General features: G+C 42.6%; 2 protein-coding genes and 1 long non-coding RNA gene across 3 annotated transcripts; 1 reads left to right on the forward strand and 2 right to left on the reverse strand.

Annotated features, from left to right (window-relative positions):
- Window positions 1-20,487: 20,487 nt before the first annotated feature.
- RTKN2 (rhotekin 2) lies at window positions 20,488-55,721 on the reverse strand. The gene is made up of 13 exons (XM_039719603.1): window positions 55,702-55,721; window positions 54,329-54,383; window positions 51,278-51,477; window positions 49,314-49,372; window positions 45,410-45,463; window positions 44,371-44,488; window positions 42,802-43,002; window positions 38,125-38,219; window positions 36,504-36,610; window positions 35,366-35,497; window positions 29,269-29,434; window positions 27,256-27,363; window positions 20,488-25,295 (listed from the first exon to the last, which is right to left on the reverse strand). Exons 1-13 carry the CDS (start codon window positions 55,719-55,721, stop codon window positions 24,742-24,744), a joined length of 1,869 nt encoding a protein of 622 aa, XP_039575537.1. The 3' UTR covers window positions 20,488-24,741.
- Window positions 55,722-56,003: 282 nt separating this feature from the next.
- Window positions 56,004-63,384, reverse strand: LOC120507246. Its single transcript, XR_005628704.1, has 3 exons — window positions 63,191-63,384; window positions 58,395-58,500; window positions 56,004-57,280 (listed from the first exon to the last, which is right to left on the reverse strand). It is a non-coding gene; the product is annotated as an uncharacterized LOC120507246 (long non-coding RNA).
- A 7,496-nt stretch (window positions 63,385-70,880) lies between these two features.
- Window positions 70,881-87,911, forward strand: ZNF365 (zinc finger protein 365). The gene is made up of 4 exons (XM_039719621.1): window positions 70,881-71,736; window positions 80,742-80,922; window positions 82,920-82,957; window positions 85,485-87,911. The coding sequence occupies exons 1-4, from the start codon at window positions 71,012-71,014 to the stop codon at window positions 85,729-85,731; spliced, it is 1,191 nt and encodes a 396-aa protein (XP_039575555.1). The 5' UTR covers window positions 70,881-71,011; the 3' UTR covers window positions 85,732-87,911.
- Window positions 87,912-144,179: the final 56,268 nt, after the last annotated feature.

Raw genomic sequence — 144,179 nt, forward strand, 5'->3', positions numbered from 1 at the left:
GGAGGATAACTTCCATGCTCAGCCAGTGGCTCTAGTACCAAATTTGCTCCATTTGCATCTCAGAGTAGGACTTTTTTCTACCAGTACTACAGGCGTGAGCTGGGATCTGAAAATTGCCCCCTCTTTTTCCCAGCTCAAACATGAGTAAGGTTCTGGAGTCTTGGGAGTCAGATGCTAACTGCTAATTTTGCTGATGATGCTGAACAACGACCAAGCAAACTTAATTTTTTACTGTGTTTCTTGGTGGGTCTGAAAAGCCCCTATAAACCTAGGGCCCCTTTGAGAGCCCATAAGCACAGCAAATGCTGTTACACTCCTGGTCTCCATAGGTGGGAAAATCATTTGGGTGTGTGTAGGTCAGGCCTGGGTAGTGCCCTTGTCCAGCACAGCTCAGCAGCAGGACAGGAATGCCCAGTAGCCACCTGCTAATTCCACATCATTGCTTAGCTCCATGGTTCTGGGGCAGATATGCAGCAGGGAGGTTTCCCTCCCCATCCCTGGACTGTCCAGGAGCTGAGGCCATGGGGGGGCCTGGAGGCTGTTACTGCTCCATGTGTTCCCTCTGCCAGGCCAGCACAGACCAGTTTCACAGCTCTGTTAGATGAGGCTTCCAAATACAGGCTGCAGTCTCAAAAACAACCATTTCCTCCTCTGTGTGCCGGGAAATGCCAGCTTGAGGAGGAGAGCCAGCCACTGGGCATGTGTAAAGGATGCAGTGCTATTGAATCATAGAATATGCTGATTTGGAAGGGACCCATCAGGATATTCAAGTCCAGCTGCTAACACCGTGCAGGGCACCCCAGGAGTCACACCCTGTCTCTGTCAGTGTTGTCCAAACACTTCTTGAACTCAGACTTGGTGCTGTGGTCACTTCCCGTATGTGAAGCTGTGGGAGAAGATGGGGCCTTCTAGCAAACCTTTTCCCCTTCTGTCCTTGCCAAGCTGAGTGTTTTTATGTTGAAAATGCAGCCAGCTGGTGAAAGAGGTGGACGAAATGTGGACATGTGAATGCTGGCCCTTGCAGGAGATGCAGAGATGGCCAAGACAACTTGGTTTCCAGCACCATCCATGCTTCCTTGCTTTTTTTTTTTGCCCTTCCTAGTCTGTGGATTAATGTAAGCCAGCACTGCCTGTTTTTCCAGGGGGCTACCTTACCCACTCCAGAGTGTGGCTGAGAAGACCACAGGAGCAGCACCCTGGAACTTCTCATAGCCAGACTAGCCTGGCCTGTGAGTGGCACTGAGGCATAGCACCCTCCCTTGACTGGGCTGGGCACTTCCCAGTGAGTTTGCTGGGGGTCACTTGGGGGTCAGAGCACCCACACCTGGGCAAGCAGCAGAGCAAAGTAGTCTGTGTTGGCAGCACCCAGAGCATTTGCAGGGAAACGGGCACCTCTGCACGACACAGTGCACCCCACCAGTGGCTGGTGGGGTCTGCAGGAGAGCAGAGCTCCACCTAGGAAGAATTTGTCATCCTATTAGGGACTCCAAAGTGCCTCTGTGTTTGAGAGTGAAATGTCCAGTGATCTGAGAGAGGACAAGGGATGCTGTACCCCTGGCTTGCTGCAGACAAAGAGTTTGTCACCTTGTCACACCAGTTTTTCAAATCAGCTGCCAGCAGCAGGGAATTAACAGTTTTGAGGGTCTGAAGAAAAGTGGAGATGCACAATCTGGTGTTGCTGGCTGCAGTTTAGTTTTAGTTCCCCTGGCTGACGGCTCTTGGTCCTCTGTTTTTCTGCCTTGCTTTTCCACAATTACATGGCAGTACCCTGTGCTGGGCTCCTTTTAGAAAAAAGAGTGTCATTGAACCTGGTTTCTGATTCCTGGGCCATGGCACATGCCCTTTGAGGACCTCAGAGAACTTTTGCAAGCCTTGCACCCCAGCAGGTAAGGAAGAGAGGGCTTAGAGAGCTGAAAGCTAGTGGGGGTCCTGGGGCAGGATTGCCCTGCCCTGGATGCATCACAGGGAAATTGGCTCAGCAGCAGCTGCATTTCCTGGCAGCCTTTCAGGATAATCACATGGTGATGCCAACCTGTTGGGAATGGGGCCCTTCCTCTGTCTCTTCCTCACCACCAGTGTCTCTGCTCCAGAATATTTCAGGAACATTTTCTGCAAAGTTTCCGCTGCTGGGAGGAGCTGATCACACATAGACATCACTGCTAATCCTCACTCTAATTGCTCTTGGAAATTCAGCGCTCACCCACAGGCTTTCCAGGAATATCACACACCTTTTGCTCTTCTCAAATCAAAAACAATAGAGCCTGTATGTTTGCCTTCCCAAATTTGGACACGCTCACAACTGAAGTGTTACGGGTATGTATCACATGGAATAGAAACATAGGAGGATTGGAAGGTCTTGAGGAAAGCAAAAGGAGTATCCCCCAAAGCATCCCCAGTCTGCCTGGAGCCGTGGCTGCTAAGGGTTTGCATTCCTGCAGGAGAAAGCCATGGCTGTGGCCAGGAGCATCTCCTGCTGCCCTCTGTGCAGGCGCTGCGTGTCCAGCGAGCAGGCAGGGATACAGCTTAATCTGTGCTTTCATTTAGCTTTTCAGTTTGTCCTTTACGGGATTAAAAAAGAGTATTCGCGATGTCAGATGCTCCATCTAGTGCTCACCTTCGGAACGAGCCCCCCAGGTCACAGGCCAAGCCTGCGGCCAGAGGTGCCCTGTCCTGGTAAATTGGGGCTGTAGGGACAGGACCCTCCACAAGAGCCAGCAGACTGGGGATGAATATTCCCAAAAGTGGGTTAAACAAATTCATGGAGACTTTTGTAGGTGCTGAAAGAGCAGTGATTTGGGTAAAAGCGCCACATTCAGGAGACCCACAAGTTGTGAATGGTGGCAGCTGTGAAGACCTCCCGTGCTCACAAGGGTGAGGGGTGCCTGCAGAGCCAGCACGTGTGCCCTGTCCTTGGGTGCTGCACGTGGGCACAAAAATCCTGGTAGCTCCCTCCTCCTCCTCCTGGTGCTGCTCCTGGGGACAGAGCAGCTCAACAGCTGCTTGGTTTTGGTGATGAGCATCAAAGCTTTTAACGAATTGCCTTGGCTGTGGGGGCTGCTTTCCTGGGAAATGAGGGGGCTGAGGATGCCGGGCCCATGAGGGGCTTCACTAATAATGGAAGAAAGACGGGGAAACCCACTGAACTTGCAAGTGTTGCTCAGTTTGTTCTGCAATTTAGTCAGGAAAGGGGAAAAAAAGGCATCCCATCCCCTCCTCTGCCTGGCCATGCCCCAGGGCATAGGAGGGTGCTGTGAGGGGATCCTGTGAGGGAATCCCATGAGGGGCTGCCATGCTGTGAGGGGCTGCCATCCAGTGAGGGAGTTGCTGTGAGGAACTGCAGTGTCCTGAGGTGATCCTGCGGAGGGCTGCCATGTTGTGAGGGGCTGCCATGCGTGAGGGGCTATCATGTTTTGAGGCGCTGCTCTGAGGGGTTGCCGTGTGGGGAGGAACTGCAGTGTCCTGAGGGGATCCTTTGGGGGGCTGCCATGTTGTGAGGGGCTGCTGTGAGGGGATGCCATTCTGTGAGTTGATCCACGAGCAGCTGCCATGCTGTGAGGGGCTGCCATGCTGTGAGGGGCTATCATGTTTTGAGGGGGTTGCTGTGAGGGGCTGCCATGTTGTGAGGGGATGCCATTCTGTGAGGTGATCCATGAGTGGCTGCCATGCTATAAGGGGCTGCCATGTTGTGAGGGGCTGCCATGCTGTGAGGAACTGCAGTGTCCTGAGGTGATCCTGCGGAGGGCTGCCATGTTGTGAGGGGCTTCCACGCTGTGAGGGGCTATCATGTTTTGAGGCGCTGCTGTGAAGGGTTGCCATGTTGTGAGGAACTGCAGTGTCTTCAGGTAATCCTGCGGAGGGCTGCCATGTTGTGAGGGGCTGCCATGCTGTGAGGGGCTGCCATGCCGTGAGCGGGTTGCTGTGAGGGGATGCCATTCTGTGAGGTTATCCATGAGCGGCTGCCATGCTGTGAGGTGATCCATGAGCGGCTGCCATGCTGTAAGGGGCTATCATGTTTCCAGGGGGTTGCTGTGAGGGGTTGCCATGCTGTGAGGAACTGCAGTGTCTTCAGGTAATCCTGCGGAGGGCTGCCATGTTGTGAGGGGCTGCCATGCTGTGAGGGGCTATCATGTTTTGAGGGGGTTGCTGTGAGGGGCTGCCATGTTGTGAGGGGCTGCCATGCTGTGAGGAACTGCAGTGTCCTGAGGTGATCCTGCGGAGGGCTGCCATGTTGTGAGGGGCTTCCACGCTGTGAGGGGCTATCATGTTTTGAGGCGCTGCTGTGAAGGGTTGCCATGTTGTGAGGAACTGCAGTGTCCTGAGGGAATCCTCTGGGGGGCTGCCATGGTGTGAGGGGCTGCTCTGAGGGGATGCCATTCTTTGAGGTTATCCATGAGCGGCTGCCATGCTGTGAGGGGCTGCCATGCCGTGAGGGGCTGCCATGCTGTGAGTGGATGCCATTCTTTGAGGTTATCCGTGAGGGGCTACCATTCCATGAGGGGCTCCTGTGAGGGGCTGCTGTGAGGCATTGCTGTGCCATGGGGGTATGCTAGGCTGTGATGCAAAGAAGCAGAACTTCTCATCTTGCACAAGTCAGTGAGAGCTGCTTTTTAGCCATTTTGATGGCAAAATTGTTTGTTTATTGAAGTAGGTGTCTCACAACCTCCAGGGGCTTGGGAAAACTGCAAATGCCCCCTCGTGCTGGGAGAAACCAGAGGGGTGAACAATGGCCCCATTTTATTTCAGGGCCACCACACAGAGGTGTGGTAGCTGCAGTGCCACTGGGCATCCCTTCCATGAGGCAGGTGCCATGACGAGGCAAAGCTGTGGACGTGCTGGGATGGGAGCAGGAGGCAAAGGTGAGGGGCAGCCATGTTGCACTCCCAGCACACATTCCAAATACTAAAGGATACACAATGGACACAGTGTTGTCCCTCGCCATGAGGATGAAACTACTGCACCTCTGTCCTTCTGTGGATAGTTCTCGGACACACCTAAATGGAGGTAAGTTGAATTTGCAGGCAGCCCAGGTGTGTGTAAGCAGGGGAGCAGTGGATATCTGCACTGAGAGGTGCTGGCTGGCATTGCTTGGAGCAGAATTCACTTCCTGTAATCTAAACACTACGTGTGCACCCAGGTGGGGTTCAGCCACTGCTGGTCTGGGGAGGGAAGCCCAGGGATTGCTAAACCCCTCGAGTGCTCTGCATGTGGGTGTGTACTCCCCATTCAGGTCCCACTGGGGTGGCTGGGACCTTGCCATGATCAACTGGTGTGGTTACACAAACGAATGATGGCCATGTGGCTCCCCTGGGCTGGTACCCCCTCCAGTGTCCAGTACCAATGGGAGGAATTACCAAGCTGCTGGCACAGGAGGCACACACAGGGGCCTTGTCCTCCCCAGAACTGCCTCCTGCACCTCTGCCCAAACCCTCTGTCCTCTGCAGGGCTCTCTCATGTTTTTTGGCAGTGGTTTTGCCTGCAAGCTCCCCAAAAACAGCCAGGCGAACCAAGCTCTTTCCCTCTGCCCCCCGCCAGTGTCTGTGGAGCTCTCAAATGAAGAATAAAGCCATTTGTTTCTAATTATATTTGGCAGCCACTCAGAGAATTTAGGATTAAAGCACGCAAATTTTTTTTGCTCCTGATTAAAGTACTTGACCTCATAAGCAAAAAGCAAAGATTTCAACACACCCCCACAAGTAGGCTAGGAACGAACTGCAGAGAAAAGACCAAAAAAGAAAACTCCCTTTGCTCTAGATACACAGAATAATTCATTATGAAACAAAAGGCAGAATATTCAGTGCATTGCCTGAGCTCGCCTAGGGCTCAGCTAACCACCCAATTACTGCTCTTAGAGCTCTTACACCAAGAAAAGGCACACACAGTGAAGGCCCATATGCCCCACTGAGCCCATGGCATGCACAGGGCCAAGTCCCATTTGCTGCCTGCAGGAAGAAAGTGCCTGTCACAGGACCATGCCAGCATTCCTGGCCCCCGTGCCCAGCTGGCAGGACACTGGGATAGGGAATGGTGACAGCGTTGATTGTCATCATCATCTTTTTTGCCCCTTATTCCCAGGCTGAAATAATTTTTACCCATCAGGTGCAGCATGTTTGGTGCCTAATTTCAAGCAGTGGCTGCCCTGGGGTGGCAGACCCTTCTTCCTGCCTTCCACACAGCAGCATCCAGCTCCCACGTTTGCTATTTTGCCCATCTTTAATACGGCACAAGGATGTGTCGCAACGGCAGAAGAGTCACTTGGCTCCCGACCAAGAGAAATAGCAATGATCTTGATGGCATCCTTTAAAATAGCAAAGAAACCAGCTCAGACAGAAATTAACTACTCTGTGAGATTCCGTGGTCCATAAAATACTTCCCCCGGCTCCATGGTTTTAAAATAACATGAAAGAAATGCTTTCCATAAAAAGTAGTTAACTAGCATACAGATTTTTTTTTAGTCGTAATTCTGAGAGTCATACCCAAACAAAATAGCTATACAAGCATTAAATTATACATTAAAGAAGGCTGATAAAGGCAGTGAATTACAGAGCTACCATATAATATTTCAGATATACAGATAACAGCATTATTAACATTTCTATTAAAGGTGACCTACAAAAAAGGGACTAAAATAATCTGTGATGCTTCTGATTTCTCGTGATGCAGGAGAAATGGCTCCAGCCCAACTGCCACCTAGTCTCTGCTATCATCCCTGCTTCCTCTCCCCATCCTCTCCTCCAAAAATTAATGGAAAACAGAGGCCTGCTTTCTGCAAATAGCTAGGCTAATGTTTCACCTGCAAAACTTCACTGGAGGACATTAAATGGATATTTTTCTCAGTGCCTATCCAAAACAGTGAGATAATGAATTTTTAGGGGAGAGATTTTTTTTTTTCTCTGTGTTTGACAGGCACCAGGGTTTGACCATGGCAAACAAAGGCAGCAATGGGCACAGGTGGCTGCAGTGGGGCGGGGGGGTGGCTCCTCATGGAGGGTTTATTCTGCATCACCCTCCTGTGGTTCTTCCCCTGGAGGTTTCCCAGTGCCTGTGGGGTTGATCCTGTGCTTCAGCTCTCCCTGGGAAAGGGGGTACTGTCTGCCTCGCCCCTCCAGCCACCTGAAGGATTTTACAGTGCCTGTGGGCAATATAAAAGATGTAATTAGAAAGATATATAATGAAGTGCTAAATCTATGTTTATATAGGTAGATATAAATACAAAAAGTATAAATAAATATTAAAAATAATTTCTATATTTCTATAAATATTTTTCTCTGTAGGTTTATATATTTATATGTATATAGATAAGCTATCTAACTTTCATTATATAAATATGTAATGTAAATATATAATTACCTCTGAGCCTGCTGCTCTTCTGTCCCTGGTGGCTGGGATTGTTTATCAAGTTATTTGGTTGCTCTTAGTTTCCAAATTTACATGTAAGTAATTGATGAACAAATTGCCCTACACAGGTACACACAGAAACACGCCAGCCCTGCACAAGCAGCACATCTGTAGGTGATCAGGTCACAAAATGGCAATGCCTGATGTGTTTGCTTTTTCCTGCCACTGCTGGCCTCAGCTATTGGGGCACTGCCACCACCCTGCCAGGGTCCCCCTCAGCCACCCCTGCCATTTGAGCCTCTTTGGCTAGATGGAATTGCTGGTGGAGAAAAAATGGTTGTTAAGGACTAGAAAATACTGATTTATAAAAAATACCAATATACAGAGAAGGGGAGAGAGAGATCATGTGTGCATGCCCTGACGTACTGAGAACTCAGCATTTGCCATGAGAGCACTGGGGTTAACAGGACCACTGCCAGTTTTGCAACAGAGTGGTTTTCCACGAGGAGCTGGTGATGTTTGCTTGTGTCAATACCACTCAGAAATTAAGAATTTGGCTCTATTTTTCCTGATCTTTCAGTATGGTTTTGGCAGGCTTGACAGAAAGCAGGTGAGGAGGATTGGGTAGAGGTGGTTTACTGTGTAGGGCAGCTGTCAACAGAGCCCACCCAGCTCCTGCTCTTGCCATGCCCGAGGACTGAACACCACCCCTCTGGAGTAACACGAGTGGTGGCCACCCTGCTGTGCTGCTGCAAACTGAGCACCTCTTCCAGCTTGGAGCTGGAATCCTGTGCTGGTGCTTGTTTGGTGGTGATCCTGCCGCCATAGCCCATCCATAGCCAGGGCTAGGGGCCTTGCAGAAGGGTGAAGGCTGGGTGATTTTGTATCAGCTTCTCTGTGCATTTGGGCTTTGAGTTCTTAATATACAATGACTCCTGCAGGCACAGAGTTTGTGGTGATTGGGACGGGGCTGCAGCCGAGCCTCATCCCCAATGGGGCTCAGCTGTGAGGAGCAGGTGAACAGCATTGGATTAATGATCCATGGAGTGCTGAGGTGTGCTGAGCAACCACCAAAGGGAACACAGGGCGCACAGGTGCACTGCATCAACATGAGGCTATAAAAGCTGGGCTAAAGAGCAAGATGAGCAGATACCTGAAGCCTTCTGAAATGGAGTGATGGTACTCTGTATGAACAGACACCTTCTAGAGTGGTAAGGCGTTATTGTGTATGGGTTGAAGCTTTCTGAAATTGTACGGTGATACTCTGGGTATTGTGGCCATCTCAACTGCAACAGATGCTGTGACATGGTGAGCTCAATGTGACTCAGGATTGGACTGTAGAGTCGGACACAGCCAAGCACAGCCAGAGACAGAGCAGTGAGAGCAGTGGGGAGATGCTGCCTGGTCTGGACCAGACTGATTTTGATACCTGAGGTACAGGTGAACTGCTGGGGACTTCTCAAGTGATAAACTGAGTGTTTTATCCACATGGAAAGCTTTGTGGAAAAGAGAAAGATTAAGACTACTAACTACACCTTTCACAGTGTTTTACCATGGGCAAAGAGCTTTTTGGCATGGGCATGCTTTTAGTGTTTGGAAAGACGTTAGGGAAAGACTCTGAGACCTGGACAGAGCTGCCAACATGCAAAGGACAAGCTGGGAGATGTAGCACACCTCCAGCTATTCCAAGTGGAGAGCTTCTTGTCTTCCACTTGCAAGAATATCAACAAGGAGATACTGTACAATACAAATGCCTGAATTTGTATATCTTGAAAGGATCTCCAACAATCACCTGTCTAAATGGGCTGTGGACAAGGCCCCTCCAGTTTGCCTGATGGCCTGTATGGCATCAGAAGAAGATAGGGACAGAAAAAATATTGAGCTGAAATTGATTGAATAAACCAAGCTGTACTCTACATCTGGTAAGGATATTGAATTCTGTTATAAACTGGGATATTTGAAAGACCCAAATACTCACAGCTTCAGAGTACAGTGTGTGGAGGGTACATTGAAATACCCACAGTGCACATCAGGAAGGAACTGTTCCCTGAATAGGAACATTATGGGAAAGAACAATATTCAGTTGCAACCACCCAGCCAGTTGAACCCTTACTATGGCTCAGGGGACCCTGCTGTCTTTGAGTGCAAGCACTGCTACCAGCGGCTTCGCAGAGGGAGAAATTCAGAACACAGTGCCTAGATGGAGTGATTCCATATCTTGTGTGTGATTAATCATCATTGTTTGGGTAAGTGAAAATGGCATCAGGGAGCCCAGCTGTGGAAATGACAGAGCCCTCAACCACCAGGTGACTTGAGCTCAGCTTTTTCCTGGTATTTCCCATTTTGCTGTGCTTTGTTTTCAGCTTAGCCCATGTTCTGTCTTGGAATTTGTTCTTGTTTTTATTACTGGTTGGTTGTCTTTGCATATTATTTACATTAGATCTAATTTTGTAAATGTATTTACATTTTATGCAGACAAAGGGTTGTGCTTGCATTTTATTCATTCTATGCTGATCTCACTGTTATTTTATTAACAATTGTAAAAGCATTATAACTTGGAATTATATAGCCGTATAATTATTAATATTGTTAAAGTTGTATAGCTATTGATGGAATTCTATAGCTGTTGATTTTGTTGATATCCTGGTGTTTGGCCTTTGGCTTATTCTTGTATGTTACTATTGATATTGTCAATATTCCATAAATGTAAGTATAAAGATTTTAATGATACATAAGTTTAGAGAGTGAATCAAGACACAGATGCATTCTAGAATTAGTGGAACCTACAAAAGAGATACTTGTACCATGTTTACTATTTGTCCTGCAAGGGCCCTGTAGAAGAATAGTAGACATGGCATTTATTTAAAAGGGAAAAAAAAAGGGGGAATTGTCAGTACACTCTTTGTGGTAATTGGGAGTGGGGCTGCAGCTGAGCCTCATCCCAATGGACTACAGCTGTGAAAAGCAGGTGAACAGCATTGAAAGCAATGAGACCAGGAGTGCCCAGGTGTGCTGACCAAACCAGATCTCCTAGAAGGCAGTTGCAGATGGTCCTCTTCTCCAAATTAGTACAAAACACATACAAATGGTGCACAAGAAGAGTCTGAACTGCAGCAGAGGAGCTGGCCTCTGAAGCAAGAAGGAAAATACAGGAGTGCTAATTCATTAAGGTGTTCATCAGTGAGAAGGGGATTTTGCTGCTGATAACTCAGAGTGTGACATGAAAGACATTCAGGTTTCAGTCCTTAGAGCAGCAGTAGAATGACCCCACCAGTCTCCATCCACCATGCCTCGTGCCACCAGCTGCCCAGGTCATGGCAGGACTCTGAGAAAGCAGCCCTTATCCCCACCATCTCTCCATATTCTGCTTTCAGCTGCTAATGGAGATGGAGAAACAACTCCAGGAGTTGAGCCACCAGTTCTATTTCTCTCTGGCTGCAGTTGGAGTGCATGTTTGTTTATCCCCTTCTCTACTCACTGGTGCACAATAGCTCTGCTCAGAAGAAGCATCTGTTCTTCATTTAAAGCCAGTGTTAAGCCACTTTGCTACAGCACTAATGGAGCCACAAGGAGGTCAAACTTGATTTATCCAAGTTTGGAGAAAGTCCCATTAAATAGCTGGTCTATAGCACCTATTGATTATTGGCCCCCCTCCCTTCAGAAGAATTGTGGATCAAAGACCTGAAATCCACATGGTAGGGAACAGCAGATCCCTGCTCAGTCCAAATTTGGCATTTCAGAGGAGCCCTTATAAGGCTGTGGACTGAAACCTCAGAAAAGGCCAAAAGAGCTGTATGCTATTAGAATAAGGCTTCATCTCCCTATGGATCAGGCACAAAGCAATTACAGCTGCATGCTGGATACTTCAAACAAAGCAACGAGGTTACCCTCTATATCTGGTGGGCTGGGTGGGGGCTCTACACTCCTGCTGCCATCACCACTCTTCAGTGTGTTGTTCTCTCTCTGATGGAGCAGGGTTTGGATATGTTATTAATTTTCTTTTTTTTTTTCCCCAAAACCAACTTCTTAAAGAAAAAAGCTCTGCCTGTGTTAATTAGGCCTCCTGAAAGCAAGCTATATTTGCTGAAACATTGCAATATAGTACATGGTGCCATGGTGGCTGCACTGCTTCTGTCCCAGCTGGTTGCTCCACAGGGCTGTGGTGATCACTGGGTGCCAGATCATGCAGAGCTGGACAGGGCAGCCATGTGCAGCTCCCTGCTGCAGAGCTCCACTGCCTCACTTGACCAGCACAGAAGATGCAGCCAGCAAATTAGCACCAATGGCCCTTAGCCCTGTGAGAATTGCTCCATAACACAGCCATCCTCACGAGGTGAGCAGCCCACAGCTTTGGCATTGATAGAACTGAGACAGAGGGTGATATAACAAATTGAAAAGCTGTGCTTGTATAATTTTGATTTATTTTCCTTATCTATTTAAGAAAGGAGGAAGAGAAGAAAAAAGTAACATGTCGCTTCTTAGATTCAGCCAGCTTAGAAGCAATGGGCAGATGCAGAAGTTGGGTGTCACATTTTACAAGCCCTGCTGTCTGGGCTCTCACTGTGTGTGCCTTAATAAGTGGCTGGCAGTGTTAAAACTTATGCATACATGTATGCACACGATAGACACCAACAATACTTTAACATTTCAAGTTAATGGTATAATTATTACCTGGAAGGAGAATTAATGCAATCTGTTCCTCTACCCCTCCTGTTCACAGCCCCTGAATTATGTTCTCAAACACCCCCTTTGAGATCTTACTGACCTGTAACATTTTGATCTGGCTCCTGAATCTGTTCAGAAGGGTTTGCAACCTACAGGAAGTTGCACTGACTGTACTGCACACCTCAGCACATTGGAGGCGTTCAGGTGTGATTTCTGTCTGCAAGCCAAGACATTCCATGCTCAGGTATCATCTCTGCCCAACTCTTCCAATTATCACCAACCCTTCTGTCAGTTATCCTGCAGCACATCACACAGCAGAGCTTCTGTGACCCATCCTGGACAAAAAGGGAGTTTGCTGCCTACAAAGGTGATCATGTAAAAGCTGTGCTTTGCAGTGACCTGGGTTTGCCTGGCTTTTGCCATCCAGGTTAACTTGGTGTTTAACCACCTTGTGTTAAATGGAGTTTGGCAGTGAAGGGACTATTTTATGGGGAATGCAGGGGTATTATTCACATCCAGTGTTTAGTGTGGAGACAATTCATTGCAAATGTCTCACAGCCGATCCAGGTGCTTCTTCTCTGTTGAACTCTCTCCAGATAAAAAGATCTGCTAAGGTCTTCCAATGATGTGTAATTTCAGGCAGCTTGGAGACACCTTCAGTGCAGTTTGGCTTGTGCTCACCTCTGCAGGAGCATAGGAAGACCACATGTCCCCAGCCACAGTGAAAAACCTGATCAGAGACATTTAATTGATTTCTCTGCAAGCTGGAAGGAAATGGAAAAGATTCGCCAGGGCTGTATCACTATAGCCCTGAATATTGCACTGCTGAATGTGAGCTGGTCAACCTTCCCAGGAAAACTTGGATGTATCCAATTGCTGTGCTCCTGGAGCTGCAAAAAGCCAGATTTCATGTAGTACCCTGCTACACGTCCCCACTCCCTGGCTGTGCCTGTGCTGGGTGCTGCTGCCCTGCATGGTCCCTCTGAGCAGTGCTGCAGGCAGGACCCAGCTCTCGCACCCCAAAACCCTCCAGTTGGTCCCAAGTTACACAGGCCTGGCTTTCTGTTTGCTCCGTGCGTGTGCGAACAGGCCTCGCCTGGAGCCTGCGGGCATGGAGGCGGTGTCAATGAAAGCGTAAACAAGGCCACTGTCATTAAAGGATGTGCCGAGGGAGGTGTGCTGCGGCTTATGCAATCCTGCTTTGAAAGGCTGTGAGGAATTCATAGAATTCTCACAAATCTTGATCGTTTCACTTTCATTGAGGGTTTTTATTATCCCTTTTAAAATTTTGTTTGCTTTTTTTTCTTCCCTCCATTAATCATTCTCTTATTCTGAAGTTCCTCTCTCCAGCGAGGGAGAATTAAAAAGCTCTGCTTGGCAGAGCCAGTGAACCACACCAGCTGCATACTAACAAGGAAGATAATGTCTCTCGAGCACTGTGTGGGCAAAGAAGGGATGCATCCACTTGATCCAGTGTGTAGCCTTCCAAGAAAGCTTGGATGCTCTTCGTCAGCAGTGCAGCTATCTGGAGTAACCTGGTCCTAACCCGTGTCTGACTGGCTTGGGGGATACTATCATGAGCTTTGTGACATTTGGCCATCTATGTCATCCTCCAGCTGAATCCAACCATGGTTTTGTGTGTCTGATCGATCCTCCAGCTACCTTTGATCACTTCTAAAAGGTCCAGTACCTTGAAACTCTCTTAAGAAACCATTGTCCTTAGTTATTACACCAGGAAAAGTAGAGGTGTGGAAGGGAGGCAGAGGGAGTAAGAGGAACCCACTGTGACCCTGGGAGCCATCCAAGGGAAAGGAGAAGAGTGGGAGTAACTGAAGTAACCCATGGGGTAAATTTGCAACTGTGCCAACACTGAAGCACAGAGGGGTTTTGCTTTAAACGGGCAACTTGCTGAGTTGTGCCGAAAATCCTCTTATTTATGGGGCTCAATTTCCATGACAAAAAAGTCTTGGTGTAGCGAAACCTCTGAAGTGTGACCTACTGGACTGAACAGCCAAAATGTCAATACAAATAATATTCTATTTTTTTAAAGGCAGCTGTCTCAGTATTAAGGGTTGGCAAAGGTCAACTTTCTTAGCAAACAATTTTATTTATGAACATGCTTTACTAGCACATATGTGGTAGCCTGTAGTCCTGGTCAAATGGTCAGCTTGTAAAAGCTGTTGAGGAAGGAGCATGAAGCTGGAGTCTTGCAGAAACCCTTATGGTGAAGGGCACCCCAAATGGGGGGGCAAGGCTGTGAGGGGTCGTATGGACCACAGCCAGCCCTGGGGCAAGGATCCCTGCCCCATCTGTCCACAGCTCCCGGGGCCAGGAGAGTGTCAGCCCCGCCCGGATTACTGCCTTGGGGTACATGTGCCACAGGGATGTGAGGACTGGCAGCGTGCAGGGAGCTCGTCCTGGGACACATCAGAGGAGATGCTCAACACTTAACTCATGAAAGCTTTGCCTCCAGTGCCCTCCAAAAAGCAAACAAAATCCCAGCAGGTTTGGGCTACAAGCAGCAGTGACCCCATAGCCTCTGACTATGGACCACATCACTGCTGCAGTGGCTTTCACAGGTCCATTGTCTCAGAATTATGTACCCTGCTCATCTTTTTAATAGTAGTTAGGTGGTTAATTTCTTGAAGGTTGCAGGCTGAACTCTTATTTTTCATACGTGACTTAGTAATTAAATTACTGCTGTTGCTATTACAAAATGTAAGCAACAGCTACTTGATTTTAAAAGAATAGTCAAATTTGGCAGACAGTTCAGAGTAATTTATTTTATATTGGATCCTAATGCTAAGAGATTGCACAAAAAGCAGAAGGCAGCTGCCTGGAATAGTCTAAAATAAGCGTGTGGTAACCAACAACTATTATTATTGTATTACTGCTTATAATTCCCAAATGGAGAATTAAATTTCTGTAATAGATACAGCTTTTAACAAAACCAAAAATAAAAGTATTTGCTTTTCTGTCAAGGAAAACTCTTTTAGGAAATGATACCATTGAATGTACATTTCCCAAGGGAGGGTGGAAGGAAAAACCCCAGCCTTGCAAGATTCTTTTGCACAGGGCTTCTGCTTTCCACAGATTCCACTGCAAGATTTTCTCAAATTTCTTCTAAAGAGCAGGCAGAAAGATAGATTTATTATTTAGAGATAAAAATGAGCTAACTAGGTTTTTTGAGCTATAATACATACTGCATTTAGGTTGGAATTTAGCATTCACTTGCCAAAAAATGACATTCTTTCTTCTCCACAAGCCTGGGTTCTCCATTTCTGCCTCCTAATGTGTCTGACCAGAAACAGTATGGCAAATTACAGGGCTGGTCAATAGGAACATAGGATCACATTTCAGGCTCTGGGAGCTTAATATTGGCTAGTACATTTTTACCTTAATTTTAACAGGATTTTACTTCTGCATGTCAGTTTATATGGGAAGGCTGGCTCAGGCATGGGGACCTGGGCACTAACCTGGTCTCCTGGCCAGACCTGAAAGTAACTCAAGCAATCAATGCATCTTTAATTTTAAATGCTTGATGACTAATCTCTTGTTTTCTTTAATTAATGATCTACAGTTAATCATTGTAAATAGTAAATTGTCTATTTCAGCAGCGACAGGAAGAGTTCCTATGGGAAAATGTTCCCCTATAGCTTTAATTTAAATATGCATTTTCACATCACACTTACCATATCCTTACCTTTATGCTATTGCATGATTACAGGTCCATTAACTAATCACATTTGACAACTTGTTTATTGAGGGGAGCAACTACTTTACATCTCTTGCCTGGGAAAGAAAATGCTCTAACAAACAATTATTCAGCAGCTGCAATCATGGAGCACTGAATTAATTGCTTTGAAGATCTCAGTCAAGAAGATCTTGATAAAAAATCAAAGAAAATGTTGTTTGACAGAATGCATGAATGAGAGTGCCAGGAGGGACTCAGCCTTGGTAAGCTGCAGCCGTGCTCCAGGGAGCACTCCATGAGGACCTTGAAACCCTGCACTCAGAGGAGGAGGAGGAGGCTGTAGAAAAGCTCATTTGCTTGCTTGTTCTTTTATGTTTAGTTCACAAAACCAGAACTTGCACATATAATTTGATTATAAGATCAGGATGTGCTAAAATGGGCCAAAAAACCTGAGCACAATCAGGTCTGTAAAGGCTGACACATGGCTATCTCATATGTGTAACCTCTGTGGATGACTTCTCCTGCCATACAAATAATTAACCCAAAGGGGACTGTGAAGTTTAATGATTATAAAGCACTTTAGAACTTTCTCCCAATGGGAGATGCTGTGATTGTACTGGAGTGGGATAAAAAGCAGAAAGAGGCATGTGGGGATCTTGACTCTGGACCCGGCTGGCCAAAATTGTCGTGGTGCATCTTGATGCTGGGGAATGTCATTGACTCCTGACAAATGTCCAAGAGGGCATCAGGACAGTTTGTATCTTGGGTTACAAGATCAGTGCTTTGTTGGGACTAGAGCATTGTAGAAAATAAATAGTGGGATTGCTGATAAAGTATGATGAAGGCACTGAAGAGATGAACTGGAAAGGGCTCTGATCACTCCTTTATCAGCATGAGGAGGACCAGAGTGTCTCACGTGAGACAGTCCCAAACTCTGCTCCATGGACGAGTCACAGCCTGCAACACACTGGCCAATCCCAAGCCATGCTTCCTTCTTTCAACTGCTGTAACCTTGTGTGCTTTGCAAGTCAGCTGAGATGAAACATGTTTCTGCCAGATAATACTAATTCCTACAGTGACACTGGAAAGGGAAGGAGAGCTTAAAGATTCAAAATTCTCTGTAGTAAAGGGCATCAAATGTGCAGTACAAGGACTAAACAATATCTTCTCTGAATATTATGTCACTATAAAAAGCTGAAAAAGTTGCCCAGTAAGCTGAAAGGCAGCGATGTCAGGTGGGTTTTCAGAAAACATCCTGATAGGGCTTTTTGGTCACATCCCATTAGTAACATAGTCAGCTTTTCAAAACTGCCTTGTTCTTCCATTAAAAGTTGCTAAGAGTTTGCTAGCATCATCTCTCTAGAAATGGGGAGAAATAGAATTCTTTTCATTTCCTGCATGCCCCAAGTTCAGAGGGTCTGTGAGGATGGTGGTATTGAAGTCAGTCATGAACATGGCACTACTTTGCCAAACCCAGCACCCCTCAGGACTAATGCCTCAAAAAGTGTGGTGGAAACTTCTGTCACAGTGAACCACATTTAAAAGTGAGGGGCAGAGAAACTGTGGCCCTGCCCTTGACTCTTGTTTAAAATCACTGAGAGCCCAAATTGAATTTGTATGTACCCTGATTCAAATAATTGTTTCTGCAGCAGTCCCTTGGCTCTCTTTAATGCTTCAACATGAGACAGATAAAGCCTAACTAAATAATTGGCTCTATCTTTTTCCTTTTCTACTTTTTTTCTCTTGTTTTTTCTTTTATTTTGCAGATATGGTTGACAGAATTTGCCCTGCCAAAGGAAATGTAGAAAGAAGCAAGTAAACAAGTTGTTGCTGAAGTTTGTATTAATCATTCTAGTACATTCTAATACAAGTTTGTATTAATCATTCTAGTAAGCTGTAGAGTAGCTGAAGAATCACGTGTTCTGGTTTATCCTTACAAAAAATGTAAATAGCAGGTTACATATTAATGCTTAGAAATCACTAACTTTACTTGCCAAGGAATTATACAATAATTTTAAATGAATGAACAGAAAAGTGTGCATCAGGCTCAAGTGGCTATTGCATGAGCTGGGTTAAACCTGAGGTGTTCCCAAGACAGCAGACCTTTATCTTTCTTTAGGGTAATGATCAAGCAAATGTTTAAGAATCTTCCTAATGAGGTCATGAGTAAAATGTGATTAGTATTATTAGACACACAAATGAACTCTTATTAAAATAATAGAAAAATCCTGATATATAAAAGGCATGGTGTATTAAATCCAGTTTGACCTGAAGCCATGCGTTGAATACCATTATTAGGATCTGTCCTTAATAAAAGGCTTTCCATTTAGTCAGTAAAATTTGAGATTCTACTCATTTTGAGCAAAGTTTTTTCCATGCTTGAAGCGCTGGTCTGCCCCATGTCACGTGGCCCATGCTGTGCTAAAGCTACAGCAATGAGAAGAGCATGCTCATCCTCTACATCAGCCCCTAGGTCTGCATTCAGAAGAAAGGCAAAGCTGCCACGGGCCCTCTGTTTTCTTACAAGCCAAATATACATGCTAAGAATCTGTCACCTCAGTGCTTTGGCAGCTGACACTCCAGCTGATCCATCCACGTCATGGGAAGGTCAGTTAAATTGCTCGCAGTTTATTTCAAAAGCTCTCAACCTTTTGTACAGATGTTGGACTGAGTAATGACCACTCAAAACCAAAGGAAGTAAAGCAGCTGCTGCCATCTGAAAAAAAAATTGCTGTGAGGACAAAGCAGCTCACTCGTGCTGGCCACAGAGTTATAACAATTGTTCCTGCAATTGAGAAATTTGTGAGATGCTAAGCTCACTATAACAGCACTGAGATCTTCCTTTGCCTAAGTTACATCTTTTTTTAGGCACACACCATTCTTGCCACAGAGTGATGGAAATATTTTTATTTGGTTTTTGCTAATGCAGAATGAGTAGCTGAAACAGAGGCAATATTAATGAACATATTCTGGTCTTATAAATCAAGAGTGCCCCTGAGCAAGTAGTGCGTGTTCAGCTCTGGGCACCCAGCTCAAGAAAGATATCATCAAAATACATGTGGGATTTTGAAATAGACACTACTTAGAAATGGAAAATATAATCCAAACAAAGATAGAAAAGACTGGGACCATTTTCATTTAGGGTGATAAAACTTAATCAATGATATTTGTATTTGGAACCACTTTTGTAGTCACTGACAGAAAAGGGAATGTGATGAACACTTACTGACCCTTTCCTTCTTAGCAAAAGAAAATACACAAATTTTAAAGCTTGGAAAGAAAACTCTTGTGGCATATCATCAAGCTGCAAGTGCTACAAGACAGCAGTGATGCCAAAATTTAAGTAAATTAAAGAATACAATTTTTTGCTTTTAACTGCCACTCTGAATTCATGTCCAGACAGAGACATAAAGTGAAACTTTGACAGACTAAAAGGCTTCCCACGTCTGCATATTAAAAAGCCTGTAATTACTAAGGGCTGGGAAGAGGCTGTGCATGACACGACTTTCTTCTGCAAGAATTCCTGTATCACTACCAAACACTGGACAAGAGCTGGAAAAAAACCCTTCAGGTGAAGCAACATATATTATAAATAATGTCTTTTTGTAGCTATTTTGCAAGAAGTTTATAGAAATGTGAAGAAATACTGTAACAGAATAAAAGACACTTCACTAGTTATTATAAATTTTCTCCCTTTGGGGAGGTACATAAAAACATTTAGAAAGCTCTCTTGATATAAAAATCGTGAAAGATTGTTCTTTCCTCATACAAAGCAATTTATTTTGATGTCTCACAAACTGGGGGTTTTTGTGACTATATAATACATATATGGAACAATTACAGTTTAACCATTTGCTAATGGTTATATGAAGAGATCATCATATCTTATATTCCCATGATTCCTTAAAGCAAACTGCAGCACAATTTTCATTAAATCACTCAGCTGCACTGTCTTGCCTTGCAATTGTCAATCCCACTTTGTTTGTTTCGTGGACTCTTATTCCAAGATTAAATGTCTAGCAATTCCTTTTGCATTTATTACAGTAATTTTATAACTGGGTCAAAAGAACACTTTACTTGAGCAGCTCAGTTAGCTCTAAATTAGCAGTGTCACACTGAGCTCTGGCTGGTGAGGTGGATAAGAGCTCCCCTTCAGCACAAGGCTGCCTGTGAAAGGAAAACAATTAATGGATGGATTAATTAATTAATCAATGGATGTCAGTGGCTTATTTATGAAGCCACCTTACAAAGCAGAGAGCAAGATGTAAATCTGATTCATGACATCTTTTCCTCCATGACTATGAGAGAAATAGGATGAAACCTAAACCAGGGTGTTTTGTTTTGGCACATTTGTGGAAAAAAGGTGCATCTCACAACATTTCTGACTTGACCTGCTCACACAGGGGGGTGTCCGTTGGGCTCAGTGAGGGCAGGGAGCACTGGTTTAACTGAAAGCCGGTTAAATGGCTCCTCCCTTCCTCCAGGGCAGAAACTGTTTGCTGCTGTCAGTCTGGTGTCCTGGACTCAGTGAGCGGCAGGGAGCACTGGTTTAACTGAAAGCCCGTTAAATGGCTCCTCCTCCCTTCCTCCAGGGCAGAAACTGTTTGCTGCTGTCAGTCTGAGCCTACAGGGGTACATTCATGGCAGGCCCCAGGGAAAAGGAGCTACCCCTGAGCTCTCATTTTACAGCAGCCACCACCCATGGCTTATACACTGGAGTAAAGCTCAATGTAGTTCCAGATTGAAAGAAATTACACCAAAAACCTTTTATTCTAGAAACGTCTTTAATTTCACTTGCATATTTTAACAGAAATACAATATGCTAGCAGCAAAATAAGAAGATTTCTGTTCTAACATTTCACAATACATTAGTGTCGAAATCTCAATTTTTCTATTAAGGCAGTTTGCATTAATTAGAAATCAACTGTGAATAGTACGACAGTATTTCCAAATATGTACAAGCCACCATAAAATAACTATTAGTATTATTACCACGGGAAAAAACCCACAATCCTAGTAAAAATGTAAGCATTTGAAGGTAATGCCTTTAAAACCACAGAAAGTACCGTCTACCATTCCAAAACCAAGTAAACAGCTGAAGACATTAGGTAAATATAAAAAGTTAATAAGTTAAGGCTTTGTTCAGTCAGTATTTCAGAAGCTCATGTTCTGTGAAATTTATATTTAAGTTTGAACTAGCAATTAATTTCAAGTTGTACTTCCTAAAAGAAGAGTTCAGGCTGACTACCGTCTCCCCCGCTTCAAGACTGCATCTGATCACTCAGTCCTGGTTTTAAGCAGCATTAATCAGTCCCAGCACAGAAAAGCAGGTACAGTTTTCAGAGCAGGCCTGACACGTTCCTCAGAGAAGTCTCCAATCCCACACATAGTTCAGCAGGTGCCACCAACGTCCTCCCTGTGCCACACTGGGTCACTGCAGCCATTCACCCTGGGAGAAGTGTTTCTCAATGGAGCTCCCAGCCAGGTGACAGCATTGTGCCTTGCCTACACAAATGTGAGCAGAGGGGAATGGGACACAAGGGCTGGGAGAGCCACAGGTCCTCCAAGCCTCATCCCAGCAGGAGCTGCCAAATGACTGTCGGGTTTTGATCCCGGCTATTTTGAGTCATGCAATTAAAGCATCCTCATTGAACACAGCTGCTAAGATGGTGAACCAATACTTTCTCCTCTGCTGCCTGGGAGCAGCAGTTCCTCCAGGGGCACTGACTTTATCGTGCAGCTCAGCTCTGTGTTTCCTGGGAGCCTGCAGGTTTTACTGGTCAAGCCAACAAGCTTCACAGAAAATGCAAAGGCACTAATGACAATACAGAAGGAGGGGGGAAAGAAAGGCAAAGTAACAATAAATACTGAAACCTGAATCAACTTTCTTCCTAACAGGGATGATGTAGTTCTGAAGGAGATGAACAGAATAATGAATGGTCTTGTTTGCTTTGTGGTGTCTCTCCAATATCATGAACTGGCCCACATGAGTCTAATTTAAGGATAGATACAAAATATCAACACAGCTTCATGGAGAATAGGTCTTGAACAATAGGTTGCATTTTACTCAGAGATATGAAGTTGGCTTGCAAAGACAGCAGCACTGAGGTGTTACCCACAAGAACCCTGAGTAACTTTCTGAAAACAAGATGAACATGTAATTTTCTTTAAAATATCATAATAATAATTTCAAGATACAGTATTAATAGGGATTCACCAAGAAATGTAGCTGTTTGCCATCTTACTGAAAGTTTTAAAAGCTCTGGGATAAAAGGGACAGAAATTCAATGGCCTGCCTGTTTGCTTTTCCCCACCCCCTACCCATGTCACTGATGCAATAAAAACTTATCACCTCTCTCTACAAACCTTACCTTGCATTCAATTTTAAAAATCAATGATCTGGAATAAACTGTAAAAATCACTTGCAATAAATTTGCAAAGGACATGCAGACTGCAGGAGTAGTAAAGAATGAGGACAGGTCACTTACACAGAGCAATCTGGATCACTTCACAAAGCAGTATTTTAATGCTGGTAAAATACCTTATATTTTCTTGGAAATACAGATTGTAAGATAATAAGAGGATGATGTACCACATTCTTGAGAAAGACTCTGAAGAGGACTTGGCCCATAACAGTCAGCATCCAAGGCAATGCTTCCACAAAAAAAAGATAATGCAATTTTTGAGGAAAGAGAGAGAGGGAGATATTCATCAGAGCAAGAGGATCACATTATGGCTCTGTGCAGTCCTGATGGATCACTATTGACATGTGGCATCTAATTCAGACATCACCCTTACAAATATTTCTGTACATGAGAAATACAGAGAAGAACGTGAAGATTAATTAGCCTTGGATAACATTGACTGCCATAGGAAAGTTAAGGAATTCAGTACCTCTCATCAGAGAAAAGGTTAAAAGGGACATAATCATGATTTATAACTACACACAGGCAATTAGAAAAGCTGATACTACAGAGATCAATATGAGCAATCAAATGCATAAAAAGACCAAAATAACTTAAGGTGGAGCTAGAAATGCAAATAGAAAATCAAGTGGAAAATGTACCTGGGGTAATTAAGTATTGCAACAGGAGGTATGAGTGAATTCTCATCACTTGAAGACTTCAAATTAATATTAAACGCCTTGCTAAAATACACATGTTCAGTTCAAAACAAAGCCACTGAATATAACAGAGAAACTGCTTGTTGAAACTCAATGGTCTGGTGAATTTAAAAATAATTCCTCATTATGGTGCCTTCTTTCCTTATATATTTATGAGATTTTTTAAAAATATAACTACAAAATGAAAGGGGGTTACCAAGAAAAGGTTTTTTTTTTTCTTTCTGAGCACAGAAACATTTAAGGCTAGATTTAAAGCTAAATAAACTGCAGCTGCATTTTGGAAAATATTCTTCCCCCCCTCCCAATTTTTCCCATTTCTTGTTCAGAGTTGTACAGTCCACTTAGTTGACTGTCTGATTTACATAACCATGTAGTTTTTCTTCAGTTTTTCTGTTCCTATTTATAAGCCATTCACAAACCATCCACTTAAGTAACAGCATGATTTATTGTAAGAATGATTATGGTTGTTTCAGAGGGAAAATGGAACGTGATTAAATGAAGAATGAACAAGGACATTCTAGAACAAAGGGCCCTAATCCTGCAAAGGATTTGTAAATGAAACCTGCCTCTCAACCCCATCCCAAATGAACTACTGAGGGAATTCAGCAGATGCCTTTACAACTGTGGAGCCAAGAGCTTAGCTGAAGACAAAAAATTAAAATAAATCAACCAACCACCATGCCCACAGTATCTTGTGGAGAAATGGTAAAGCTCCCAGAGCCATCCACATTTTAGGGAAAAAATAATAAATAATGAACTCTATGTATACAGTTGCTGATACGACCCTCTCAACACAGGTCTGAGCACCAAGTCTCCAGAGGGAGAACTGCAAGCAGACCTTTGCCCTTGGATAAGTTCCAGCATCTGAGACAAATGCATCAACCAAGGAAATGGCTGGGTATTTAAGATGTGGATCCAAGAGAACACAGCTTTTCCTTATGCAGTGGGTGTTTTGCAGGTGCCACAGGAACCCTAACACCCCATACTTACAGAACTGGTGAACAGTCTGATGAAAGAGTATCAAAGTTCAGTATCTTCACCTGCAGTGCTCGTTCTCTGCTACTGCCGAAAGAACAAGTGGTGAAAAAGCCCTGATTGCTTACCAGTAACACTGCCTGTTTACAAACCAGCTCCCCAGCAGGAACTGCTCAGAGGCTCCACAGAGGAGGAGCTGTGCTACAGGCCCACGTTTGTCAGGAAAAACAACTGTAAGATGTGCATGTGCACATACCCAAGCAACTGCTTTGAAATGCTTGTCTTAGCCCAAAATAAAACAGCAGTGGTGGGTCATATCCTTGCTCAAAGACAGATAATCCTGGTCTATTCCAACTGCACATGAACCAGCAGGAACTTGGGAAGTCCCACACTAAATTGATAGAACTGCCTCAGAAATTCGTATGGAGTTACAGAGCCATTCAGAACAGCACAAAAGCTTTGCACACTTGATTACCATATAAGCAGTTGTTTCCTAAACAGCAAGGGAGAGAGAGGATGCAGCGAGCATGGAGCCCAAGAAAATCAGCTTTGCAACATCTGTGCTGAATACGTGTGAAGTCCCACTGAAGTAGTCTGAGGAGCTGTGGATGGGCTAAGCTGAGGGACTGGGAGAAGGCACTGGTAACACCCTGCAGTGGGGACAGCTGAGGTTACCCTGAACACTGTGGTCTTTCCAAGAGGAAAGTACTGAACTATTGTTTTCAGAAATAGCACCGTTACTCCAGAGAAACACCCCCCCATTCTAATAATTCTAGTGCAATTATTTAGATAGGAGCACTAATGAATACAGCTGAGACTGCAGCTTGCAGTAATGCCCTGGCTTACAGGAAACACGAGCTAAATGCTAAAATCTACTTTTAATAAAGAGTGTTAGGAGAAGGCTGAGAAACTTTAAATTCCAAAGACTCCTCTAAGCTAAATATGATGCCTATGGATGCAACCAGGACCTGGGGTCTAGTATTTCTGTGATGCCCTTCTGTTTAGGGGTTGGTACTGGTTTGGTTTCAGACTTGGTCTTGCTCAGCAGAGAAACAGGATTTCCCAGGCCAGCAAAACCACTTTTCCCACAAGGCCCAATTTTGCGAGGAGGAGCAATGGGGGTTTGCAGCTGCTGCATTTTCGTAGCTAACACTGACTCAAAGGAAGAGCTACTGGCAGGTGTGTGGTCAGGCTTCCTCCAGTTTTCCTTGCCCAGCTGCTCTGTGTTCCCCTGTGCTTCTGCACTGTATGGGGACTTATCAGAGGGTGGAGGCGGTGCTCTTCTTTTCTTTCCTCTGCTGTCAGTAGGACTTGTAGTATCTCTCTTTGGGTCCATGTGCATGTTTTTCTGAACAGTCATCTCATGAGATCCATCAAAGAGTGACGCCCATAGGGCAGATGCAGACTCTTTTTGCTGGCCAAGAAGGAACTCACCATTGCTTTCTTCAATTTTCCTATGTATGATATCAGCTAGGCCCTCAGGTTTCACTGGAGAGTCAATGCCTGTAATTTTAAGGGACAGCAATTAACCCAGATTAAAACACCACAAATGATTTTACTTCTATCTATTTTCTTATTACTACTCAGAGTACAAAGCTGTATTAACTGTCTCACCAAGTCTAAACTACTAAGAGTATTAATGGATGAATTGGAAAATATTACATATGCCATCCAAGAGAGAACTGAGGTGACAGGAGGGAATTATTTTTGTGACAGCTGGCATTGAGGCAGCAGGGTAGGCACTGATATTTCTTTCCAAGTAAAAGAAAAAATAAAGTGCTACAGGGAAACCTGTATGTATTAGTTATTAAATACATTTTGTTGTATAGTGCTTTGAAAATTTTGTTTCACAGGAGGCCCATGAAAGTCTGACTAAATAGTCCTGTGCTGCCAGCCTGTAGAAAATGGGACATCTTTACATATATCATTTTTCTCTATGTGCCTTAGGACTGCCTTGCTCCATTTCTTAGTCTTCTTACTGAGTTTTCCATGTATACTGCAGTAGTACCAGCCTCAAACAGCAGCAGTACCTGCTTTTCAACAGAATCACAGAACTGTTTAGGTTGGAAAAGGCCTTTAAAGGTCACCAAGTCCAACTGTTAACCCTGCCAAGTCCACCACCAACCCATGCCCCTAAGCACCACATCTGTACATCTGTCTTTCCAATACCTCCAAGATGGTGTCCCCACCCCTGCAGCCTGTGCCTCTGCTTGATAACCCTTTCTGTGAAGAAATTCTTCCTAATATCCAATCTAAACCTCCCCTGGGGCAACTGGAGGTTGTTTCCTGTTGTCCTGTCACTCCTTACTTGAGAAAAGGGACAGAATCCCCTCTGGTTATGCCCTCCTTCCAGGTACTTGTAGAGAACCATAAGATCCCCTTGAGCCTCCTTTTCTTCAGGCTAAACACCCCAGCTCCCTCAGTCACTCCTCATCACATGTGCTCCAGACCCTTTCCCAGCTTCACTGCCCTTCTCTGGACACACTGCAGCCCCTCAAAGCCTTGCTTGTAGTGAGGGGCCCAGAACTGAACTCAGGATTTGAGCTGCCTCACCTCTGCTGGGTACAGGGTACTACAAATACTATATATAATCCAGGAAAAAAAATGGTGTATATTAAGAATGAAATGGAGTTTGTGTTGTGCTCCTCACTGAGGTACAAGCGCATCAGTGGAATTATGCTACCATGTTACCTTTGTAAAGCTTCTGTGTGGTTCATTTACTGCATTTCTGCTCTGCATTCACGGCTTAGATAAAAGTTGACTGTTCAGTGCTCTGATGCAGGGTAAGTCAGTGACCCACATGGCATTTTGAGCATCATCACAGCTCCATCCCAAGCAGCAAGCAGTCAGGCATTTAGAGTTGTACAGTGTTTTCTCAGTCAATACTGCATGGGATCCAGTAAAACAAAGTGACCTACTTTTTCTAGTCTGTAAATATTATTTCTGTAACAAAACTATTAAAAAATCCTGCTGCATACCATTTTTCTCTGCAAAGATACAAGTCCTAGATACACTCTAGCTAGATCTTTCCAAGCATATTTTTCAACATCATTACCAAAGACCAAAAAAATTAGGCAAGTTATGCTCAGTAAGCCTTCAAATAGCTGTAAGAACAGCAGATTAATTTCATGCAATTGGTTTGCAAGCTGGACTATTTTACCTTTACATTTCCTGAGCTGTATACTACTCTTACCATGAGTGTTTATTTCTAGTGACAGCTGTTTTGAGTATGTTCAGGGTAGACTGCAGACTTTTTAGCTCAAGGTATAAAAATGTATTCATTATTTGCACTATTACAAATTCAGATTTAATATGAACTCCTTGGTATGCAGTTATGTTGCTCTTTCATTGTCTGAATTGTCCTTGAAAAATTCAGTGTTTCACCACCAACACCAGAAGCCATCTGAATTCAGACAATGTTGTTTCTGTTACTCTGCAACTTGAAAAGGCAAATCCCACTTACTCATATCATGGTAGACGGAGGTCGCTTCCTTTGTCAAGAACAAAGGTGGTTTCCGTGGTGACATAATCTCAATTTTCATAAGTTCCTCACAACAATGCTTCCACTGGCCTGAGAGAGAAAAGAGAACAATGACTGGAACTTAAACACATCAGCCTGGAAAAAAAATGGAAGTTATTAGGTTGTGTCAGGAAACTATCTCCAAAGTAATACTGAACAGTGAGAATTTACTTTTGTTTAGCAGGAATGCTCAGGATGCGTTTGTATTTTCACCTCTGGATTCATTCTCTTAGCACAAAGGTCATAAGATCCTAGCTGGAATTTAAGCACTCAGCATTACCATTACACTATAATGGCTAAAGACCATAATTTGCCTTCAAATCCCCAAACAGTATAAATGCAAGGGGAAAAAAAATAGAAAAATTTAAGGTTTGGCAAGTTTCATCGAGTTATCAGGAACAACCTCCAATATCCAGCAAGCTGGATGTTATACAGCAATGTTACAATGTTATGGCAAAGGAACATTCTGTTTTTAATAGAGGATAACTTGCCTTTTATCCCTTAGCAGACAAGGAAACCTCTTTTTCTATTAATAGATTTTGACCTTAAGGAAAACAAGACACAGTAAAATTACTTTGTTCATACCAATCATTCCAAGTTTTCTGAGCACATTAATTTTAAGAGAATTTTAGAACCAGGGAAGAAAAAGGCATTTAAATGCCAAGTGACCCATTTTTTTTCTGAATCCAAAGAAAATGTCTCAAAAAATCTGTGGGTAGTATTCTATCTATAATGAATAACAAGTAGATCTTTTACCCTACTCTACAGATAATTTAAAGAGGATGCCCTAGTTTTTGCTTGGTGTGTTTCTTTAATTGATGGTGCTTTTTCTCATTGTAAATCACAGTTAGAAATGACTGGAAATACAACTATAACACTGAGTTTCTACAACCTCAATTCAATTATTTGATTGGTGTTGTCTCTGACTGAAGACTGATATTTCATTAATTGACCTGGTTTTGTTTTCTGACCTGATAAAAATGCCTATCAGGAAGCAATTCTACTTTGTCAATGGCAGCATAAAAGCTGACAGTCTCTACTCTCAGTAAATCTGTGAGCCAAGCAGAAAGCAGAGAAAAAAGACACAGGCAAATTAATCTATGTAGTTTTTATCATAAAAATTTGGTGATAAACAAGGAGCACAATGTACGACTTCAACAATATTCCACACCAATAAATGAGTTCCCTCAGCCATGTAAGATCAGGGATGTTCCAGAGGTTTGCCAAAGGATCAGGGTAACACTTGATCACCTGTTAAAGGCTGAGGTGCAGCTTTTACCAGCCCCAGGGAAGCAGTGGGTATTTGCTCACTGGATGGAGCGTGGCTGGGTGAGCATATTCCCATGTGATGAGGGCTACCAAAACCTTTGAACTACAGCAGAATCAAGTAATCCCTGTTACAACAAATTGTAATTTAATTCACCCATAATACTCTGAGCAAGGAAACCCCAAGTTTACTTGTGACTACTTCCAAGAGCTGACTGAATCCACATCCTAGCCAAGGCCCCACCTGATTCCAGCATCCTCACCACTGTCACTAAGGCTTCCATACTCAGGATTGATACTTGCAGGATCTCACCAAACCAACACAGCACCAGGTGGGTGCCCAGGCAGAGGTGGACTCCTCCCACTACAGTGGGAAGGAGGAAGAATGAGAATTTATCAGTCTTTAAAAACATTATCAAGAACATTGCTAAGAGAACAAGTTTTTTTGAGATTGATGGGCATACTCTGCCTCTGATTTCCTGCAAGAACACATGGACTTTGGTTTAGTCAAATATTTGCCTTCCAACGACTCAGACCACCACCCAGTATTATCCCAGAGAACATATTTCTTTTCGTTCCTGCAAACAAAGGCTTATGAAGCAATTCCAATTCAAATTGCTCCAAGATCCCTTTGATGTTACATAATGCCCCATTCGGAGGGCACGCTGCCAGCACTGCCTGCTTACTTACTCAGATCATAAAAGTGCTGCCAGAAAGCCTCCATCCACTGATGCAGTTCATCCCTACTGTCAGCAGCAAAGCGTTGTGTCACACCCTCTCCAGACACGGGGTTGATAACCGAGAAGTTGTTAGTTCTTCTCTTGGAGTCCTTATCCACAGCTCGAATCCTCGTTTCCTAGGAACAGCAAACTCTACTAATGACTTACTGCTTCCCACTGCCATCAGCTTATGGCCAATGACAGTGTAAGGAAGGTAGAATTTGGCTTTTTGTCTACTTCACATTAATACCCCATTGAAAAAGAAGAACCAATGTCAGGAACTGATAATAAAATTGTTTTCTCATAAAAACGATTAAAATGGCATAAAACATGAAAAATAAGAGAATAAAGCACAATTATCACAGTTTAGTCAGAATCACAGAATGTACTGTAATTCTGCGTTCCCCCTCTCTCTGCCTTCACCAGCTCATCTCACATTGCTCACTCTTCTCCACAGCAGTTTAGTGAATAATCTACAATAACAGCAAGCAGCTCCTTTTCTGCAAACAATTCAGATGGACAACCACATTATTACAGCTACCATTTACACCTCCATTTACACCTCCTACTGCACTTTTGTGGGCCATTGTTTACCCACTGCACTATAAACCTGTATCTATTTAATGTTCATCTTAGTGCATCACAACATTCAGGGTAATACAACAGTGACAGGAAAATTAAAAAGAAATTTACTTAGGCCATCTTCAAAGGGGTATTTGTAGCAGTAACCCATACAGTTCTACTAGAACAAGATTTTGATCTAATAGAAAATAACTATTTCCCATTTAAAAATAGATATTTTAGTTTTAATTAGGAAAAGCTACATAGAAATAATTAAATGTGTATATATATCCAAAAAGTATAACACAAGTCTAACAAATCTCTTCAGCTAGAGTTAGAAAAGCTCTCAGACTACACAGCAGCACTGTTAAGGTTTTTCCTTCTGTTCAGGGACATAGTTCAGTTGCTCTAGACTAGATCCAGTGGTATTTTCAGAGTATTTACTTTGTTATGACACTACTACAATAAAGAAGAAACAAACCCACCGTAACTCAGTGATTTTTGTGTGTGTGTAAATACTAAAAGCTTTAAGTCTAGCTAAAACACAACTAAAAAAAATTCCAGAATTTGACTGGTCAACAGTGCTGCTCATCACAACATGATGAGCAAATTAAAACAATTAACATCACTTTATTTGAAGAAGTAAAGTAGAAGCCCTGGGAATATCTTTGCACACGCAACCTGGCCTGACTGAACAAGCAGCAGCCATTCCAGCACTGCTCCTCAGAGGATTTCTGGCACACCCAGGAGAGCAGAGTAGCGAGGACATCTGACACACAGCAAGAGCCTGCACTGCCCCCTGCCACAGCAGGGCATTCCTGGCATGGGCAGTGCCCAGGATTTGAAGGAAGCCAACAATCACAGCCAGGGCTGTGTTCAAACATCTCCTGTCTGCATGGACAGTGACTCTGACCAAAAAGGTGGCTCCTCAAAATACAGTGGGGACAGAACAACCAGTTCCCTTCTACACAACTCAACCAAATGTCAAACATCTGCTAAAGACATTAAACATACACCTACAGAAATTAAATTCACGCATGGGATCCCATGGGGATAAGCCTAGTTCCGATCCTCAGAAAAACAAAAGTTACTCTACAGACCATTCCCCAGATTTTAAATGCATTACTGAAGTAACCATTTGAAACACCAACAACTGCTTGTAGCATATCTGATGGATATGTTCATTTAAATTCTTCTGTCTAAAAATAGGAGATGAAGTAATTCATCCATCAGTGCTCTATATCCCATTAACTCAGGTAACCATAGATACCAGCAAAAAATGAAATCAAATAGATTAACATTTGACAGGTAAGAACTTCAAGCATACCATACACACAAGTTTATTTAATGATGTTTGCTGCAGGTTTTATCCCACAACTGTGGTATTATTCAAAGGAGATAAATCCTCAAGCAACAATCTGTATCTGATGCCTGAATATTTCAGCAGTCATACAAGACGCCATTACAGCAATGGGCTGATGAATTTGTCAGGCTTGGGTGAATTACACGACATGCCCAGTTCCACTTAATAAAAACAAAGCCCACACCAACAAAAAGCCATTAAAAACAAAACAAAAACAAAACAAGCAGAAAAAGCACCCAAAAAAACACAACAAAAATGTTTTAATTTACCATGTTGTAATAATATCTTTCCCAGTCTTATTAAAAAACTGAACCAACTCTGCTGTAGCAATTGTAAAGACCAGAACAATCAGTGGATGGCAACAGGAAAACAATTGAATCTTGAACTCAAGTGACTCTTCTGGGGAAGCTGAAGCCAGTTTTATATTCTTTATGCAAAAGACTTTCTTTGAAGATGGGGAAAGACTAAAAGGGAAAAATATATGGTATTTATAAATACCAACCTTACTCTTTATTTCTCCCCACACAGGTATCCCCTGATAATACCTCTCTGGAAAGCTTATATTTTAAGCTAAGAAGAAGACACAGAGATAGAAGTTTTTTACTGCTGAGGTACAACATTTTCCTGATAAGCCAGTCCTGACACACTAAGAAGTACTGGTTATAAAGACCATTTTAAGACATCAGAACAAATTACAGTTCTTAAAAACATCAAACAACCTAGGGACCGAGTTCTGCGTATCTATTTTAAGGTTAAACAAATCAAATCACACATAACAAACTTCTCTTCATGTTTTTAGTACAAAAAAATAAACCAAACTGAAAATCAGTACAACACTGGAAACAAGTATAACCTGTGCATGCACTGATTTCTGTTGTAAATTAATAATTTCCAATAATTTTTTTTAGGCAAGCAGGGAAAAACAGTTAAATTTCAAATTATGGCTTTCAAACACATTAATGCAGAAGACCAAGTTCAGTCTATCAGCTGGCATTTTGTCCCTTCCTTGTTTTGTGAGCTTGTATTAATGTGACATCCTCATGGCCACTGGCTGGTCAGTACAATGTGAGTATGACATGGGTAAGCAATATTAGGATATTGTGCCATTGTTCTTGGGAGCACTGCAGCAGCTGAAAACATGGAAAAGGAGACAGCAGTATATGACCAGCAAGCATTTTGTGAAGCAACAGTGAGCCAATAAAGCAGCTTTCAAACTGCTCAATTTGAGCATGTGTGGTACAAGGATCTGGGTGTTCTACCTGCTTCCCCTGCCTGCACCCACAACCTCTTTCGAGCAACTGCAAGACTAAACTGAGCAATGGGACATGAGATAACAGACATGTGGAGGCACTTAACTGCTCTGTGCTTTTCCAATACATTTTCACAGCTATGAAGGCTTTCCTAAGCCAACCAGTGGGACAAAGTCCTTACTACAGAGAATACAGATATTTTCAGGGCTTATTTCCCTGTGCTGGAGTTCCCCAACACACACAGTGAATATGCTCAGGTTGCTGGCTTCCCAAAAGCTCACATGGTCCAGAACTGCTATCCATATTCCTCTGCTCCAGCCTCAGGATGAACTCCCTGCTTCCCTGAAAATACGGATGGTTCCCTTGAAGTTAAGCTGTGACCATCACCACATTTTCCAACGAAGTCCTGTACCTGACCTGCCAGAACAGCTGTACCACCAAGGACTGTCATTCCAGGTAACTGATTTTGTCCCTCTGTCCTGCTGCCCTGATCAGCAGTGTTCCAAGGCCCTGAGCCTGCAGAGCCTTGCTCCTCACCCTGCTCCCCTCAGCGATCAGCATGGGCACGGAGAGAGCCCCGGGACAAAGACTGCACAGACAAAATATGCCAGAAGGGAATTGTGGGACTACAGCAATTTGAAGCAAGATCCCAGAATCCCTCAAGCTTCATGCACCCATGGCACAGAAAAAGTTTTATAACCTATGAATCAAACACAGTAGATTATGTATTCCAAACATTGAGCAACTAACATGAACTGCTGGAACATGCACCAATTTACTAAGCTATCACGTGTAGGCAAGACCTTTATTTTTCATTTCAAATTAAAGAAAAATTGAAAAAAAATCAGGAACTGGCCCATAAAGGATATTTCTTCAAATTGGATTCCAGTAAATTTTCTTTGCTACAGAAAATATCATTTCTCTTTTCCTACTTAGTTGTGCAATATAATATGTTATAATCACATTTAGCTGGAACAATAACAGTAGCACTTGCATAATAGGAACTGCAGAACCATTCTTGCTCAACAGCAGCAGCAGTGAAGTCATCTAAAGTTGAAGTAATGACTTTGCTGGTCTTAATGGCTTCTTCAAGTCTCAATTCAAAGGGAATTGGAAATACAGCTATCGGTGTGAACATTTTCCAGAGAATTTCTCATAAATCCAGATGATTTCATTACTTCTCAGAAAGCATCCTTAAATTACATGTAAAGGATCAACTTCACATTACAAATGAAAATGCCACATATGCAACCCAAAGAGATTTTAGTTAGAATGTCTAGAGTTGATGTTCAATCTCAACTTTCACTTTGAAATTGCTGTTTCTTTAACAACATGTAGCAGACAAGCCCATACGATTAGTCTGCTTTCATTTAATCCGTATGAGAAATTTCATAACAAAGGAATCAAAAAACAGCTGCAGGCATTAAGTTATTTTCAAGACAAACTGTTTAAGTAGTAAAGGATCCAAATATGTTTTCAATAGCATTTTCTTTTTTTTGTTTTTATTTCCATTGAAGAAGGATTCACGGTCATTCTCCAGCAGCCTGGTATTTTTGTTAAATGGTGCAAGATACATAAATCATGTATGTACCTTTTACAGTTAGCTTTAAGGATACACTGTAAACATAAGGACATGCTATCAGCAAAAGCTTATCAAGCTGGATTTTAGGTTCTAAGTGCACTCGTTACTCAAAGGAGCAAAATATCTCAGGACAATATGGTTATTTTAAAAGGAAAAGCAAAATCAGGATTTAGACTGAAACAGAGAATCCCAAGGAAAGATAGGAGGCAACATGATAGATAATTTTAAAAAATATTCCTATCACATTTTAAAATTATTTAGTCATTCTATAATTTACTAAAGTTTACCATTTCTTAACTGATACTGTGAACAGCTGGAAAACAGAATTATGGCAAAGGCTGACTAGTGAAATTGAAAGTGACTGAAGAAGTAAACCTACTTAAATATATATCACAGTATAAATATTTATTTAATGCAAATGTATGAGCAGTTGGAAGAAAAAATAGCACTAGAAAACCAGGTAATTTTATTTAAGGAATTGAAGTCTTAGCAATTAAAATTCCATAGAACACAAACAGGTGTTTGTTATGACCCACAAACACAGGTCATTGTTATGACCCGTTTAAATGTTTGGGTTTTATAGCACTGTCACTCTGAGCGAGAATGCAGTCCTTCTCACAATGTTACTAATTTAAATATTACTGCAGATTAATTACTGTTTCTTTGGCCAAATAGTAAGCAATGTTTTAAAATTACATTTTAAACTCAGGGTTTTCAACCAGGGCACGAACAACAGCACTAATATCATCCTAGAGAACAGAGCTTCCAAAGTTATTATGCTCTGGACAAAACCAGCATTAAGAAAAGCAGCTTATTTTAAGGCACTAAAATATTTTGAAAAATTTTCCATCTCTCCTTCTAATTAAGACTGGCCAAATAACACCTAACAACAAAAAAGCTTTTGTTGGAATTCCACCTTGCTGAGGACAAAAGTCTACCAAAGCATTGCTAGGGGACTGTAAGCAATACATTTCCATGGGCTGTCTTATAGAACTGTGATATAAAAGGTTATTACTTTTCCCATAGAAAAACACTCTCCTTTTTCCTCTATGCTAACCAGTCTAATCAATAGAAGGTATTTACATCCACAGCTAAGGAATGTTCTGTTCCTGCTGGGGGACTGCAAGTTTCACTGAAGTACATCCCACCCTCATTGCACCTATAAAGCACTCTGCATACCAGCAGCTTAGAGCCCAAATGACTGCACATACTTCTTAAACTAAAAAGAATGCCCCCAAAATAATAAAATAAATTTTAAAACCCCAACAAAAAAACCAAAACAAACAAAAAATCCCCATACAACCAATTTTACCTTGTTGATGGAAACTGTCAATGCTGGCTCCACTTTAGCCTCAATTTCTTCTGGTGAGTAATAACAAAGGAGTTTGCCACCTCTCAGTACACAATACAGCCTCCTCCAGCTTGTCAGACCTCCTACCATTTGCTAAGGGGAAGAATAGTCAGAAACTGCCAAACATAAACCTAAACCAAAACCATATTGCAAGGTGTACACATATCAGCCCTGAGTGATCAAACCTTAGCCACACCAAATTCATTCCTACAACAAAGACTTTCTGTTACCGAACATTTCAATCACTGATTTCTGAAATGTTAGCAGTACTTGAAATGTCTTCTGGTGTTTTACAGTTTTTGCAGATTTGTCATGTGACACTAATAGTACAGAATCTGCTGGTTCACACAGATTGAAATCAAGATCTGGTGTCTAGTGTAAAAATAAAAGCACCTTTATTAGCTACAGCAATTGCACAATAATAGAAATAAAAAGAGTATTTCACTTTGGAAATACACAGTACATTCAACAAATGTCAAGCAAAGACATTTGTCTAGAATTTCCACTTTCTCAAATGAATTTTCTGAACAGCTTTCATAAAACCATAACAGTTTCACAACCAGTTTAAAGCCTGTAATTTAGCACTCCTGACAAATGACCCAGGCGCTCTGGCCCTCCACTATCACCTTCTCATTTGCCTGGTTGTGCAACAAACCAAACCAGAGAAGTAAAGTGAATTCACATGAATCATTTCTGAAGGGATGAGTTTAGATATGGCTCTGTTCACCAGCCTGATTCACCACGCTGTGAGAGAACTCTTGTGGCAGCACAACAAGGGGTACAAGGATGAGAGCCACAGGATTATTAGGACTGGTGCCATCAAGTACCACTGCAAACCAGCTCTGAAACAAGAGTTGTACTTGATCTTCACTAACAGCCTACATCATTCATGCCAAGGAAACATTGATTTCTCCATGCTCAGCCACTGAAGGCACCTTTTGTGAATGTAGCTATGAGAGAGTTTCTCCCTTGCTCTAGGTAGAACAGGTAAGAAACAACAGTTCTCAATACACCAATCAGGTAAAAGCAAATGTTTTAACAATGCACCCTTAGTGACAGCTGTTAACAGCCCAGGATGCAAACACAAGCAAGGTCTTACCTGCTGATTTAGAAATCCTGCCATCATATCCCTGGCCATGCAGGAGGGCTGGACAACTAAACGGCAACACATGTTTCCATACAGGGGTAGCCAGAAAGAGGATTCCTCTGGGGAAAGAAAAAGGCAAAAGACAGACAAACACTCAGGTCTGAAAAATGGCCCTAAACATATAGTTTAGCTTCCTACATCTGTTTTTGCATTAAGATCCTGAGTGTAAATAAGGATATTTTCGTATTTTAAGGAATTAGATTTAATCCTGCTGGATTAGATTAAAACTGATTTTTAGTCTTCAGGGAGTTTTTTTAATTGAAAAATTTTGAAAATTACAAAATAATTTCAAGTAAAGATGGCAATGTTGCTCTGCAAAAAAGAGTTGTTCTTACATAAAACATAGCTCATTTCAGAGCTAGAAACTCATGAAAGGTAAGTACACTGGCCCTCTCATGTAGTGTGATCCCTGAGCCCATCCCATTGTGGCACACAGCTACATTTATACATGAGCACTTTGCTTCAGGTTATTTTCATAAGGCTTGGAATTTGTATCTACTTTTGTCTTCAGCACTAGAGGAGCATTTAGGGTTCCAAGGAGTTTCTAATGAATTGGAATTGCTCAGCTCCACTATGCACTAGGCTCTGTTCTGTAATTAGAAGTAGGTAATGCAATGTTCCACTAACGTGACTCTGTCTTTGGTCAAGGTTTAGAAATGCTTGTAATGAACCAAAATACCCAGGGTATGTCCTTCCTCACCAGACTAAATTATGTAAATTAACGTCAGAAAAAGGAAGTTCAAGAAGAAAGAATATAAAGTATTAATAAAGAAAGGCTAACAAATATCAAAGGTATTCAGAATTATTAACACAACACTTCAAGAAATAAATGCCCAAAAATCTTTGAATCTGTACTTATTCAGAATTACTGAAACACAAAGAAGGAAATTCCCTCTGAGGTCAAGTTTACCCCAGTAAGTGATTTAAGTTCCCAAAAGCAACAGTGAGAGTCCCATGCCTTAAGTTAACAATTGGAGGATGGCTCATGGGAGGGGCTATCCTTGCAGAAAATAATGGACAAAGTACCAAAAAGTGAAAATACCACCATCAGCTGCAGCATAATCAGTCCCCCACAACATCAGCATCCAGGCTGACTGCTCCCAACTTGTGCTGCCCCTGAGCTGAAGGACAGCATCCAGCACAGACTGCAAGCACACACCCCTAAATCCTGTGTTAAATCCGGGCCTCAAACCATCTCACCAAACTGAAGCAATTTTTCTCCTTTCCTTCTGACTACAGAGGAACAAGCTGTTCTTCATTCTGATACCCTTCCTTGGTTGTGAGGAAGGGGAAATAACTTGTATATAACTACAACTCACATATGATGGAGATGCAAATGACAGAAGAAATTCCCAAAAGAATTAAATTTTCATCTGGACTTGAAATTTTACTCAACTTATAGTTTATTCAGCTGTGTACAGATGCCTGGTTTAGAGCCGTTAAATATTTTATTAAAGTTGTTCTATATTGAGTATCAAGAAAAAGAATCTCTTTAAGCTCTTTAGTTCACAAGACTTTAATGCAAAATGTTACTGGTTTTTTATTTCCTTAAATTGATACCACATGTACTTACCATTTCCTGTAATGGTAAGGTTGTGGGTCCTGAAATTGTCCTCAGCACTTTCCAGCCCCAAAGTGGTGTATGCTAGCAAACTGTACTTTGCTCCACTAAATGGGAAAGAAAAGGCATGTTTAGGACATTTCTGCTTCATGTTGCTCGGGCAGTAATTAAAAGGAGTCTAGACATGCCTGAGAGACCACATTTGGGTACAAGGAAACACCAAGGTGCAGGGCAGGACCTGTCAGTGGCCACAGATGGACACCTCCAACCTCTTCCCACACAACTCCCGTGTCTCTGGTTCTTCTTGCAAACACTGTTCCACAGTCAGTTCCTCTCCTTGCTAGATCCTATCTCCTGCCTCCACGTGTGTACCTCCAGTTCCTCCCACCCCACAACTTCCAAAGCCAGCATTCATTACAACTCTTTCTGTTGCCTCCTGTCTGGGACAGGAGACTTCTCATGTGGTCACTGCCTATGAGCTGGGCTTGTGCTTCCTGAAGGGCCAGCAGCAGCCAAACACAGGCACAAAGGCTGTGCTATCCAAACCCCCTGCACCCTCTGGATGCTCAAAGCACCCTCTCCTCTAGTCAGACACCAAGTAACCTTCAATAGTTTTACAGCTCTTATTCCTAAGCCTAAAGCAATTAGATTTGGTAATAGGTTCAAAAATTCCTGAAGTTAATAGAACAACTGATGACAAACTTTATCTGAAAATACAGGTTAAAAATTAAAAGGCATTGTAATTCTTCTCCATGTTGCTCTGCTCTTGGCCTTGCCTATGCAGACTACACTTTATAAACCAGTTGTTTATATATATTTTTTTAATAGGATCCAATAGATTGATTATTCACAGGCAGAAATCTGTACAGAAATCCTATGGTCAGTTTTGTAGCAGAAAGGATTTTTTTTTCACTTACTGGACTTAGAGATTTCAGAATCTTTTATCTTAGTTTTGTATTTTGACTAGGGAAAAAAGTATCACCCTTACAATTCAGCACAGTGCAATTGTGGAATGCAGTTCTTGGAATAAACTGGTATAAATTTAGTACATTTAACCTTTTCTCTGAAATACTCATCGGACCAAGTAACAGATTTATAGTCCAGCAAAGCAGTAGGAATTCCACCTGGCTAATGGCAGTTAGAACAAAGTTCACAAGAAAACAAATCCCTCCAAATCACTAACTACTCTCCCCAACAGAATCTAGCACACCATCCTTAAAACATTTTCAGTAGAACATAAGAAAGCTTAGTGGTGTAAAAGCTGAGAAGACACCATTGAACCAAGATCATCAAGAATAGTTTTCCATCTCAGTATTGTTCACATTTTATTTCTCTTTCTAGCACAGTGGGAATGAACAGTTTTCAGACCTTTGGCTCTGCAGATAAATAAGGAGAGTGTCTACCTCCCCCTAACCCTAACAAAGAGGAGGAGGAAAAGAGGAAGTTTGTTAAAGGGGAGTTCTGTTACTTAACTGTCTCCAGGGAACAAAGAGAAAATTAAATACACTATAATATCCTGGGTGAAAAACCACTGCTATGAAGCATTTCAAGAGGGAAATCTGAACAAAAGCCCATCAGCATTTCTATATATTCCCTGCTAAACTGCTCCTTAACAAAATATTTTCCACTGATTATGTTTGACCAAGCAGTTGAGCAATGCATTGCCATTCTATTTAAACTGTACCAAAAAGTTCAGTTTCTTCTCACAGATAAAACTGTTGTGCTGATTCTAAAGTTACTTTTTTTTCTAAAGCATGACTAATTACCACAACAACGTTGCCAAAAAAAATAGCTACTTCACTTTAAAAATATGCTCCACAGTAACATTTTCATTCTGAAATACAAGTCATTCCTTTCAGGCAGCTGCAATATAATTTAGGAAAGTTTTATCTACAGATATTTTTCAGATTTAACTGGCTAATCAGGATTGTTGACTGTGTTTTTCCTTTGCATTTCAGAGAATTAGCTAACTGCCTTAAATGGCAGTTTCTTTGTATAACAAAGAATAATCTGCCTGCTGCATCTCATTCAGTACTTTGCATATCTGTAGTATTTTTCCATGTAACAACTTCATTTAAAAAAAACGCAAGCAGCTCATCTCCACAACATGCCTGTGGCATTGTTAAATCTGTTTACTGATCAAGAGACAGAGGCACTGAAGTTTCCACACAGACCCGGGTGTGGGAAGGTGTAACTATAACACTCTGTTAATGTATGTTAATTAGGACGTCTTCAATTCCAGAATCTATTCCTGAATATTAAACCCAATGGCAGAAATCCCCATCTTCATTCATTCATTGAATGTGAGTGAAGGAGTGGAAGACTTGTGAGATCAATAATAAAAAAAAAAATTCAATATGCTCAATATTCAATCAGATCTTAAATAATAGAGGGTAAAAACCAAATATAACCTTCAGGTGCTAACAAGAACCCAACCACAAAAGTGAGGCCACCAGATTAGACTGTGTACTTCCAGCAAAATATCACTGGGGATTTGCCAAATCAAACACAGGACACAGAAGCTGCTGCACCTTCAGCCCAGTGGAGGACAAGACATCAAACAACAACCAGTGCATGCACAGGCCAGTCCTGCAAATGAGTAAACAGGCACTTGAGGGAGACTCTCCAGTGATTTATCCAAAGAGCAATGTGGTTACACTGGAATTTAATAGCAGAACTGCACTAAAATTTTTTCCTTCTATGAAAAATGTAAAAAAGAAAAAACTATTTAAGCTACAATTGAAAAACTAAGCCGACTAAGACTGTACGGAAACTAAATGAGGGATAATTAAGAGAGAATATCTGTATATTTCAAATTAACTAACTTAAGCAACTACTCAAACCCTTTGTCACTAAGCTGTTTCAAGAAGTTCTAAGTCTGACAGTTTCCTCACTAACCAGAGAGATTTTTAAGCCAAGAAGTTTGAAACAGAGGGATCACAGAGTTTTTGGAAAATAGAGAATTTCACTCATGTGTGCACTGGAAAGAAAAAGGCTTGTACAAATGAAATCTACAGAGAAAAGGTGTTCACATAATACAGAAAGTTCACTTTTTTGTTGCAGTTTAATTTCCCCTGCTGGACTGGTAAAACTCTCTGGGAATACTTGAAAGATCTCTTGTAATCTTGCAGTCTCTTCCCTTTTATAAGGGCTATATACCAAGGTCTAACTAATATAAATCCTTGGGGGAACCTATAAAAAATTGACAACTTATTTTCTGCCTATAATAACTCATCTCTTTCCAAACAACTATTTTAATCACCCAGCAATGCCATCATTTAACACTTCATTGTTCATTTAATTGCGTTAAGAAAGTAATAGTCACTGCGAGATGATTATCTACAGCAGAAACAACAAACTTCCAAGATGGAGGGAAGGAAAATTCAATTGAGAAACCAAAAGCAAAACCCAGGGGAGGAGGCAGCTGTTTAAATTGCCTACTGGTGCTTGCTCCTTAAAAGACAGGCAATCTATACTGAAGCAGAGAAGCCAGTGGTTATATCTGATTCAAACTGTGTCTAATGATAGTGTCTCATGGCTCGGCCGAAGCCGGTGGAAAGCACAGCCACCTGACATGATGCAGATTGAAAAATGCATTACCATTAGGTGGAATCCACTGGAAAGTTAGTGATAAAATTTGTTTTGCTCTGTGGATAAGATCTCTTGGATGTCTATTTTTGAGTCAAACAGAAAAAACAGTTTAGAGTTTTGTCAGTTCAACAAAGACAGAATATGCTTGAATGTTTCCTTTTCAAATCCCAGCAAACAGACATATGAAACTAGGCTAAGATTAAACACCTAGCAAGAATTAAGCATTGATTCTTTACAATCAGCTGCCAAAAAAAAAAAAAAGTAATTCCTTGAAAAATTTTCTTTCTAAAAAATTATAAATAAATAAATAAACCCAATGCTATTAATATTTCCAAATTCAGTATTTGGCCTGCTCAAATCCCAATGAAATTGAAGTAGCTGGAAAATATTAGTAGGCAGTTAATGTTTAAAAGGAAACAGGTAAATTATTGGGAAAAGCACTTATGCCTATGAACACTGAAAACCAGAAACTCGTTTTAAAATGTCCTGTGCTAAAGCCAATTCAGAAATCTCCTGCTAAATAGCCTGTAACCATAAAATGCCTTTGGCAGTGCAGAGTTTTACTGAAAAGCTGGCAAGTGGAAGTAGGGAAGAGGGTACAGGAGTGGTTTCTCCAGCCTACATACACAGCTTTTCCTATTTCACACAACTTGTTACTTTTACACATATCTACCTGTCAAGTATGAGCAACACTGGCTAGGTGCAAAAATAGTGTGGGGGAGGAAGTAAACAGGGAAGGAGAAGAGGCAGATGGACAGAGAGTCACACACAAACTGTACAAGCTCAACTTCCTCTGGAGATCAAACTGAAATTATGGAGTTTGCAAAGAGCAGTGGATTTACCAGCTGGCTGGCTGTGGAGCACAAAGATAAAGGCTGCTTGTGTGTTTCAAGATCAGAACCAGGCCCCAAGGCTCAGCGACATGGTTGGAATTCACACCTACTTTCTCATTTCCTATTTAAAATGTAAATTTTTTTTTCACTTGGGCAAGTAGAGAAAAAACCAGTTTCTTGGCAGTTTGCCAAAAATTTACAATTATATTTGGCCTATTTCTATTTTAAAAGCTACAAAACCAGAACATCAATATATGTGGCTTACTGGATGACTGGGTCAGCAGGCAAAAGGGGCTCAGTGCTGTCTTCTTCCAGTGCAGCTTTGAGTTTCTTCCCTGTAGCTTTGCTGAGGGATGTTTTAAGTTTCTTTGCCAGTTTCTTAGGAGTGTTTGTTATATATAAAGACTCCTCTGTACAGCAGCTATACACTTCAACCTTCACCTGGAAATCTGGGCTTGCTTCATCACTGAAGTGGGGGAGGAGAAAATTTCAGAGCATTTGTTAACAAAGTGTCTATGGAGCCAAGGAATGCTACTGCTACTTTATAGATTAAATAATATATTTCTAATCAAGGGAAGCAATGCCATAACATTCAGGCACAGACATACATTAATATGGAATTCAGGAATAGAGTACACAGCAGTAACTTAGCATTGGGGTCATGAGATGGATAATGGCAGCATAAACAATTACAAACAGGAAATTCAACATTTATGTTAAAAATGGAAAAAAACACCCACGTTATGGAAATACACAGGCAAGACATTCAAACACACTTAAATCTGCCCTCTACTGTTACACAAAAATCACATGATTGAAAACCTGTCCCTGCCTCTGGCCCTAAGCCAGATTGAACTGTTTAAAAGATATCTTAGCTGCACCCCATCCCCTTCAAATTACTGGAAAAAAATGCTATCTAATAAAATCTGTCATTTGCAACTTTACCCACTGCTGCATCCTCTGGCCCACAACCTTTCTCAGTTTTCAGTTTACTGATTCTCTTGTTCTCAAGTTTAGTCACTAAGCCAGAAGCCTAACCTCATCTTTCAGATACCAATCATGTCATTACACACATACCATAATGAAATCATTCCAAAAGCTTTTCTATCAAGTCTTACTATGCCTTGTGGGATACAGGCAAGTTAGGGTGCCTTTTCTGCTTTTGTTGCAGTGCTTCTCAGAAAATTATAAGTCTCATAACTTTGAAGAAGCAGATTTAAATCTTTATCCCCACTCTTAAATTGAATGGGTGTTTAATAGAGTTTAAAATTAGATTTAAACTCAGTTTTCAGGATCTTGATTTAAAGTTTTTGGTATTTCTAGTTTTCCAGTCAGTCTTCCTCAGGAAACAGACTCTAAATTGTTGATTAAGGAAATAAAGGCAGGGAGTGGAGTCAAGCACATGCTCAGGAAGGTGTAACAGCCATGAGGTGTTACATGAGGAAAGAGACTGTAACCTGCTGGACAGGATAACAATGAAACACTGGGTGCAATATTTACACCTATAACGTCACAATGCTTTCAGGTTTTAGCATTAATTTAATGCTGTCCTTGAGATGTAAGTTTATCTCTGTATATAAAGAAAAATGCTTCAGCAGGGCAAAAAATTAAAAGTAGAGATCAACTGGCACATCTACAACCAGCATCATTTTGTACACAAAAACCAGCCTTGGATGGGGATCCTCCACCCACTAAAATGAACAGAGCCTCTACTGATTCCTTTGCCCACAGCAAAACCTAGTGGACCTCAGCCAATGTTATTCATAATCACATCCACCTGCAAAAGAAAACAGCAATATTTGAACTTCATTCAACAGAAGGAAATTATACTCACAATATGGTTACATTTTCAAAACAGATATCTGTTACTGCTTCATCCACAATAGTCACCTCAGTATCAAAAACCTCAGCTCCCATTCTGAACAAACAGAACACTGCATAGCGCTGGGATTCTGGAGACAGTCACAGAGAACTTTTATCAGCCACAGTGCACGTCACAAAACTAAACACTGCCATAAACAAAACAAAATGGTGATTCAGACCTCTAAGGAATTGCCCTCAAATTCTTCCCACCAGAAATGTTCATCATAGGATTTTATGATAATTGACCTATCAAAGCTGCTGTATAGGTAGAACAACAAACACAATGGGGAAAAAATATCTTCCTCTATTAGGAGAAAAAAAAAAAGTTGAGTAATCAGGTATAGTGTCTATTAGCAACTTCAAAAACTTAAGTAAAAATGTAATTTTGTTTAGTAAAATTGACTTGACACCAAAAAAAACACAAACATTTGATCCAAAGCCTGTATTATTTTATAAATGTGCTACATAGGATTAGGCAATTTTGCCATGCTTTGCATCTCTGACCCTATTGAAAATCAAAGTGAAATCAATACCAGGTGACAGCTGGAACAGATTTAGGATTAATCTCCATGACACAGCAAAATGCATGTACTTGAAGGCTATCCAATAATACCCTCAACACCAACAGTCAACTTTCATTTAAATTTCTCATTGGAAACAGCCTCCAATATACTCTCTCAAGTGCAGACAAGACATAGAACAATGTGTTTAATCAGAAGTTTCTCAGTTAACCATTTAATACAACATTCTTCTGTTGCTTCCTCTGGAATTCTTCCTCAGGTGGACTCTTTAGAGAGTAGGGTTTAAACACAGAACCACAGGACTTTGAACTAACTCAGCCAGCTACAACCAGCAACTTCAAATTACAAGCATTTACACAACAAAGAGTAAAATACAGACCTAATGAAAGGTCAAAAAAGGGATTGAAATGAGTATGAACTTCCTCACTCAGTTTAAATTTACAGGCCTATGCAATTGCTTATCAAAGTAATTAATTACATCCTACATACTTTCTTTTTTGCTGAAGTGGTCAGAGCCTTTCCACATTAATGGTATGCGAATATCTAAAGGGGGAAAAAGAAGGAAGGGAGATTAAGTTATAGTGAATATTGTAGATCTGTGATCAAAACAAATTACAAAAAGTGTGTTGTTTCTTTTTCTGTGTTCTGGTGGTAACAGGGCCTTCCACCCAATGAACAGCATAACTATTCCAAGATTATTATCCACATCAAAAGAAAGTGCAATAATTAGTTCAACTTGAAGTGCCATCTCTGTTTAGAAATTATGCTAGAATAAAGAATATTTAAAATCTCATTTGAAAGTACCTGAAATGACATTTCAGAGAAGTTGTGTAACATAGTTCTGAGAGGTATTCTCTGAGCCCATTATTGTGCACAGATGTAAACCAAAATCCTGCTTGCCTTGTGCTGAAAACCACTCATCCCACTGCAAGAGGAAAACCTTCCTATTTTAATGAAAAGACTGGGATATTTATACTGCAAACACTTCAGTCTTGTTTTGCAAACCACAGAGAAAATACCACTTGTAATCACATTCCCAGTGAGAATTGTCTTAGTCAGCATAAAAAGAGTTTAGAAATCTTTTCTTTTAACACAAAAATATCCTTCTACTTCAGAACCACAGTAGAGAGGCAATTACAAAGCCATTATTTTAAATCATGTCTGTCATTTTAATATTAGGAAAGTATTTTCTTCACTAAATTTTCCAATTTATCTACTAAACTCAACATAGCACTAAGTGACATTTCCCTCCAGCTTAGAGGACTCAGGTGAAGACATCATGTTTTTTATTAGTCCCCTGTTAAAAGACAAATGCTGTGAGGGCTTTATAAATCCAAACCTGATTTCTGAGTACAAGGGTGCTGTTTAAAAGTATATGCAATATATTAAGTGACACATGATGGCAGCAGTGAACAGCATGAACTCAGTTGTCTTGTGACAAAAATCTTCAATATTGTTATAAAGAAGCATTGCTGACTCCAGTGTTGTTTTCATATGAAACTGATGGAAAAATCCACATTCATGATGCTAAGATGCAAAATGGTGCCAGTATTTTGGCATCAGATTGTCATGTATTCCTACAGGGGTTTACCCAGCAAAACTTAAGTGAAATCACATATAGTCACTGTCTCACAACTGAAAAATTCAAATTTCAGTTAATTTTTATTATGAGACATGTTATTACAGAAGCTATTTCAATATTGAAACTTTCAAATTAATCTATTTTTAAGCGTTCATGAAAACGAATGAACTTTCAAGTGAACTACCAGCATACAGCTTTAGACTTGTAACTTCCTAAAAATCAATACATCACCATGTTCTGAAACTGCCTTTCACTTCTAAAGATGCATTTGCATAGCAAGCATTTCTAAAAATAGGGGGTTTTACATAAAGAGAAATAGTTTCATTAAATCATTACAGAAGTCTCTCTTAAACTTCTAAAAGATGCATATATTCATCTTTGTTCAGAGACAAAGCACAGAATGTTTCTTTCCTAAAATACAATGGTCTCAAATCTACATTCATATGTGAAAACAGTTACAAATAAAAGCTTTTTCTATCCTGAATCATAGCAAACTCTGAATGACAATTTTAATGTGTTCAATAGACCTTGTTAGCAATTAGAGTACTAGATTAAAGATTACTTCTGCATGCCACTTTCAATATCTTGCTAGCTGAAAAATTTACACCTTGGTCAGAAAATCATCAGGGTATAGACAATCAATCCTGGAACAAGTCTAACATGATACTTGTAAATCAGCTTTCAATTCATTATTGGACTGAAAGGGCTGTCATTTATCAAAAACAAAGATCAATTTTCATACACCTTAATTTCAGTCACCATTAGCTGTAAATCTGTGTGGATGCAAACTGGATACATTCAAATACTACAATTAATCAAATTTTAACCCAATGATTCCTTTATAAAATTACTTTAAATTATGATGCTTTTTCATCAACATTTGATATGTTGTCTTCTGACAAAAAAAATCGATTGGTACAATAACACAAATTACATAATTTATTCAAAAATATGGGGGATAAGTAAAAATGAAAGAAGTGTGAAAAACTGTGGACTAAGGAATACACTTCCCACACAGTATCTGACATAGCTGCTTTCTGTAGGAGCATATTCCTCAGTAGTCCTGCATAGTTCTTCCCAAACTTTTGCAGTTGATCACGATTGCCCTACTTTTTTGGTAATCATCATCTGGCATGTACTAACTATATGTCATGCTAATAAATTTATAAGTGGATGGATTACTGAGGGTAGGAAATGAGGAGGTGTCTTATAGAAAGAATAAATCAGCAGAGGCCAAGAACAACATGGAGGCTTTTCAGCTGTAAACTGGACCTGGCCAGGTTTCCTGACACAGTGTGTGAAGAGGGGTGAGGCATGGCAGCAGCCAGCACTCCCAGGCTGGACTGCACAGAGAGGCAGCTGCTTCTTCCTCCTCTTCACCTTGATCTCTGCCACACTTCTGAGGACACAACCTCCAGTTTTGAGAGCCACTGTGTTGCCAACAGTGCAGAATCATTAACAGACAGTAGCAAATACAAAGTGGGTGTATTTCACCTGCGTATTCCATTAAAAGAAAGGAGCTGCATATTTCATATCTTGAGCAAGTTTTTCATACTAAAAACAGAGTTCTTAAAAAATTCTGATTTTCTAAAGATAGCAGAAGTGTATTATAGGACCCTAAGGTCTTCACTGCAGATAGCTCTCCAAATTTGAAGAAAGGTGCAACCGCAGCACAGACAGGCAAACAGATGCTTTCACCCAACTACCATAAGGAGGAAAGACAGATACACATTCTGCCAACAGCTGTGCTGGCAAAAAACATCATTGAACCATGTGCTCATCACTCTTCTTCTCCCAGAAGTTACCTTGCTTAAATATATATCAAAATACGCAGAATTAACCCAAACAGCTCCAGAAGTGAGCTGTTCTACACTATTTTATTCTTGATGAAGCAGGTCAGGGAGCACAAACAGATCTGTTAGCAAAGCTGGCAGAACAGCCACAGGACTGCTGAATGTAGTAACATCCACTACTGTCACAGGCAAACAAAACAATAAATCCACAGTGCTGAAGTTTGAGAACAGGCTAGAAAACACCCCATTAGGAATGGCTGTTAAATGTTGTTACTAGCTTGCATTGAAGCCATACCACTACCTTTGCTGTAGTAATGTAATCTGCATTGCCTAAATAACATTTGCATACTAGTTATAATTCTGCTCTCAGTTTGTGGGGAGAAAAAAGTTTTCAGCTCACTCACACTTATTTAGCTTTGAAATGCATTCAGTGTTTAGTAGACATGTCCTATACTATCACTTCAAAGTCTGCTGTTGTGGGGAAAAAAAAGTTTTCAGCTCACTCACACTCATTTAGCTTTGAAATGCATTCAGTGTTTAGTGGCAAACAGAAAAGAAGTATTTCCCTCTCTGGAATGCCCTGTGAGTAAAATGGAAATAGAGGGTAGGATCTTCAAAGGCACAAGTCCCCTTGCAGCATTAGAGGATTGATGCCCCTGAACCACATACACACTTTAAAAATACAATGTTTTCTGTATAGTTTGTATTACAAAACACTGTCCATCTAATTAGCTTCTATAACTAAGTGACTACCCAGCCTGTTACCTGATATAGCAACTTTTGCTCTGCATGCCATCCGGTCTTTTGTCCCATTAGCCCTGTGAGTAAAATGGAAACAGAGGGTAGGATCTTCCAAGGCCCATGTGTAACTTCAGCACAAGTCCCCTTGCAGCATTAGAGGATTGATGCCCCTGAACCACATACACACTTTAAAAATACAATGTTTTCTGTATAGTTTGTATTACAAAACACTGTCCATCTAATTAGCTTCTATAATTGTGACTACCCAGCCTCTTACCTGATATAGCAACCTTTGCTCTGCATGCCATCCGGTCTTTTGTCCCATTTTCTGAAGACCTCCAAAAAATAAAAGAAAAGAAAAAAGATATTTGAGATCTGTGCATTTAGATATCTAAAACTCAACCCTTTGATTTTCATATTAGTGCTCATTTCCAGTGTTTTTCTTTCAAGTTAATTTTGGTACCTCTGGTTTAAGTAAAAGAAAAGAAAAAAGATATTTGAGATCTGTGCATTTAGATATCTAAAACTCAACCCTTTAAACACTAAGAAGTGTCAGGATTTTCATATTAGTGCTCATTTCCAATGCTTTTCTTTCAAGTTAATTTTGGTACCTCTGTTTAAGATATGAGTCATTAATTTCTTAAGCATAATCTGGAAGGAAGGTGCACCACCTTTTTTTAAAACTCCCTAGAAGACTTTACTCCAAAGCACAGGTAATCAGAGTATTAAAAGCCAAGTAGATTCATCATCCTTGTCTTTTCCAGCTGCAAGAGGATCAAATACATTATCAATTTTTCCCTTCTGTACACGTCAATGAAGATGCAACTTACTTAATTGGTTCTATTACTGTTTAAAGAATTGCCTCCTCCTCTATTAATAAAAGAAAATTTTTAGCTACTACCAGTATAATGACTTCCAGAGACAGTTAGAATATCTCTAGAACTCACAGATGATAGACCCTAGAAAACACTAGAATTTTCTCTCTGCCACAATTAAACCTTAAACAAATTCAGTCTGAAGCAAATATCAAAAGAAAAGATCTCCAAACAGGACTACCAACTACCAAAGATACAATTTAAATGATAGAGAAATAACTCTGTAGTATGCATCTCCTTGAATGACCTCCACAGATATCTCAAGTACCCCTGAAGACAGAAATGCAAGCAATGCATGGCAGTCACAAGTCACACAATACAACTGTTCAGATACATCTCCAAATATCCCTGCCCTGTTCTGGACATGTGCCACAACCATTCTGTGCTCACTGACATCAAAGACAAGGAGTTGAGTAAAGCAGCACATATACACACTTTATATTATTCCATCACTAAAAACATAAATAAAAGATGAATCACTACAAAATTCCTTATTTTGTTAGGAAAAAGCAATACAAGTGCAATAATTAGGGAATACCACACATTATATGCTAGCTTTCCAAATCAGCTGCAGAATAGTGGACAGAAAACGCTGCTCTTTCTCCAACACATTTCTCCTATAGGGGAACATTTCTGAAACCAAAAAGTAGCAGAACTGCTCCTACAGATACAAGTAACTGGAGCCAAGCATGTACTCAAAGACTTTATACACTAAACTGCAACATAATATTTCAATAAATTACTAACTTGAGAGCAACAGTGTCTCTGCACCACGCTTCTCAACGTTGCAGCCCGAAAAATTCCATTTAGACGAAAACTTTGTAACAGTATGCAAATAAAACACACATACTTTAGCTCCTTCGAGAGTTACAATGTGAGAATATTTTCAGGTACTTCCCGTTGAGTGTTACATGTATCACTCCGCTGTAGTTAGCACAAGTGGCCAGCAGAGGGTACCAATTAACCACGATGGGGCCATTATTAAAGGACCCTTGGTAACAATAGAAAGAATGAAAAATACAAATTGCTGTATTCTGTCTTGGATAGCTTTGTTTTGTCCCATCAGACTTGGCTAGGTACCTTTTTGTACGCTAAGGGTAATCAAGAAAATATGTCCGTTGTGTTACTTGATACTAAATTAATGTCAGAAATAAAATCTACCCAGGAAAATATGACTTGTATTTGATTTTCTAAAGCAAAAAGAAGATAATGGAATTCTTTTATAAAGTAATGCTTTAAGGCAGCAGTAATTTACGTTTAGGAGGTAAGGAAGGATTTAAATCCACATTCCTAGACAGACTGCTAGAAATTCATATAAGTAAATGCCTGCTTCATCGTGCTGCCTCTGAATTTGAGCTGTACTCACTGCTCTGCAGCCCTGCCCGGGCTGGGCTCCCCCTTCGGGCCCTGCAGCTGGGCCCTGTAGGCGCGGATGCGAGCGTTGCAAACCATCAGGCTCTTCACAGCGCGCAGGAGCTGCTCCTTCTGCGAGCTCACTGCCAGCAGCCGGCAGATCCCCTCCCGCATGCGGACCTCAAAGTTGATCTTCTCTTGGATGTCGCACTCCTAGACACGCAAAAAACCCAAAGGATTAAACAAAAAACTAACTAAGAGTATTCTCAATTTTTTACATCCTCTGCAGTTGGGATAGAGAACTCTTAGGTTTTAATTATGCAGAGCTATTGCAACATTACTGAATGCAGAATGGTAGCTCTCTTCGGGAACAAATGAGTAAAACATGGGACAAAACAGATTTACTATATCCATTATACATGCAAATTCTAAACCAAGATTAACTCACTGCACCATCTGAAAGTTACTAAAAATTTATGTGCCTCCATGTGTCATTCATAGAATAATAACATATGGTCCTAGAGAGGGCTAACTGAACAAAGCTTATAAATTAACAACCCACTTCTAACAGCGATCCCTACTAAAATAAACTTTAAACTGAAGAAAATGTCTGAAATATTTTAAATCAGAAACTCAATCTCATCACCTCTTCAGCTGTCTTTAAAAAAGTGAAGAAAATCTGGTTTTTTCACTTATGGCTGATAAGAAATTCAGGTAATAACAGAAGCAAAAAAAAAGGGAGACTGATCCCAATACTCAACTGCATCAGGCCATGAACTGAGAAGTCAAACAGCTGTGGTGGCATCATGTCAGGCACACTTTTCATTCAAACAGTGAAGTAACTAAACATGGCTGGCAAGTCACTGGAATTCATCGCTGTGTTTTGAAGGAGTGAGGGTTTTTAAGGTTTTATAAAAACTGCTGAGAAGTCAACTTTTTCCTGCCTGTTTCTCAGGAAACATTCATAAATGTGCATTATTCCTCACTTGCGACTTCAAAGAGGTCAATCCACACCAGGCCAGGAAATAATGAAGGTGAAGGACCACAGACTGCTGTCTCCCAAAGGCCCGCTAGATGCCACTGATGGCTGATACACATTACCTCGTTTTGTGGCTGTCCCTGGCCAAACTGAGTATTTCTGACATGTGAAGAACAGAGTGAATAACAGAATGTTGTCATGGTATTGCAGGGTTGCATTGCAAATACTTTGCAGGCCAGAGAAGAGTGACGTTTCCTCATTACTAAACAAGAGTGCCTCTGCTACCTCTGGAATTAACAAGTTCATGGTTGTTTGGTGGTAAATAGCTCCCAAAGCTCACATCAGAGATATTTTCCATAGAAGTTCTGCTGGTATTCTCTACAGTGATATATGAAAGCCTGGGACCCCATATGACACCATGGACTATCCCATTTTTAACCCTCACAGGTTTGTTTTTTAAAGTTTCAATCATAGTCAGAAGGGGATAAGGGAGTGCAACAACACCTTTGCATTCTCAGCACCTGCATCTTTATTCACACTTTTTCTTAGGATCCATCCCATAAAAGAAAATGAAAAAAAAAAAAAAAAAAGAGGAGAGCAGTAAATAGCTTTCATTCATCTTCTTTTCTTCTGAGTCAAATTTTACATGGCTATGAAAACCTAAGCAAGCCCCACACCTCTCCCTAACAAATAATTATTTATTCTCTGAACCTAAACTAACAAATCAGCTGCTACAAAGCTCCAAAGAAGGACATCTTACTTCCCTCTAATAATTCCCAAGACCGTGGGCCTCTGCACTGCCCTGGCTCCTCTCCACATCTATCACCTGTTACAGACCTACAGTGAGGAAATGAACACCCCTCTTTGGGGCATCTGCATGTATCCATACTGGCTTTTAACAACTGCACAGAGCATTCAGTCCACACTACATCTCAGCCAGGTTCACATGAAATATTCTGGACTAGCCGTAGACGGCTGTTGGGTCATAGCTTAAATAACCACACTATACAAATCTCATCTGAAGGAAGGATTTAGCAGCCTGATTTGGGAACATATAAAGTTCTTTGTGCCTACCAAAAGAGATTGGTCATTTCCCCCCCCCTCCATTCTGTCTAAAACTACAGGCACACCATCTGGACTGGGGGGAATGGCACAGCACTGTGTTGCCATATGCTGTCCACTAAGACACCGTTTCCCTTGTGAGGTCCATCCTTCCCCCACCAACGGCAGCACCATCCAGATGAGACTGTTAACAGCTGCTGGGATTTTCAGCCCCAAACGCAGGAGCTACCTAAGCAATGCTTCTAAAAAGTGTCTTGGTATTCCTCACCTAAGTCTACTTTGTATAAGAAATTTCTAGTATTATAAAAGTAATGCAGTCACAAAACAAACAAAAATAACAGCTGAAAAAAAAATTATACAGATACTGCTGAAGGTAGGACAGGCAGAAATTTTACTTCATTTAATTGGTAACTTCATCACAGGTTCAGAATCTTATTCCAATGTACACTTCTGATTTACTGCCACAGTGGTTTACACCTAAACACTAAAACTCCAAATCCCCAAACTCTAAACCCCGTAAGTATAGTTTGTCTTTTTAAAGTAAGCAAATAGCCAGTAATCGAGCTACAGCCTTGATTGAATGCCTCAAACTCTTCTAAAACAGGGGCTATGAAGTCAAGACACCAGCTGGGGCATTTTGCAGTTAGAAACAGAAAGAGCATTTGCTACAATTGACAGCCAGAGTTTCACAGACACTCCCGAGCTCAACTTATTTGGGTTCTGAACCAACTCGAGGTGTAAGAAAACCCTCACGAATCGGAAAACCAAGCAAGACTAAAGAGGTGCAAGGGTGCTGAAAGATTAAAGAAGTGCAAGAGAGCAGCTCCGAGAGGCTGCGAAAGGGACCGTGAGCGGGGGTCCCGGTGGGCCCGGCCCAGCGCAGCAGCTCTGCCGGGGCGGCCGCCGCGTCCCCCGGCGAGCTCCCGCAGGAGCGCGGCTGCACCGCCGCCACCCGAGCTCGGAGACAGCGCGGCTCCCGCCCCCGGGCCGGGTCTGCCCTGCCCTGCCGGCCCCGGCACTCACCGGCCCCGCGGCGCCCGGCCCGCCGGGCTGCTGCCGCCTCATCCTCCTCCTCCTCCTGCTCGGCGGCGCCGCCGTTCAAACCTCCCGCCCCTCAACGGCCGCGGCCGCCCCGCCCCGGCAGCGCCCCCGGCACCGCGGCCGCCGGCTGGCGCGGAGAGCTGCAGGCCCGCCTCAGGCCGCTGAGGGCAGCGCTAGCCCCCTCGTGCATGGCCACAACAGCGAGCGCCAGTAATAGAGGCCAGGGCAGAACCTGGCTTGGCTTCTTTCTTCCCCGTTTACTTTCCCGAAACAGGCCCGTGCGCCCCTTGCTGATGAGTGCTCTTACCGGGAGCGGCTCACGGCAGCAACCAGTGCTGCTCCAAAGCGTGCCTTGAATGTTAACCGTGTTCTTGGGCTCCTGAAGTTAATCTAATTATGCATTTTTAATACGATGGTACTTCAATAGCTGCACTAGTAGCGATACTGTTAAAAGTATACTGTTATATACTGAGTAAAAGTGCATTAATTATTCACTAGATTGACTGGAGAGGAATGGGAGTCATCTCTCTCTCTCTCTTCTGCTGCCAGTTTTGCAGCTCTGTTTGTCTTCGGCAGATGAAACAAATGAGCCAAATAGTGTCTCCCACCCATTCCTCATCCCTGATTTCTTGGCTTTCCTCTCTGAATTCCTCCTTGACAGGTGATGGTCAGAAGCACAGATCCTCATTGCTTTGCACAGGGTTGTCAACATTTGTGGGAAGCGAAATGTGTTGGAATGAGTGAGATATACAGTGTTGCTAACAGCTTTCTACAGAAGACAGAAGTCTCCAGGCTAACATATGCTTATTTAAAATATAAGAAAATGCAGTTAGAAGGGAAAATTTTTAAAGCATCATTGCTTCATCAGGATTTCGCATAGGTGCTCAGCAGTTCAGCTGGACCCCTGACATTTACAACTGGGGCACAAACACAGCGGGCTAGCCTTGAAGGAAAATCATGAACTTCTGGACCAAAACTATGAATTCCTTGATGCAAGGCAGAGGACAGGGAGCTCTGCTTCCCTCCAGAGCGCTCGTCTCATCTGGAGGCACAGATGGCAGAGGCAGCAGTTCTGGAGTTCCTGTCTCCATCTTGGGCCATGTTTCTTAGGACATTCAGATATTCACTAAATACCTTCATGTCATCCTAAAATCCTCTGCATACCACTGACAAGGCATATGCCACAACTGGGAAGCCCTACCCTTGTTGCATATAGGTAAAACCTTAGAAAAGAAGGGCCTTGTTGCCCTTATAAAACCATGGCTCAGACCTGTTACTTCAGCTGAGCAGAAAAGGACTATGGGAAGGTGACTCAGCCGAAGCAGAGGTAGAAAAACAAATTATACAAGCATTACATGTTCATATTGTGGTTCATGGTGGTTGGTTGAATTACATTTGTTGTGCTTAATTGGAATGTAACTGATAAAGGCCTAACTGCTTTAAAAGGCCTGGTTTTTGCAATACAGGGCTCCCTCTTGCACCTGCTTGGGGAGTCTGCATCACTCTGCTTTGTAACACTACCCCAGGTTATATATTTATGGATGCCATATTTTTTCTTGTTGTTTGGATACTCCCTCCTGTTCTTTAGGTACTGTGACTTTCTCAGAAAAACTTTGTCCAGTTTGTTCACTGGAGAGATCCCATGAGGGAGCCAAAAGGCTTTTGCTTAATCAAGGTACGATACTTAGATATATTGGCTGTCCATACGCAGCTAAGAGTGAGCTTGAGGAAGGTTTAAAGGGAAGTCTCCACCTAATCCCAGTGCTTCATGCACCTAGGATAAGCCTTGGGCTCCTGTCTCTGCTGCAGAGTTCAGGATTTTGGATACAGCAAACGCAATCCACCAAATGAGGGGAGAACATGAGATGACAGATCAGAGTGCCCTTTTGCTTTACAGTATGGTTTATCTCTTAAAGTGGGGTCTGGCCTCTCCTGAATCACTCAGGGATGGGATTTGGGCCTCAAAAATCTACAGGTCATTTTCTAGGCTACAGAAGTAAACTAGAAACAGTAACATCTTAGGGAGTGGAATTGAACCAAACAGGTGCAAGTCTCATGTTGACTGTACCATATTATCATTGAATCATTGCTTGACCCAAGTTGAGTGAGGCTACAGCCTTGACTGAATGGCTGAAACTCTTTGATGAGGTTGATGTAAACTGTGGGAGCAGATGGAAATTTTAACCTTACTGCAGAGATAAATAAGAAATTAATTACTGTGACTCTGCCTTGCTAACATCCCTTCACCAACTCACCAAAGAGTGCACTACCACAGAAAATTGATACAACCTGTGAAAAAGACACACTGAAACACTTCCTATCCAGCATCATCCCAAGCAGTTCAGGTTAGACTCTAGAACAAACCCACTGGTTCAACCTTTGGAGAAGCACTGCCTCCAAGACCCCTGAGAACAGCTCTCAGGTACACACCAACAGGGTTTGTCAAAAGCCAGGATGACTACATGGATACAATAAAAATCACTGCAAAAGAACAAGTTATGCCCCAAATTATTTCAGGCAATCAGCATCTCTAAAACAATTTTGCTGGTGGTGTAGACAGCTTCCAGGAATCTGTGGCAGTTGTCCAAGAATTTTAGATGCTAATTAGCATGGTTTTGCAGTACAGTCTGTTCAGCAAATCTGAGTCTTAATAAAGTCCCAAAATGTGACTGCTAGTAGCATAGAGCCCGTGCCTGCAGCCCTTACATGCTCCTGCAGACACTGACTTGAATTGGAGCTCTTAAGAAATCAGTGGCAGTTAAATGTGTCTGACTCAGCCCTAAGCAACATGAATAGTATCTTGTCAAGCTCAGTGCATACCTGCTCTTCAGCTGCTTCAAATGTCCAATTTTCCAGTACATTAGGAACATGTTTCTGCAAAGTCTGGCTTCTCACATTCTTGCACCTGCTTCAGTCCTCTGTTGCATTCACTTTCTAGAGATGTTAGGTTTTATTATTATAAAATCAGGCTTCATAATTCAGTAGATCTGTCAGATGCTTAATTAAAAAATTTAAAAATTGTTTTATTTTTTTAATTAAGCATCTGACAGATCTACTGTATTCTACCACACTTCTAGTATTAGCTTTTAAAGGAACGTGAGACTGAGACTTTAAAAGGCATTTCTACAGGTTCAGAGTGAGGCAAGATGTTCTTTCCACACTTCATGTCTAGCTCCAACAAAGCTCTTAACAGTTAGCTTCAACAAAACTAACTTGAAATGAAGAAAGCTTTAAACCATCTAGATTATCCAGAGATTTGAGATTTAACTAGTAACTAACTATTCTGCTTGCTCCCTAGCTGAAGAGTAAATGCAGCAGACAGCAACAAAAAAAGGAAAGCATTGTAACCATGTTTTTTCTCCAGACAAACCTCCACTGAATGGCAGAAAAACCCAAAGGCACAACCTACAAAACAAGGAAAATCCTGCACAGTCACTGCTGCTAGTGCAGGGAAGTCAGAAGGGGATAGGGTGAATTAAACAGTGGATCTATATCCTGCCTTCTGGGGTTTCTTAAGTGAAACATTTTTCTCAGATGAATCACACCATCCTTTTATTTGGCATTTGATTTGCATTGCAAAGCATTTGGCTTCCTTCAAGTATTAGGGAAACTGGATAGCAGAGAAAAGATCATTGTCTATCTAAATCACTGTTCTGCTCAAGTGTTAGATCAGCATATTATTTTAAATGTTAGGCCCATCATTTTGGTTTAGCAGGTACAAAATGTCTACACCTACTCTTGACAGCACTGCAGTATTTTTCTTAATTTCTTAGTTCCCACAGCTTGCTACACCTACTCCTTGAATATCGTCAGTGTGCCACTAGAAATGCACTCAATTCCTCTTCAGATTTATCCTAAATGGAAATCTATGAAGATTTGTACTGGACACGTGGGAAAGAATTTGCAAAGGCTTTTTATAACTGACTACTTATTTAATTTTACACTGAAAAGCAAACTGTTACCATTGATTGCCACTGGCTTTGATTGCCATGGTATGTACCACTATAGATTGGTGAAATGGGCAGAGACTGGAATTTAGGGTGTTTACCTGACCACTTACTGGAGCCTCAGTAACTCATTTCTTCATTTCAGCCTGCTGAGGTCAGTTGAAAGGCTTTCCATCTCTTAGCTGAGCAGAAAGGCAACATGTAGTCCTACAAAAACTTAAATATGGGTAACTACCTTATTGTAATGCACTTCAGGTTCAGTTTTGATTGGATAAGGTGAGAATTAATCATCTGTCTGACAGTGAGCTAAAGCTTTAACCCTGTAATGATGAAAGTTATGCTAAGAGAAAACTTTATAGGCTCCATCTCAGATAACTGAGCAGTGTGAAATAGGTTCCTTCTCTAAGGTAGTCATGGAGCCAGTCATTGAAGATGTCACCCTATAATAGGCAGGTGCCTAAGTCAGCTAGGATGTATCACCCTTATCTTAGTGGGATAATTAGACAGAGAGACCAGAACAGCTTAGAATAAACTCTTACTATTTGAGGTCTTCTCAGATTAATTTTACCCTGACAGCTTGTCCATCTTCTGCTCAAGTTTTTTGGGTTTTTTTTTTTTAATATTCTCCTTCAACTGCTATAGTGCTCCCAACGGCACCAGGATCACATCTCTGTATGATGCCATCAACTAACCATTGATACCAAGGTGCTTCAATGAACTATTTTGTTGATCATTGCCTGTTCCTGTAGAATTTCTAAAAGAAACTGTAGAAGGTTCAGAACATACAAGGAATTATTTTTCCTTATTCCAGATAAGAGACCAGAAACTGACTCCTCCCAGTATTCCTGATGTCAATACTGTATAAAAATGCCTTCAGATTAAATTAATGTAGCCTTTTTGAATCACCATATGAGATAAATGCACTCAAAATACATTTTATAACAGAAACAGTAAGTTACATAAAATCCATCCCCACATGAATTTGGAAAACAATTACTGATATCAAACATGAAAACCTTGACAATCAAATGAAACATTTCATTACTTTAAATGACAGTTTGATCACCCTCTATGTCCTAAAGTTGCCCATACCCAGGACAGTGGATGAGTGACTAACTGAGGTATACAGTCACATGTATTCTGTTTCTGCCTGGGAGACCAGGGACATTGGCTTTGAGGCCAATTCACATGTGCTTCCCACACAGGTGCAGAATCAAGCCCATCAGAAGCATCCTGTTGGACAAGGATCCTCACAGGTGACTGAGAGCTTCACTAGAAGCCTTTCTCCAGCTGAGAAGACAATGGGAACACACAGGGTTTAATAAAGCAAAAGTTTTGCAGCCTTTCCCTAAGTTCCAAAATTTATGTGGTCTGTCTTTTCTATTCCACTTTCTACCTTTACAGCACTTGAAAGAATGAGGTTATCTTTAATTCCTTTCAAAATCAAAGGTGATTGAAATTGGTTGCTTGAATCCATTGCTAATAGGGGACATTTATACACACAGAGAAATGGTCACACAAAAATAACACTGCTGTTTAAACCCAGAGAGGTCCTTTCAGCTGCATATCCATATTATGGGGATGTTCCATACAGGGAGGGTTTCCTAGAGATGCTACACTTCCTTACCATGCCTTTTACCACGATTCCTCTGTTGGTTACAGAGTCCTGGTGTGATTTCTTGGGCATTTACTGCAGGTAGCATCTGGCTTATAAAATATCCATTTGAGACACCTGCATCTCAGTGTTTGCTAGGCAATGTGCTGGTGAAGTCACCAGTTTGTGTCATGGGAGAATCTAACTGGGCTCTCTATGTTCTGGTTTCAGGGTTAAGCCTGTTAGGATTTTTCCCAATTGATCTTGTGACAAGTGACAAGTCACTGGATCATTTAATGGATTACCATTTTGAACCTGAAATGGAGAATAAGTGCACTGACAATATCAAAAATATAAATTCCTATGTGAGAAAATAATGTCAGAAAATCACCTTCCTTTTGCTAGACAAAGGACTTGCACCTATTGCTGTGAGAACAGATGTAAGCCCACTTCTGATAGCAGTCAACCAGGAAAAAGGAGCAATTCTCCAGTTAGCTCTTGGGATTGGCATTTTTTTTTCTGAAGGTAGATCCAGGGCTAAGTATTTGCAGACAGCCTGCATTTTTTGAGAAAAACAGAGGCTATCTCTGCAGAACACAATACTTGGAAACAATCTCCATCTGAAGCAAGTTTGTAGTTTAGTCTGATTTTCCCAAGTACTGGGATATAGGTATCTAGGGAGAGAAAACCAGCAAAGCAATGTGCTCTGGAGCCCAAGCACCATTAGCTGCCCTCTGTGCAGGCACCTGCAGTGCAGCATTGCTAAGGAAGTGGAGTGACTCACCCTTACCACTGCACATCTTGAGGTGACAGCTGGCACAATAACTGAGGCACAGTAGCCCAGTATAAATTCACTTTGCATTTCACATACTATTTGGATAGTTTTGATCCAGTCTCAGGGAGGATATTCAAAGAAGCATGGATAGGGATCTATACTTCACTGCAAACTCTCATTTTGCCACAAGAAATGTTTCTCATTCGTACAAGATTGGTTTGTCTCAATATTTTCCCAATCACACTTGGGGCTATGACCATCTGCAGCTCCTTAGTTTTTCCTGCCTTGCCACAAAGCTGTAGTTTTTCTGCATTTTTCTGTCCTGAGTTGGGTTCCAGCTGAATTGGCATTTGTCATACAGATCAGGCCAAGAAAGAGCGAGTCAAAGCAAGAAGTATTAAGGTAAATGTTATTTCATGAAAATAGCACAGTAAAAAAAAGTCACATTACTATCAATACATTTATTGATGTGTGCAACACAGCAACCATTTCTGGCTGGAAATTCCTATCAGAGGTTTTAAGCCTCTGGTCCTTAAGGAAAATCTGGCTTGCAAATTATGTCCTGTTTCTTACAGAAATAGATACTGAATAAATATTGAACAGTTCATCCACTCAAGTGCTTAGATTAAAGAAATACATCCAAAGGGATAAAAAGATTTAAGTTTTTAGAACTGCCAGACAGTTTTTCTATTCTCAGCACCCCTAGTTGCTGTGCCTCCACCAAACTTCTCTCTAAACCCAGTCTCTTCCTCTGCCCTCAGAGTGCAATACCACTGTGAAATAACTTGACTCCTTGAAACCTCAAAAGAGCCATAATGCAACAAAAAATATTTGTCACATCACAGCCAGTACTAGGACTCCAGGGATGTAAGGCTGCTCCTGGGGAATAAGCCCAGAGCCAGTCTACAAATTTATACAAATCATGCTTTTTTGTGGAATCACTGTGGTGTTGGATCAAAATTGTTCATTCACATGTAGGAGGAAGTAGGGTATCATTTTCATAGGGTAGAAGGATGCAGGGGGAGAAGTTTGCTGCAAAGGACCCTGTGGACACCCCATGGCTGAGGTGATGTGCAGCACACCCTCTCTTCAAGCTTACCACAGCTGCACTGAAGGAAACCAGCCCAGATTATTTTTTTCTCCTACTCCAGTTCCCCTTAAAGCCAAACCACAGGGAGGGGATGAAACTGGGCTGTGCATGTGTTCTCCTCAATGTGAGATGGAAACATTTCTTGCTAATGCTAATATTTTTTGACTAACAAGATGACCCATTTTTGCTCATCATTATGAAAAATTGGGGGTGGAGTAGCAAATATAAGTAACTACATTTTACCTGGGGTTGGTTTGTCAGACATTTCTATCATCCTTCTAACCATTTCACAGCTTGTTAAATGAGCTAAGACAACACTTCATGTCACTGAAGTGAATTTTAAATTAAAATTATGGTAACAATAAATAGCACCTCATGTTTTTACAGACAATTTCATCTAGAAGAATAAAAATAACTAGTTCTGCCTGGATGCATGCATGACTTGCACACACGCACATGTTTACTTTCTTATCTAAAAATCAGTTTGAGTTCTAGGAAGCTATTTCTAGCATTTGATTCTAACCCTGTGTTTGTACAGTGTCATCAAAAAGCAATCAGGATGTTTAAAGAAAAACCAACAAACAGCAACTGCATTTTTTATAACCGGTTCTTTAAGAAGTAAATGCAGATCCAGAGGGGAAGTTATCCCAGTCTGACACAGAGGGACACCTCTTCAAGATAATCCTAGATACTTTTTTGATAACTGTTTGTGTGCTAAGGCTGTTTTAACCAACAAATTAAAATCTCTGCTTTCTTTTATTCCTTCTCTGTTCAGGAACGTCTTCCCTGTCCATAAACAATCTCTGCAACACTAAGTCACCCTGCTTACATAGATAAGGCATTATATTTTGTGAGAGACCACACCAGCAAAAGCAAGCCACTACCTAACACGAAGACCATTTTTTCTTAGTTTATTCATAGTGTGGACACTCATAACACAGTCTTATTTTTTTAAAAATACCCCTGCTCTATCATACAGCCCCCTTCAGAAGTGTATTAACTTCCATCTTTAAAACACCAGCCCAGGAGGGAGCTTTGAAAGATACAAGTGGGCTGTTACTCCTCATCTGCCCGTTGCCTAAAGCCTCTCTCCAAAAGTCCATCTCTCTCACACTTTTGTGTCCTTCACACGTCTGTTGCTACAGCTGCCTGCTACACAGACAAGAACACGCTCTTGCTGAATGGATTTAAACAGCCACTTGGCACCACCAGGCACTGAAGCACCCAGAACTTCACTGGCAGCTTTCATGCAGGCAGTACACACATTACTAATCTGAACAGGCTTTTCTCATTACCACCCTAGTCACGCAAGTTTTCAGGCATTCCTTTCAAATTATCTTATGACACAACATCGCTAGGTTGGTGGAGAACTTCTTAGACAATTTTAGAGGTAATAAGTTCCATACATGTTTGGCACCATAATGGTTTATGTCATTACCTTACTGTAAAACCTTCACACCTTCTCTGTGAGTTCTCATGGGCAATGCTGACTCCTCACTTTCTTCTGCACGGCCAGATGACTCCTTCCTGTCCTTTGCACAACTGCCTCACCCTTGCAGCCCCTCACGGGACATCCCCCCTCACGGTACATACTCATGCACCCTCACTGTCCCTCACACGACCATCTACCCCTTCCCCCTCACAGCACAACCCCCAAATCCCCTTTCGACCAGCTAACCCACTCTTTTATAACACCCATCCTTACTGGATATAGCTGTGGCCTATTAAGGGTAAGCCTTAATTGGACACAGCTGTGGCCTATTAAGGGCAGGCCTGTTCCTAATCTTTGGTAATTAGTACAGCTGCAACTCCTCAGGGGTGAGATTGCTTTCAGCACTATCTCTTATTTTTCTACAATCCATCCTCCCACAGGTTTACCAAGTGCCACCAAGTGTACTTTAAGGGCAGTCATCTCAATAGATGGCTAGAAAGTCATCCATGGCAAAGAAGCTTCTCAGGCTGTGCCTCTGAGGCATCAGATTTTTGTAAGGAATTAATAATTCTCTTGTTACTAATGGCTTCACCTCCAGGCATTTCTAAACTAAATTTACTGATCTAACCAAATAGCCTGAGTTTGGGATAAAATGTTTCAAAAGAGAACAGGCAAGGGACACTAATCACAGGTAGCACTGCAGCTTTCATTGAAGGCTTGGAGAGAAACTGCATGGGAATTTCGCATGCTGGGAAGGCTCACCTGAGTTTAGCATAGGCATGAATCAGTCTGGAGATGGAACCAAGCCCCATTTGGATGAGATCAGTTTGGGCTCTGTTCCTGCTCCTTGTGGGAGGATCCTTGGCTGCAAATTATATAAAGTTAGCAGCCATCTGGGGGCAAGAAATTTGAGGAAAAGACAGAAAACACCATGGCCCAATACATTTTTCTCCTTTGGCGAACACGTGTGCTTTCAGTTCCCAGCCTCAGATGGAGCCAGAAGGGTCTGGTCACACAGCCTTCCAGACCTGCTGCCTGAGAGATAGATGTGGATGTGAAAACATCTGTTTTCAGGAATCTTTTTACATATTGACTCTTACCTATCTTTCAAATTGTAAATATATCTATGATTCAGTGCACATGTGGCAGTGGCAGGAGCACAGTACTTCCCAAGGACTGTGCCTTTTATTTATTCAAATTTTCCATGGATCCGTATCTGTTACATTTTCTAGAGCACAGCTTGTTTATTTGTTTGCTACCTGCATACATATCTTTAGTTCACTGCACTTTTTAGCTCCTGTGAATAAGAACATGTCATTGACTTCAGAGACTTCTTTTGAGAAGAAGCTCCTTTGTGCATAAAACCATTTGACAAAACCTTCTTGCATGCTCACAGGCAGGGCCTTCAAAGTGGGATTAAAGACAGTCCAGCACCTTGCTCTGAACACAGTAGATTTAGCAATTGCACAGGGTAGCATTCATTATAACACCAGACATTAAATTGTCCCTTGAAGGACAACAAACTCACCTCAGTTTGCACTACATGAGACATTGCTTTAGCACAGGCCATTTGGCAGAAAATACCAGATGTAAACAGAGGCCCATTTCTTCAGAAAGACACTGCCTAACACTTCTGCAGTGAGCACCATTTAGAGAAGGGCTGCAACAAGAGACAAACAATTGCCTTGCTTTCATGCTCAGGTGAATTTCACCCCATCTAACAGATTTCTGTCCTTGCCACATGCAACCTGCTGCAGAAGAGGCGAAGGACTCCAGAAGAGCTGGGCAGCTTTATCATTTTTCCTGTCCAGTTTGATCATTGCTTGGCTGCAATCTGAAAACTGCATGCTACCAGCAAAGCTAAAACACTGGAGAAAACCAGGCTCTTTCATCTCACTACCATGTAGGAACTAATGAGTGCTCTGTACTTTTCTTTTAAGTTTGTCCCTTTCTTGTAGATCGTGTCTACTCTTTATCATCTAGGAAGCCTGTTGGCTTAAGTGAGCCCCTCTCCAGTAACTCTGAAAGGCTCATTCATCCCCCCATTCAGAGTTCTAGCCAGCAGAAGCCTCCAGCCTACTCAGTCATTCTCCCAGGACAGCACCAGCTGATCCCCCAGACCTTTACATGTAACGCAAATGTGAAAGTGAACTGCTGACATGAATATCAGAAAAATGAGTGTGAAGGAATAGAATTGTCCCTAAGCATCCAATAAAATCAATATACTTTCAGATGACATTAAAGACACAACTGTCTGCTGTGTCCCTATGTGATACTTGGGATGCAGGTACCCTGAGCAAAAAGGAATTGAATATATGGAATCATTTAATATATGGCATCAATGTGAAAAGCTGCAGAGCCTAATTTTCTCAGGGAATAGAAATTACTACACTCAAGCTACAGAAAAGTTTGTAGCATTCTACTAAGTTTTGTCAGTATTCTTCTGAATCCAAGCTAAGGTTTCCCTGTTGGTTTGAATTTATTACCACGGTATAATAGTAAACAGAGAATAAAATACCTTTTATTGCCCAAACTGACATTTTCCTCCCTCCCTCTTGTTTTGGTTTGGTTTTCCTCCTTTTGAAAGAACTGCTGTGTACTGTATGCTTCACAGTCTGGGTATTTTTCAGTATACTCTTCCTTTGTGCTCCTTCTGAGTTACTGCATTACCATATGTAGAAAAGTGCACCAAATGTAGTGGTCCTTAAAAATCATATGTTAAGATTGTTGATATGTGACAGCAAAGACCAAGCACCCCATACTAGTAGGAACATGAAGCAACATGGCAAATTCTAAGTGGTATTGAAGTCCCTGGCTATAGGAACTGACATCAATTTGAGATTTTACTTAAGAAAATTAAATCAAATAATTCCAAGTCATATTAGTATGGATACGACATAGGAAATGGAATGGTATTTTCTTCATTATTTAAAAATTCTTATCTGAATACAGAAAATGCCCAAAGGACATTTGAAATTGAATTGTAATTTGAAATGAAATTGAATTTGAGTTGAAAGGACCATAAATACCTTCTGAGGTTCTGTCTTTCCAATGCTTCATTCCAACCAGCACTTGGCAATTGTTATGCTAATTGAAACTTCAGGGGACACATGATTTTGCAAAAACCTATCAATATTCATATTGATATTTTAATTTCCAGAAAGACCAGTGATGGAAGAACTGTGGGCTTTGTGCTGTTAATTTGTTTGTATGGCCAGATGTTGTGTGGAAACTTCTTTGCTTGTGCTGTCACTTCCTGTTGATCCCAAATCCATTTCAGATTATGCGATAGCATTACCTGGTCAGAACATGGCAACAAGCAACGTTTTCAAATAAACTAAAACTGAAACAGGATGAGCTCTGGATTCTTCTCTTCCATTACTTGGGCTTTACTATTAGCCATGTTAAAAAGTACTCCCCCTGAATTAATAAGAGATTACCATCTGCAATGTATTTTGATCTTAAAGCTAAGGAATCCTCATCCTGACAGTCCCAGTGCTGTAGACAGAGGTGCTGCTGCACTGTGGCTGCTCACATGAGGAGCAGGAGTGAAATGGCTTTGTTAAAAGGCTCCAGTTTATTCTCATGAATGTTACAACTCAGAACTTAGACTTCTGACCTCTGAAGAAGAGGCACTGGAAACGTAGTATGTTCCTCTTTCCTTTCAAGATAAGCACAGTAAAGGGTCACTTGGCTGGAAGATAAATCCCCCAGCTTTTCCTCTCAAGAGGTGATACTTATGTTTTCTTTATCCTCCTAACTAATTGAAGTTGTTCTTTTGGAAGAAAAATCAAAATGGCTGAAGTTCCAGCCATATCCCCTGGTGACACTCCTCCCCACAGCCCATCTTCTCCTGTCTCTTGGAAGATATGCTCACAGCCATTTCACACCTGAAAACTCACACCATGTATGGACTAAATGGTGCAAATCAACCCATAAGACAACCCTTTATTCTCTATTTTCCCATAAGAGCATGCAACAGCATGGGTAGAGAAGAGGAAAGCTCAACAACTTTCCAGAGTCAGCTCCAGCCTGGGGTTTCCTGTCAGGACAACAATGAGTTTGGAGAGCCTGAAGGAAGGCTGGAAGCTGACTGCAAATCAGGCAGGATAAGCTGCTGCAGGAGCAAGGGAAGTCTTGCAGCATGGTGCCTCTCTTGATGTGGTGACAACTCACTTTATAACACAGACTTGACTTCATGATGACTTCAAAAGATGGAACACTGACATTCAGATTGGAGTGCCCCTCAAAAGGAGGAGAAGGCAACACCCAACCTGCACCAACAGTCACAAACTCAACACACATTCATGTCTCCTCCTTCCTGTTCACTCTCCCTGCAAGCAGTGCCATTCAATCAGTATGCTAAAATGCACCACCAAAAGCCTCTTTCCTACTGCGTGGGTATGAGTGCCAGTGGCAGCAAAATGAACATTGTTGTGTCTTTGATGATTCCTCAATGTATCTGCATGCAAAGGTAATATGAATCCTCATCTAAGGCACCACTGCCACATAAATCACTCAAATATTTCTTTCAAGTTTCTAAGGTCTTTCCTTAGATTTTACTACTCACTTACTTCCTCTCAGTAAACAGGAAGACAGCAAGTATTAAACGCAGGTAAGTTTCAGCTGCTCAAGTTATGTGCATCTGTAGTTAACACTCAAATACTGAGAAAAACACAGCACTTCCCAGCATACAAATTAACTGAGCTGAATAGGCACACCTATTTCGGGCACAGCTCTACAGAATGAGGGGACTGAGCCAGAGCCAAACTCCCAATCCCATCTGTATGCAGTGGTAACGGATGTGCAGCTGTGTGTTTTTATATAGCCATATATAGTTCAGGCAAACTTCCCCAGAAGTAATTCCATGCAAATTCATGTCTACTGGCTAGATCATGCAATGAAGACCTATGAGGGGAGTGTGGGTGTGGAGAGATAAAAATTTCTGACACTCCTTTTCAAAGGAAACCAGTACACAAACAAGGAAATCAGAGGCTGCTGAATGCAGCCAAAGTGATCATGGTGAATCCAGTTCTACACCACATAAAAAAAGACTCCCATAAACATGTCAGCACTGAGAGCCTGAAAGGCAAGTGAAAACAAAACTGACTCACCTATGTTCTTAATTTATAATAAGAAAAATAAAATATCATAAGATAAACAAGTACAGTAACACGTAAAAAGTAAACCAGTTTTATAATATTCCTTTTCCATCTACCTTCAGTAAAGTGGAATCATCAGCTTTAAGGAAGGTTAAACCTATTTTAAGGTCAGATGGGACTCTGTACAACAGCTACAGACTACTACCTGAAAAAAGGCTGAATACTATGAATATTCCACCTTCCTTGCAGGCACCAAACAGGTTGGTACATGCTGTTTTCATTTAAGTAACTTTTATCCTTCTGGAAATTATACTGCAAAGTGTTTAAAAAGATCTTGAATGAGAGAGATGTATACAAATAAACAGGATAATGCCTCCACAGCAGCTGGCAGAATTTCAGAGTCCTACATTAGGGCTGTGTCAATTTGGGCTTTGTCTAAGTGATAGGGGTAGATTCTACCCACTCCAGATTTAAATCAGAGAGGATAAAGCTCAGACATATAATGGCTGATGCACATTCTCTGCTACAAATTGCACAGTTACTGGTAAATTAAAGGGAGTCTGTTCCTACCCAAATGCTGAGAGAATGTCTGAACTGGACATCCAAATGGCAGCATCAGGAATTGAAAACTGAACACATGAGGAGCTGGATCCCAATCCAGCAAACCAAATACTTGGAGTGCAAGGAAACCCTGACAAATCTTGAAAGAAGAATTGCTGGGGCTAAATTATTTCAGATTTCAGATCTAACTGGCCAAAACCATATAGCTTAGGCTGCAGAACAATGGGCTCCTTCAGTCATCAACATTTTCTGTTCCTTAAGACCATGAGGGCTCTCATTAGTGTCAGCTGGAGAGGGCAGGTAGTGTCACCTCTTCTACATGTGGCTGAAGCCTCAGGTAGCACCCCATCATGCTAAGCTCACCACACTTGTAGAGCATTCATCTGCACCTCGGAGCATCAGCACCAAGTACCTGTGACATGGAGGAAGGCAATGGGCACAACAGAGAGAGAGAATGGACAGTAGAGGACAACAGCCAAGAAAGTGGGAACCAAAACATGATACATTCTGTCAGCGGCGGCCTCCTACAAAGAAATAGTCAGGAGTCCCAAATCTGGCAGCAAACTTTGCTCAAAGCTATTCCCTCCTGACCTCCTTTCTAGTTTTGGTGCTGCTGGATGACAAAAGAAGGTCAAATCACCACATTTAGGCAAGGTAATAAAGGACAACTAACTCATGCAAAATGTTGCAGCCTGGATGGTAGCCCACACACTTCAGAGATTAGCTGAAGCTCTGAAAAGCAATTTGAGTAACTTCCTTTGATGTACCATCTGGTGAATAATTTACTGGGAATGTCTTAATCACATCAAAGGTATCTATCAATGTGCTCAGATTTTCTCAGTGTTTAAGACTCTGCCTGTATATTGCACTCAAGGAACAGACATAATAGTACAGAATTAAACTTTACTGCAGTACTCCCACAGTAATAAAAAAAAATGCAGCATATTACCAGTATGGCCTCAAGGACTAGGTTTAGGAAGAGCAATATTTCACTATTACCTCAAAAAGGCTGCTACTCTACAATCAGCCTTGCTCATGTTTCCAAAAATTTTTAAAATAGACACATATCTGTGGCATAAAAAATGTTAAGAAGCACATCTCCCTATTCAGAGGGCTTATTGGCAGGGTTCTCTAACATCAACCACATGGCTTTAGACCCAGAATAGATTTAGACTAGACATAAGGAAGAAATTTTGTGCAATGAGAGCAGTGAAACACTGGGACAGGTTTTGAGAAATGCTGTGGACGCCCAATCCTTGGAAACAGTCAAGGTTACACTGGACAGGGCTCTGAGCAGCCTGATCTAGTTGAAGATATTTCTGCTTATTGCAGGAGGATTGGACTAGAAGGCCTTTGAAGGTCAATCCAAACTGTTTTAGGTGTCTATGACACCCGTTTGTCATACTCTAAATAAATGGGAGTACTATAATTACTGCTTCCCCTCCCTAAATACTGAGACTAAATAGGGGTCATATTAAAAAAAAAACAAAACAAACCCAACCCTAAGTGAACAAACTAAAAATCCCACAAAACTTACTGGCTATTAAATAGCTAGAAAGCCCTGCATACCCCTGAAAGCCAAGGCCAGATTTTAGTTATTTGCATGTGCCAGTCCTGTCTTGCTGCTTAAGTGCTTTAAATTGCGTTATCCTCCAGCATCACCCCAACACACGCTGTGCAGCTCGCTCACTGCTGTGCTGTGTGCACAGGACCCCGCAAAGCCCCGCGGCCGCCCCCGGCCAGGTGCTCAGGGCAGGCGGGTCGGGAGGAGCTCGCTCCGGCGAGGGGAGCGACTCCGGCCCCGAGATCGTGCCCCGGTGGCTGCTGACACCCACACCCGCCCGCAGCACGCCCCACCGGGCATCCCCGCCCCTCCGCATCCCGCCGCTGCCGCTCCGCATCCCCGCGTCCCCGCCGCTCCGCATCCTCGCCCCGCCCGCCCCGCCCCGCGGGCTGATTTACGGCTCTGCTGAAAACGCCGCCCCGCTGCCGCCACCAGCAACAAGTCGGGTGAGTGCGGCGACCTTGCGGGCGGCCGACCGGAGCGCCGCGCCGGGTGGGCGCGTCCCCGGGCGGAGATGGCGCGGTACCCCTGAGGAATCGCCGGGAAAGTTTCCCAAGTTTCCCGTGGGGCGCGGACGTGAGCTGTTCCCTCCGGCGAGGAATGCAACAGACAGCCCGGGATGAAGGCGGGCACCCCTGGCCGGAGCCGCTCGGCGGCGTCAGCCTCCCCTTCCGCTGCCCGCGATGCGGCGACCACACCAGGTTCCGGAGCCTCTCCTCGCTGCGGGTGCACCTGGAGTACAGCCACAGCTTCCAGGAGAGCAGCCTCCTGGCCAGGAGCAGCCTGTTCTCCCCGCTGAAGGACGCGGAGCTGGTGTCCCCGCCGGAGCCCGCAGCCCAGGGCAGCCCGGGCAGCCCCGGCGGCGTTGCCGCGCAGCCCGCGGGGCCCTACCTGAACTTGGGCGGCGCGTCCTGCGGGAGCGGCAAGGGCGAGCAGCCGCGGGAGCTGGCGGCGGAGCGGCCCGGCTCCTACCTGGCCAACTATGTGTCCGCCGAGTCTCCCAGCGAGGTTTCCAAACCCGGCCTCCCGGCCGCTGATTCCAAAGCCTCCTTCGAGGCACACGTCAGAGAAAAGTTTAACAGGATGGTCGAGGCCGTGGACAAAACGATCGAGAAGCGGATCGACAAGCTTACCAAAGAGCTGTCCCAGAAGACGGCGGAGCTGCTGGAGGTGCGGGCAGCGTTCGTGCAGCTGTCCCAGAAGAAGCAGGAGGTGCAGCGGCGAGAGCGGGCCCTGAGCAGGCAGGTGGATGTGGCCGTGGAGATGATCGCAGCCTTGAAGCAGCGGCTCAGCGAGTCCGAGGAGGAGCTTCACCGGAAAGAGGAGTAAGTGGGGAGGCGAGTGCCGGTGGCTTGGCGAGGGCTGGACAGCTCCTGCGTGAGTGACAGCCTTTGGGGGAGAAGAGAGGGAATGTCTCAGCGCCTTGCTGATTATGAAAGGGCCTGGAGCTCACCAGCTTCAGATCACTATATTGCTAGAGTTAGAGCCCATGTGACCATGTCCCCTGCAAGGCACTGGACAGCTCCCTGAGCAGGTGGCTCTCACGCTTGGCTCCCCAGTGACTAACAGGGCAGGGGACAGCTCCCTGAGCAGGTGGCTCTCACCTTTGCCTCCCCAGTGACTAACTTCTGCACTTTCTTGTGGCTCTGGTTTCATGGTGATAGGGACAAGTAGAAGCTCTCATCAGCATGTAATGTGATGTACACTCACACCTTTAATTCATTGTCTTTTTAAGAAGCTATGGGTGGATAAGTCTGGATGAAGTATGCAGTAATTCCTAATAGCACCTTTTCCCTTAAGCTTTCTCACTATGGTCAGCCTGTGGAGTGCCACAGTCTCTTGTGCATCAACAAAGCTTTACTGGAGACAGTGTTGAAAAGGCCATGTCCAAGTAGTTAATGGCTAGTATGTTAGGTGGACACAGAACTGTGGAATTGCTTATATGGGATTGGGAAGCAGATGCCAGAGTTCTGACTAACCTAAGCCATCTAAAAATACATTCGTGATGCATCCATTAAAAATGTAGTGATAGCTGATATATAATTTATACATGAACTACTTAGTTTATTCAGCACTTGCTGAAACCTTTCAGGCTTTTCAGAGCTATACAACTTATTTTAGAGAAATAGAAATAAAGAGCCCTGGTAATGGTATGCCTCTAGACCAATTCATCAGCTTACAAAAGGAAGATGAGAAGTGGTAGTTGCCATGACACTGATCTTACAAGAAATAAGGAAGGTGGTGTAGGAGTTCAGTGTAGGAAGTTTGGAGGGTTTTCATCATTCCTTCTTGTAGTCTAAGGACAAGAAAGAAAAGATGAGGATGACTCCCACATCAGTAGGAGCCATCTATCTTGAAGCAGAGCTATAGATTTTCCAGAAGAAGGGATACATAAAGGTGGTGGGATTTGAGCCTCTCAGATCTTCATATCTGTTGAATATCCTAGGGATATTCAACAGAACCTCTGATTTTAAAGTATGAAGTGATCCTCATGGAAGGGAAAATTGAAAGACTTAAGGTGAAGGTGAAGCTGAATAGTGTAACTGAGGCAGATTTGAAAGTATGCTGGAGGGAAGCCATGAGCATAACATAATTTCAAGCAGTTTTGGTATTCCCATCTAGCCAGACTACCCTCCTGGGCTCTTTCACACTGTGAGTCATCCTATTTCCTCTAGATAAGTATCTTAGAGGAGGAGGGATTGCTCTGTGAAGGTCCTTCTTCCCTCTGCAGACTACCAGGAGACCTCAGGTAAGCAGCTGTCTTAGGCTAGATGCAGAATTTCAGCTATCTCAAGTTAAGTGGCAGAATCTAAACTAAAGGCAAACTAAAGGCAGATTTGTGTTTTAAAAATCAAGACTAGGATCCCAAAAGGAAAAACATGACATGGGAGAAATAAACCATTCAGTGGAACAAAGTCAAAGTTCTGCAGTGCTGTAGAAGAAGAAAAGACCTTGCGAGAAAAGAGGAAAGGGGCACTTGAGTCATCTGGGTAGAAAGAACGGGTATGATACGGGAGGATGGCAAAGGACACTGATCTTTGAAAAGAAAAAGACAGCTCAAGTGATTTTTAACTGTATTAGGAAAAGGAACAAGGAAGAGGCCACAGGCTCTTTGGCAGACTACTTACTAACAGCACAGTCGGGCTGGCGTTCTGAGGCCAGAAAAGACTGAATACAGAATGAGGAGAAGTGGAAAAACATTGTCCTTCACACTAGGACATTGCCAGGCTCAGGAAGGGGGCAGGAACTCAGATGATTGCTGTTAGAATTCTTGTCTTGAAAGGAGGAGAGTGAATGCATAAACAAATGATGAGGTAGCTCCTAGGTTGATGTTCCATGGAAGGCTGAAGGTTACTTGGCTAGAAACACTAACCAAAAGAGGCAGCTGCACAAGAGACATCACAGAATACTTCACAGAGTATTGCTCTTTAGGGTTTTGCTTCCATTTTCAACAAAAAGAGGTGAAAGCAAGTGCAGCAATAGGAATGAGTGAACAGCTCTTACACAGTAGTGTGTTAATTTCTAAAGGTAAATGTGTCTAATGCATGGTAGCAGGTGGGATGGAAGAACAGCAGCCCTGAGTACCAAGGGGAAGAGGGCAGTCAGAATATGTTACTGCCTGTGTCTGTGCCCAACCCCACAGCATTGCCTCTGAAGTTACTCTGAGGACACTGGGAGGGTAGGCAGGGTGAAAGAATAGGTTGAATTCACTTAGGAAAAAAACTGGAAGGGTGTTGGGTTTTTTCTCATTTTGATGATTCATTCATTTCCCATCTTAGGGGAGAACAAGGGATAGTGCCATAGAAAAATGCACTGTTTGGCTTTCCAATTGAAAGGTCATTGTATAATTAGCAAATTGAGAAGGAAGGTAGGAATAAAGAATTGCTTTGTAAGAGCAGGACAGATAGTTCTAGAGCAGCTTTTCAGAGTTGATTCTCTAAAAATGCCTGGGACAGTTAGCTTTACTCCAGTAGCAAGGAGGCAGTGGGTGGTGTGCTGTAGTAGAGAAGAAAGTTCATGACTTTGGTAACAACAGTGACACTTGTCTGGCTTTCTCATGGGCCATTGGTAAACTCTGAGACCTGTCTATATATTCAGTCCTTTGTGTGTTCAAAGCTTACTTGCTGTGCTAAAAAGACATTGTCCTTCAAAAAAGGAGGATCTCAACTTTGGCTTTGATTTCTGGAAGAAGTCCAGATGATTAGAAAGCCAAACAAGACTGCATAATGGAAATTGCAGAAGCAGTTCTCACTGCAGATTGTGGAAAGTCAAAGGCATCCCTTAGGGACTGCTTTGATACTTGCTGACCTTCAGAAATAAATGCTTTCATCAGTTTCTTTGGATTTTTTTTTCCATAAGCAATCTTGTGAATATGGATAACTTTTTCCTAAAATTAGCATTGGTATTGAGCTAGTGTAGCTGCAAATCTTTTCCTCTTAGCAGAAAAAAGAAAGCACCTTCCCTAAAACATCTGAGTGTTGGTTTAGACCATCAGCAGGAGCAGGGCTGCTCATTTGAAGAGCTTGTAGGATCAGTGGGGTTATTTCTTTAGACTTGTCAGTTGATTATTTTTTGTTTGTTTTAAATAAGGCCTTTAGCAGTCCAGCAAAGAAAGCAATGAAGTTAAGATACCTTTTTAGTTAAATTTTCTTTGTTTCCTTACAAAAACTGTAGTGCCAATATTCATGCAGGTAAGTGCTGATACTGGTGTGACGCCCTTGTGGGGGTGAACTCTGTTGAGGGGTAGGACAGCTGGAGGTACAACACTGACTATACTAATACATCGTTGAAATAGTATTACTCTAAGCACAGAGCTGCTGAGCAAAGGAATTATTTAATTAGAAAATGTGCCCTGAAAGGGATTGTTCAATGTTTGATGAAGGAGAATGCAACTCAGAGTGAGCGCTGTGATCTTATAGATAACACAGAAGCATGCCCAAAGGGCATAAGACTTTGTTGAATAAGATATCAGGAAAACCATTGAAAAAAAACCAGCTATGAACTTAACTGCTAGAGGACATTGAGAGGCTTGTTTCTGGATGTTATGTAAGAAAATTGAAACTGGTAGAGTTTGATTTTCAATAAGTTTGAACAGGGTAAAAAGTGATGGTCTTCAGCTGGAATCTACCTTCAAGGGTAACTTAAACAGCTTCACTTTGTATGCTAATCATAGAGTAAGATCATTAATGCTGTACCTTGCCATATCTCTGACAGTAATTGCTCTAACCAGTCTAATGCATTTGTTTTGAGACTGGTCATGCCTGTGCTCTGACATAGCCTGGAATGCAAGGATTAATTCAGAATAGCTGTTGTGGGCAGTAGTTATTCTTGCCAGTGGCTTCACCTTAAGTTTGCAATTAATGAAATTATCTGTGCAGATAGCATCTTGACAATGGCATTAAGAGCTGGCTTTTAGACATCACTGCAATTTGTGCTTTAAAATGGCTTTCCTTTAAAAAGGGATTTCAATTGTACCACAAAACAGTTTTGATTTGCTGTAAGACGAGTACAACTACAATTACACTATTCTTCCACCCTCAGTTTTAGGTAATCCTACTCCCTCTTTCCTGTTTTCTTTCATCTTCCTACTCAAGAGATTACTTCCCCCCACCCTGCAGCTGCACAGGTTTAAGCCTAGCCTGGCTGTCCCACAGAATGGCTCTGTGAAATAAAGTTTAAAATCTTCAGCGTCGCCCCAGTAAATTCAGGGCTCAGTCTAGAACACAGCCCACTGAATGGATACAATAACTTTCTGAGGGAGGAAGTGTGAATCTCTTTAATCTAATGTGGTAATGTGAAACCACAACCTAATGAACAACAGCAGCCTTCAGGCAAAAACACCAGTTGGGTGATGGATAAGGTCAGTGGCATTAATACTTAATGAATTTACATATTAAATATTTTGAGAAATAAATCACTTCACTACTTACTGTGGTAGGAATTTTCCCACCTTCAGGTAAAAAAAATGGTTTGATTTTCTATTGATTTTAGACAGAGTTATGCTAAATGTAGTTCTCCAAAGTGATTTGATATTGGATGCAAAACCTGCATGGAGCCTCGTGCTCATCTCCACCTCCAGAGCAGCTGCAGGTGTCAGTGTTGCTGTGCACAGTCCTGGGGCCAGGGCTATGCATCCGTGGGAGGGCTTGGTTGCAATGTGAGAACTCATTAGCCCTTCTTGTCAGGTGTTAAGGAGCTGGAGCTGTCCCACCTTCTGCATCTAGTCAGTGTATCACACTCTTAGCTGCTGAAAGTCATACAAACACTGAGCATCTCCCAGGATCCCTGTGCTGGCAACTGCTCCAGTAAACAAGAACTGCAGCTCGCTCATCCTAAAGGAGCGCTGAATAATCCAGTGGTAAAGGCAGAAGAATAAATGTCACCTAGTCAGCCTATGATTTATAACTTTATTTACCACATCTCAAGTTGTTTCATGGTAACAGCCTCCATAAAGAAGTTTTTGGGCTAGGCTGCAGTTGGGATGCAAAATGCCAAACTACTTAAGTCTAGTTAACTGTAACAGGTGAACTCCCTGGCAGAGTCAGATTGAAATAAAAGCTTTGGCAGCAATTTTTTCTTACAGTGAGTTCTTCCCCCTGCACTTGTTTTTTCACCTGAACACCTCTGAGGTACCTGCTGCACTGCAATAAATTTCCCCTGGACTCCTCTGGCTCTTGAAGAACTCTTTTCTGACGCTGGCACACATCACCTGCTCCTCTTGGACACCTCCCAGGTTGCATCCTCCATGTCTTTCCCTCTCCCCCTGCTGCTGGCAGCTCAATACACCCCTGCTCTCCAGGCAACAGGAGCAATTCCCTCTTCCTGGAAGGTTTCATCTGACAGGAGCATCCCCCAGGACAAAGCAAGAAATCCACCTTTGTCCCTGCTGCCCAGTCACAGCCCTGTAAACATTTTGGTTACAGTATTCCTTAGTGTTGGTATAGTAAACTATGAACAGGTGAGATTACAGAAATTCAAGAGATCTAGGGTGCATAATCTACACCACTCCGAACATGTAGTGTCACGATCTATAAGCAAGTGGCAGGGTGCAGAGCTGGCTGGAAGGGGGCAGGAGTCTGCTGGGCAGAGGAGCAGAGCAGAATGGTAAAGAGATGATGCTGAGAGCAGATCAACTCTCAGGGAGAGTTAATAACTCCATGTAACCTTTCCTCAGTATAACAGAAGTGCTCCAGATGTAGAATAGTCAGTGCAGGGTAGCAGAGACCACTTGTTAGAAAGGGCAACACCTGAGGTCTGAGCCAGGCTTTAACAAAGTTGTTCCTGTTTCAGGTGAATGCTGCTCACAAGGCTGTGCTGTCAAGACCCACAGCCCAGTGGGCCCATGCTGCTGTGCTCTGGTTTATGCCTCTACCACGTGGGCCCCACAATATTCATGGCTTCAGCTTCCCCCTGACTTCAGGAAGAGCAGTTTCAGACCTCTGTGAATGTCCATCTTTCCACAAGCATGAGAATAGAGAGTGAAAGACAGGAATCCTGTTGTATAATTCTCAGAAATTTGGCAGAGGTCTGGAGAAATAAACTGAAAGTAAAATAAAGAACATAAGCAAAAAATCATCACAGATATCCAGAAATAAAATTGAAGGGAGAGGGTCATCACTATGGTTAAGAAAAAGTCTGGGCAAACTACAAGAGACAAGAAGGACAATTAGACAGGTAAACAGCAGCTGTAGGAAGCTACAGGAGTTCTTTGAACCATTTCCCTATTGTTCACCGTGGGAGGAGGGTAAAAATACTTCTGGGAACTCCTTTCAGGTAACCAAGGCATAGCTGGGCATGGAGTGAGCTCTCTGAGGAAGAAGTGTTGGAGCAAGTAGAGAGACTTATTAGCAGTCACTCCTCAGGGCTTGATCTTGTTCTTCTGAGAGATGAGAATGAAGTGGAAACAAAGAAAGTAGCTGAACTAACAGAAGTGCTGCTTATCAGTGCAAGGCGTGTGACAGAGCCCTGGTGTGTGGGTGTGTTCTGGCTCCTGTCTTTCCAAAGGGAATTTACAGAGTGCATTTCAGCCCAAAGGAAAATGTTTAGATTAAAGTTATTAAAGGTAGGTTCATAGGCTGTACAAAGGCAGCTAAACAGAGAGAAGTTATGGATGTGCTACTATTGCTGCTAATAGCAGTTCTTACAAATAATGGCATGTAGGATGCCAAATTTCTTTAGTCTAGAAAGCAAGGACAATACTAGGGAATTTTTTGACATTTTGAGTCTCTTCTCCTCCTGGCAGTCATCTAGATCTTCCTGAAAAAAACTCTGCTCCCCCCTGGCCTCCTTATGAGATATTTGTAGGAAAGGAATATCTGTTGGTGATTATTTGTGCCATAGAACTAATGCAACTAAGGCAACTAATGAATTGTTATGAATTACATTTGCTGAGATAATTACAAATGTTAGCATTCTTGAAACTATCACCCTTTTAGAAAAATTCCAGTTACTCATGTTTGTGGCCTCCTGCTGCAGCAAAACTCAGAAGCTGACTGACTCCCTGGGAGGGACATCCTCATGGTGTCCCAGGCTGGCAGCTCCCTGCTTTCCCACCTTCCCACTGGAGGCTCAGCAGCCTGCCAGGCTGTGCACAGCTCTTCCTTCCCAAAAGGAGAGGGCTTTGGGGCCAACCTGCTGAGTTGCTGTCCTTTTGAGCTCCCTGTCCCCTGCAAAAGAGGACCCTGATGAAACGCCAAGGACTTCAGGTTGCTCCTACATTAACCCAAAAGCATGAAGTGAAAGAAGTTACAGTGTGGTGACAATAAAGTCTAAAATTGACCTTAATGAGTTTAGATTGTCTTCTCCCTCAGCATTCCTCAGTGGCTCTCTATCATCAGGTTGCTCTGGGCAATCTAATAATCACTACAACTGTTCAGGGCCTTCAAATGAAATGGATTAGCTGAGCTCAACAAACAAGCTACCTCTCTGTTTTTTAAGCCAGATTTTATGGATGAGTTAATATAAACTAATATTCATCCATGTTCTTCATCCAAGCAATACATACTTGTTTTTACCTCATTCTTGCCATTAGATCAGCCATGCAAACAGAACTCTGCTGTAGCATGGAGCAGGCAGGCACAGCCTGAATCCTAGGTGGTGAATTTCCATGGCCAACCACTCCTGCCTAACTCGTAGCACAAAGCATCTCACTGTTGAAACAGCTATACTACATTAAGTCAATTAACTACAACTATGCTGACTTAAAACAACGAAACACAGAGAAACTTTGGGTTTGTTATAAACAAGCTAAGCTTTGAAAGGTTATTTCTGCCACAAACTGTTTCATAGTTTCTACTTAAAATGCTTTTTCCTCAGGCAATGTATTTCTACTGAGCAATCATGCCCTTTCTCATTTGGCAAGTTCCCTCAACTCCCACCCATTTTGTACAAAGCAAAAATTAACATGGCTTCACTGGCAGAGTAAAAAATATTTATCCAGGCATTTATTAACCAGGGAAGTCCTGCATGTTCAGATTTGTCTTCTTTTGTAGTGCATGCTTCAATCTACAACCAAACTTCTTCCACCCAAATAGTCCTCTGATATTGGAGGCCCAAGTGGTGTCCTGACTACTAATCATAAGTATGCAGAGAACTTAGAAATGAGCAATGTGTCAGCTGGGAGCTTTCACAGTCTCTGCTGCTCTCTGTTTCTTCCAGTTGTGTTACCAGACAAATACACATTCCTAAACTCCTTACCTAAAACTCACTCTTCCCACACATGCACTCCTTGGTCTATAATCTGTAGATTATCTGTCAATGTCCCATGCTCCCTCTGGCTCCTGGTCATAACACCACACTTGGACATACTTGTAGGATTGCAGCCAAAATGAAGTTTTATGGCCACAGGAGCTCTTTTGAGTTAGGAACCACCCCAGCAGCAACATTAAGTGATCATTGTTAGATTGTGATGAAATGAAAAGATAAACTTGGGAGTTCATCTGTTTCTCTTCATGTTTCAGAGCTGATATTCTCATGGTTAAGTAAAAAGACAAAGCAGCTACAGCTGTCTCCAGATAGTTTGAGAGGTGATGCTTAATAATATTTCTACCTTGGGATCCACTAAAGACTATTTTCAAGACACCAAATAATGTGAAAAAACTTCACCCCAAACTCACTGCCCATAAACCTAAATTCAGTGTTCAGGTTTCTGGATCTTCACTTTGTCCACAAAAAAAGTTGAAATCTTGTGATAATGGTGGAGGACATTAATTAGCCAACACAGGCTATCACCATGACAAACTGGAAAAGCACCAGTAATTTCTGACAATTATAAGACCAGGGACCTGCTGTTCTCTAAATGTGGCCTCTTTGCAATGTTTCCATCTTGCAGAGAAGTTGTTACTTTCAACCACTTCCTGGAAGAAGCGGCAGAAAAAGAAGTGCGGGGGAAAGCCAGGCTGCAGCACTTCATCGAGAACCTGTTGCAGCGCGTGGATCTGGCAGAAAGGCAGCTAGAATATTACCAAAACCAGCAGATGGTGTGCAACCACACTGACATCAGCGAGCACGTGGTAAGCCAGCAGAGTCCTTCCCTTTGCTGTCGCCCTCCCCCTGCAGCCAGAGCTCTGGATTTTGGATACAGGTGGGCTCAGTGGCTCAGGCTAAGCGCTACTGCAGGCAGATGTTCATTTGTGAAATGTTTCTTTAGGTGTGTTTTATTTGTGTTTTAAACTGCCACTTTACATGAGAGAAAGGAGCAGAGAGTATAAGAGCAGCAACAGCCAAAGATGGTAAAGGGAGAGTGGAGAGTAATGAAATGTTTGATAGATATTTAAATTTTTCCAGCTTTGGCTATTACTGCTGTTGCCTTTGCCATTAACACTTTTTTTAATGTAACTTAGCAGTCTTTTTGGAATGCCTAAAGATTTTCAGGAAAGACATCGATTCCTGTAGGTGATACATCAGCCTGCTGGCAAATCATCTTGCTTTTAGTTAGTGGTTAGCTCTCATGGGACTCTTAGAAATGGTGAATGGATTCTCACAGGCCTGTATCCCACAGATTAGAAATCCAAGAACATTACTTGTTAAAATACATTATTTCTTTAAGAGCCCTCATTTTTAATACCTAAACTCAGTATTTTTCCACAATGCATTACACTTATATGACAAGTTTTAGGCACAGGATTTCCAAGGAACATTTCAGTTTAATTCAATACCCCACGCTGCCTGTGCTAAGTAGTTGCTCAGCCTGGGATGTGAGAAGAAGGCATTTGATCATGCACAGCACTGAACAGGTATGCAGTGGTGGAAAGGAAAGGTTCCCAGAGCTACTTGGAAGACAGCAAGCTTTAGGCAAGACCTGAGTAAACACAGATGAGCTGAAATCCAGTGCAGGCATCTCAGACAGTATCTGTGAGAAGATTATGGGGCACTGTACAGATGGGCCTCAATATTAAATCATCTCTCTTGCTCTGGATGTGTTTAGCATAATGCCAGGCTCAGCAGTGTCCCTTGGGGAGGGATCTAATTTTTAAGGCACCTGCCCTGATTTCTGGGTGACTTCAGCATTCCTCTAAGGTCATCCATACAAATAGTGACCATCCTGACCTTCAGGAGGTACAGGAAGGTACACCATGAGATGGCTCCAGACACCAACCAAGACACATGACAAGTCAGGCTGGGCAAAAATCCATCTGCAAAGTGTGGACAATACCAGGGACAGAAGGAACATTTACAAGAACATAATCATTTTCAGATGCCAAATCTGACTTGCTTGTCTCAGTGACTTCATTAAATGATATTCAAAGGCTCAGTGTAGCAGCTCTGATGAGAGCTCAATACAAAGAACCTATTTAGTACTAAAAAAAAAAATCAATTTAAGTTGAGCTGGCATTAAACACCTCCTTTTCTGACCCACCACTAGACAAAGTGTTTCCACACTGTGAACCAAACTGCTGTAAAAAATGAAGTCATGCAAATTTGGCCTGACATTGAAGCTATGCTGTCCCTAGCTGGTCTCAGGATTTGCAGGAGGCAGAGAGAAATGCTTGTGTCCACACCTCCACCCTTCAGTGAAAGTCTGGCAGAGCCAAGGGCTTGTAGCTGGAGTTTCCTAACCACTTGTGTAAAGGAAATGTATCACTGAAAAACTAAAGGATCTGAGAGAAAGTTAATTTCATACAGCTTATTCAGCCACTGCCCTTTATTAATTACCTTGAACACAAAAATTACTTATCTTTGTAGCCATACTGTTTAATCTAATGTGAAAGATCTCTGTTCAGCCCACACTTCTTTAGCAATTTACTTTGATTATAGTTACAATAAAAATAATGGGAAAAATCCAACCATTAACTCACACATTATGAATTTTAAAAACATGTTCATAAGATGAAAAAGTAATAATCTGTAAAAGAGATAAAAGAGATGGCTTTTTTGGTTTCTTTCATGAATGTTCTAGTTTTAACACGTGAGAATGGAAATACAATTTTAAAGATTGTGTATATTTTATCCTTGTACTTTAATTACTTGAAAATATAATAGTAATAACCTGGTTTTGTTTTCATTGCAGTTTACAGACATTTCATTAAATAAGAAACCCAGATGCCTGTATGTATATCTCCTTTTTTTTTACCTCAGTACACTAAGTTGACATGCTTGCATTTCTGCTTCTACATTTTACCTTCTAGGTTGGGACCTGCATGTGCTCTATATTTATGTCATGTAATTGAGGAAAATCAGATTTCTGCTAAAACTAAACTGGAATCAGATATTCTCTAAAGAAAATAAAGAATGCTAATTTTCTGTTAAACAAATTACTCCTTCCTGCAGACTATAATAGCCTATTGCAAAAATACAGGAGTTGAATCTCTGGCTAACACAGTCCAAGTTTCAGTTGAAAATATTTTTAACATTCTATAGGTAGGAGAGAGACAGTTGTCATTTCCTAACTGACAGTAACAATCATATAACCAAAGAAGTGCCCTGACAAAGCATGGGCACTGACAATCTCAGGTTACTCAAGCAGCTGTCCTGGGAGCAGCAGAACTAATTGGGGCTGGTCTCCCATGTCTTTGTGACTTGGTCATGAGTCCCAGCAGGTGGTTTGGAGCATCACGTGCTGCTTGGCCAAGTGGCAGTCAGGCAGTGCACCCTTCTCCAGGGCTGCCTTTCCTTGTGGGGACACGAGTTTAGGACTTTTTTCTCATCGCAGCACCACAAGTCCTTCTCCAAACACAGCAGATTAGGAATATGTGTGAGGAGAAGTTCAGACTCTCTTACAGTCACTTATGTTGCAGAGCTGCTGCTTTCAGTGAAAAAGCATTTCCTGCATCTGGAGCTGGCAGCTTTGCATTTCACATGCAGTGCCCTGCATCTTCCTCCATCTTGGGTACTTCTTACCCTGACTGTGAATTGGGGTCAGACATCCATCTTCTCTACCATAAAGTCATTCAATTTAAGTACAGTTTAGCCCCTTTAGGTAGTCCCTGAGATCATATTGACCTTGACCTTCTGGTTTTAGTAGCTTCATTCAGTGCAGCAGGGGACTGCCTAACATCACCTGCAATAACTCCTGTATGCTTTGGGAATAAATGATGTTGCTTCTTCACCATAACATCTGAGAAAAACAGAACACTGCATCTTTAAACAACAAGTAATGGACTGTAAAAAACAGTACTCAAGAACTGATGGTAAACTGGAGTGGCCAACACTTGGCATTTACACAGGTCATTCCTAAACCCCAGCAAGAGGTCAGAGCCCAGGCCTGCACCAGGCCAGGATGACACAGTGCCTGCAAGCTCCAGCTTGGCCCTTTACAGCATTTCACACCCCTAAACCTCCCCCTAGGGAAATCTGCTGAGCAAACCTGCTAACCAGGTAATGCTGTTACATAGATAATGTTTAGTTCCTACAACATCAGGTGGCCCCACTGCCTCCTACCAACAAATACAGACTTCCATGACACCCTTCTCATCTTCCTAAAGAGCAGGAGAGGGTTTACACTGTACACATGTGAGTAACCACAGCTTTTTCCACAACTGGTGTTGTCAAGTGTGCAATATGATTTGACTCCTAGAAGAAGTAATACCACAGATATATAGTTTTCAGAAATAACAGGCTATGGAAAATAGCCTTATGGAATCCCTTAAGAGATCAACTTGTACATCAGCACATCCGCTCTTCGCTTCAGTCAAGGGAGCTGGGTAGACACGAGCTGGTGCCTTACATTCATAGTTCTGCTGTTACACTAATGTATCTGCTGTAAAACATTTCAAGATTATGTTTAAAAGGACTATAATGATCTTAGCTGAACTGTGGAACTGCAGTTTTGATGTAATATTTCAGAGTGAATGGTTCAGCCTTTGCAGCACTGAGCACTTAGCTGTCACTTCACCTGAGCTCACCAATTTCTGCAAATCTTGCTGGGTTTGAACCATCACAGAGAGAACAAAGAATTCAGCTTACTTTGGCCTTTAAGCTTTCAAACCCACCTTCCCACCAGTTTTTGTATTCCCCCTTCTCTTTCTGTTTTAAATCAAAGTCTAAAAGGGAAGCTAAAGTTTCCCTGGGTAGGTGGTCAGCACAAAGGCAGAGCATGGAGTTTCCTGAGCTGTTGGCCATTTGTAGCAGCAGCTCCCTGGGGCCTGGGTGCAGTCCAGGGCAGTACTGAGGTTGCACAAAGAAGTCCCTACAGTCCTGCACCTTCTTTCTACTCTTATTCTTCCTGCACCTTCTTTCAACTCTTACTGGTGCTATGTGGTCTTCCAAAGACAAAGGGATGTTCATTCTTTGCAGAATGTGAACATGTGCATCTTTAAAATCCCTGCAGATTACCAAGTATAGACCTCACTAAGGTCTCAGCACTCCAAAACCAGCAGAATACTGATCAGAATGAAAGTGTAGATGAACACACATGAAGTGTGCACCAGTAACATACTTAGGGGTTATTTTAATGAGGAATGCTTTTGAATACTAAGGAATGTAATTCATCTTACAATTCTGTTTTTAACATGTAGTCTCATTCTGTAAAACAAGACTATTTTTTTCAAAAATGTAAGGGTTTGGGATATTTTGGGGTCCTGTCAGTTTGTAGGACTGAATAGTAGTTATTAATAATCACTATTATTAATTTCAGGAGCCGAGGAAGTCAACATGCTTCATATAACATCCCTGATGCAAAGCCTCATTCCTTTCAAAAAGGAAGGATCTTGTTGAAAAAAGCAAAGGATGAAAAAGCCAGCTTGCAACCAGTGAAATGCTTCTATGAACCTGTTGATTGCCCAAGAGAAATATGGAGAGCACAAAAGAAGGGTGAACCAGTCTGCTCTGCCAGGAAAGTGAGTGCAAAATCGAAGATGGGTAAGAAGGCCAAACCGCTATAGGAACGGTGAGCAGTGTACAGCAGCACAGGAACTTGGCTTCAACACAGCAAATATTGAATGAAGTTAGTCATCCTACTTTTTTCCTATCCATCTGGCCATGCCAAAACATATCAGATATAATATATAGAAATATATACATATGAAAGTTTTATATTATTTAGTTATGCCATTCCCTCTTTGGGCGCTATAAAAGAGGTGACATTTTATTCAGTTTATATGGAGGTTTTTCTGTTTATTCATTATTTATTTATTTATTTAGTCATTTATAGAGCTTATTTTAAATGACTGCTGTTATCTTGCTGGGCAGTACTGTGGCTGTATGTTTAATTATTTTAGTGGCAGCATGCTCTAACCAACTGGTAATTTATTTTCCATCTGTGTTATTCCTGAAGTTCAGAGGAATCCATTTAATCGGCACCACAATATTCAATCCTGCAGCTTAGGTAGGTGTAAGATCAGTGACTAACAGACATACTTAGATGCAAAAGGCCTACTCAAAGTCACTTGAAGGCTGTTTACAGCACTAGATTGCTATCCTGGGTTTTTGGCTATAAGCACGTTTCCATCTTTTATTAAATACATCAGACTACTTATCCTGCCAGCAGCCATGTTGTCTATTTGGTACAAGTCTGGGCTCCTCTGAGGTGTCCCTTTGCAAGGAGACCAGAAGCTGCCCTGACACGCACAGGCCAAATGGGGCCAGAGGAGGAATTTCAGCAGCAGGTTATCAGCTGTGGTGCAGCAAGTGACAGGTTAAAGCAGTGTGTTACTGCATGGCATTATGTTCAATGTCTGTGCTTGGTATCAGGCATGAGAGGCCCAAATAACCATGATTACAACCCAAATCCTTCACATTTTTATCTCTGAAGAGTCTTTACAGGGCTGAGAGATCACTGACTGTGAACTAAGAACCCAAGTGCAAGGCAGTTAGAGATGACTGCAGAACATAAATGTGTGTGTTTACACTGGTTTGTGCCAATTAAAAGGATCCTTATTTATCAGAGAATTTATTTATCAAGATCACTTTTTTGTGTGTACAGTATTATGGCAACATGAATCCTCATGCCATGTTTACAGATAATGAACATCCTGATGATGTTACTGATGAGATTTGTTTTCTCAAGAAAAAAAAAAGAATAGGTGAGACAGGTCTATGTAATTTATTTTTTAAACACTCATAACAGATGTAAATTGTTTACGTGGAAGGTGATTTTTACAGTATGTGTACAAAGATTTGTGAGAAATGTTTTTCATTTTTTATAACTATGTCTGTAAGCAGAACTGAGTATTAAAAGACAGTGTATCACTATGATTACTGCTGCAATAAGCACCCGAGTTGCAATATTTTTAAAGCAGAGGATGACCAATCAGTCAGCTAGGATCAGGTAACTACAGATGTCATACATTTGTCAGTGTACAGAGCTCCCAGAAAGTAGCAGAGAGAAGAAAGAGTATTATTCCTCACTTTTATTTTAAATAGTGTATATGGAACAATCAGATATATGTTTAAAAGTTTCTCAGCACTGTTTCAGTAGAAAGTCACAGTGTAAAACCAATTCAGGTATTTAGGTTGTAATGATATTTCAGTATTTATTTAACTATGTCACAAGGCCACACTTGGCCTCATGCTAGGCATTGTGTGTGGTGAAAAGGAGTTGTTCATTGTGTTGCATGGGCTTGGGTCAGATTGTGTGTTACAACTACTTTTGTAGGCAAGCTAAAATTGAACCATTCCTGAGTTTTTACTTCCCCCATCCTTCCACAAACCTGAAAAAGGACCTCCTTTGAAGATAACAAAGGTGAACATTAGAAAGATAATAAAGTAAAATATATTAATTAATTTCTTTAGCCACTTGACACTGCAAGAATATTTTTATTTTTAAATGCCTATCTACTCTGTTAGTCACCAAAGTTAAGTGCAACTACTAGTTCACAAATGAGATGTTTATTTTATTATTTATCATGCCAAAATCTTGACTGTAAGTTTTCCTTTTGGGAGAGGAAGAGGAAAAGAGTAAGAGAAGTTGCATGTTTTTAAACTTTTCAAAGCCTAATTTACACTTACTTGCTAAACAAATGCCAGTTTAGTTAATTTGAAAGAAATTGGATTGTACTGTAATCCCAGGTAAAAGTTTTTAGAATACAAACATTCTAATAATAAAGATATATTTCTCAGTTACTGTGTCTTTGACTTTGTCAAATCCATTGTTTCTTACTAAAGCCTCTGAAGCAGCACAGAAAAAGCCAAGCAGCAGCAGCTTGGACTTTGTTTTATCCTCAGATGAAGCATGGCAGTGAAGTGGGGTTGTGACCCTTCCCAGCAATTCACCTGCAGACTGCTGCTGCACCTTGCCTGCACAGCTCACAGGTGTCACCTGCTGCTCTCCTACTGTAATGTGCTTGAAAAGCATTCTGGAGGTGACCCTCAGGGTCAGGTAACCTGCCCAAAGCAGAGGCAGGGGGAGTGGAGGGAAGGGTCAGGCAAATTTAGGGCAGAGGGGCTCCCAGGGAATGTCAGTGATGGTGTCTCCTCACACACTGCCAGTTGCAGAGCCATCATTTCATCTGGTATCTCCTGGTTAGACTTGGACAGAGATGTTTTCCCATGGGGAACCAGGTTCCTGTCTCATTAACAGAGACAATAATTGAGAAGAATAGGTACCACCAGGCTGTGTAACCAGTTTTAGCTTGTGGGGACTTCTGAAGTCAGGAAATGTCAATTTTAAAATATTTTTTAAAAATGAAAGTGTTCTGACAAAGTTGACCACTCACCTTTGAAAATCAATTTGAAGCAGAATTACCATGTTTTGCCCTTTCAGACACTTTGAAGGCTCCTTGATAGGTTGTATGCTGACATCAAAGTGAATTTCATTAGGACCTGGATGCCTCATTCCCATATAATTTTTAAAAATCCCACCTCATTTATTACTAAAAATATCTCAGAGCAGTATATGTACTGGCTGGGCTTTACAGGTGAGCTTTCTGCTTAAAACAAAATGTTCTGACAGACATGTGACATTATAGGCCAGGAAAACAAGGGACTAATTGAAACGCAGACCTTTAATTAGAGCTATACATAGAAAAACCCAATCACTTTGAGATGCTCCTGCCAGTTGAAGAGAGAGCATGTTTTCAGAGCACTTAATAACATCTGATCCTTCCCCCCAGCTCTGACTCAGTAGTAACAACAGCCTCCCCCTACCCAGAAGATCTGAACACATTTGTTTTGTTTCAAGGAGCGTTACTGCAAATATTCAGTGGGATATTCATATTCAAAGAGATGGCCACCATTTCGAGCAGGTACTAGGTCAAACAAATGGTCACTTCTATCATCCCTAATAATCCTTCCAATGCCACTGCCTCTTTCAAGCTACTTGAGCAAAATCCAGCTCTTCTCTCTCGTTATTCTGCGTCATCAGATAGTTGCCTCTATTTGTTCTTACCTCAGACTAAGGCTGATTGTTTCCATACATCCTGTCTGAAGTGGCTGGAGTGGACTATTTAGTGCTCTCTGCAGTGAGCCTGGGCATTATTTTTTATTGTTTTTTAGAAAAATTAATCCCAGAAGTGATTTTATTACATGAAGCTCTTAAAAATAGATCCTGCTGCAACACAAACAAAATGTCCTTTCCCATTTTGTTGCTAATGCCACCCTCTATCTAACCATGCTTTTTTTATTCTGGTCTCTTGAATTTTCATTTGTACATCTCTCTAAGGAGAAGGAGAAACAAGCAGCATAAATTAAATGCAGTCATTGGTCTGACAAGCTTTTCCCTTCTCACTGTCTCAGCCCTACCATCTCACACTGCAAGCCGGTAAAAGTTGACTTGAATTTTTCATAAAATCATGGGAAAAAGTATATACAACAGATTTTGAGTTCATTAGAATGTTATGGAAGAGGCTCTTCTGAGCTGAGAGGGAAAGAGGAAGAGAGATACTCCACTTCCTAGAGAAGTCACTTTCAAAGATAAATGTGACAGGTTGGAGGAATTTAGTGTGTGCTGGTGTGAGATGAGGGAAAGCCAGAGTCACACATAAGGCAGCAGTGAAAGGATGGGGGCCTCATTACTGCCTGCTGTTTCTTAGGGGCTTTGACCTACAGAACATCAGCATAGATTCAGCCTGACACATTCAGTCCTTAAATCATGCTTTACACACATGTTTTGCAGCCCAATTACTAATTTCAAAGTAGCAGACTTAAGCACTGGGGTTTCCAAGAAATTCCCCAAACTTTGTTCGTAGTATCTGTTCAAGCCATACATATTTGCCTTACAGTGGGAACCTGTGCCCGTGCGGGCTTGTTGGCAGTGAAGGATTTCTGTGGGGGATTTCTCCCAGTCCTTGCTGTCTCCTGTCTCTGCTCAGTGACTGATGGCAGCTGGCTGGGTGCCAGCAGTTCTGCTGGCCTCTCACCCCACTGAGCCAGTTCCCATAGCAGTGCTTTCCTTTACAGAACTTGGCTGATTTTTTCTGTCTGCTTCCCTACCCTAGTTCCCTCCTTTCTACCAGCTCAGTGCCTTTAACATGAAAGAAGTCTCATGCAGCAGGTGTGTTCCCTGAACTTCAGCTTGCTCATAAGTCACTGCATGGCACCAGAGACACTTGCAGAATGCTCTCTGGGCAGCCCGTGGGCAGCTGCTGCCTAAGGTGGCACATTCCCACTTGTTGTGCCGGCTTTGCGCTGCCCGGGGGACAAGCCTGCCTGTCACCAGTTGTGCTCCTCATGCCTGGTGGCAAACAGGCGGTGGCCTGACTAAAGGTCAGAGGGGACATCTGAGAGGGCATCTGCAGCCATCACCCCTCAGCTGGAGAACGAGGGTAACCTCGGCTGAGTGTCCTGCACTTCAGAAGTATTTTCAGAACAAATGTTACACACGTGGTACTTGCCCTTTGTTGAAGTACAGATCAGGCAGGTGTCACAGACCCCTGCTCCTGAAAGGACTTCTTATCTCCCACCAGCCAGCACTGAGCTGGGTGCTTTTGTAAGAGAGGGGAGGCTGAATATTGGTCATATGAACAACACGCATGCATGCTCAGTTGTGCACACAGGACAGAGTAAGAAAACAACCAAAAGAAGGTTGGTTTTGCTTTGATTTTACTCTGCATTAATATTCTATCACTATTAGAGAGAAACCCCAAAACAAACTTTTCAAACTAAAACTACCAACAAGCTAGTCCAGGAATTGCATATATACCTTTCCCTGGAAATCACTTCTGATATCACAGAATATATTCATCTATAGCAAATTGCCAAAGCATTTTCTTCCTTGTAAAAAACAGTAGGCTCTGAAGATACTTTTAAATTTTTTCCTCATGGGGAAGAAAAAAAGCAGGCAGGAAAACTGGAGTATTTCATCATGAACCAGCATCACCCCAAACCCACAAGGTTCACTCTAAGAAAGGTACCCAGCAGAGCCTGTATTTGTTTCTCTGTCAGCCTGCCTTGTCTACCAACCCTTCAGAGATCCAAGCTATGGAACTGACCTCCTAAATATGGTATGGTTTAATTATCCCACCCTCTCGAGCTCTGTGCAGGCACCTGTTTAAGAGCAGCACGTGGAAGTCACTGGTTTTGCATGCTGCCAGAGCATGCCATGGTGTGCGTGCCAAGCTATGCTGGGGCCAGCCCCGGGCAGAAGCCCTTTGTGGGGATTAGCCTGAGGAGCCAAGGGATGGAGTAGGCATCACCCAAGCCTGGCAATGGCAGGTGAAGCAAATTGGATTTATGGGAGCTGAACCCGTTTCTGTGACAAGGGCCACGACTCTCCTGTGGCTGCCAGTGTGGCTGTGCACTTCCCAAGCCAGCCTAGGTTCCCCACCAGCCCTAGGAAGATTTGGGGTAATGGATGGCAGGGGATAGGCTGAAAAACCCTTCTGCACACAGCAGCTTTAAAACAGGGTTTAAAAGGCCCAGAGGGACCATCTCAAAGGACAGTTTTTGATCACACACAAGCTCATCCTACCCTTCTCTGGTGCCCCAGAGGCAGAGGAGTATTTCAGCAACGCTGGGAGCCAACTAGTTCAGTGATTGGGCAGAGCAAGACTGCTCTGCCAGCAAACACCTTGCCAACGTACCTCTTAAGGGTGTTAAACATTTTATCCATTAGGAAATAATGAAATTAAAAGAATAATTACAACTAAATGAAGGAGCCATAACTCCATTGTCACTTATTTAATTGCCACAGTGAGTACACTGAGCTGTCGGTGACAAGTTTTATTGTATTCCCTTTCTAAAGAAAATGTTGTTGCCAGACATTATCTAGATTTCATCTGTAGACTCCCCTCCAAGGGAGCAGCTGAGTGCAGCAAGCAGAAGACAAAATCCTGAGTCCAAGTGAACAAGGAGAAGCATCTGCCAGGGGAGAGACATAAATTTAAGATTGCAGAAGCATGGGTGGGGAGAAGGAAAATGAAGATGCAACTGAGGCAGTTTAAACAGACATAGCCTGTGCTATGAAAGGACCAGAACAGCCATATAGTTTCTATTCCCATTTATTCTTTTAGTGGCCTTCAGTGAGGTCTTAATTTTGCCAACCACTTTTTAATGAGGAAAGGAGGTGCCCTTCCCACCTCAATACCACATAGTATCACCACCTGTGTTTTCTAGGGTACACCACTGAAGGATTTAGAAGAACCAGATTATCTTTTCTTTTAGGGACAGGGATTTCTATTCCTTTGACATAAGCAGATGAAAACCTATACCATAGATGCCAATCCCTGTGGATTTCAGGATTGGTGCTGTGAATCTGAGTATGTGAGTCTGGGCAATGTCAAAGTTCAGTTCACTTCCTGAGCAGAACATAAATAAAACACTTCCATTTTCACTGTGTACACACTCGAGGTGTCCAGGAGACAACATATATGAGTCAGCTTAGATGTCAGTCTGCAGTGGGCAGAAGTGATTCTCTGCACAGAAGAAAACCTTGCATAATTATAAAAGCTATAGTTAGAAAAGGTGGTGTGAGTCCAGGATAAGACTGGCAAATGAGTACCCTTTTTGAAAATTCAGGTTTAGGCAAAAACAGCTTTGCAAGAGATGCGTAAACTGGCAGAGGAATCCGACTTTTTGCCACTAGGTGGTGATGGCTGACAATGAATGTGTGCAGGATGCTCCCAGCCCCTCTCTCGCCCCACCGGGGCTGCTCACACCCCTCACTATTCCCGTCCCCCTCGGGAGCAGTGTGTATTCCACGGGAACACCCCCTGTTGTTACTAGAGACAGGCCGCTCCATCTAACCTCAGCCTAAGGTACACGGTAATTAGAGGACTTGACTAAATACATGGAAGCATCATTTAATTAACTGGCAATGGTGAACGAAGAGACCAAGACATGACGTGCTACAGGTGGTCACTTGCAATGGGACACTAGCAATAAAGGTATTATCAGTAGGCAAGCCAATTTCAAAATCACACTAACTAAACAGAAATGATCCAAATTTGTTTTTCCGGCAGAGCCAAACCTGCACACTATCCACCCCAGTTCCCTGGCAAAAAGCGGGGTTTTCGGAGCAGAGCTGAGGGCAGAGGTGCCGGGCAGGCTGTAAAGTGCAGGGATTTCAGCGCACTGAGACAAAACCACGCTGGCAGAAGAAGCCAAGGGCACTCGCCAGCGCTGTACCCGTGGCACGGCACAGCAGCTGCCCACCCACGAGCCCCGTGGCTGCGGGACACCCGCGCCATGCCCCGCACCGTGCACTGCAGCCCCTGCACAGCCCATCCCCCTGCCCGAGTTCAGCAGCCACGGCCCTTGCTGTGAGGCACGTGATGCTCTGCTTCTTCATAACCCTAATTAAGGGGCTTTGTTCTTATTATAGAAATTAAGTCTACTTGAAACAAAATAGCAATTTTCTGTTATAAAATGATGACTTTCTGAAAGACAGAAGATGACTAATGCACTCAGCAGCAGCTAATGACTGCGTGCCAAAAGGTCCTTTGCTTTCAGTGTGCACCAATCTGCTTCTTGGTCCACGTGTTTGGAATCTACTGAGAACCACGCCAGGTACCCCTGAAAAGGGGGCTCACAAGGACCCACCCCTCCACAGGGAGATGGCTTCATCCCACAGCCTGCTCTGGAGCAGGGGGCTTTGCTGCCAGGGAGGAAAGCCATGGGAAAAGAGAGAGCATACGGATCACACCTGGTGTTCCCTGCAGTCCTATGCCTGGTGGGCCCCAGGGGGGATACATAATGGCCAAATGTATGGTAAAGCTCACCTAGGAGAGGTATTAACACTGAGCCCATTGCACATCTCACTGTTACACTGATCAGTTCAACACGTACAAGCCTGACAATCAACTGTCTCCCACCCTGAGGAAGGTCTTGAGGAAGGTCTTTATGGTTGCAAATACATATTATAAAGATTTTGGGGTTTTTTCCCTAAACATCAGATGACCTAAAAAATATTTGAGTCATCTGGCATAGCTCCTCTTTCACTCCAGAAATTACTCCAATTCTTTTTTGGATTGTTTCAAGGGCAACCGTGTCTTTCTGCACCTCAGCCACCAGTGCGCAAGGAGGGAGTCAGGCCTGCCTGGCTGAATTCACCAGTCACCCACGAGTAGTGGGTGACACACTGGTAGAAAAGCAGTACTTGCCACTCTCAGAGCAATCCACAAGCAGAAATTTGTTTTTGTGAAACATTAGTCATTTTAGATAACAACAAATTGGTACAAATCCCATATTCACATAAATTACCAGCTTTGAATAGTTGACCCACTTTATAGCTAATGTTGGCACAAAGTCTTGACTGAAATTTGAGGCAGATTGCTTTCAGTTTGGTCAACTCAGAAAGAAAGAAATGAAAAATATGTTAATACAGGGCTCAGAATGAGGGCTTTTCACTTGAACTGAAACTGTCTCAATCTTGCAGCAAAGCAGAGACCAAAAATCTTCTGCAAGTGTCCCGTTTAGATCATCTGCATTAAGTTTCCATTGCAGATAAATTCTGGTGACAGACACAGCTCCAGCCTGTCATTTGAGTACTGTCTTACAAGTGTAGCAAATTCTGCTTCCCCTGTTTTGCACAGCCTGGTTTTTGGTCTCAAGGGGGCCACTGAGGTGGCTCCTGTGAGGAGCTGCTGGAAGCTTCCACCACATCCAGCAGAGCCAATCCTTGATGGCTCTGAAGATGGACATGCTGCTGGCCAAAGCTGGGCCAGTTAGAGATGATGGTAACACCTCTGCGATAATGTATTTAAGAAGAAAATCAAAACAAAGTCATACAGTTTTTCTTTTAGTCAGAGAAGAGGAGGAGGTGAGAACATGTGAGGGAAACAACATGGAGACACCAAGGTCGGTGGAGAAGGAGGGGAGGAGGTGCTCCAGGTGCCAGAGCCAAGATTCCTCTGCAGGCCATGGTGAAGCAGCCCATGGGGGTCCCTGGGGGATGCAGAGATCCCCCCACAGCCCATGGGGGTCCTCAGAGGATGCAGACACCCCCCCACAGCCCATGGGGGTCCCCAGGGGATGCAGAGATCCCCCCACAGCCCATGGGGGAGGTGGCCATGCCAGAGTGGGTGGATGCCTGGAGGAGGCTGTGATCCAGTGGGAGACCTGGTGGAGACAGAGGGCCCTGCTGCCAGGCTGGAGCAGCCTGTCCTTGGAGGATGGCACCCCATGGCAGAGTGACCCATGGCACAGCAGTTTTGGGAGGACTGCTGCTCATGAGAGTGGATCCATGCTGGAGAAGTTCGTGGAGGACTGTCTGCCATGGGAGGGACCTGAGGGTCTCGCAGGGGAAGGACTCCTCTCCCTGAGCAGCAAAAGAAAATCTCAGTGATGAACCAAAAGCCCCACACCCTGTCCCCCTGCCCTGTCGATGGGAAGGAGGGAGGGGCTGGGGGGAAAAGGTGTTTTAAGGGCTAATTTTACTTCTCATTATCATCCTCTGATTCTGTTAGCAACTTAAGCTGAGCCTGTTTTGCCCTTGAAGTAGTTTCTCCTGGTCCTTATCTCACTCATGAAGTGTTTGTTAAGTTTTTCCCTCTTCTCTGCCCAGCTGTGTGCCCAGGGGGTGAGTGAGTGACTCCAGTGGGTGCCTGGCATTGGGCCAGTGTCAAACCACAACATTCTGCTACCATACTCCCAATCCAGTGTTTCAGAGCTCCACAAAGGGACTGTATGGGGCAGTGCACCCATTTCTGAAGATTGCATTTAAGTAGAAAGGGTAACCACTTCATGCCTGGATATACCTACTTACATATTCATGATCTAGTGGGGGGTATTCCTGCCCGTAGCAGGGAAGTTGCAGTTAGATGATCTCTAGGGTCCCTTACAACCAAAACCCTTCCATTTTTTGCACTTCTTGCACCTAAAACACAAAAGTGTTTCTCACATGAATTAACCTGCCAAATCTCTAGGACCACAAGCCCTTGCTGGTTAACAAGTCTCTGCAGCTGTTCTAGAGTCATATGGGCTGTCCCTCACCTTCAAGGAGCCACAGCAAACTTGACTATTGCTGACTTCTCCTTGTAGGATTTGAAAATGGAGCCATAGGTTTTGGATGTAAACCCTGTTTAAATACATGATTTCTTAATGAAAATATGGGCTACTGGGAAAGTTAAGCCATATTCTAGGGATGTTACAAAGGAATCAGAACAGTAGAGCTATATCAGAAGTTGGCCAAAAATTCTGCTGAGCATCTGAACATAATCTAAGCCAACGGCAGCTTGTACTAGAAAATAAAACTCAGTCTTCTGGAGACCAAACTCTAGTCCATCACCTAATCCTTCTCCTAAAGGATACCAAGATCCATCACTGTGCCTTCCCCACTCACCTCCAACTTCAATGAAATGTACCATAAAGTTGCAAGCTCTCAGCAAACTTTTACCTTCTCGCTTGTGCTGAGGATTCAGTTCAAACCTCAATGCAAACTTATCAGCAACAAATTCATGCAGTATGTAGAAAATCTTTTCTTTTTAATAACACACAGAAAGTGGACTGAGAGCAAAGCCATTGATTCACTATAACAGAACAGCATGTCTGTTTTATGAGCGTGAAATTTCTCGTTGGTAAAGACTTGAGGTGATAGAATATAAGCAGACAACTCCCAGGTAACCAGAAAGGAGAACTACACACAAAAGGTAGGTCTAATATTCAGAATACCTGCACACATTAACAATGTAATCCTGCCACTAATCATAGCTTGTAATGAACTGTGGCAATAGGGTTCTTGGAAATTAGATGGACTCACATAGCTTGTTATTTTAAATAAATACCATAATTGGTATGAAATCCCAGCAACTAAAGTATGAAAAACAGTATGAACTACCAGTCTTTTATGGGACAGAAAGAATTATCCATAGCTATCCAAAGGCTAGTTTGGCTTTCATATGCTTATATTTCAATTTTATATCATCTTGCCTCCAACTCTTTGTAAAATGTAGAGGTTTTGTTAGTAGTGTTTCAGCTAACTGCAGGTATTCTAGGTTTAGCTTGTGTAGAATGGAAAGAAATTCTAGCCTTTTGCTTAAAAGGAGAGAAAAATTATATTTATATTGATAAAAGGAGAACAAGGTGAGGAAGCATGCATAAGCAACAGCATTATGAAAATCTTAATATTAGATTCAAGAGGAGAGACTTGCAGATATTTCTCTTCTCCATGATAGACAGACACAGTCCTCATCCAACAGGGAAAATTCAGGTGATCTCAAGCACAAAGCCCCAAGGAGGCTCTGCAGGAGCTACTCCTGGCACACAAGCAAGCTAATATCCTACAGACATGGGCTGCTTACAGAGCCACAGTATCGCAAGAGGTACAAGAAGACTCCTGTGTTATGGCAGTGTCCCTACTGCTTCTCCTGACTTCTCACCTGATGCCTGAAGGAGAAGCAGGGAGTGTCAGGAAACCTGGCTCCTGCCACTTGGCCCCTCTGGCAGGTCATCACCATTCTGTGTTTCACTTCCCCCACTCACTAAATCACAGTAACAACTTCTCCTTCAAACACTTTCAGCCCTTTTGATGGCAGTTGCTACAATTACATTGTCATTACAGGATATTAAATAAGCTTGATTACTCTGTGGTGGAGTGTCCAGATGAGCAATTTGTCCATTTTACAGACAAACTGAGCTATTGAGATGCTAGCAGAGTAAATTGCCATAAGAATGGTAAAAATAGATGATTCACTTTTGTTTTCCTCTCTTAGCAGCTACCAAATGCTCATGGGATACAGAGGGCCCATCCTAAGAGCTGCCTTAAATGTTAAGTATGCTCACTCATCTTAAAGAAACTTATGATACTCTCTGTTGAACACTGTCTGCATTTTCAACTTCTAAAACTGACACCAACTCCAAGGCTTTGCAGAGACCTGCCAGCAGCAGGCAGCGAGCTGGCTGCTCCCACTGCCAAAGAGGATTAGTGCCGAATAATGCTGACTGGAGGTAGAAAAGCTAATTCTATTCCTAGACATACTAGTATAAAACCAGAGCGAGTAATGTTGTCTACAAAAGACGGGTGCAATGGCATAAAAGGATTGCAGTTGGAGAGTATCAGGCTCAGAGGAACTGATGGCTCTTTTTTTTTTTTTTCAAGGACATACATGTTCAGAAACTAATAGAAATGTTAAATTTGCTATAAAGATTTCCAATGGAAAAAAGTAACACTACTTCCAATAAGCCTAGGTCATATAAATAATGTAAGTAGGACACATTTAAATTTGTTTGATAGTTACCCAAAAAAGCTATTCTCAATCTGTAAGGTGATATGCCCTTAAGCATTATGGTAGCATGTGATTTCATTAGCCGCAAAACAGGTAAAATACACTGCCAGCCAAAATCTCTTTTTTCCCCCACCAATAAAAGTTATCCTAACTCCTTATACTAGAATAGTTGCAGAAGGAAAAGGCCTCTAAGGAGTTTGTTTGGATTTTGTTGGTTCATTTTGTTTTCACAGAAGAGGAGTTATTTCCCAGTCTAGTATGTATAATTTATCTTTAGGCAACCAGAACCCCGCTGCACAAAGCCTTCCAAGGAGTGAGGAGAGCCAGCAGGACTCGGACATCTGCAGCACTCCCAGGGGTCTGAACAGGTCACCCCAGCTCCCCTGGCATGCTCAGGCGACAGAGCATAGTCCTGACCCATGTAAGAAGGGATGAGGCTGAGATGACCATTTCAGAGGGAGCAGCTGATGGGGTCAGCAGCTAGAATCATCTGGCCCACATTCTCTCTTAGCTTTTTCCTGGAGCTTTTCAAGGAAAACACTGCTTTCTGAATTTACTGGGCTGTAATTGCCTTTCTTTGAAATGCTCCAAGACTCCAAGATGAGAACTTGTCTTCAGCATGCCCTGACCAGCTGGGAGAAGTCATATCCCTGGCCAAGTTCTTCTCTGATCTTCATCCTTCCCTAGGGCAGGACAAGACACCCACAGTGATGCTGACAGGGAGTGAGATGGGACTGCACACACTGCCACTAGGTTACAAATTCAGGCTGTTTGCAGACGCAGCTGGGGAGGAGCTGCTGTATGGGCTGAGACTGCAGGGACAGGGACTCCAGTTCTGCCCTTGCTGTGCTTTCTACGAAGAAGGCAGCCCAGATTCTGGGACAAAGCAGAACTAACTGAGTGCCAGTCTGGATCTGAAGAGGCATACTGACTTGCTTGTAGACCAGCAAATGATTGGCAGTATTTCAGTGACCCTTCCTTACTGGTAAACTAAACCTAAATACTTTATTTCTTCAGTTTCTTCTCACTGGTGGGTGGTGGGTGGACTCAGTCAAGGACATGACAGGCTCTGTCACAGAGCAGGGCAGAGTACCTGGTGCTGAATCTCATCCAAACCTCACAGTGCAGCCTCACAGGCCTGCCATGAACGTGCTGATCCCAACACCCTGAGCGACTACCACGAGGACAGAGTGTGGGATGTGAAACTTTGTCTTCCTTCCCAGACCCCCCTAAATACTTTCAGTATCAGGAAATTAATAAAAATGAGTAGAATAAAGGAATACACAAAGGACTACAAATATCCCCTTTGTTGTATCTGATTTGGACCTGGAGTGTTTCCCAGCTTCAGTCTAGCCACTTGATAATCTGAAGTGGGGAACGCTACATAAATTACTCATTATTCCCACCAGATGAGCTGTCAAAGACTGCGGAAACCAGTTCACATTCACCTCACCTCTCTCTGCTGTTACTTTCCACTCTGCTAAGCTCTGTTGCTAAACAGTTTTGTCTCAAGACAATAAAAGAGACAAAGAAAGAAGGAAAGAAATAAAGAAACCCTCCACAAGCGTCCTGTAACTGTAGTTTGAACAAAAATCCAGAAGGATACAATGCAAATTGTTCTTCCTCCACGAGCTCATCATTATGTCCCACAGCTGTCAAGCAGCCTTCACAGCCTCTGCCTGCCTGGGGTTATCACCAATAGAGACACAGGTATCCAGCCCAAAGACTCCAGGAAAACACAGATTAAACTCTCCTCTTTTCAGAGGTGATCCCTGAGAAATGTAAAGGCAGCTCTGGGGCACAGTCTGTGCATTTCTTGAGTTGCAGCCACTTGTAGTTATTTTCAAAGCAAATCTCAATGTCATAGTATTGCATAAATACAGAGTCCTACTGCTTTCCTGCAGCTTCTGCTCATCACATCTAGGAACTCCAGCCTCCAGGCCACTCAGCCAAGAACTTGGCACCACAACTAAAATAACACCTCATCTTGATTTTTCTAAATTAGTCATTATTATTAAATGTTTCCAGCCAGTTGCCTGAATCTATGTTTCTGCCTGACCCTCATCCCTAAGGTTTCCTGTTTGTTTTTGCTTCCACACTGCAGACAGCACAAGTGGCAGAGCACTATTACTCTTGAAAAAGATGTTTTTACATATGGGTCTACCCCAAACACCTGGAAGTACTTGCAGCCCTGGACAGGCAAGCCCAGATGCTGGGTGGCTTTAGAAAGCCAAACGTCATTTTAAGTTAACAAATGCTTCCTGTCATTGCTTTTGGGCCAGACCAAAGCCCTGGAGTGAGCCATCCCTGGGGCTAGGAGAGACAAAATTCAAACCTAGGATGAAATCTAGAACCCCAAGTCTCTCTTGCAATATCCTGATGTTTCTGGCACACTGCTGGCTGGAACATCTTGGCACAAGCTGCTGCTGGTTTGCTGTGCTGCACAACACCAGGCAACACTTCAATTCCTCTGCAACTGCAGCGCAGTGTATTGCAGCTGGAGCTGCACCACTCTCTTTTTCTCAGTATAGACGTGGCAGCCAAGTGTGGACACCAGTTTGCTTTTACTCCACCACGATCTGGCTGGATGTATGACAGCGCCAAACTATGCAGGATCAAAAAAAAAACCAACAAAACAAAACAAAAACAGGGTTGGAAAGGCCCCTCAGAGACCATTTACTCCAGTCCCTCATCCTCAAGGCAGGATCAATTTTCCCCTCATCATTCTCGGCAGACAAAAGAATAGAGAAAGAAACCAAATTTCAGGGAACTGGGGTTCAGCTATAGCTACAAAAGTATAGTCTGGACAGGAATAAGGCTGAATGCACTTATTCTAGAAAACCATGCCACAAAAATAGCGTCAGGAACTTGACTTTATTCTTTTCTAAAATAAACAAATCTGGAAGCTTTAAAATCCAGGGTATGGGTTGAGAATTATTTTGTAATCCTTCATCACCTACATAGTCAACCAATGCAGAAATGCATCATAGCACATCCTAATAAACACTATGCAAATATTTTTGCAATCAAATGCTAATGATATAAAATATTATTAATATGTCATTTGGCACACTATTGTAAAAATTGCATTTAACTATGTATTAACTGAAGTAGTAACAAATGATGTATTTAGCTAATTGTATGCAATTAAATTAGAATTAAAAACGGGATGTTTCATAATCTTCTTTGCTTTTCACTAAAAATCTAAGCAGGGAATTCAATAAATGAAAGCTGCTGGAAAATCACATGAAACATCAAGCACTGAGATTAATATAACACAAGGCATCATATGTTGCTCATCTAAGTTTATTAAAAACCACACCAAGTCTAAATCTTTGCACACTTCATACTGAACTAAACTCCTATTTTTTTCCTGATTCTTCATGATAATCCTGCTATCTATTATATATCTATTATATCCCCCAGGCTTAGATCTGTTGCATCATTATATCCAGAAATGAAAATAAAAGAATATTGTAAAAATCATGCCTCCCTTCAGCATGCATGTGTGCTCCTTGCACTTGTGTCAATAATTGGTAACACATATGAGCAAAAATACAAGAGTTACAAACAGCAGCATGGTTTGTTTCAGCACTTGGTTTCCCAGTTAACTGCTTACACGTTTGTGTAAATATTAAATGCCTGGATGTGCTCAGGCTTTCAGAGAGAACTACTGGGAACTCACCCTGTGGCAAATCCTTTTTTGGACTTAGTTATTTCAAGGATTTCTCTGCAGGCATTGATCCAGCTTTGTACAGGCAACTGTCCTTGCAGTACTTATATCTCAGTATAAAGGACTTGTGCATACAAATTTGGCCACTAGTGATATAAATGAACAACTGACTTACACATGTAAACTAAAGACAAGACCAGTTGCTTGTGCAGCACCATTGTTTTAATTTTCTCTGTTGTTCTGGGCAGCATACAGACCCTTCTGAATGCAGGGGTGTACACCTGACTCCTACAAGGTGGAGGTCGACCTTGGCCTTCACCCGTCTCTCTCTCACACTTGGGCAGCCCTGCCCTGGCTCCTGCTGCAGTCACAAGTGGTATCATGCCCACTATAAAGGAAGCTGGATCAACTCCACCCACCACGCATTTCAGACTGCATAGTTTCAGCTTAAAGCTTTGGCAACACATCAGGACTTCTCTCCCAATGACTCTAGCTATCTTTAGCTGCTGCTTCTACTATTTCATGTACGTATCCATATCAGTGGAAAGCTCTGAACACTTTTAAACTTTTGTATGGGGCATCATTCTTTCCTTCCACAGGGATGGAAATGTCTGCAGAGGTCCACAGTCTGCTGGTGTGTGGCAACTTACTACCTGCACCCAGGGATTTCTCCTCAGACCTAAGGAGCAGCAGAGACAAGTGAGCTGCTTTGCCCGCTCATAAATCCTTATTTGCAGCCCAAACTGATTCCTTTTTCCATGTCTATGCTTGCTGCCTGCCAGAGGAAAGGGGTGTTTCAGGGAGATGAGAGGGGCAGGCATTTGCAAAGCAGGAGCCTGCAGAGGAATCCTCTTGCTACCCCTGCCTCTATCCATGTCTGCCAAGGCAGCGGGCTCAGGCCTCTGTGCATGGGAACACACAGTGCCAGGAAATGAATGAGCACAGAGACCAGTGTTCTGTCAGGCTTTGTCCCACACTGCAGGGAAAACTTGAGGAACCCTCATTTTAACTCCCTGTTGTTTATTTAGACATGAAGGATCTCCACCTGCTTTTAGATGTTCATAGCCAGAGTGTTTTAATTCCTAGCCCAGTGGGCATATCAGATATATGAAAGTTGTAAGATCAGGTATCCAAGCTAAACAGAGGAACTGCTTTCATACACCACTGCAGCTATCACCCAGGACCTGCTGGAGCTGGGGGGAAGCTTCCATCTGCCCTGCTGGTGTTGGCAGGGGTTCCAGCTCCCAGCACTTCCTGCCATCCCCCGCCTCACTGGCATGTTCTTCAACACCCTTCCACCCAACAGTGGCAACTCAATGAAGCACTGCCACAATTTAAATAGTTATTTGCATTTCATTAACAATGACAACATTTATTTTAATACAGTTAAATCAGAGTAGCATTTAATTTAATTTTAACAAGATAGTTATTAAGCTAACCAAATATCAATTGATTGCTGAAGAGATCACATTGTGAAACAAATAAGTTGAGAAATAAATCTTGTTGCCAGGCCATTAATGTAAAATCACATAAATAATAAACGTCTAATTAGGTTTTCTCTAATGAAGAGCTCCAACTGTTCACTGACATTCTCTGGGATGGCTGGGGCCTTCCCAGGTTGGCTCTTAGGGGAGAGGGACCTGATCCAAGCACCCAGAGAGCTGTACAGACAGACCCAGGCTGGGCAGCTGGGCTCAAGGAGAAGCCCAGGCTCCCCATGTGCTGCCTTGCTCTGCACCCCTCTGGGCACTGGCTGCTCAGAGACCCAAAGCACCTCACTCAGGCATGGATGGGAATCCAAAAGTCAGGAAGCAGGGATAGCAGGGAATCCAAAAGTAGGAATCCAAAAGTCAGGAAACACCAGGGGCTGCTCCTGTCAACACCATGGGGCTGTAGGCTGTTGGGGTCATTCCCCCAACAAGTGCCACATCTTAACATTGTCCTCAGCACAAACAGTTTACCAGGTTTCCTGCAAATTAGCCTGCATCTGGAACACCAAAAATGGGTCAGTTACAGCAGACACAAACATCTCCTTTTCTAGCATTGCTAAGGACTTGTAATTTTCATCCATCTGTATGTGTGGATATCACTTTCAAGGGGGTTGTTTGTTTGCTTGTTTAAACACAGATCTCTTAGGGAGATCTTTTTCTGACCATCTGCTCTGTCCAGCTGTACAAAACAGACCAAAAGACCTCATTCAGGCAATTGTGAATCAAGTCTTCAAGTTCTGCTTGAAACATATCAAAGTACCTGCAGGCTTGATTTAAAACCTTGAAGTGACAGAAAATCCACCAAAAATCCACCAAAATTACTCCAATGGTTAAAATCTACCAACTGCAAACAATGTACACCTTTACTGAGCCTGACTTTGTCTAATTTTAATGTTTATTCACTGTCTCTTTCCATGCCTTCTTTTGTCAGCTACAGCAATCCCCCAGTCTCTTCCTCACAGAAGCTGAAGCAGAGCCTGCCATCAAGAAAGGGCAGGGGCTCTTCACTCTAACAGCATGATTTTTGGAGGGAAACCAGAGCAATTTCAAGGAAAAATGGTCAGAAAGCCAATTTACTAAAACACAAATGAATTACAGCACAATTTTCCTTTTTAAAAAATAACAATGACCCACAGCTCACATACCTCTTACCCTTAAAAATTGCATGAAAATCAGACTGACTACATAGAGCCCATGCCCCCAGATAACCCACACAAACTGCACTTCACCCAGAATTTCCCACAAAGGCACATAACCCCTCTTGCAAGTGGATCACTGGGGGAGAGGGAGTTGTGTTCTGTTTGGTTCAGTTTATGGATCACCAGTGTGCATGTTAAGACCCAGTGAGTGCCCAGTGAGAAGCTGCTGTCTCTGGTAGAGCTGATGGAGCCTCCTAAGAGCTCCTCTGCCTGCAGCACATTGGGAAGGCAGCACCAAAGGAGCACCACATCCCATGGATGGGCATTGGTGGCAAGGAATGAGGGGGGAGAGGAGGCATGGGGAAGCTTGGAAGCATGTACACACAGCCCCTTGCTCCCTCCAGCTCCCAGGGGAGCTTTCCAGGGTGAGCTGTGACCCAAAGTAAACTGGATTAGTGCTGGATTGGTCACACCCATTAGACAGCCTGGCCTGCACACCTGAGCTCCTGCAGTGAAGGTAGCTGCAGTTCACATCGAGCCTCAAGGGCTCCGAGAGCCGAGACCACTGCAGCGAGACCTGGCCAGGGGTCAGACAGACCCAGACCCATTCTGCACAATTCTGCTGTGCCACTCTGAGGCAATGAAGCCACCAGAGTCTATGACAGCAGTGTCCTGTCTCCACGTGACCATTCCACGTGGTGTCCAGCTCCAAATCCAACCCTCTCCACTGCCTCTGCCCACCTCACTTGTTTGCACACAGGGAGCAGGCCTTGAGCAGAGGCTGTGACAGCACAGCACACAGAGCCCTAATTACAATAAAAGCTGCAATATGGATTTGTCAGTGTTACATTACACAGATCAGAAGTTGTGATTTTTAAGAAGGAAGCAGGTGTTTTGGAATATGATATATTTTTGCAGCACATTAAGATAAGTAGTTTTCAGCTAATTATTTTGTGCCAAACCAAGCAAGTCATCTCAAAAGTGAACCAGTCAGCTTGGAAGACTTTCAAGATTTTATACCAAATTTTACACTTGACATTGAACATAGAGCAGGATGAGTGGTGGCAGCAAGGGATCTAACCTGCTTCAGCTGAATTGCTAACACACAGCTTGTAGCCAGGTGCAAGGTAGCCACACTTTTTCTTGCACCTTTCCCTTGCTATTTTCCAAACAAGTAACTTTAACACATCTGGGAAGAAAACTGAAAACTGACCAAAAAACTCCCAGTAACTGAGCAAAAACCAGCAAATATAAGGGGCCTTGGACTATATAAGCTGTTGGAGACTGACTGAAATAGCCAAAGGGATGCACATGGGCATAGAGGCTACTGCAGGCTGGGAAGAAAAGTTGTCAGCCACAGAGTTAAAGAACACACATCAATCTCTTCACAACCAGAAGATGCTCCTGCCATGAGGCCATGGATACCCACCATCCCTGAAATGATCAGCACGCTACAGGTTAAAGCAGTTATGCTGAAAAGGGAGAGAGCCTGCAGTGCAAATGCTGTTAATACATCCTTCACTCACAAAAGAGTCAGTTATTAACTCCTGACTGGCTGCCACTCCCATTCCACCTCAGGATGTGAAAAGACTGAGCAACCATACTTGGAGGCATAACCATGCAATCTCTTCCCCACATGACTAAGCAGGACTGTACCAACACCATCCATCCCCCAGCTCTTTTGGTCATGGCAGAGGAAAATGCACTTCCTTGGCTTATCTTGCAATAAACCTCCAGTGGAAACATTTTCTTCCTGTAGGAAGCAGCATTTTGAGGAAGCACCCACAAATCCCTCCCAAGGCCTTTGGGAGAGCCCTGAGAGCTCCCTGCCAATGCCTACCAGCCAGGAGCCATCTGTGAAGGGCTCTCACCCTCCTGAGTGCTTGTGGTTATGTGGTGACCACCATGTAACCAAAGAGCTACCACCAGCACATAAGGACCACTTTCTTTCTTGGAATGGAACAACAAAAAAGAATCTTGAGTTGATGGTAACAGGACTCTTAGTGTAAGTTTTGCAGGTTTGACACTGGCTAAGCACTAGTGCACCCACAAAAAAATCATTTACTCATTCTCCTCTGCTATAGCTGAGCAGAGGAGGGGGAAAGAACAATTAAAAAGGGGTTCATGAGGTGATGTAAGGATTGGGAAGAAACACTTTAAGGGTAAAACAGGCTCAAAACTTAAAAGGTATAGAGAAAAATGTATTAACAGAAGTAAAAGAGGATAATGAGAACTAAAAGAAACCTTTAAAACACCTTCCCCCCCACTCCCCCAAATCTTTTTTCCTTCCCACTGACAGCACAGGGAGACAAAACATGGGGGTTTTAGTCAGTTTGTCACTTCTAAAAAAAATTTAAATCTTTCTTTAGTTCACTTAGGGACAGAAGTTTCTTTTGCTGTGCCATGGGGTCCTTTCTATGGGAGACAGTTCTCTGTGAACTTTTCCAACACAGTTTAAATTTTCATGAGTAGCAGTCCTGCCCTAACCTGCTGCAACATATGAGTTCCTCCCACATGCAAAGCAGCCCTCCCACAACTGTTTTTTCATGAACCATTTGGTTCACAGGCTATGGTCTTTTACGGATGAGCTGTTCCAGTATAAAACCAAGGGTCCTCTTCCTCTGTCTCTGGAAGCAAGGGTTCTCTCTGTTCAAGCCTCTCACCAGATCACAGCTTCTCAGCATCCACATGTTCCAGCACAAGCACCTTTTTCTCATGAGCTGCAGGTGAATTCTGCATTCCCCCATGCACTTAATGAATTACAGGGAAACATTTGTTCTATTACAGTCTTCACCATGGCTTGCAGAAGAATCTCTGTTCTCAGAGCCAGCCACAGATTAGTTTTGCTAGGCACAGAGGAAGCTTTTAGCAGCTCCTCACAAAAAAATCGCTTCATGGCTGGCTTCTTCCCTCCTCATCAAAAATCAAACTATGCAAAAACCACTACAGTAATCCCTTCCTCTCTCATCTGCTCCACCTCACTTGCATGTGCTCCTCTGCCACCTGAGCAGAACTATTACCTATTTATTACCCAGGAGCAATGTGCCAGGCAGGGTCTTGCAGGAAGGCTTGACTGTTCTCCATCTCTGAAGCAGACCCACCTCATCTCCCAGCCCCTAGGAGCACAGCAGCCACCATCAAGGGAAAAGGTAAGATCCTGCTCCTGGCACATCCCCTTGGTCTTGGAAGGCAACACTCTGCCCTGGTACACATCAGGAGGCAAGGACAGCTTTTTGGGAGCAATCATTGCTTGCTTAGTTAAACAAAATTATAATAATGACCACAATACCACCTAGTAATTGATTGTTAACTCCATCTGCTGAGGGAGCCACATCATGACTGAGGAATTACCTTCTTTCCTGCAAGTTCTTCCCCCATACAGGACTTACAAAAATCTGCTCAGCCCAGCATATCAGTTTCCGGGTACAATTTAAAAAAAAAGGGGAGAAAAAGTAAAGCAAAGCACAGCAAATATGCAACAGCGGTGTTGTGAGATCAGATGATGTTAAATGAATTAATTTGATTCATTCTCAAATTTAATTGGCAGGATTTCGTGGTTCACATTAAAAGCATGAATAACTATTTTGTTCTGTGAATGACTATAGTTTAGTGACTCGATGTCAGTGTATTTTGCCCAGGGTAAAACTTGCTATATGAATTATTCACTGCTGGGTGAATGAAATGAACAGGGGTCATGCTCATAGACAGGATGCCAGCTGTGGTTATTTGACATGACGGGGCACACTCGATGCTGACAAAGGACAATAGTTAATTTACAATGTGGTACTGGGGCTCAGTCATTCTCCTTAAGATCTTTATAGAAAGCATGGCACTTTTTGTCATGTACTCCACATTAAGATGGATTCTGTGTGCCAAAAAACACTGAAGCATAGCTCACTTTTAAAAATGTTCAGTAGTTTAAAGGCAAAAAAAAAAATAATCTACCTTCCTGTCTTGTTTGGCTGAAACATTGCTCCAAAGAAAATGTGTTTAAGAGCAACTTAAAAACAAATGAAGGAACACATCTATATATCACAGGAACATCTTGTCATAGATGCAGTAGTTGATAACTCTTAGGAACCTCTCCCTGATAGGAAAGGATCTGGAAGCCTCTCACACAATGAGGTCTCAGAATGGGAATAATAGAGCTTTTACCTAAGCTTTTACTTCCAAAGCCAAGAGAGAGAACATATTGGACAAAGTTCCTGCACTGAAGTATTTACAGTGAGCAATCAGAGTAGGAGATTTTCCCAGTCTTCTTAAAAACCTGTTGCTTTAATACAAGACATTTGTAATCTGGAAAGACGGATTCAGTGCAATTCAGCTTGATCTGACAAATTGGCCACAAAAGTTTACTTATGCATACTAATGATACATTCATCTTCACTTTACACTTCTCAGCTGCGAGCTTATTGCAAACATCTGTGTTGCTGAAATGACTGGCATTACAACTCATTTATATGGTTTAAAACTAGTGATGGACGAAAGCTGAGAGAGAGGGGAGGGGCTGTGAATGGGCTGAATCAATGTCCTGGTGTGCATGAAAGTAACTTCATTGGTAACTTCCAAACCACCAGCATGGCACAAACCTTGTGTGCATCAATAATACACCTATTGAGTATTTAGAAAAAAGGCTGAAGGAAATATAACTAAAAGGCAGCTTTGATTTTTCCTCCATGTCACACGCTCCCTACCATCCAGTCAAGGGAGAGGTTGCTGTTTCATAGGCCAGCAGCTCCATGGCTGTTGATCACCAGTAAAGCAGCTCAGTCCTTAATGCCATCCCTAATTCAAGTATTTTCTTGCCTTATGCAAGAAAAATGGTACACTTTCTCTCAAACTATGGTGTGCTGGAGACTGTGTCTACCTCCAAAATGAACCTGCTTGGATTTGCTTTGTTTTCATCCCTCCTGATGATAGAAGATTTGGCATAAATCCTGCCTGAAACATAGTTCTCACATGGTTAAGAGTAATGGGATATTTCTCCTGGCAATGGAGATAATTATAGTAATGAGAGAGTTCTCCTTGGCTTCCAGATCTATCAGGTATTTGCTTTTAGACCAGATGGCACTCCTGCTTTGTAGCTGCATGTGAAGTATTCAATTTCTGCACTCATATTTGTTAGGCATTTGGCTTCCCCATGGAGCTCCTGGACACAGATTAGTATACCAAAAAGGCTCTCAAGTGGTCTTCAGAGTCTTTCTGTCCTTGGACATCCAGGTATTGTAATTTTTTAACTGCCTCTAATTATGCCATGACATTGTGTACTCTTCATAGTCACGTGGATCATCTCAGAGACCCTCTAGCTAGGCTGACAGACAAGTGGGTGTGAGCAGCTCAAGCCTTTGCCATAAACCACTTCATATCCAAGTTCTTTAAACTGGTTCATGGATGGCTTGGTTGATTGTTTTGGTGTATCTCAGTATTTACAGCAAAATTAGCAGGTCTGTGTATTCATGCATTTATTCATATTCATTCAAGCTAGGAGAAGGTGAGAAGTCAATTTTGGATATGGTGTATGATCCATCTCTCAGTGCCCATGTGCTACTCTGGCACAGCATTCAGAGTAACATGTACTGAGAACATGCACCACAAGCTAAGTAATATAAAGTAATCTCCAAAGTCTTACAAAGGTTTCCCTCCACACAATTCCTTGTCTCAAAACTCAATGGCCATGAAACCTTCTGCAAGGCATTTCATTTCATCACCCATTTTCTTAATTGTTGCTAAAACTTCAGTACCAAACTACGGGCCATGTCTGCACAAAGGAGCAATGGCTTCAGCCCCACAGCATCATGCTTCATACCTGCCTCCTGCCAATGCAGCCCCACTCCTCTTTGCTGTTTCTCTGCTAACACTGCATAATTCATAGAGAAACTTGGATAAACTTGGCAAGTGCAAATCCCAAGAGCTGCCCAACTGAGTTTGTGTTTTCACAAGAGGGCACAGTGGAGATTGCTTTTGCACATTGTGGGTCAGCTCATAGACGGGAGAGCTGAGTAGCCCACAGAAGTTACTCCAACAATTTCTTCCTTGCACTTCTGCTCCAGAGGCACTGAGAGCCTTCTCTCAGGCTGGACCTGGACCTGTGGCCATCTCAATTGCACACTTGCATTTGATAGGACTGCATTATACTTGCATATACCATTATTAACTACAAGAATAGAGAAATAGATGCATTGTTAGGAAAGGTCAAAAGTGGGAGTTCATTTTGCAGATACTGATTTCAGCAGCCTTAAACATACCCACTCAACCTAGCACATCAGCTGGCACATGGGGCTCACTGGCTCAGATCTGAGTTACAGTATTTCACTTGCCATTTTGTCACACACTCTCCTCCCTGGGCACAGGCATGGAAGAGAGAGAAGCCCATTTCCACACCAGGAATACCATTTCCCACCCTCTGGCTACAGCTCTGGCAAGCATGGGAGCAGCAGGGTGGGTGCCTGACGGTGTGTGCAGCACCCCACAGGGAAAGGCAGGACAAGAAGCATCACACAGCATCTCACACAGCAAGGGACTGTGGAGAACTTGCCACAGCCATGGCAGGGACGCTGCTGCCAGTGGGGCCAGCTCCAGCCTGTGGAAAAGGCACATCAGGTGCTCCCTCCAATACTGGCTCATCTTCAGGGATAACAATAAGGCAAGGGGGAATATGGGAAGAAAGAAAAACTGCTGAGTAAAAATGAAGAGTAAAGTAACCAAAAACAAATGCAAAGCAGAAAACCCAGCTCACTTTCCGGATTAATTTTGGTCACTGCATTCACCAAATAAAGGCTGGATGGGACAGCAAAGCAGGGCATGCAACTGTGCTCAGAGGACACATGAATGAAGTCCTGTCTCACTGCCACCTTCTTACAGGATTGCTCTGCAGACATGGCCCACTTCTAAAATAGCTAACAAAGGCTGCACATCACTGCACTTATGCAATGGCACAACCAGAGGGTGCGCAGGGAGAATTCGCTCCTCTTTAGCCCTTTCAAAAAGAAGAGTATGTGCCACTCTGAAGCCTACAATAGAGAAGTTATTAACTTGAGCTATGCTTTCCAGCCCCTGCTCTGTTATTTTCAGGGCTGACTGCTGCAGCCTGAAGAATAATTCCTAATTTTTCTCTCTTTCTGTGAGCTCTGAATGTTTATTTTTTTGTAGACATCTGTCCAATTTCAGGTAATTTCACGTCTGGAATGTCTACATAAGTAGGTGCGTGGGACTATCACAAGGCAAAAACCCCCATTGTTACAGGAATTGTTTCTTAATGCTGAGCACTTTTCATAGAGAAGATTTGTGCCTTAGTGCATGTGTGCTATTGACAAAGATTTACTGCATTCAACAGATCTGCATTTTGTTAGTTTGTTACAATTTCTATCAGGAGTATAATCTGTCATGCACAGAAAATACCTTTCAGGGGGGAAAATGAGAGCTACAAAGCTCTTCACTGCTTTCTTTGTTGTCCTTGTTTCAGGTACATTACCAATGAATAGTATCCTACAACAAATTCCAAAGATTGCAGTAATTGAACACGTTAAATACTGGTGATGCAGTGAGCCTCTGGATTGCTAACAGTAATTCCACAGCACTGTCCCAAAGCAGAAGCATGCTGAACTATGCCATTCCTTGCTGCTTGCAACTCCTGCTGATGCTGATAACTATCTACCTTCAAAGCACAGTTGGATGAAATGTAAAGAAAAAGCTAAAATAGTGCACCTGACCATCCATGCATACTCAAGTGCCAATCAGCTAAAGGCCATCTGGGAACAGAAAGGCACAGCTATTATCCTCTTTCACAGTCCCTACTGCCATTGCTGGGGTGGGATTTTTTGAAAACACACATGCAAAGTGCATCCTGTCACTTAACTTTGAGGTTTTTTCACTATATTACCAAGGAACACTCCCCTTCCCATGCCTGGCTACACCTGGCCTATGCAGACAGAGAATAACACTAAAAAAGTCTTTTCAGAAGTTTGTTGAACTGATGGACAGAACAAGCTCAGAGCAGATCACAGCCAAGCACAATGCATGGGGAGGTGACAGCACCAGCCACTCACCCCTCTGGCATAGCTCCAGTGAGTCTGTCCTGGCAGCACTGGCTGGTGCCTCCTTGACCCCAGCTCACAATCTGTCTGTCAAAAATCTAAGTCCAGCTACAATCACTGCAATAGTACCCCATCCCCCAGTGTGGGGATCAGATGAGATCTTTCCAAGTTTCCAATGGGTTAGGAAGTTCCTCTAAGTAATAAAGGATGGAATATCTGCCACGTCCTGTTTTATTCAATGGAGAGCTCACAGCATGACTGAAATAAAAGCACAATACTCTGAGAATTCCTCCTCTTTGGTCCCTTTATGACATTTACCTGTTAACTACACCAAAGCCTACACCCTCAAGGGAAAGATCCTGGGCTAAGCAGCAGACTTATACCTGGCTTTGGGCAGCGTGTTCCTCAAGCAATCCACAGAAGAGTTTGGCTTTAACTGCTAGCAAAGCACTCCAAAACATGCTACTGTACATCCTTATCCCAGCACTGTCTCTTTGGTTTGGACAAATGGCCCCCAGGGGTCAGGGCTGCAATTTTGTGTGTCCTATGCCTGCTTCTTTTTTTACTGTGATTACTGTGAAAGTAATCATTGTGCTGTGCTGCTTAATAACAGAGTAGGAAAGCTTCTGGAGGTGCCAAAGCAAAGGTCCTGGGGCTGAAGTCATGTGGATGCACGTAACACATATACCCATATCTGGTTTCTTCCTGTCACCCAGATTTGTTGATCCACTTGTCTTTATAAAAGATGAGAGGATTGGGAGAGCAGACTTTTAGCTCATAAATGCCTTGATTTTATTTACTTGTCCCTGAGTGTCACAGGTCCCTTGGACTGCCATCACCCCCTCCTCCTGTGCATCTGCCCAGAGCACAAATGCCAAAACAAACACGGTAGATACAGAGGAGCTTCTCAGATTATTATAGAGCCTATTTTAACAGATAACTTATGTCTATGGAGTAATGTATAAGGGAAACAGAGATACACATCACACTTTTAGGAAGCTCAGAAAACTGTGATACTTCTAGGAATACAAATGTCCTAGGTTTAAGTATATTGCAGAATTTCTATTATCACCCTGTTTAGAAAATCCTCGTGCCTGGATTTCAATTCAGCTTTTCTACTAAGTACCATTTAAATGGTTAACTGAAAAAAATGTTCAATTACCTTCATGAATGTGGACATCCCTCTGGTATCTGTTGTACAGATGCACAGGATTGCAGAGGATTTTGTTTACATACGCAATGGAAAGTTTGTTGTTGTTCACATACACAGCAAGCATTTCAGCAATATTTCAGCTGTAAACACCAGTTGGTGAAGTTGTGCATCCATCACTCAGTATGGTCTTTGGATGCAATGCTTTTGTTTAAGAACCTACAGTCTCTCTCAGGCAAATCTACTGGCTAGATTTCCATTATTTTATATTTAACAGTAAGTGATCAGCTGAAGAAGGGACATTTGCAAGTGTGAAAGCAAATGAAAGTGTGGGGGAGGAAGAAGGAGAGAAAATGATGAGTGCTTTACTTGAAGATCTCAGCAAAATATTGTTTGTTAGTCAACAGGATTTCTCACAATAAAATTATTCAAAGAGAAGGGACATATCAGGGAGGACACGGACAGAGCTGTGATCACAGGAGCAGAGTTCAAATATGGTGTGGATTCAGACTATTCAGAAATATCATAGCATGGGCTCTTCTAAAGATCATGGTCTATTTTTCAACTGACACCCACACATCAAAATACTGCCTGGATTTGGTGAAATCTAACAATCTAGTTATTGCCACTTGTAACTACTGGAGTCCAGAAGCTGAAATAATATTTGGTTAAATTAGTGTTGGTTATCTGCATAAAAGTCCTACCCCACTCTTGCCCATTTTAGAGTAAAATTTGAGGTCTGCAACTATGGATGGATGACATTAAACTCCACTGCTCCTTATATCCATAGGTGGAGATCAACTGCACTGAAAAGCTACTGAAATAGAAGAGCAAATCTCTGGAAAAGCCTGAAAGGGAAAAAACAGCCGGTGATGTTTTCTACTATAAAGGAGGGATGTGACATAAGAAAAAAGTTTAAATGTCACATGGGTTGAGACTTGCAGAAGGTAGGGAAAAGTATTCTCCTAAGGACATATTTTTGGAACTGCTGTGGGAAATCTCTCTGCAGGCAGATCTTGCTGTGGGGGAAGCTCACACCCCGCCGTGAGGGAGGACTGGCCCATTTGGAGCTTAGGATAAACACTTGGCAGGAAAGCAAGCTCCATCAAGGATCTGTATCAGGACTGGGCATGTCAGTCCTGCAAAGATTAACACATATGCTAAGCTTTCTGCACATGAATGTTCCCACTCTAATTCATGGGTGTAAACATATGCGTGTGCGTCGAATCAGGACCTCAGTGCCTCTCTTCTCTGGATCACATGGAAGTTTTTTTGACTGTAAACGTGCAGGAAGGGTTTTGAGCAGAGCTAAACAGCTTCTGCTACAGTCCAGAGTGTTTTGAAACCAGCACATAGTCAGAAATATGATTGGTACATATGGCTTATTGTCACAGGATTCCCTCAACAAAAGTGCCCCTGATAACTAGGAATTCTTTATTTTTTTTAATTTAATTTTTTTATTGTTACTAAACTTGTTTCTCATTTGCTTAAATGTACCTTTATATAATGGAGAATTTCCTTCATCTAAATTCAACTACACATTAGCTTGTGGCATTTGGGAACCATGTAAAATTAATCGGAATAATTATTTATTTTGTTACTGTTTTTGTCAAATTACTTAAGATTGTTCACATTTTCAAGGGAATTTTTCTTACATATTCCTTACTCAGCCTAGTTCACTGATTTTAAGATTTTATCAGATATCACTATCAGTGTTCGTGTCAAGGGAATTCAGAAGATTTTTTATCAGTGGATCATTATATGCAGTAGGGGCTTTTTATTAGCATTCTTCCAGTTGTGACAATAACTTGTCTAATCACATTTTTTATAGCCCATTTGATCTACTGATGAGCTGATGGAACTTGAATTTTGAAGCAAAATTATTAAATCAGATGTGGTCAGAGCAGTCAGTCCTTCAAGTACTGACAGTCTTGATATTCAGACCAAATGTTTTTGTAGTTCATCAACAACTTTCCTTTATAGAAGGATAATCTGTGTGCCATCTGACCAATGCGTTGTTTGCAATCACGAGCAGGAAAGCTGCTCCATTTACAGCAGGAATTAGTCTTTCTAGGTCTTAGCTGACAGCCTTAACCAAGAGCATTTCTTCTACACTGGGAAACTGAGGTCTCTACACCAATTACTGCTCCCTTTTTACAGGGATTGGCAGGGGAACAACTTTGAGGAGTGGATTCTACAGACGATTTGGTTGAATCATGAGTAAATCAAAAGGAAAGATGAAAAGAATTCCTGGGAAAGTATTTATAAACCCCTGGGACTGAACGACAAGCATTGGAGATTGCTAACAGAGCTAGCAGAGGGAAGTGCGATACCTTGAGCAGTGATTTTTGAAAGTTCATGGAGAACAGATGAGGTGCCAGAGGATTTCAGAGCCACAAAATACAGCACTCAATTGAGTTATAAAAAGGGGCATCCAGGAATTTACTAAGCAATTCATTTAACTTCAATAGCAAGTAAACTATGTAAGGAGTCATAAAGGAGCCATTATGAAATCTTAGAGCAACCCAGAATAATAAATAATTGGGTGGGAAAGGGCTTTCAGAGGTCATCTAGTAATCTCATCAAAAATCTTGTAAGAGTCAACATTCAGAAAAATACAGTACTTAGATATGCACATTTCAGCTGGCCCCTTCTATACACCCAAGGAGAGAAGTCAGCCTTTGCTTGGGGAGGGAGAGCATTCCTTGAGCAGAGCCCATTTTAAATGGAGGACTTCCTTGCCTTTTCTGCAGAGCTTGGTCTCACTATTGAGTGAAAATCCTCCGAGGTGACAGAAAAAATTACAGCAGCTGGCACAGAAAATGAAAGCTGTTAAAGTTGATGATCCTCTTTTTCAAATTAATATTGCCTGGACAGAGACCCAAGTAACAGATTAACTGGGGGCGAACTGTGATAACACAAGCAGCTAATGCCACGGTGGAGGCTGTGGGGGAAGAGTGTTCTGGGGAAAGGAGGCTGTAAAAAAAACCCTCTCCTGCTCAAACCCAGAGAGAAACAGAGGTCAGCCTGCCTTTGGAGAAGCAAAAGAGGCTGCAGCCAGCACCAGGGGAAAGAAGAACCGTGGTGCCTCCAAAATTCCCACCTGAGCTGAGGCAGGTGAGAGGAGCTCACATCCATGCCCATCTGAGGTTGTTACTCCCTTCCCTGTTCCTCTGACAACACCCCTGAGGGGCCAAGTAAGGGGAGCTCTGCCATGGCTGGGAACAAGGATAAAAGTTACTTTTTTACAGCTTGAAAGCCTCTTTAACCTTTAACTGGAAGGGTTTAAAACCTTCCTTTCAACCCATGCTTCTGTGAGCTTTTCTACACTCACTGCAATGTTACATGATAATGTTTGGGTCTCAAGTGTTGCACTGAGTTTTACAGAATAGTTCAGGAGATTCAGAGTGGCACATTAGATTAGGAGACTAGGATGGGGACTCTGGTGCTCAGCCTAAAATGCTGAACTGCAGCCTGACCTTGACAGAATACTACTAACCCTGAAACACCAAAGTGCCAGTGTGGTACAAGAGATTTACCTCTGAGGTGAAATTCTGTGTCTTTCCTTGTGCTCACACACAGCTGCTCACCCAAGCCAACCAGCTAAACAGCATAAATACTGACTGAAGTAGCAATCTGTGACTGCAAAACTTATCTGTGATGTTGCCCAGCCAGGTACTTGCGTATTTTTCCCCTTAAATGCAAAATGGCACAAGGTCATTTTGAAAGGATTGAGGAAAAAACCCAGAAGTTTACTTGTCATTAGATGTAGATAGTAATAATCAAAAGCAATAATCACACCATGTGAGGAAATTGAATACAGACAAACTGCAATGCTAAATGAGAGAGGAGCACCAATTATGTGCAACAGAGTTATTATATGGCATTCTGATTACCTTAAATTATATTTTTAAAGATATCCATTTTTATTTTTACTTCTAAAACAGGAAGTTCTTGTCAAGTATTGACGTCAGCTAGCCTCATCAATTGTTCCTGTAATAGCTCAACTACCACTACAGCCACAAATGCTATGAAAGAGCTAAGTACTCCCTGCACAAAGGGGATTTGGTTTGGGCATTGCCACGGCGAGTATGCGTGCCTAGTCTTTTACAGAGTAGTAATTGATATTGATTTTTTGTGGCAGAGGTTCCCTCCCGCTATGCACTGGTCTTTATTAAAAAAAAAAAAAAAAGTTGAAGACATGATGATCTGTCTTGAAAATAAATCTAATTTTTTTTTCTTCTTTAGAAAATGCAGTGAATTCAGTATTCATTAGAGGTGCTGGATTGACTCCATGGCAGACCTCCAGCACGGTCTGCAGGAGAACAAGTCTGCATGTGGAACTGCCTGCACCTCTCGACTGTGCTTTTGGGGTGATCCTTTGGGGCAGCACAGCAGCACCACATGGACTTCTCTTTGGCACAAGGGCCCCCCATTGCTCAGAGGCCATGCATCAAGAGCAACATGACCCACTGCAACCTGAATAAGAGGCTACCAGCTCTGACAGCCATCAGCTGGCAATGTGGCTGCCAGTTCCATGTCCCAGTCACATCCAACCCCTGCTGTGTCTCGACCTGGACCTTCCATTACTTCCTGTTTGTCTTTCCTTTATGTTTATGACCCTTATTATTACTGAGTCTGTATCCCTCTCTCTCACAGGAATCCCGGATTGCACTATTTATTTATCATTGCTCTTATTTTGGCTTTAAAAGACATCCACAACTTGGGGATGGGAGAGAAATGGAGCGGGGGGAGTGGATGCTACCATGAGTACCTGGTAATGGTTCAGTGGAAAACTTCAAGATGTGCCAGGCTAAACAAGAAAGGCCAGGAGAGCTTCAGAGGCCAACAAAGTCCAAGGAAGCACTAAAACTCCCTGAGGAAGACAAGGGAAATCTACTGAAAACACTGAAATGACACTTTTGTTTCCTTCCTGTTTATCACATGAACCTAACTGGGGTTTTATTTCCAGGTGTGAAGAAGGTTTTTACCAACAGGAGGTTTCACTTGGCACCACAGAAGGGCTGGAGGATACTGGCAAGCTGGCCATGCTCAGAGCCCCACATGGCATCAGTGTGCCAAGGCCTTCTGGCATCACGCAGCCCAGCAGCTTCCCAAAGCCACACAGAGCCACTTCTGACTGCGCACCCAAAGCCTTGGATTAATTTACTCCTCCTCTGCACCTCGAGCAGGGTTGCACATTCACCAAAACATCTTCACTGGCCACAGATTTCAAGTGCTTTAGGATGCACTTTTAGTTTAGGTACAGGGTTTGCTTATGACCAGTACCTTCACGAACATGAACATACCTGCTTCAGCTAACTGCTGCACCTACACAGAGACTTGAGATGGCAGCTGGCATCTACCCAAGCCTTATGGATAAAAACAAATGTTTTTGAAGGCACATGGAAATGTGCTCTCCCATAAAATGTCCAGCACCCCTTGCTGCAGCCTGAACTAAAAATACTACAAGTACAGTTCAGGCTTTTGTCATTCCCACTGCCCACGGGAGCAGGATGTGCAGAGGCAGAGGATCAGAGGATATAAAAAGTTCATTCAGGAGTCTGTCTTCTTTACATTCTTAAAGTGACCTCAAACACTGTAAGCTTCCCTTGCAGTTTTGACTGGGAAGTTTGGCTTTCTCCTGACCCTCTACTAGCTGGTGGGAAGCAGCAGACAGAGCCCAGGCCATCACTTTGATGCTGCTTTCCTGTGACGCTGACAGCTCCCCCAGTTCCCATGGCCACAAATTGGCCATGCCTCCCTTAGCCCAGCACAGCTAAGCATCCCTGCAGTATCCATGTCCAAACTCAGCAGCAGGGCTGCTGCCAGCTGACACCAATGTAGCTCTTGCCCACCTTTGCCAGGGTAAGGCCAGCACAAAATGGGCTCCCAGTCGCACCTAACATTGGTGGGACCAATATTAATTTTGTCCCACAACAAAGAGCAGAGTTACTGATTAAATAAGTCAAGATCTTCTAAAAATTCTATAAAGATTAAACATTTTTTCTACCTTTTTTTTTGGTTTCTTCTTTCTAACTTTTTCTCAATCTAAGATTAAAAGCATTTATTTCTGAAACCTGAAATCTTCCTGATAACCCTAAAGTTTTAACCCAAGTAGTGGTGTGATTTGGAATGAGATGGTGACCATGTATATAAGATGAACAAGATACAGAGGTTTCATTTCCTACAAATTAATTCTCTACAAGCTGTGTAAACTTTCCTTCATATAAACAAAGTCTTTACAGACAAAGATGTTAGGGTTTCCCCCCTTTCAATTATTTAGAGAAAAAACAGAAATGCAATTTTACTCTCTAGGCACTTCAACCCATACCAGCAGATTGAGAGCTGCTCTGGTTGCCTTCCACAGTGCACTTCCTCATGCTTCTGACTATGAAACAAATGTAAATAAACTTGCAAAGAAACAACCTCGTGCAGCCGGATATTACTAAGTAGTTTCAAGTTTCTACAGTAGATTGACAACAATTTGTATTTACTGCCTCGTCTCTGCCAAATGCAAATGCCATGATCTCTCACTACAAAGGGACAACATATGAGAGACCACACAACTGCCATGGCAATGCCATGCTGTGATCTTCACTCCTATCACTTTTCCATGCCCTAACTTCAGGGAGGTTCCAATATTCAGCTCTAAAAATGCATTAAACAGTCATTCTGCAAAAGAGGGAGTAATCCACATTATCAAATTTAGTGGCCAGCTCTGTACCTGCTGGACGCAGAGGTAACAGAGGGGGAGCTGCCAAGTTGCTTTGCCCTAACTCTTGCACTTCAGATCCTCTGTGAGGAGAGGAGAGCTGTCCCTCCTCAGAGAGCTCAGGCCCCCACAATTTGGAGAAGCAGCATGACAGGGAACAGAGACAATTCAACACCCTGAGGGCAGGGCATACCTGCTGGAAGGAACAGAGAGCACCCTGAAGTCTCAGTGGTCATGGAGAGATGGTGGCTTGCCTGAGGACACAGAGAAGTGGGCTACAGGCTGTAATACAGGAGGCACCAGACCCAAAAACAAGACAGGGGAAGGACCTGCCCTCCAAGGAGACAAAAATAGCTTTATTTTAACCTGAGAATTTTTCTTCTTCAAAAAGTCACACAGGTAGAGCATGTTTTCTGACAAAACATGGAGCACAGAGTCTCTGGGAGACTCCTCATGTGTGCATTTTCAGGAAACATTGCAGGTCTGCTAGAGGGCTTGACTCATAGGCCATTAGATGTGGTTTTGCCAAACAGACAAACAAGTCATTGTGGACAAATATAAAGAACAAACAGAAAACAGCAGCATCATCCTTTAAAAATATTCCAGAGCACTTAATTCCATCTCATATTCAAGTGTCCAGAAGATGAATTAGAAATGTTATTTGCTGGTTTTTTGTTTTCCTTCATGGTATTAATCTAAACTAGTACATTGCACATCATTTAAGAGGAAGAGTGTTTTCATACACCCGAAAAATATTCCTGTTTCATTAATACCACATGTCTAAAAATAAACCCAGCAGATTAAAAATGAATGCTCATGACATTTGCCTACCCTTAAAAAAATCTCCATGCCTGAAGACACAATTTCCTAGAGAAACAAGGAACACCTTCTTTAAATGATGCTGTTTAAGAAATAAAGCAGGAAAAAAGAGTCACTTGTGCTCACAGCTCCCCACATAGGTTTAACCTCTACCTTCAGGCACTTTGCAGAAGCCCATGGGGAGCATTCACACTGTGCTGCCCAGGACTGAGCACTTGGGCTTAGGCACCAGGAGCAGCAGTGCTGCCAGGCTGCTGAGAGCCCCAGCTTTGCCTGCAGTACCTGCAAGAAAACATCACTGGGAGCAGTAACTGCCTTGCTCTGCCTCATTCTGGAGTACTTCAGGATTTACTCTGGAGGGCAAAATTTCAGAGCAGCAACTTCTAGAGGAGCTATTTTGCATCAAGAATAAAATAGCATGGGAATATGTTGTCACTGCAGCCATTTGTACTTTAATCAACCTCATTGGACAGTACTACTGTTAACCTGTTCTCCTTCTATTTATGGTGGGTTCTTGGTCACACATGAGAGGCTCACATGCAGGCAGGGCTACACCTCCTTCTATGTCACTTCTGTCTCCAGCCACTGCTTCTCAGGTTAGATACAATGTGCTGCTGAGGTAACAGTCCCAAACTCTGCTTTTTATTTTTCTTTTTTTTTCTTTTCTGCATTATCTCTCCCCAGTGACAGTAATACCTTTTCTAACAGTACCAGTGGTCTGACTTTCCAGTGTTGACTGAAAAAAAAATACTAGCAGTGAGAATAGATGCTTTAATTCTGCTGCTCCTTAACTTAATAAAGTCAAATATGTAACAGAATCTGATTTTTCACTTTTCTTTATTAGGTACTTTATCATTTGGGCTTCATTGTCCAACCTGATTTGTTACTAGAAGATAAAGCAATTACATGCTCAAACGTGATTCACTGCAAAACTCCAGCCTGTGAAACCACAGCCCAGCAAAAGAGCTGTGCTGGCAGTACCATGGCTAACAAACACATCTTATGTGTGACTCTTGGGGAGAGCAGTGACCACAGGCCTGTGCTATCCCTCTCTTCTGCTGCTCCCCAAATCTCCCTGAAGAGGCACAGAACCCAAACTGCTGAGAAACCACCACAGGGTCTGCCACAGTGGGTAGGGAGGCAGCCAGTGCATGGGGCCAAATGCGATTGAGACCAAAGGGGAGCCACAGGCAAGAAAAGAAAGAACATGGTAACCCATGGGGAAAGCAGGAGAGAAAAAGGAAAGAAAGCCTCCCTCAACAGCTGCAGAGGGGTTTTGCCAGACAAAGAGAGAAGCCAGGCAACTGCACAGCTGCTCTCTAAATCACTGCTCAGACATGCTACATGGTCCTGACTGGCTGGGCTGCAGCATCTGGCTGGCCCCTTAGCCAGTCCAGCAGGATCAGGCTGTTTCCATGTGGGGTGCAGGCAAGCAAGCCTCCTTGGAACCCCAGTGTCCTGCAGAAACCCCACCTGGCAGCCCTGCCTGCAGGTGCTTACATCACAGCATTCTGCCAGCCACCAGCTCCTCAGCACCAGGGCCAGACAGGAGGAAAGGCAGCCACTGGCCACTTGCCAGCACATCTTGCATTGCCTTAAATGCTCTGTTCTGACTACATGTCCTGTTTGCTATGAAACAAATCTAATGGAGGAAATGAACAGGATTTTGATTTTAAAAGTATTGTGTCAGGTACATTAACAGTTCTACCATACGTGTTACTCAGCTCTTCAGAGAGTGCTTGGGTTTCATTTCTGCTGTAATTTTATCAGCATCTTGCTCAAGCCTCTCCTTGGTTTCCTGCTACTTAATTTATTTTCCTTTGCAGTCATATATTGAGCCATCTACAGTGCTCTGCTGGCTGCCAAACCTCTGGAAACACATCACACCAAAGTGTTGCAGTGAGTCACCTATAGCTCTTGTTTGCAGTTTTTACTCATGTAGCAAATACTAACTCTGTGTTTAGGACCTATTACTCCAATGATTGCCTTTTTTCAGCTTAGCAGTTGCTGAGCACAGATAGTAAAAATGAAGACTTCTCTGGCAGAACAGCAGTCATTTGTCAGGTTTTAACAAAATCTCTGACACAGAGGTGGCTCACAGAAAGCAAAGAACTATTGTTTAGTTATTAGTACAATAAAGGTGAATATAAACCCAGCTGCCATCCTGGAAGCAGCAAGTCATTAAGGGGGTGCTGCAGCAAGCAGGATCAGTTCAGCTCCCCCAGCATCAGCACTGAGGTGAATGCCATTCACCCTATTTATCAGTGGCATTACTTATTCTGTGTTACTTAGTGGTGGAATATGTGAATTTGACAGCTATATGTGGATGACAAGGAGCTAACAGGTATATCAAGTATCAGGAGCTATACATGATAAATGTAGATGATTTAAATAACTTGCAGATTTGTAAGAACAATGAGACATGAACTTCAGTGGGAGGGGGTGAAAAAGGCAGATGCCAGACTATAGCTGGGGCAGACCTTGGCAGAGGATGGGTAAGTCAGGCTCACTCCTATGGAGCAAGACTGGAAGAGGAGGTTGGCCACCCACAAGTGGGTCACACTGTTGCAGATACACTAACCTCAAGACTGATTCTTCATACCTGGGGGTATGCAAAGTCAAGGAAAGCAGAATTTTACAGCTTTAGGGAAGAGGTAGCGCAGACCAGAGCCACGTAAATTGGCTAGTGTTGCTGCTGCTGCCCCCAGGGAGGAAGGGGAGGTGTATTTTGGGATGGTCTGTTATCTTCCCTCACCCATAGCCACTGCTACGTGTGCCCTGATCCCATCTCACAAGGAAGATGCTACTCTGGCTCTCGACAGCACTGGCACTGGCAAAGTGGGCAGTGAAGCCATTGCTCTTTAGCTGGGGCATTTCTCTGTGTTTGTAGTGTGCAGGAGCAGGCAGAAACACTCTCCTCTTTGGCACAGAGAAAGGCAGGAGGCAGAGAGCTTCCCTCCACCATGGGTGGGCTAGGAAAAATACTTGTCTGTGTCCCTGCACCTCACTTGTCTTCCCACCTCCAGCCTCAGCACACGCTATCTGTGTGAAAGTCCATACACAGCAGGAAAGGCTGCAAGGGGAAGGGAAAGCATTTTGTTTGCTTCAAGAATTTAAACAGCTTTTTCTGGGATAATTCCAAGATCCCTGGAGGATGAACTCCTGTCACTGAACTCTAAAAATTCAGAATAACTTTTAAACAGCTTAAGTTTGGGGGCCAAATCTGGCTACCCCAAAAATCAATATTCAACCTTGAAAATACCCACCTAAAAGGATCCTGGCTTAAGTTGGGGGTTCTGTCATAAGTAAATCACAAGCAACTTCTGTTAAAATGTTTTGAGAGTACTGGGTGTTGCAAGTGAAAGGCAGCTCCCAGGAGCCAGAACTGCGACACAAAAACAGCCATCTTACAGAAACTGGGGAGAGATATTAAAAGTTAACTGCTCCAGGGAGCCAGCAGATGTTAAATTGAGTAATTAGTTCAGTCTGGAATGGGAGAGCCCTGTCATCAGAGGGCTCCTGTCCAGTGAAGAAAGGACAGGCATTGGCCTGATGAGGTGTCTCAAAAAATTATTTTCATCAGGAGACAACACATGAGAATTAAAGAACAGTTGACAATATCACTCAGGAAAGAAGGTCATCTCTAACTGGACTCACAACTGCTCACAGGCAAAAATCACTTTCATAGGAAAGAGATAAATGTGGTCTCAGTTGAAACTAATGCAAGAGACCCAACCCTGATGTTTTATAAAGGATGTTGACCCAAATAACAAGCAAGGAAAGAGGGTGTATGTACAGGAATAGATATACAGAACCTTGGGCCTGAGGTAGGAAGGTGAACAACATTGGCAGGTTGGTGCCTGGGACAAGGAGCCACTGCTGCCTCCACACAGCCCTGCCCAGAGCACAGGCAGGCACAGCCCGCCTCTGGCAGAGAGCTGGAGCTGCAAAAAGCTATTGCTGCAAAAAGCTATTGCTGCAACTCAGTCCTGTCCACAAGAGGGGATTCACCCCCTGCATTAACCTGTGCCATGGCAGAGACCATGGGGAGGGCGGATGGGAAAACTCCTGGGGTGTGTTCCAAAAGGCGTGTGGGAAAACATCTGGGAATAGACTCTCTGTGGGTTCTCCAGGGCGAATTCACAGTAACAAAAGATCTCAAGAGGATCTTGTGGAAAAAAATGAAGAGCCCTTCCCCCCTCAATTCTGGTAGTTTCCAGATGGGAAACTGAAATGAAACTTTTTAAAAATGTTCAGAAACCTTTTGAACCTCATTAGTTTTCATTTCATATGGCTCTGCACACAGAAGTTTATAAACCTGCAGCTCTTTTAGATGAAGTGATGTAACGTTCAGATTATATCAATCAGAGTGGGGAGGGGAGCATTCGTCTCAGTAATATTTTAACAAAAGAAGTCATTTTATGCAGTCTTTACAATGCTTTCTTATTTCAGGGGTCATGGGAGCTGCATAACACCAGGTCTTCACAGTCTCAAAAACCAAATTACCTAATTTTAAGGAAACAATACCTGCATGCAATTAAGCTCGTAACTTTACTCATGTGAGTAGTTTGAATTGGTGGATGGAGAATACTTACAGGCTTTCAAGTCCACATGTGTAAGTTTTGGCAGGGCTTAGTTTTTAACCATGTTAATTTTGAAGCCTTGCTTTCTTTTTTTCAGCAGCAAGCTTAGAAAAACTACATGTATGCTATCAACTTTAAAAATCCTGTAAAATCAGTTTTGGAGACTTCAAGGAAATCAAAGGAAATGTGATAAAATTAAAATGCTCCCACTTAAATAAAATTTTATTTCCCTTCCAGGAACATACAATATTTAACTAAGAATTTTAATATATTCGGTAAAATATGAGCATATTATTAACCTCCTCAGAACGACACCATTTACTGTAAAGTCATTACCATTCTGTTCACTCATGTCTGGCCTCTTTGTTTCAAGTCTGTTTTCCCAGCTTACAATATCAGGTCAACAGACTCTAACATAAATGAGTAATGTGTCTGGAATTTTTCCTTGCAATACCAAACCTCAGACCAAGCTCAGGCAGAAGGGCCATGCTGTGAAAAGGATGGGAAGCAGCTTCAGCTGTACCTCTTCTCTACATTCTCATCCTGTCCCACTTTCCCTTGCAAGAGGCTCCTACCTAGGCTGCTGTCTGTCCCTGCTTCACTTCCTTCTCTCACAGCTCTCAGAGACAGCATCTGGACTTTTGGAATTCCAAACCCACCCTTTCTCAGGGTCTAGTAGACAAAAAACAATTCTGTGCTTCCCATGGCCAGTGTTCAAAAGCTGCAACAGTGACCTCAGAAGTCCAAAAACTTGTTTCTGTAAGGTGGGACAGTCAGAGGGGATCTACTCAGCTAATTAAGTATTTGTGGTCATTTCTGAGGTGCTGCCCACAGTTAACTCAGTGAAGTGAGGGAGTGTGCCCACAGTCAGTAGGGCCTCATTAACAGTGCTGAAGGTGTCAGCACAAGAGAAGGATGTCAGTCTTTCCTCAGCACTTTAAACTTCTATAGGCTTCAGGCCTGGGGGAAGCTGGATGTCCTTCTGAACCATTCTGTCAGTAAATCTAGTCTTTTATACAGATATTAGCAAATAAAAACCAAGTTGTGTGAAAAATGTCAGTTCTATTTTTGCCAACTAAAATATAACAGGAAACTGTATGCTTAACATATGTGGAGAACTGCAAAACTGAACCACAGATAAGTAACCACTATTATTAAGAATGGTAAACACAGTTGCAGAGGTGAAATGGATTATGCTGCTGGATGTTTCCTTTAACATGAATTCCAGCTACAAACTTGCTTTGCATATGAAGGTTAATATAAGATTCTTACAGCAACTTAAGGAAACAGAATTGAATTCTTATAAAATAGTCGTGTATATATCCAGTCTGAATATACTTACTGATGGGAAAACATATGTATTATGGTACACAAACTAAACAAACTGTTCCTGAATACAATAATTTCAGAAACACACCAATAGCTCTAACAGGAAGAACTTGAATATGAATGTCATACAAACCAAAAAGGAAAAGAAAACCCAATTGGAGTGGCTAAGCTACAAGCTGTTTTGAATGATGTCCAGAATCCAGATGAACCAAAGCCTGTCACCCCAAATCTGAATCATACGTGCAGGTCTCCTCTGGGATGCCCTGGAAAACCCCATGCAGAAACCACAGCTCCACCAAGGTTTGAGCCAGTGGAGTGCTCTGCAGAGCGTGCTGCAGGCTGCTGCACTAGGAAGGTGGGACACAGGGGGCCCTGGGAATATGGGCCTGGCCCCCTCTGTCAGCAGGGTAACTACATAAGTAGGGAGTCTGAAAAACACTGTTGCAAATATTTCTGTTTATCAGAACAAGAGAGTGTTTGAAATCTTCTGTTTGTTCTTTGAAAGCACTCGTTTTCCTAAAGAAACGGCCAACTTCTTTCCACAGCTCTGAGGCTCAGGGCTAAATATTTTCCATACTAACTTTTTTCCCCACCAACTGGTGTAGTTACTCCAGCACCTAAATCTCCCCTTTCTAAGTCACTAGTACAGTCAACATCATGAGAGGTACTGTGTGGAACAAATCATACACCTGAGAGGGGCAAGCCACTCAACCCTTTCACTGTCTCTTTTAAATTAAAAGCAAATACTACTCACACCTATAAGTTCAATTAACCTAATGTTCCAAATGAAGGAGTCCCACTTCAGGATCCGCTGCCAAAAAGGCACAGTATGACATGGACCAACAGAGATGAATTTAAGACCTTCTATTTTCTATGCAAAGAAACACTTTAATTTTTAGGAAAAACAGTGCTTCAGTCAGAATCCTTAAGGGTGAATGGAGACAGCAATGCCAAAAGCAATTTATGAGGATTTTTCCTCCAAATTCTTACTGCCGTATCCATCACACAGGGAGGGAGTGATGCTGAGTGCTCATGGTGCACAGGCAATAACCACAAGCAGGAATTGGCTGTGTTTTTCACAGACAGCCCTGAGTATTTGCTCTTTTGGAATTAAACTCCTATTCAAAGTGATGATAGGACAAAAGAATTTAGCAGGGAGAAATTAGAGCACCCAGCAACCCAGACCCCCAGCTCACGGTGCTGCCAAGCCCACAGGCACTCATGTGATGAGGACCCTCTCCCCAAAACACATCCTGGGGAAGGCTCCAAACAAAAGTTCAGGGCTATGAATCTAATTTCTTTTCAGACTGGTAATTTGTGACTCACAGGCAGGTATCTATTTTTAGGGATGGCTTCAGCAAGCTCCAAATGGAAGCACAACAGACTGTGGCCTCCGGCCACTTCAACAGCTCAGCTCCTGACATAAGTCTGGAAGCTTTGGCCAGTCCAACTCAGGCACAAACTGTAACTGTTCAGTGTTGTAAATACGTGCTTTCACCTGTGGGTCCCCCATCACACAGGTTATTTTGAATTACAGAAGAAATGCCATGGTTTTGCACTGTTTTTCTCCTCCTTGCCTGCTCAAACACAAGTTGGAAGCCTTTCCAAAACCACCCCGTCACCGTGTCTTCCAGCACGAACTGTCTGATTTGCTCTGAGTCAGCTACATCTGAGGAGCCACAGCTGGCCTGGAAGTAAGCCAAAGACTTTTCCCTTCAGTTTTGTTGCACAATGTGATCTAAATACCCAGTCCCATCTAATTTGTTTCCTTCTGGGGTTTAAGGAAACTGTCTTTCACTTCGCGAGGTCTCAAGTTAGGGAAACATCATAAGGTCAGTGTCCAAAACCAATTCAGACAGCAATACAAATAAACATCGATTGGAAAAAGAGACTCAGTCAGGGGGAAAAAAGCAACAAACTTTTGTGACTAGACTATCACTTTCCTTCACATCATGCTCTGGAATTCAAGTTTCATCTGTTTCTATGAAAAATATGAATGAAGCAATGTATAACCAAGGAATGAATTCTTACTTGATTGTGTGTCCTGGCTTTGGCTGGGACAAAACCACAGTACTGTGTAAACTTTTCCTTCTTGGGAATTTGTCAAGATAATATTTGTCAATTTTGGTAAAATTGGGTTAAATTTCCTTTTTTTTTTGAGTGATGCTGAATCACTAAAATTCTTTAAGGTGAAGATTGCCAAGATGCTTGGAAGTCAGCTGTGGCAGAGACTGCATTAAGAAGCAGCCCAATATATATTTTTTCACTGTCTTTATTTTTACTTCATCCTCACAGACAACACATCTTTGTAAAAGCCAGCATATTTCACTAATTTCTATTTTACAACTTTAAAAAAGTGTAGCGTGAATCTAAAAATGAAATTTGATTATCCAGTGCCACAGAATTTTGAAAATAAATCATCTCTACTCAAGAGATCCTGAAATATTAAGATGCTAAATTAATTTCCTTCTTGGCTCAAATTTTGAGGCAAAAGTTGTTTTTTAAAGCATGCATGTATACTTTTCTAGTATTCTATCCATATTCTAGCAACGACTTGCATCTTGGCTGACAATATATAAATTATTTTTAGTTGCAAATTATATTAAAAAGAGAGAATCTATGATGTGATTCTCATAATGGAACAAAAACTGTACATTGTTTTAAATGGGTTCTGTGCTTGCAAACATCCCTGAATTGACACTCAGATAAGGGGTAGAAAACAAAAAAAATGTCTGGCTGTGCCACACACATCCACTAAGGGATATCTCCCAAGGGGCAGAAACTCATGTTCACCTAAAAAACAGGCAAAGAAATACAGCTTGCTGCCATCACACCTTGTAGCCCAAGTACAAGAAAAATCCAGAGGAGTATGCAAGACTGCTGCACAACATCAGTGTTTCTCAAGATTTTTCAGGACTCTCCTGACTCCTTGAGTATTTCCCAGTCCACAGCTCCTCCATGCCTTGGTGGGAGAGCAGATGCTGGAGTGGCACTCAGGGACCCAGAGGTGCTGCCCACCAAAGGCACAGTGCACACTGTCCCTGGGCAGCACCCAGGACATGGGCAGCTCCTCTCTGCTCCCCTGGAGAGGACCTCAATGATCACCATCTAAATTACCTCCTTGGGGTATTTCATGCAATTTTGGAAATTGTTAATTTATGGACAGATTTTTTTCCCTAAAACTGGTGTCAGTGGTGTGAGGAGCATGGCACTACCAAGGAGAGGTACCCTGATGGCACTGAGCTCAACTAGCACCCTCTGTAATATACTTGTGGTGCAAGATGAAGGACACCACTGGAGCACACCTTCCTCACCTTCAACAGCCTCGTGATGACCCATGTGGAGTTGGTGGGAGACACTGTGATGTTTTAAAGGTTTCAGGCCACCTTTTGTCATAAGCCTGGTGACAGCCCAGGCTGGTGCAACACAGAGGCTTCCTGCCTGTCCTGCTCTTCCCTCTGTGACCTGAATCAGAAGTTCTCATGTTGGCTGCCCTCAGAGAAGCTGGCACAATCCTCTTTCTCCAGGATTATGACTACACCTCAACTTCCATCCAACACAGATCTCCCACTGGTAACCAGAAAGTTAAGAAGCGCTAACAGAAATCATCTTACCAGCAGTTTCAAAATCCAGCAAATTCCACACCAGGGTGGAGAATTAGTTTCAGTCTGACTGGTCCTCTTATTTATTTGTTTAAGGACTACTCCAGCAGCAAGCAGGGAAGAATTCCATTCCCATGCAGGAGTGTGATGCCAAGATCCTCTGACATGCAGCAGATTCACCAACATTTCTTGTCATCCTCCATCCTGAACTGCCAGCAAGAAGCCTATTCTATACCTCACAGCAAACAGCAAGATCTTTCATACCGCAAAGGAATAATTTAACTATGGGAAATAAATTTACCTTTTCATTGAAAATTCTACTTTGAGTATAGCCAACTGAACGTATTTCCACATAAACTGGTGATAAATGGAGAGGAGGAGCTTGCAAGGAGAAGTGCCAATTTGCCTGTGCCCAAATCAAAGCAGTTGCTCCCTGAAAGCATTAGGGCAGCAGCATGCGCAGAAGCACATTGTTCAAATGGAGTTCCTATTGCAAAAATAAAAGCTTGCACATGGTGAAAATGAGGTAGAAAATGTTACATTCTTTTCCTCATTAACACAGTGGGACAGCAATATCAGAGGTGTTAACTGGCAGGTGTGTTCATACAGAACTGTTCATTCCTGTTGTATGGTGTAGCAGAGAACAGAAATCAGGTTTAAAAGTGAAAGTGCACCAGGTCTCTTTTCACCCAGGCTGGGTCCTATGGCCATAATTTACTACTGTGGATAATACATATTGTTCAATAGCACTGTATAACCTTTTCTCACGGATTTTAACTCTTGCAGAGGTACAACATGATTTCTAGAGATCAAGTCCTCAGAATAAGAGTTAGGGCTGAGAAGGAGACTATTCAGTGTAGGCAGTAGCAGTGAGCACCCACATGTTGCAGCCCTGGCTCATGCTCCCAGGCCTCCCTAACATGCTAACATCCCCAGGCTGCACTGAAAGGACGTGTGGGTGCTGCCAGACCTTTCTACCCCAACAGCAGAAATAAGGCGAGAAAGAGTTTTTAAGGGGCTCCTGAAGACACCTCCAGGATTGCAGGTGTTTAAAACCTTAGCATGCAAAGGCTCCAACAGATCTAGCATCACCTGCTGCAGTCATGGAGATGACCCCAGAGATCTAACTGGTCTCAGCAACCTGTCTCAAGGGTTCATCCATTTGTTTCTCTCTGGATGAATAACTTTTCAGACAGCTCATCTAAGACAAATCCGTCTTGTCTATGCATGCAAGTGTAGAATTGACCAATTTATAAAAACAGCAAGAAATTAACAAGTCCAGTGATACACCTTAGAAATAATCAACTGCACTGACTGGGGCTTTTCCTCAGTCACCCATTTGTCCCAAAGATGTCGTTACTACCAGTGAGCAAACACCAACTTGGTAAATGCTGCCACGCCCAGGCTCATTTCAAACTATTTTCCTTACAATAAAATCCTTTTCATTCTTTGTTCCTTTTTTTTTTTTTTACACAGGAAATAAGCTATAATATTATTTTAATGACTCAAAAGATATTGTTTCTATAACCTTTTCACTCATCATGCAGGGGCTGGAGTGCTTTACCTAAGAGCCCTTTTGCTGCGCTTTTTTCAGGTTGCTGTTGTTGCAGACCTGTGCCATGAACCAGATCTTAAGACAACATAAAGGAAATTGTTGCCAAATTGGCTAGTCCTTACACCAGCACTAGAACAGAATCTGATTCCAAAGTTTTAAAGAAAATTCATGGATACAGGAGACACTGCCCTGGATTTCTATGTGCCAGGACTGGACTGATTTGAAGTAGCACATGCTGTCACCCACTGTCAGCCAGCTCCTGCCCTCTCAACAGGAACTGAACTGGACTCTTCACTCTCTCCGTCACATTTTGGCTGAATAAAGAATTTTTCAATCAGGGTGGGATGGGAAAATTAAGAGCCTTTTAGGAATGACATATCCTGAATTTCCAAAAGCTGTCTAGGCCAGCCCAGAGTCTAGCCAGCTGGTGCACTCATCCCCAGTATTTACACTGACAGTGGAAACATGCCTGGAACACCTGCAAACAATTACATGTCTGACCCTCTCACGGTGAGGCCCTGCAATGCAGGATACTGCCATTCACACTGCACATTGCAGCACCTACTGCTCACTTCCCATGCAAAACATCCACACTAAACTTACTTCATTATAGCTAATTGGCACCCAATTGAATTCTTTTAAAAGGTGTGTTTTGCAATATCTGTCATCTCAAAGCTTCCCTTACCATGTGGAAACATCTGTCTTCTCTGTGGGTTGAATGTAAAGGTTTTCTGCTTCCACATTATATATGTATACCAGAGAGTGTCAGAGCAGAGTAAAACAAGGGTTCAAAATTTCAGCATGCTCTGCTATTGACCAACCTGTCAATTCCAGTTCTGAGGCCTCCCAGCCATATCCATATTTTTTTCCCACAACTCCCATCCATCCAAAAGCATCTCCTATGCCATTGTCCACTTTCAGTACCTCATTTGTCCAAACCAAAACTCCAACCTCAAGTCCTACACTTGCACTAAGTGCTCTGCCTCCTCTCTTATTCCTGACCTAGACCTGTGTTACCAACTCTCACTTGATCTCAGCACAGCCCAACTTTCAGTGTCAAGACTTGCTCCTGCCCAGGGCTAGGAAGCTCACACCTTGCCATGGTGCTTACAAGTGGAGTTTCAGGTAGGAACAGTCAATTCTCACAACCACACTACTCTGAAAAAGCCCCTGCACATCACATCATTTACACAACTAAGAAAAACCACCAAGAACCAGGCCTGATATCCATCTATGATCTCTGCTTCCCTCCTCTACTACTTTAGTTCTGCAAGGCAAGGAAAACATTGTCATGTATGTCTCGCTTCCCTCAGCAAGAGCAGATCCTGGACTGACATGGAAAGGATTGCTGTCACCTCAAAATAATCCTGGCACAGGAAGCGTATAGAAAGGTGGTTTAGAAACAGAAACATTAGGAGGAAAACAGAAACCAGCAACCTGGCTGGTGTGACAGAAGGCATGAAATGTCAAGTCTCCCCATATTTACAGACTCATGGAGTTTCTGGGCTTCAACAAATGCTTCAGTAAGAGAAAAAAAAAGAAAAAAAAAAGAAATAATGGAGTCATCAATCTATAGCACTTCAGTAAGAGAAAAAAAAAGAAAAAAGAAAGAAATAATGGAGTCATCAATCTATAGCACGTGAGACTAATGGAAAGAATGACTGGACCACAACAGTCAAACCACACTCTAGTTTCTTTAGCCTTATATTAGGATCTTTCCTTCCTTCTCTCACATATAGACTTTTAAAGTAACATTTTGAATCTAAATTCTTGCACATAAAGTGTGAAACATGAGCAGATAAAAATACATGGAGTTGAACAGTACAACAGCCCTGGACTTTGGCTGAACCAGCAATTGGGCAGCCTACATTTTGCTGTGTTCCTTGATGGGCTGCGAATAGACACTCATACAACTCTTATTTGTTGTCCTTCCTCATACAGGCTTGAGTAATGAAAAGAGAAACAGCATATAAAACAACTCTGCCTACTCTGATGGCTGAATTGAAAAGTTTTCCTCCAAGGAATTGGTTAATTGAGAAAGCAGGTTAGAAAAAAAGTGGCAAGAAATATGACTGTAATCTCTCTGAGACTAGAAAATGTATTCCGTTGACTAATAAGTAACAGGAAGAAACTTTACATTTCCATTTACACTTGCATTTCCAGTTATGTAGTTACAGAAGAAATTATTAGGAGGGATTTTTATTTGTGAACTCTCAAATGAGAAGACAGAAAACAGAAGAATGTTACAGAGTTTGAACCTAAAGATAAAATACAGATAGTGCTCAGGAAAAGATGCCAACTTGCAAATGGCAGAAGGAGAGACCAAGATCACAGCTCACTGTCCTCTACCACCTGATGGGAGTCAGTAAACGGTTATTCCCTTTTGAGGACACTGTTTGTGAGGTTAGCAGCAGACCAGCCTGGTTGGTGAAACAGCAATGAGCAAGAGAGCTGTGTAACGCTCAGGTCACACCTGCTGGAGTCACCCTTTAGCCTTAAGTTTTCTGAACTGTCCCTCTGAGTCTTTGCAAGGACCTGGACCACTGCTCATAATTATCCAAATTATACAAATCTCCTCTTAAAACAACTCGCATCTTACTAAAATATCCCTGTAACAAGTAGTAAGTGCCCCAGCAAAGCAGCTCATTCTGGTACTAAAATAGCAAAATACAAAACCACAAAATCCAACAAAAAACACTTGTTTAGCTGAGGAAAAATACTGTCATGAGTGCTTGGGAGTCTGAGTTGCACTCAGGGCTTATTGGAGCTACAGCTGCTCCCAGTGAGTTATCCACCAAAACTCCAGTGGAAACAGTGGGAAACTCCCAGAAGTGGGTCAGCAGTGTACAGTGTGGCACAGAGGCAGAGTGGTGGACTGGATCCTTCAAGCCCAGCTTGTTGTTCAGTGTGAATACCTTACATGAACTACATGGCACACTTTCCCTAAGCTTGGCAGGAGCAGAGGAAAGAGGAAAAAGGTAACCCATAACTCTTTTTTTTAAAAAAGTGCATTAATTTCATGCAATAGATTGAAAAGAATAAATGTCAGAATTTCATGTATCTGCAAAGTGAAAGCTGGTTTCTACACTACCTGTTTGAATCAAAACATGTATCTGGTTTTGGTATTAGTGGAAAGAAAACTGATCTGTCACTCAGTAGATTATTTGTGGTGTTTTACCATTAATATTGGGATTTTGCATGCCAGTGCTGGACTGTTCAGGTCCTGCTGCTCATGAAGCTTGGGCTTTTGGATGCATTAAGAGGAGACTGCTGAGTCCTGATCATTTTCAGCCATTACTTGCCAAAATAAATGGCAGCAAGATCAATACTGCTTGGCTTGACACTCATAAGCTATGTTCAGGCTGTACTTTGCTGTTTGGGCTTTGGATTGAGGATGGAAAAACACAAACAAGTAGAAGAAAAGTGACCACAGCCTTTCAAGGCACCACAAGCCAGGAGGCAAGACAGATGAGACTGTCAGTGTCTTGGACAACAGGTTTGGACTTTAAAACTTTTTTGACTGCTTGCAGAAATGCTCTGGGAGGGGGGGAAAATTCAATACAGAAAATTGAAAGATGCTTCTGTCAGATAGGAAGAGTCAGGTTCACAGCTAAGGGAGGAAAATAACTTGTCCAGGCAGCAGCTATGCAGAGAAGGACCTGGAGGTGGATGGGTCACCTGGAGTCAGTTGCACCATGGTGTTGCAGAGTCAAACACAGCACTGGCATGAACACACTGAGCTAGAAGCCTCCACTGCTCATGAAGCCACACATCCAGTGCACACTGCCCTGCTCCCAGGTTCCATCTTCCTCATGCCTGTTTCCTGGGCTAGGCACTGCATCTGACAAAATATGAGGACAACTGGAAAGAATACAGGGAACAAGAAAAATCTTGGGACTGTTTTCTGGCCTTTCAATCAAAGAAAAGAAGGAAGATGATATTATTTCATCTGAAGAAATGGAAATTGGGGAACTCATGAAAACAGTTATGGATATGTAAAGTTTTTGGCTTGGAAGAAAGAAATAATCTACTTTCTAATGTCCATAATATTAAGAAGAGTGTAGGAAGTGATGAGTTTATTGCACAGCTGAGAGGCAATAGGTTCAGGCATGAGATAAACCCTCTGAAAGGTGAAGGGGGAGAGGAACAGCTAGAGCTTGCATTGGGAAAATGTAAAGCTTCTAGCGTTCAGAAAAAACATCCTTCAGAACGGAGAGGTAGTGCTGATCCTGCCTTTGGCCAAGAGCTTTTTCAGGTCTGTCTAGCTCCACAACAACACAGGCATGGTCTTTCCTGGCCTCTGGTGAGCCATGCCACTCTGCACTGTTATACTCACAGAAACAGGGAATCAACTGCAACACTGCAAAGAGTTCCAGCACATACTGGGAACACCAAACTTTCCTTTATGAGATGAATAATATATAGAACAAGGGCATAAAAACTCAAGGAAAGAAAATAGTGCCTTTACTGGCAAAAGTAGCACTTGCCTGCATGGTCAGCATACAAGTTTTTACAGCAAGTTATCATCTAATTCTATCCTGTACTGTAAATTGTAGTTGCTTGTTAAGCAATCACAATAGCTTATCTCCTACAAGAATGGGGTAGTCATGGAGTGACATGCAGTAGCTGGAAACACAGCCCTGAGACAGATGGGACTGTGCTCACTCCCTCCCCATGAAGACACATAATTAACAGAGACTGGACACCTATGGCTAGAGAGAAACTTTTAAAAGTATCTTCTGTCAAGAGATAAAAGTTCCTTCTAAAAATATTTTCTAGGCATAGCAAAAATACACATGTATTACTTTTAAAAAGTTGTCACACCACAACTAGACATGTAAATAAAAAGCCACTTTCCTTATATTGATGAAATGCCCCACAAAAAGTGGGAGACCTGCTGCTGTTTGAGAAGAAAAAGGAGAGTCCATTTTTTTATTGGCATGCAAATCATTTGGAGCCTTTTTGGATCTTGGCCTTATAATACCAAACCCCCCTTCCACTTTTGGTAGGACAGGTACATTAGGAACAGAACCCAGCTGAGACATCAGCACCAGCCCCAGGAGATACCTCTTGGCTCTCAGAACAGCCTTTTCTCTGCATACCTGCCCAGCATTTACAAGGGACAGGCATTCCCAGCACAGACTTCTGCAGCAGCACAAGGCTCCTGCTTTGGTTTTGATCTAAAGGTGTTTACACCTTTCCCACACAGACCACTTTGATGTCTTTTAAATATCACCTGATCTTGCACTTGCAAGAATAAACATAGCATTGTTTTCATTCATTTTTTAGTTGTGAAGCACTTAGTTCAGAATCGTTTACATAATGATTTAGCAAGAGGTAAATGTCAGCAGCAAGAGAAATACTGAACATGTTAAACACATGTATTATTGGCTTGCATAGACAAATTTACCTTAGTAAAATTCTGTGTTGTGCTGAACAGAAATGAGCTGAATCACAACCTCTTACAGTGTTATCTTCTACACAATTCCCTAAGCAGTTTGTTTTCCCACAGTATGAGCTCTAAGAAAGCTAGAAATGCTTGAATTACTATTCTGCACTCATTTGGGTTGAAAGTGGGACAGATTGGTGACTGACAGCAGTCAGCACATGTGGATCCACTGCTGTGCATCAGGTTTAGTGACCATCTGCCCCTAAGTGCCCCTCCATACATGGGCAACCTGTTACACCCTCTACACACTAGAGTGTTCTACGTATAGGAAGTTATTTATAGAGTACCACAAGACATGGATATCCATGGCACTTGGCCACTTTGTGTCACTATAGAGATACAGACTTCCAACAAAAACCAACCAAAACCAAACCAACAATCAAAAAACCAAAACTAACTAAACAAAAATACAAACAAAGAAAAAATCTCCAGTGTGTCACCAAGACAGCAAGGAGGTGTAGCCAGCAGCAATGGGCATACCTGGTCCACTGCTTTTGTTAGTTCCATTTGGCCCTTTGGAAATTGTTCTGTCTGCAGTATGTGTGGTCTTAACCCTTTTCTAAAAAAGCATAAATGCTTTGTATTTGAAAAATGAAAAAGCACTAACATAACAAAGCTGTGTTAATATTAGAAGGAGTTGTGCATCACTGGTTCACATTGAATGGATATCAGCATTATGTTCACTGGTGCTAGGATACCATGGTGATGGGCCCTGAAGAATTACCAAAAATAGATTAAATGCATGTGGCAAGTGATAATAAGCACAAAATGTTTTCCATACAGTAAAAATGCCTCAGAAAAGCAGAATAACACATTCTATAAATCAGCTCAAAGAATAAACAATGTCCAGGCAGAATACTTGGGTATCTGAATGCACAGCCAGAGCTGAACTCCTAAGCCTAAAATTGCCAAGAAACCAAATTTGGGCAATAGTGTCTGCACCTAGAGAAATTCAGACCAAGGAGACTGGCACAGAATCTGCTGTTGCTAGCAAAAATGTATGAAAGGAGCTGAAAGGTTTGTATTTAAAGTAAGAGACATTAATCACTGGGTAACACCTACCACAGTGACTGCGTCTTCCCAAGCTGTTGGAGTCTCATCCCTTTTTGGATTGAGTCAATCAAAATATTAAAAATGTCATTCTTTGAAGCTGTTCTGAGCCAGGCTGCCTGTTCACTGCTGTATAAAACAAATCACTCGAAAGCGTCTCACCGACGCTGCCCACTGATTCAGCAGGGTGCTCACACACAGAATTACAGACACGTGCCAGCACCACAAGCTCTCGTGTGGGAATGACAGGACACAGTGCACCCCACCTTCTCATTAACAACCACTGTGCTGCATTACCACTAAGTGGGTGACATCAAAGGGACAAGAAATGTCTGAGATGGCACCGCTACTTGCTCACAACTGTCAGCAGCACTTGACTCAAACCATCCCTTGTGGGGAAATATGCACAGCAAAGCCATTTGTTTATGAAAACAACAGCTACCTAAAGCCATATTGAAAATTCATTAACTGGGATGATCTACCAAGGAGACTCACTGTATGTAGACACATATAAATATTTAGGTTGCTGCTCCAGATGTTAAGCCACCCTCAACCCAAAGTGACAAGACTTTCTGAAGCAAAAATTCTCTATGCTTTAGAGCTTGGAAGAGCTCCCACCGAAGAGAGCAGGTACCAGAAAGCAACTGGGAAGGAATATCCCACTGCATAGCAACATACCAGAGGTATTCAGGGAAAGCACACAGAATATGCTGGAAAAGATACCAAAGGCAGGCATTTGAGGAAAAACATGTCACAGATTTCCATGGCTTTGAAACACTGGAGTTAATGCAAAATCCTCAGTGCCCATCAGCCAGTGCAGATCTTTCAAGTGAGACAACAGCAGTAGAGTCCTTCCAAAGTTGGCAGGATTTTTCAACATCCAGGGGCAACAGAGATATATAATTGCCAAGTCTGTTACTAGGTGACACACCAAGTCCTGACAAACTATAATGGGTGGTATTTTGATATATCAGACTATGCAGCAAACTGCACCAAAAAAAATCCACTTTCACCAATTCCACCCTCTGGTTTTTTCAGCAACTGAGACCCCAGAATATACATGCCAAGAAAAATCTTCTGGAGGCCAGAAGGTAAAGGATTCAAAACCTCATAGTCCTTACATTTTTCTGTAGGAAGTAACGAAACATGAAAACTGCTAAGAAATAATCATAGAATCATTTATGTGGGAAAATACTTTAAGAACACTGAGTCCAGCCATTAGTCCATTACTGCCAAGCCCACCACTAAAAACATGTCCCTAAGCACCCCATCTACCAGTCTTTTAAATACCCTCAGGGATTGCAACTCCATCACTTCCCTGGGTAGCCTGTTCCAGTTTCTTGAGAATAAACTTTTCATAGTATCTGATCTAAACCCCTCCTGGTACAACTTGAGACCATTTCCTCTTATCCTGTTGCTTGTTGTTTGGGAGAAGAGACACACACTCACAGACACACCTGCCCTGGCTACAATCTCCTTCCAGGTACTTGTAGGGAACCATAAGGTCCCCTCAAGCCTCCTTTTCTTCAGGCTAAACACCCCAGCTCCCTCAGTCACTCCTCACCACATGTGCTCCAGACCCTTTCCCAGCTTCACTGCCCTTCTCTGGACACACTCCAGCCCCTCAATGTCTTTCTTGTATGAGGGGCCCAGAACTGAACAGGATTTGAGGTGCCTCACCAGTGCTGGGTACAGAGGGGTTCAGTCAGTGCCCTGGTCCTGCTGGCCACACTGCTCCTGATACAAGCAGGATGCCATTGGCCTTCTTGGCCACCTGGGCATGCTCTGGCTCATGCTGAGCTGCTGTCAACCAGCACACCCAGGCCCTTTTCTGCTGGGACACTTTTCAGCCACTCTTCCCCCAGCCTGTAACGAGGCATGAGAATGTTGTGTCCTTACAGCAGGACCCAGTACTTCACCTTGTTAAGCCTCACACAATTGTCCTCAGGAACATCAGTCTAGTCTGTTTAGATCTCTGTGAAGAACCTTTCTACCCTCAAGCAAATCAACACTCCCATCCAACTTGGTGTCATCTGCAAACTCACTGAGAGTGTCTTGATCACCTCATCCAGATCACTAATAAAGATTCTTCCTCTAAAATTATTTCCATCTCATGCAAGTGAACAGGACAAGAGACAGAAGGAGACGTAGCAAAACCAAAACCCTCCCAAAATCCAGGGAATCATTTTGGAAATCAATTTATCCCAGTAAAAATGTGTTTATATATCTTTTTAGAACATGAAAACATTGGAAGTATATGCATCTCCATTCTCCATGCAAGACAGTCCTTTGCTTAAGCACTTCAGCTCTTAGCCAGAAGAAACAGGTTTTACTTGCTTTTTAAGCAATTTAAACTCAAAATTTGATTGGGCTAATGCAGCAAAGCTTCTGTAGGGTTTATAGAGCCCACTTGGTCCTGAGGATATGGTGTCTCTCTCACCAGCTTTCAGACCTCAAAGACACCAGGTAAGAGGAACAATACCGGTGTGAGATTTTAGACCTCATGGCCACCAGACAGCTGCTGAGTTTGGGCTGCTTCAGCAAGGCTCAAAGGACCCCTACAACAGCAAAGGCCCACTGTGATAGTGCCCTTACTGGGGAAAAAGTGCAGTCTGGATACCTTTGAGCCTGAGCCATGCTACAGAAATGCCTGGGTGACCTCTTCAACCAGTTTCACAGTCCCTTCATAGTATAAGAATAGTAGAATGAGGGCAGAATCTATAGCAACAAGAAAAATTATATCAGAAATATATGTACCTTAAAGAAAAGAAATGAGCAAAGGGGTAGATTTGAGTTGACTGTTCATCTCCATTTCAGCTATAATAAAAACCACAGAATAAAGTACAAAATACTGGTTGATGTAGCACCCACTTAAAAGGCTTTTGTGCCTCCAAGTTACCTTTGCTGCCATGCTAAAGGTCTGTTCACAGAATCAATGTTTTTGTAGTACAGCAAGTGCAATGTGGAGTGCAAGCACCCAACACGTTGTGACAGAATCATCAGAGCAGCTTAAGGGGCCATGCCAAGCAATTGTGATTCCAAAAAGACCAGAAGTCTGGAAAGACATTGGATAGATGGTAACCATAGCACAGAGCTACAGAAGCACACAGACACCTTTATGATGGGATCTGAAGGGGATGTCTGACTTCTGCCTTACAATTCCACAGTGCTTGGGCCTAATATGCTCTACACAGTGCTTGAGAAAGCAGACCTGTCACTCTCCTGCTCTGAAACAACAGGACTCATTTCACTTTCTCATTGCCTTCAGGAACATAAAAGATTTCACATGCAAATGATGGTATTCAACATGAGAATTGAATTTGGAGACAGCAATACATGGAAAAAATTTTCTGAAATCAGTATGGTACTACCAATCTCACGCTACTTAGCAAACCTAAAATTTCAAGCTAGGTAAAAGAGTTTAGCAGTAGAGAATTTAGATCACTAAATTGGCTGCTATTTATCAGGCAGACTTGATATTGCTACTTAGCAAACCCAAAATTTCAAGCTAGGTAAAAGAGAGTTTTGCGGTAGAGAATTTAGATCACTAAATTGGCTGCTATTTATCAGGCAGACTTGATATGCTCACTTTCAGTATCTGATGTCTCCTGAGAGCTCTCCAGGACTCTCCCTTGACTGATCTAGATGTGTATAGATTTGAGAGGCTTCAGGGTCTTGATAAATTGTTTCCTTATTAAAACGAAAGAATAGGACTGACAGGACTTGGTTTTGAGGAAGTACACTGGAAAAGAGGAGCTATCAAGCAAAAGGCTTGCAAGGGCAAATCTGCTACCAACTTCCCAGTAGCAGCCTCTCTGTTGTGCACAGCAACTTAACCATGACCTAAACTTTCAGAAGGTCTAGCATACCAGATCCCTCAACACTTCGAGATCCAAAAGTAAGGAACCGTCTAAGGCAGAGCTACTGTATGCACAAGCAGGAGACAAAACGCCATCCTTTGCGCATTACTGTCCTGGTCCTTCTCCAGCTGAAAGAACCATGTACTTGGCATGCAGGTGAGGGGAGCGGCCAGGCGGGAAGGGTGGGCACTGCCCCGGAGGACGCACGGCTGCCGAGGCCGGGCGGAGCTGCCGCCGGCTCCGCTCCCGCTCGCAGCCCCGGCCGCGGGGCCGAGAGAGGGCGCTGGAGCCTCAGGCAGCGCCGGCCGGCGCTCCATGGAAAGATGCCCGTCTGAAAGGTGCCCGGGGCCGGGCAGGTGCGCTCACAGCTCCGGTGACAGCCCTCTGGAAATCCTAGTCATGGGAAAGGGGAAGTCGGAGCAGCGCCCTGACTTTTTTTTTTTTTTTAAAGTATATACACAAGCATCTTTCAGGGCTTTGAAGGGCTGAATTCTCATAGGAAATTGCACATATTGTAAAAATGAAAAGAAAAGGATAAAACAACATTGAAGATGTCTAGGAAAAGAAAACTAAAAAAGCAATTTTCAAAGCAGTCGTTCACCACGTGTTTATGTATAGTCTAGAGACACTGAAAACAGCTTCAAAAAATTCTTTTGCTTAACACACACTCCTTCTAGAGGAGAGCTGCTGGCCTGCTCTGCCTGCTCACAGCCTCTCCCGTCAGGAGAGGAATCAGAGAAGGCAGCTCCAACAGCCACCACAGCTCGGGGACATCACATCCCAAACAGCAACGTGAACATCCGTATGGAGACAAGAAAGACTCCAGAGAAGTAGGGATTTTGTGAAAGAATCACCTATTCTATTGGGTTGGCCTCTTCATTTTCAAATAAAGCAAATCAACTAGTTTATATTTCATAGCACTGAAAACATTCCTCTTTCCTCTCCAACTAATTGTTCTAGACTTGCCTTGAGCACAGCTAAAAACCGATTGGAGTCCTGCAAGCCAAAGAGAAGTCTGGTCCCTGTGCACAGATATCACCTGTTCTTAGTATTTCCATATGAAAAGCAGTTTGTTCTGCTCTGCTGTCTGTTTTGTCATTAGGTGTTCTCCTGAATGTAGGTCACAAAGGCATGAATACACTTCACATTAGCAAATACTGTACAATTTTGAGGGCCATTTTCAGTATCCTATAATAATTCTTTCTACATTTTTTTTTCCCCACAAACATCCTCAGATCACAGCCTAAACAAAATATTGTGATGACTTCCAAGTAATTTCAGCCTGAAATATATTGCTGGTGTCCAGAGCCGGGTCAGTTTTACAACTCCATTTAAAAAAAAAAATCA

This window comes from Passer montanus, unplaced genomic scaffold, assembly GCF_014805655.1.
Source record: "Passer montanus isolate IOZ18808 unplaced genomic scaffold, ASM1480565v1 scaffold42, whole genome shotgun sequence".
Taxonomy (NCBI): Eukaryota; Metazoa; Chordata; class Aves; order Passeriformes; family Passeridae; genus Passer; species Passer montanus.

Coding starts and splice junctions, on each gene's coding strand:
- RTKN2 (XM_039719603.1), bottom strand. CDS start 55,721: ATGAACCACAATATGAACAT. Junction 49,373..51,277: donor CCGGGCAGGGCTGCAGAGCA/GTGAGTACAGCT, acceptor TATTTTTTGGAG/GTCTTCAGAAAATGGGACAA. Junction 44,489..45,409: donor CCACTTCAGCAAAAAAGAAA/GTATGTAGGATG, acceptor GACTGTCTCCAG/AATCCCAGCGCTATGCAGTG.
- ZNF365 (XM_039719621.1), top strand. CDS start 71,012: ATGCAACAGACAGCCCGGGATGAAGGCGGGCACCCCTGGCCGGAGCCG. Junction 71,737..80,741: donor GAGCTTCACCGGAAAGAGGA/GTAAGTGGGGAG, acceptor TCCATCTTGCAG/AGAAGTTGTTACTTTCAACC. Junction 82,958..85,484: donor AATAAGAAACCCAGATGCCT/GTATGTATATCT, acceptor TATTAATTTCAG/GAGCCGAGGAAGTCAACATG.